A 144179-nucleotide genomic window follows, 5' to 3' on the forward strand; every position below is an offset into this window, starting at 1 on the left:
AAGAGACGCTGCAATAATACACAACACAAATACCACATATCACACGTGGCCACATCAACTTCCTCTGTAACACTTGCAGTAAGAAAAAACTTAGATTGGTAAACTGTATCAAACCACACTCCTATCTCCCATTGTGTATGATTTGATCTAAAGAAAGAGAGAAGTGTTGTATATAAATACCAGAGCCCAGATTGTCCACTGTGCTGGGCAATCTGTGAAGAGAATGGGTTACATTAAGTCCACTTAAAAAAACAAAAAACATTTTGGAGGGCCAAAGTGCACATATATATACATACATATATATACAGTGTGTGTGTGTGTGTGTGTGTATATATATATATTTATATGGCTGGTAAAGTTGGTTATTAGCCATTCAACAGGCCTCTGTCACTGGTAGGCAAGAAACGTATTTCCCGCCCTGATAACCATCACTCATCTTGTTTCAATAAGTAGTTCAAATCAAAGTAGGTAATGTTGGTGAATTACATTATATTTAAAGGGGTAGTTCATGCAACAATTTAAATTCTGACATAATTTACTCACCCTCATTTCATTCCATACCCATATGACTCTTTCATAGTTCTCAAATTGAATTTGTGCTGTTGCATCTTCAATCTTGGTGTGTAGATGTCATGTCAGGATTAACATCACTGACTGGAATTAAGTATTGGTTTATATGTAACCGACTGCAACACAGTGAGTTTGAATATGCAAAAGTGCATACGAGATTTGACAGCTGTGGATGAGGGTAACATTTTCGCACTTGGCTTTAGGAGACTTTGGATATAGAACGCTAGATATATGGACTGTGGACTTTTATAGTGCTTTCACTGTACTTTTTTGTCCTAATGGACAACCTCCTGTCACTGCATGCTTCCATTATATAGAAAAGAACAGCTTGAACATTCTTCAAAACATCTTTTGTGTTCCACTGAAGAAAGAAATTCATACAGGTTTGGAATGTGAAGGATGATAATTTCCATTTTTGGTTGAACTATTCCATCAATATGCAAAACAATTTGAATTTGTGACAAGTTTGCGGCAAATTTGCCATGAACTCTCAATTTTTGTAAGAGCTAATACAACAGAACAAATGTAAAATGTTGTTTTTAACTTGATACATTGTCTTAAAAATGTGCAGCTCATGGCGTCAGATGCAAAAAAAAACAAAAAAAAAAACTACACACATAAAAGATGTCTGTATAGCAAGTTTACAGAGACAATTTTAAAATAGCACAAGGCAACGCAAGAACTGTTCGGTCACCCATCTCATTTACATTGACTGAATTTTGAAGATCAATCACGTCAAATCTGACATTTACAAAATAACAAAATAAATGGTCTAGTAAAAATTAAATGTGCTCTTAATTCTGAGATCAGAACAGAGTGATTTCAGTATATGGAGAGGAAAAGTTTGTCTGAAAGAAACACTTAATAAGTGCAATTATATAATTGTTCTGAAAATCCACAATAAGGTCATTTAAAAGCTCTTAAAGAGTTTAACATTCTTTTCTGGAATGTTCTGTCTAAATATTGAATCCTGCTGCCAAACGGATCACAGTAAATAAGTAATAAGACCTGTTAATTAGTTGGAATGACTGAACATACAATAAGAAAAGGAACATGAAATTAAAAGGGACACAGACTGAAACAGCCACAAAACCTTGAGAGAGAGAGATAAAAATAAAAATAGAAACATAAAAGATGAAACAAAGAAACTTAATATCATCAAATTCATTTGTGAATCAATGTGTCAAGTATGCAAATGCAAAACTTATATGAAAATAATTTTGAGACAGTTAGATAGTTTTAATATATATATGACTTCAATTGTGGAACACAAAATGGGATAGAGGTTTTGCATAATACTGACACTGACTTTTTTCTTTGTTTTTTTTTTTTTTTGGGGGGGGGGGGGGGGGGTTTTCCCCTTTTTCACCCAATTTGGAATGCCTAATTCCCAATGCGCTTTTAAGTCCTCGTGGACATGTAGTGATTCGCCTCTATCTGGGTGGCAGAGGACGAATCTCAGTTGCCTCCACGTCTGAGACCGTCAACCCACACATCTTATCATGTGGCTTGTTGAGCGCATTGCCACGGAGACATAGCACGTGTAGAGGCCATCCACCGTAGCATCCAGCTCAACTCACCACGCGCCCCACCGAGAACGAACCACATTATAGCGACCACGAGGAGGTTACCCCATGTGACTCTACCCTCCCTAGCAACCGGGCCAATTTGGTTGCTTAGGAGACCTGGCTGGAGTCACTCAGCATGCCCTGGATTTGAACTCGCAAACTCCAGGGGTGGTAGTCAGCGTCTTTTACCAACTGTGCTACCCAAGCCCCACACTGCCTTTTTTCAAAATTTACTCACCCTCATGCAATCCCAGATGAGTATGACTTTCTTTCATCTGCTGAACACAAAGATTTTTGAAGAACATTTCAGCTCTGTAGGTCCTCACAATGCAAGTGAATGGTGACCAAAATTTTGAAGCTCCTAAAAGCACATAAAGACTGCATAAAAGTAATCCATACAACATATGGTTTAATCCTTGTCTTCTAAAGTCATATGATAGGTCCCTGCCCAGTAGGTGGCAATTTGCACGAAGAATGCAAATCGCCAAAAACAAAAGAAGAATGTGAAAGTGGAGACTGTAAAAAGGACTTAAATACTGATCTGTTTCTCACCACACCTATAATATAGCTTCTGAACATATAGATTTAAACACTAGAGTCGTATGGATTATTATTATTTTATTTTATTTTATTTTTTATTTTTTTTTTGCTGTTTTACGTGCTTTTGGAGCTTCAATGTTTTGGTCACCATTCACTTACATTGTGAGCTCAGATATTCTTCTAAAAATCTTTGTTTGTGTTCAGCAGAAGAAAGAAAGTCAAACATATCTGGAATGGCATGAGAGTGAGTAAATGATGAGAGAATTTTCATTTTTTAGATGAGCTATCCCTTTAAAAAGTGGATTATTAACTATTTGAGCTGATATACCAACAGAAATCATTCTAGAATTTCTAAAACATATCTTGTTTTGTGATTCCCTGTGAATAGATGGCATTGTAACACTTTTATTATACAACGTACACCAGCGAAATCTTTTAAAGCTAATGTTAAACCACGTAAACAAGCAGCACATAGACAAACTTTGAACAGTCAATCTTTAAGCATTTTTCCTGCTGAGGAGTTTTTGCCTTTTTTTTTTTTTTTTTTTACCTATCTAGCCCTGGATTTACAGTGAGCCAAAGAATTACGTTAATTAAGAAAATGCTAAATGCTGAAATGCAATGGCAGAATTTTTAGAAAGCAAATGCAATACTGTTTTGTTTCTAACTAGGCTTGCAACTAACGTTTATTTTGTTAATCGATTAATCTAACGATTATAGAACGATTATTCGACTATTCAGTGATTATTGCAACAATTAATCATTTGCTCTTAACCGATTATTCAGCTTGTGCCTCGACTTAAAAGGTTGTATTAAACATGCTTACAATGGAGGAAAAAATCATCTTTTAAAAATATCTCTAAATGACATTCACTGAATTAAAGGGAAAAAAATACTTTTTATTAAGTTTAATTCAGTAAAGAAATGTACTATAAAAAATCCTATTGTTATTAAGAGTTTTTGTCTTGTTTTCCATTTAAAATGGTCTCAAAATCCTTAAAACAAGACACATGCACTTGAAAAGCAACATATAAGATATTTAGACTTGCTTTAAGAGACAATTATAAGTGTATTTTGCATATAAGTGTATTTTTTCACTTGGTTATACTTCTGCGAGTGCAGTAAAAACAAATTATACTTATATTCGTGATCTATTTTCTAAAAGCAAGTCTAAATATCTTATATGCTGCTTCTCAGGTGAATGCATCTTTTTTTAAAGGATTTTTAGGTATTTTAAAAAATTTGAATTTTTAATATTATATTCAACATTCTCGGATAACAATTTATTCTTCTGCAGTATAGTTGCAAAAGAAAATGTATGTTGTTTTAAAGGAGTTTAAGATATTTATATTGGAAAACAAGCCAAAACAAAAACAAATCAAAAACGTATTTTGTTTCAGCGTATAATGGGGCAAAGGTACCCTCTCTCACCTTTCTGTTCACTTCAATCCATCTTTAACTCTAAAACAAACACTCTCTCTTATTAATAAAGCTGCGTATTGGCAATTTTCTTCACAATAAGAAATGCACAGTGACATATATTACAATTCAATAAGTCGCGAGCCATCATGTTATAATCTAGCTGCAGCAAGCGCGCACGCCCGAGGGACGAGCATCCCCGCTACAGAATGTGCATCAGCCGGGTGCAGTTTCAATCTCTTTCCCTTAGACCAGGACACTTCACGCAACTCATAGAAGAAGCACTGACCGCACAGAGAAATGCCAGTTTTGGAGTTTGTAATTATTTACATGACCTGCTTTCGTATTATTTGAACTTTAATAAAGCTATAAGGCATTAAATATAACTGCATTTAAGATGTTACGCCAGAGTGTTTCCTTTAATGAGCTCCAGTTCCACTTATTCCACGAGAGTGCTTCTGTATTTACTTATTTGGTATTTTTGCATTATAATTCCTTCATACTTTGCGATCTACATCACCTGAAGCTGTTTGGAAAGTTTAAACTGCATCTGGACTGTGAGTTGTGTAATTCTTCCTCTCAGTCGTGAGCTGCTGTGCTCCTCTCGCGCGTCAACATTAGAGTTTAATGTGATCTCATGTTATGTAAAAACAATTATTGTCGATGCTGTCAATAACGTCGACTAATCATTTCAGCCCCTATTTCTCTTATTTTAACGTTCATGTTTCTGGCCGTCTTGGATTAATAACGTGAAATCAGTTGGTTTCCTTTGTTTCATTTTAAGATAACAAAAAGCAATTGGGCTGTAATTTCACTCAGGCCTGCTGTTCTGTCAGTCACAGCCAAATCTCTTCGAAGAAGCCCTAAAAGCTCAAAGAATGAGGCCCCACTGGCCCCAGTTGTGCTTTAAATTGAATTTCCACCACCGACCGGTGCATATTCCACTTATAGATTATAGGTTTTGTCCAAAGGATCGACTGCAGCACGAAACAGACAGTAATTACAAAACATTTCTTTAATAAGCAATACTTTAAAATAAAATGCAAATGACATTATAATCCAATCATTTATTCAGTTTACATCAAATTTACATATAAAAACTAAAAACAACCCAAATTCTAATTTGCAATCAGTTATAAATTGCAAAGGAGTTTAATGGGGATTTTCTCGTAGGATTACAGTAAACTAAAACAACAAAACACCAAGATCTTTGCTAACACATTGCTCCCACTAGGACTATGAGGTTTACAACAGGATAAAATGCTGTTTAGGCCATCATTAAAAGCTATCTGTACTGCAGCAATGGCTTATTCTAATACAAACACAATATTCAACAGGACTCCAGTCAGAAATTATTCATGCAGTAAATCTTAATTGTTTCATTTCAGACTCGTACTTGATTTCATTAGGATCGGTTCCAAAAGATGATAGAAATTTCAATAGGAAACCTGTACACTGTACACACTGACACAATACAACAAGAAAATCTTAAAAAAAAAATTTAAAAAATGGTTTAACAAAGTTAACTCAAAAATACAAAAAGTGGTCAGGCCCTCAGAGATCACTGGTCTCTAGAGCTTTCCGGCATCTTTGAATCTGAGGAGCAGACCGTCATCGGCTCGCAGAGGGAAAGTCAGGCAGCGGTTGTGATAGTAACTGGAATCTGCCTGTAAGTTCTGGATGACATCTGAAAGCAGGTGGGCTCTTTCCACCCCACAGCCTGGAGCTTCGTAGTCCAGCGAGGTGAAATGAACATGGAGGTGATAGTATGAGGGCTGATAGTGCAGATATACGCACAGTTTGCTGGGAGGAACGCTGTACTCCTGCTTAATGGTGTCTTGTTGATACAGATAAGATCTGAATTTGATTTAAATGCAGCCATGCTAAACTTCACAAATGTACCTGGAAAAAACATATTTTGTCATTTTTCCTTATGTCGGTATTTTTATTCTTGTATTTTTGAGGCTTTTGTCGTAATCAGGATGTATTGCAGCTGGCATTGAACCTGTACTTCCCAAATGAGCACCACAACTTCAACAACACGTCTAAAGAACTACAGGGATGCAAACTCATGAGAGGTGACAAAAGTTAGAAAGTCATAGAAGGTGTTTCAGACGTATATTTTCAGTTAATTTGTTTGTTGTATTTAAAGCTTTTTTAAGTGTTTAAGCTTAAAGTAACCCTCTTAAGTGATTTTAATAAGGAAAATATTGAAAAATATACCCCAAAAATTTGCCAAATTAGCTTCAGAAAAGATGACTAGCTATAAGGTGAACAGTTTGCATCCCTAGTACTAACTGCTACTCCATGGCTCAGACTGGTGTCATTTATTTTTGTGCACATGCTCTCAAAAAAACAAGGTAAACAGTGGACAAGGAGAAAATAGGGTGTCCCTTTCTGTCTAAATCCTCAGATCAACAGTGACATCTGCTGGACAAAAGAGCAATTGCATCATTATTTTTATGTGCAGACCAAAAGTTCCTTCTATATTCTTAATGCAATTTGACAAATTATCTGTAACTCAGTACAGCTCACCTCTCCTTTGCTGTGGATATTTTACAGTAATGTCAGGTGCTCTGATGTAAGATCCCTCAAACTTTTAATGTCCCTCCGGTAGACAACCGCAATCAAGTATAAGTCTTCGAGCTAGATAGGAGAGATAAATCTCAATATTTTTGACTTGTCTTTTATTCACCATTAAATTCTTAATTTTTTAATTTTATTTTTTCACCTACTTTTGGTCCCACTTGAAATCCGGTAATAAGACAAAGCCAGCATTGGGGTCTGGATCTTCAAAAACAATCCGATCGGCTTCAGCGTTCTTGCCCAAGATGTGCACCCACTGCAAAATCAAAATACGAAAAACAACTTTGGTAATAAAGCACAAAATGTACAGTGCAACACCTCTAATTTCTATATATTTTCAGGTTAGGATGAAAAGATTAGAATACTTAAATTCAAGTACACCAGTTGGTACACTCTCACCTGCACACTGAAGCTCTGACCGCTGATGTACGGCAGGGTGATGTTTCGATAATACTCCCCGGATTCTTCAACCAGACAAATCTCCTGACGCAAATATTTCTTTTTATGCTTCTCTGCTGCAGGGCACACAACTGTTGTCTTGATTTCTGTTTTGAACACTTTGAATGATAGATGTACAACACTGATCCATAATGGAAAACAGACACATATTGTGGTTTATTTCATATAGTAATTAAACAAGAGACAGTGCAAAATACTGAGTGTATTGCAAACATAACAAATTACAAATATATGCAATGGAAAATACTGTACATGAACATACTGAAATAAGTTAGAAACACCAACCTGGGTCGGGTTGGGCTCCACTGCTATAACAGATACAAAAATTAACAGAGCAACCATTCAGTTGAGCTGGAGCCTGTAGCTGATATGTGCTGTACACATCATTTCTCATATCCAAATTCAAGGTACTTCTCTTCAGCAGCTCAGGTAGTGTGTCCGGTCTGATGGGAGTTTTCTCCAGAATCACAACAGCATCCTGGTCCTTCACTTAAAAAAGAGCACATGTGTGAAATTCCCCATTGTGTACACTCAGAAAGAGGTGCCATGGCAAAGTATTGTGCTTTATCAAACTTTCCAAAATACTAATTCTATAAGGAATATTCCGGATTCAGTACAAGTTAAGGTCAACCGACAGCATTTGTGGCATAATGTTGATTACCACAAAAAAAAAAAAAATTATATATATATATACACAGTACTGTGCAAAAGTCTTGGGCACATAAGATGTTTCACAAAAACATTTGTCTTTAGAAGGTTATTTTTACCTTCTGCTTTACTGTGTTAATAAAAAAATATCGATTTTAGATTCCCAAACATATCTTTTGCAAATAGAATAGAACAGAAGAACAGGGAGCCCTGCAGCAGATGGCATGGGCCCCACAAAGCCCCCCACTGAACATCATGTCAGTCTGGTTTTACATGAAGAGACAGAAGGAATTGAGAGAGCCTAAATAGATAGAAGAACTGTGGCGAATTCTCCAAGAAGCTTGGAACATCCTATCTGCCAACAACCAATAAAAACTGTGTCCAGGTGTACCTAGGAGAATTGGTGCTGTTTTGATGACAAGGGTGGTCACACAAAATATTAATTTAGCTTTTTTTTATGTTTACTGCACTTTGTACAACGTTAATTGATCAATCAAAACTATTTATGGCATTACTTTTGAAAATATTTTAACTATACAACATTTTTCACAAGTGCCTAAGACTTATGCACACAACTCTCTCTCTCTCTCTCTCTCTCTCTCTCTCTCTCTATATATATATATAAAATAAAATACAATTTACAATGGAAGTGAATGGGGCCAATCTGTAAAAATCTGTTAAAATACTCACTGTTTCAAAGTATAGCCACAAGATGTAAACAATATGCATGTTGACATAATTTTAGTTAGATAAAATTGCTTTCTAACCTTTTTCCTAACAAGTTATATCCAATTTTATGACTCTTTGTTGCCATAACAACGTAATGTTGTAAACCCTTACACTCCAAAAAACACTAATAATAATAATTAATAAATAAAATAAAATAAACACAGCTAAAATTACTATTTAAACAACTTTACAGCTCAGATAATACATGAGTTTTAACAGAAGAATTCATGCAAGTGCTTTTATAAAAATTTAAGCTTCGCATTTCTGCATAAGCCTTTCGAAATCTGGCCCCATTCACTTCCATTGTAAGTGCATCACTGTAACCGCGATATTTGCTTGTTCTTTTCTTTTCTTTTTGAAAAAAAAAAGGACAAGTCATGTGGTAATCAACATTATGCCACAAATGCTGTCGATTGAGCTTAAGTTGTATTGAACCTTCCTCAAATCCTTGAAATATATGCATAATAAAAAAGCCCTTAAATTGCGTAAAATTTTGGAGATATACTTTAATGATTAACCCCCTTGTACAATATTCTTTTGGTCTAATTTTTTTTATTTATTTATTTATTTATTTTCTGTTAATCTTTGGCTATTTACCTCTGTTTATTATGCTGTTTATTATTTTTTGTTTGTGCTGCTATTTAGTTTTGACGGAATGTATTAAGTTTTACGTTTACTGTGGCTTCTTTGTATTTTCACTCAAGCAATAAAAAGAATAAATAAATAAATAAATAAATTATTGAACCTGGAATATTCTATTAATAATTGCCCGATCTGCGTTTTCGGAACTTATACACCCAAACCCAGTGACATAATAATAATAATAATAATAATAATAATAATAATAATAATGTCTGATCTCTCGTGCAAACGCACCTTCCCATGAATTAAAATATTATTTTCCCGCGCAGGGTGACTTCGAAACCCGATACCGGACTATCGGATGAGATCTTATCAGTGTCTCTGTACTCATCATTGGTGTTTTTGATCAGTATTGACGGGCTCATGAGTTTTGAGTCTTTTTGCAGCGCTGTCATTTTCGCGCTCCGCCATGATGCGCCCTCCGGAAATCAACCAATCACAATTCAAAACGTCTTGCGATTGTTTTGATCTTTGGGATGCGTCCCATTCAGAAGTCACCGTCCCTATGACCTATTCCCTTCGAAGACTTCCACTGAGTTTGTGAGAGTTTCGGAGGGCTGAAAGTGTGTGGTGCAAAAGCAATTCACTTTTTAATTAATTTTAATTGGAAATGTATCTTTGCCATTGGAACGCAGTCTAATATCATTCTTCTAGGAGGCGCATGGCGGCTCCAAAGCCGAGTCAGCAATTGAGTGACGTTCAAATCTCAGGCCGTCTTTTGTCGTACTGCAGACATTTGTACTACAGCAACTTAAAAGTATAATAATTTAAATATTTTATTTGCCAAATTTTCATCGGAACAAGCATATGGAAATCTTCCACAATTATGAAAGTTATGCCTCATTCAGTAATCACAAACGTCTGTGATTGGTCCATTCTACCAGCGCAGATAAAAGTAACAGGTACCACATGACAACAGCGTGAAAGGCGTGCGTATGTTGAAACGAAGCGTGATTGGACAGCATCGACACGTGCGTCTGAATTACACGTTTTGCAACGATTGTAAAACAGATTTTACAAAACCTTTGTAGACAGCGTAATACAAAACACAGAACGAACCTCATGTAAGCAGTCTTTTTATCAGTGGATGTTTGGAAATACATCTCATCGTAAGTACATTTATTAACTGACAAAGCCATATCAGAAAAATCAGAATCAGTCAATTTATTAATTAACTAAGCCGTATAAATTTAAAGTTTAATTTTTAAAGCTTCAAAACAAATGAATATAATTAATAGACTCGTAAACAAAAATAATACATACAAACACTACCATCATTTTCTGTGATTATACTCGCAATGTGTTGTATTCATATTTTATTACTGGTTTAGTTTTTATGTCTGCATTTTACATCACATGTTTGTTGCTTTACACATTGTGTTCCACTACAGCAAATTGACTATATACAATGTACAAACTGTTATGCACAACAATATATACAAAAATAAGATTTGCTTGTTGCTTTACATTATTTGTTGCATTACATTTAATACAGTACATGATCAAATAGGTTTACGGATAAACAGCCTATAAATAGCTGTATACATACATTGCATTGTATATTTATAACTTAATTTTTTCACATTTTATGCTGCAGCCTTATGCTAAAATGCTTTAAATTATTATTATTATTTCAGATTGATCTACACTCTATAACAATACTGACAAAACAAAAACCAGATTTTTGATAACTTTGCAAATTTATTAAAAAGAAAAAACTGAAATATCACATTGACAAAAGTATTCAGACCCTTTGCTATGACACTTGAAATTTAGCTCAGGTCCTTCCCATTTCTCTGGATCATCTTTGAGATTTTTCTACACTTTGATTGGAGTCCACCTGTGGCAAATTCAATTGATGGGACATGATTTAGAAAGGCACACACCTGCCTATATAAGATCTCACAGCTGAAAATGCATATCAGAGCAAAAACCAAGCCATGAGGTCAAAGGAACTGCCTGCAGAACTCAGAGACAGGATTGTGTGGAGGCACTAGGGTTGCACGGTTTACCGGTACTAACGAAGTATCGTGATACCAAAAAATAAAAATGGTACAATATCATCTTGTCACTAATTTTGGTACCATATTACAGTATGCTGTCATTAACAAAATGAAATGAGATGTGACAAATTTGAGATGAAATCAATGACCATTTGAAAATAAAATAAAAAAACCTCTGGATATGGCCAAGTGTGATCATTAAAGAGCAGAAGGATGTAATTTAATTAAATAATATACAGTTACATGTGCTGCATGCTACAGAATGAACTAGAGGTGCCACTCTGCTCTGTCATATGATTCACACACACGGGCGCACGCATGCACACACACTCACACAAACGCAACGCACACTGCTGGTGCTTAATTTTCATGTAGTGTGTTTAGAGTATAAACGGCTGTTAACACTTAAATGAACTCCTTGGGTGCAGCTCGGAGATTTTAGCTCGAGAGTCGCAACAGGAGTATCCCTGCATTAATGGGAAGCTTCATATAACTAACCCGTATAAAACAGGAAGAACTCAGATGTCTGTCAAAAAGTCCCGCTAACATGAAAGCTATATTCAAATGGATGCGTGAAATTGAAGCAGAAAAATATAACTACTGTATAAAAATTTATATTCAAAAAGTAGCAATAATACTCATAATAACAATTATGTAGTATTAAATGGTTGCATTATTATTATTGTTATTATTATTATCTGTAAGCAATATCACAAACGCAAGCAGCCTTGTGCCACAGGTAATCAGATTTTTTTCGTTAATGTTTTCATTAATACTGTTGTGCAGCATTTTATTTTACCAAAAATAAAATTGCAATTTTTTGTAAAATATATATATATATATATATATATATATATATATATATATATATATATATATGTGCTGCCTTGTGCTTCACAGAAACCTGGCTGAGTGAAGCCATTCCGGACAGCGCGTTACATCTGCCGGGCTTCCAGCTGTTCAGAGCGGATCGCATCGCGGAGTTAACGGGGAAAACGAGAGGCAGTGTACAGATGTTAAAGAGGATGTGCTGTTCTAATTTGGAAGCACTCTTTATTAACTGTAAGCCTTTCTACTCGCCGCGAGAGTTTTCCTCGTTTATTCTGGTGAGTGTGTATATCGCACCAAACGCATGTTTGAATGTCGCACTGCAACAGCTGGCTGATCAAATCACAGACACGGAACAACAATACCCGGACTCAGCTATTATTAATCTTGCGGATTTTAACAAAGCAAATCTCAAATGTGAAATGCCCAAATACAAACAGCACATTACATGCCCCACCAGAGACAGGAGCATACTGGATCATTGCTACACAAAAATAAAGGATGCATATTGCTCTGTCCCTAGAGCAGCTTTGGGACTCTCTGATCACTGTCTGGTTCATCTTCTTCCAAGCTACAGGCAGAAATTAAAATCAACCAAGCCAGTAATAAGGACTGTAAAGAGATGGACCAATGAAGCAGAGCGGGAACTACAAGCCTGCTTCGATTGCACAGATTGGAGTGTTTTTGAGGCTGCAGCCACAGACCTGGATGAGCTCACAGATACTGTTACATCATATATCAGTTTCTGTCTTACTTAAAGTTCAACAACGACAAACCATGGTTTAAAGCAGAGCTCAGGCAGCTTCGTCAGGCCAAAGAGGATGCTTACAGGATTGGGGATAAAGTCTTGTACAATCAGGCCAGGAACACACTGAACAAGGATATCAGAGTGGCTAAAAGAAGATACTCTGAGAAGCTAAACAAGAAAAACAAGTTTTCAGCTAACAACCCTGCATCAGTGGCATGAAACAACTCACAATTTACAGGACTCCTACCACCAACTCTGTGGTGGACCAACAACTGGCTGACAACCTGAATGTGTTATACTGTAGATTTGAAAGGCACAATCTCACACCCCACACCCCCTCTGACCTTCACTTCACACAAACACCAACACCTCCTGCAACCCCCCCTCCTCCCACCTCCTGCTACTCAACCTGCACTTAAGATCTGTGAAGATGATGTGAGCTGCGTCTTTCGGAAACAAAAGACGAGGAAAGCTTCAGGCCCAGATGGCGTCTCACCAGCGTGTCTTCGATCCTGTGCTAACTAGCTGGGCCCCATCTTCACTCAGATCTTCAATAGATCACTGGAGCAGTGTGAAGTCCCATGCTGCTTCAAACACTCAGTCATTATTCCTGTCTCAAAGAAACCAAAAATCACAGGACTTAATGACTACAGACCTGTCGCCCTGACATCTGTGGTCATGAAATCATCTGAGAGACTGGTGTTGGCCCACCTCAAGAACATCACTGGACCCTTTCTAGATCCCCTTCAATTTGCTAATTATGCAAACAGGTCTTTGGATGATGCAGTCAACATGGGATTGCATCATATCCTGCAACATCTGGACAGACCAGGGACATATGCAAGGATCCTTTTTGTGGAATTTAGTTCGGCTTTCAACACCATCATCCCAGCTATACTCCAGAATAAATTACACCAACTCTCTGTTCCCATGTCTATCTGTCAGTGGATGACCAGCTTTCTGACGGACAGGCAGCAGCTTGTGAGACATGGGAAACTCACTTCCAGCACCTGTACAATCAGCACTTGTGCCCCCCAGGGATGTGTGCTCTCCCCACTACTCTTCTCCCTCTACATCAGGGGTGTCAAACTCTGTTCCTGGAGGGCCACAGTCCAGCAGAGTTTAGCTCCAACCCTAATTAAACACACCTGAAGCAGCTAATCAAGCTCTTCAGGAGTGCTTGAAGATTACAAGGAGGCATTTTGGAGCAGGGCTGGAACTAAACTCTGCAGGGCTGCAGCCCTCCAGGAACTGAGTTTGACACCCCTGCTCTACACCAATGACTGCATCACCAAGGACCCCTCTGTCAAGCTCCTGAAGTTTGCAGACGACACCACTGTCATCGGCCTCATCCGAGATGACGATGCGTCTGCATACAGAAGGGAGGTTGAACAGCTGGCTGTCTGGTGCAGTCAAAACAACCTTGAGCTGAACACACTCAAAACGGTGGAGATGATTGTGGACTTTAGGAGGAACACCCCAACACTGACCCCCCTCACCATTCTAAACAGCACTGTGGCAGCAGTGGAGTCATTCAGGTTCCTGGGCACTACCATCTCACAGGACCTGAAGTGGGAGACACACACTGACTCCATTGTGAAAAAGGCCCAGCAGAGGTTGTACTTCCTTCACCAGCTGAGGAAGTTCAACCTGCCACAGGCACTGCTGATACAGTTCTACTCAGCGGTCACTGAGTCTCTCTTCTGCACTTCAATAACTGTCTGGTTTGGTTCAGCTACGAAATCAGACATCAGAAGACTACAAAGGACAATTCGGACTGCTGAGAGGATTATTGGTTACCCCCTGCCCCCCCTTCAAGAACTATACACTTCCAGAGTGAGGAAAAAGGCTGGGAAAATCACTCTGGTCCCCACTCACCCTGCCCACTACCTTTCTGAACTGTTGCCTTCTGGCCAACACTTCAGAGCTCTGAGCACCAGAACCGTCAGGCACAGGAACAGTTTTTCCCTCAGGCTATCCATCTCATGAACAGTTAAATTGCCCCATTGAGCAATAACTATGTGCAATACACAGTTTAGTCTATTTTATATTTATCCAACACATCCAACTTCTGCCATTTCATTCCTCTGGGGAAGGAAAAAAAACAAACATTTGCACTGTACATAACAGATAACAGATTTGTATTAGATTGCACTACGTATGTGCATGTGTGTATGTATGTGTGTATCTGTGTATGTACGTATGTGTATAACTATTTTTTATTTTTTATTATTATCTATGTCTTACTGCTGTTTTTGTATTGTTTTTGTATTGTTGTACACTGGAAGCTGTGTGTAAGCATACTTGGCAATAAAGCTGAAATATATATAATTTTTTTTTATTATTATTATTATTTTATTAAAACTGTATGTATCAATTTGATTAAACACCATTTGATCAGAACATTTCATTAAAACATTTAACATGGAATCCAGAAAAATGTAAACGGAAAACGCATAATTTGTATCTGTAAGACTTTATGCAGTTCATTTAATCAAGTCCGAGGTACCAGGGCTAGTGTCGTACCGAAGCCAAAATTGTGGTATCGGAGCAACCCTACGAGGCACAGATCTTGGGAGAAGGATACAAAAAAATTTCGGCTGCACTGAAGGTTCCCAAGAGCACAGTGGCCAACATAATTCTTAAATGGAAGAAATTTGGAACAACCTGGAGTCTTCCTAGAGCTGGATAAAAGAAGGAGAGAGAGGGAAAATGAAACAGGAGAGCACTTTAACATTATAAGCTCAAACGCGTCTGCCACGGCTCTGATATGCGGACCGTTTAAATGACACTGTGTTGCACAGCGGTCTGTTATTGTAGTAACACGATGGCACGTAACAACAAAATGAACCGTGACTGGTAGTTTACATGTCTCAGTCGCTTCATATGCAAACAGCCGATTCCCAGTGCCCTCAAGAAACAAATCGGGCAAACGGGAAAATTTATGTCAGGCTCTCTCGCGGTTTGAGATGTTTGACTTTCTCCATAGCGCTTTCAGGTAAAAACTCAGTAGAATTCAAATGAGTCACGTTTTGAAGTTTGTGCAGTGATATACAGTGCGAGTGATCCCGCTCTGCACTCTCCTGTCTGTGGAGCACAAACGGGAAGCCTGATAGACTCTCACGCCCACCCGTAGTCACCATTCACCATTCACTTGCATTGTATGGACCTACAGAGTTGAGATATTCTTTTAAAAATCTTTGTGTTCTGCAGAAGAAAGAAAGTCACTTATCTGGGATGGCATGCGGGTGAGAAAATGATGAGAGAATTTTCATTTTTGGGTGAACTACTCCAACATAATTATATAAGAGAGCAGATGGATGGCTAAACTTGAAATATATCAAGATATGAGGTGGTACATTATGTTGCAACTGTTTTCTGGTGACAAACAATTTTGTTTGTTATCTTGATAAATAGCAGGGGTGGGTGTGCAACCCCGGACATCCCCCAACTCCGACGTGTACAGAGGGGTACATCAGACAATCCTAAACACTGGATACATTTTGTGCAGTAAAAATGACAATTTCTTTACTTTAGTGATCCAGGTGTTGTACTGAAAGTGTGGTATCTCTTGCAGAAGAAGCATTCTGCACCTCCAGTGTCATTGCATGGACAGCTGCTGTGGAGAGAGTTTTTCTTCACCACTGCTGTGGGGATCCCAAACTTCAACAAAATGGAGGGTAATCCTCACTGTGTGCAGGTGGACTGGGACAATAATCCCGAGCACCTGGCTGCATGGAGGGAGGTTAAATGAGTCATGGTTAAATGAGTCCTTGAAAAAGCTTTTCTTGTACTTTTTTATACATAATTTTTATGTCACAGAATTATTGAGCAAACCCTAAAGACAAATGTGTATTCAGGCTCGCACAGGGTTCCCTTTTATTGATGCCATAATGACACAGTTATGGCAGGAGGGCTGGATCCATCACCTGGCCCGGCATGCTGTTGCCTGTTTCCTGACTCGAGGAGACTTGTGGATAAGCTGGGAGGAGGGACAAAAGGTTTGTACCCTAAAGGCACATTCACCTACAAACCAAAACCAGTTATATTTATAGAACAATACAGGATTGTTAGAATAATGGCCAATCTAGTGGCCAATCTAATCATATCAAAGTTCCTGTTCATATGCGGTTTCATCAGATATCATCTTGTGTTTTACTGAATTACATCGTTAGAGCACGTGCAAGCATCATCTGCCACCTTTTACCCTTTCTGTTGAGATGAGCTTGCTGCACGCAACAACAAACTGATGATGTACTGTTAATGTATTACTGCTCATTTGTTATATGAAAATGCTGACTTGGTAGTGTTTATAGTGTAAATAATTGTAAGTGTCTATTTTGTTTCCCTTATCTGTTTTTGTGAGCAGCTGAGAGCAAAAAATAAAAAATAAATCCCTAATGCACAAAAAAAAAAAAAAAAAGGTTATTTTTGGGATTTTGGTTGCACAATAAACTGCATCTGGGGTTTCATTTAATTTACAGTCTTGTAGGCTCTGTGTCTGGGCTGCCCCATCACAGTAAAGAAAATGGTTAGAATATTTGTAACACTTTATAGCCTATATGGTGATTTTTAAAACTATTAATCGGTCAGATTAATCGGTTATTAGCTTTCTTTTTTCGGCTGTCTATCTTCCTTCTAAATAGCCATCTAAATCGAGCAATTTCTTTAATTTGGCAACTGAAAACTGCATGTTCCTGCCTTGGATTGAAACATCTGCTAACTGACTGCTTACTAATTGCTGACTCAGTTTGGCTTATGTCATCCAGGAAATACATCCCAGTGCTGAAGAAATTTCCTCCTGAGTACATCTATGAACCCTGGAAATCTCCTCGGAGCATTCAGGAGACAGCAGGGTGCATTGTGGGAAAAGATTACCCTCGTCCGATTGTACAGCATGAGGTCATTCATAAAAAGAATATTCAGAGAATGAAGGCAGCATACGCAAAGCAATCTCCAGATGACGATGAGGACAAAACAGTGAAAAATGGTAATTAGGCCAATAATAACAATATTGAGAAATCAAAGTTTATTGATAGTGTCTTTACCTTAGCTGAGTTTTTTTGACTAGAGTATATATTTTGATAATGATTTTGATTTGTTCTTTCTGTCCAGGTATAAAACGCAAGTCGACGTCTGTTATGGACGTGTTTGCAAAGAAGGCAAAGAGATAAATGGTTCCGATTTTTATACGTTGTTGCTTAATAGGTCAAATATTGTATTTATAACTTTAATAAGTTATGCCAGTTAACCACTAATACAAATACACATTCTATATTAGTGGTTAACTGGCATCATTTATCTGTCGTGTGAACTGTAAAGTCTGGAGTAAAAAGCTTAAGCAAAGTACCACTTTTTAATAAAGGTTTCTGAAGCCTTTTATTTAAAAGTGAAATCTTGTTGGATGCTGTAAATATGTGCACTTTAAATGAATAGCTTGTAATTCTAAAGTAAACATACTGTCAAACAATGATCCCATGTATATTAAAATGCATACTGCAAAATAACAGCATTTTTTTGTTTTTCACAGTGAAAATTCATGTGTATTCACATCCATATCAATAAACATAAAAAAAAAATATAAACAGATAAACAGATTTCACATATAAAATTGAACCCATGAGGTCTGATTACGTTCCACAAGATTTTAGGACAAATTTTTAAAGTTCATGGTTACCTTTGATACTCATTTTGAAAGGTGACAATCTCCTGTTCTGTTCTATCTATCATGATTTATTTTATATAACAGTATATGCATTTACAAAATAACAAAAGATGCAAACGAACTCCAAATGACTTTTACATCTTACTGGATTTCAAATATTTTCTGCATAGTATGCGTGCTGTTGAAAACATAGCGATGTTTCTCAATTTCCTCTTTTTAATATCTTAATAATCCAAGCCATTGTAAGGTTTGCAATTCCAGTTCATAGAGTCTGAATTACACAGAGGAGGTCCTTATCTTGGTGATCACGCCAAATGCTACCCTACCTTCTAAGGACACAAACAATTATCATTTTCTCAAATGTTTCCCTGCTCCTCACACAATGTTTTGTTCCAGAATGGGTTCCTGCAGGAGTATCCATTTAAGGTCAAAAGCGCTGAGGTCAGTGGTCTTATAGCACTCATCTATAATCAGCTCAGCCACGGCACAGCCGACCACAGGGGACTGCTATAAACCGTGACCAATGAAGCCTGTGGCAAAGTACATGTTGGTCACCGAAGGGTGCTGTCCTATAATGCCGTTCTGTTCAAAGGTATTGTAGTCATATAATCCAGCCCACATGCTTGAAACCTAACAAAGATTGACCATAAAAGAGAGGAGCCTAACCAAAGGCTGGGTTCATTGGAATTGGTTGAACGGCTGAATTTAGTCACAGTTTATGGTAAAAACCTTTTCTCTGGAGATAGGCATAGGCTATGAGTGATAGACGTACAGTGGAAAGACATGTTTTTTATGCCTGATTGGCTGGATAATTGAAACCCAGCAGGTACACAATGTGAGTAATAGAGTGGACTTATTTCCAACCCTCACAGCCTTGTTTTCATTCACATCAAATCAAATATGGTGTCAACTTTCAGGTCAGTACAGAAAGCAATTTCTTCCAACTTGCCATTATGCAGAAAGTGAATTCCTGTCTCTGATAATTCTCACCTTCAGACTCTCAAATGCAGGAAGACGGTGGGCCAGATGTGGCCAGACATGCTCCTGAAAGAACTCATGGTCCACATCAAGGTTGCTGATATCTGGTTCTTCTGTCTGCAAAAGGAAGAAGTAATATATGCATGAACACAACATAAAGAATTCTTTTGAAAACAAACTCAGCTTGAGATCAGACTTAATTTGATATCAGCACAAAAAGAGCATCTTAAAACTGGCCCATACCTCCCCCTGGAGACATTCCTGTTATGTAATTTCCTCCCATTCCCTCTCATCTGCAGTAAACCCCTGAATAGTCAATCAGAAAAGGAGTATCCAACCGTGGACCATCAGGACAATGCACCACATAAACAAATCTGTGAGAGATAAGATCCCCAATGTTAATGAGACACCACATCTTTCTCATTAAACTACCTTGGGGGCCTGGGTAGCTCAGCGAGTAAAGACACTGACTACCACCACTGGAGTTGCGAGTTCAAATCCAGGGCATGCTGAGTGACTCCAGCCAGGTCTCCTAAGCAACCAAGTTGGCCCGGTTGCTAGGGAGGGTAGAGTCACATGGGGTAACCTCCTTCTGGTCCCTATAATGTGGTTCTCGCTCTCGGTGGGGCACGTGGCGAGTTGTGTGTGGATGGCGCAGAGAATAGCGTAAAGCCTCCACACGCACTGTGTCTCTGCGGTGTGTCTCAACAAGCCACGTGATAATATGCGCGGATTGACGGTCTCAGATGCGGAGGCAACTGAGATTCGTCCTCCGCCACCCAGATTGAGGCAAGTCACTACGCCACCACGAGGACTTGGAGCGCATTGGGAATTGGGCATGCCAAATTGGGGAGAAAAAAAAAGAAAAAAAACCTACCAAGGAGGTCAAAAAAAAGAGAAAAATATAGCTACTACTTTATAAGAAAAAGTTAAAAAGTGACTCTAATCATAAATCTTAACCTCTTTCTGGGTTCAACATGTAATGGAATTCCCAGTATACTTTGCTTCGGGCCTAATCCTATACCCAGCATGGCAGCGATCTTTCCTGAGTTTGCACCAGCTGCATTCACCACAACTGCACACTCAACGGGCTGGTACTCCAAATTATTGGGCATCCGTACCTAAACAACATAACGCAAGATTAATATTAATAATAATATTATTAATTCATATCTATTAATAATGCCATTTATTGGGGGCCTGGGTAGCTCAGTGGTAAAAGACGCTGGCTACCACCCCTGGAGTCCCAGGGCATGCTGAGTGACTCCAGCCAGGTCTCCTAAGCAACCAAATTGGCCCAGTTGCTAGGGAGGGTAGAGTCACATGGGGTAACCTTCTCGTGGTCGCTAGAATGTGGTTTGTTCTCGGTGGGGCGCGTGGTGAGTTGAGCACAGATGCCGTGGTGGATGGCATGAAGCCTCCACACGTGCTATGTCTCCGAGGCAACGCACTCAACATGCCACGTGATAAGATGCGTGGGTTGATGGTGTCAGACGCAGAGGCAACTGGGATTCATCCGCCGCCACCCGGATTGAGGTGAATCACTACACGACCACAAGGACTTAAAAGTGCACTGGGAATTGGGCATTCCAAATTGGGTGAAAAAGGGGAAAAATCCAAAAAAATAAAAATACAAAATAATGCCATTTATGCAGTTCAATTCTAGAGCAAGAAATCTCAGGTGTGTTGTATAAGAGGTCCTGAAAATCTTCTTAGAAAGGTGCGGTATGTAACAATTTTCATGTAATATTAGCCCTTTTTTGCCAATGTGTGAACGGCTTGTAGCACAACTTAAAAAATGAGCCCTTCCTGGACTTCCTAGGTTGTCTATTAAAGCCTGTAGACTGATTTTCATGCGAAGGGAGTGGGTCACTTTTGCCGGGAAAATCCAAAGGATGTGACGTTTATGCACGCTCCCGAGAGCCTTGCCCCAGTGCTGGCTTCTCTTACGCTATTCAACAGCGACAAAAAACTGCAACACTAGGTAACGTTATCTCAGAGATGGAATCCAGCAAACGTCCAGCTCCCAGCACAACACCAACTCCTACACAAACTCAGAGTAAGCCAAAAAAATTTAAATGATCTACTGAGTCCTGTCTGGCTAAGCGGGAACGTGATCGTGGTCGAGCGAAAACTAGAGTGAACATCGGCAGGGCATTTGATTCCTGGAGGGACCTTCGTTCGGTTTTGGGGATCAAAACCGACCCTCAATTGGCGTTCTTATTGGACAGGTAAGCTTACATAACTGCAAAGCATGTGAAATATAGTGCCATAAGGATTGATCTGTGTAATGTTAGCTAAACTACAATAACACATGAAATGAATGCTAGACAATGTTCAAGATAATGCAAAAAGACCCATTCATTAGTGTAACGTAACTTGGTTATACAGAAAATATATACAATCTATTATTATAAAACAATAGTGCATCGATATATCAAAATGACAGTTGTGATGGAATCACATCAATACTGAATTGTGTCAACATATTTATAATGTACAGTATTTTATAAACAGATACTGTCATCATCCACCAAATTTAGCTAGCAGCTATTGATAAAGCTGGCTAGCTAGTTAACACCGACATAGGCCATCGTATAAATGCAGTCAACGTATCATGTAAAGAAAAGTGATTACTTCAAATTACAGTCTTGCATAGTCAGACCTATATCCACACTTTGTTTTAGCCCTGTTCCAGCACTGGAGAGTCAAATATAATATACAGTCTCAAAGTTTGTATCAAAACAATCATAACTGTGTAATTTTAATTATGCTACCTCATCTGTCAACATGATGCCGGTGAATCACGTTGTCTCTTTGTACGTTACGTCATTGTTATGGCGATGCTCGCGTCCCTTTGGAGTGTGTGCACGAACGCGAGCACAAGCAACAGGTAGCTGGCTGCAGTTCACTTAACGGCCACAGGTGTCATTAATAACAAGGGTTTCTGAATCTTACATACTGCACCTTTAATGTTGAGGTACAGTATTGATTAAATAACACGTCTAAGATTTTGTGCTGAGATAAAAAGGCATATGTACTTACATTAACATATTTTATCCTATTAAGAAAGTATTTTAAGAAAGACATTAAGAAAGTCACCGTTTATAGTTTCTGCCATGTTTGTAGAGCATCTAAATCCTGAAATTATATTCAAAGAAACAACATGAGCAACAGAAGGTGAGAAAGTTTGAACAACCAAAACACTGCAGCCACACTAAAATAAAAAACGATAGTTAACCCTTAAATGCATGGCCGTTTTGCCAAACATTATTACACGATTACACTTCCTAGTACTTGACGCATGCACAGTGCTAGGAAGTGTAATCGAGCTTGAAATCATGATCACCAAGGAGACTGCTGCCATCAAGATTTATAGTGAAAAAGGAGTTATATTTTGGTCTGTTCTCACCCAAAACTATTGGATCGCTTCAGAAGAGATGGATTGAACCACTGTAGTCATATGGATTGCTTTTATGCTGCATTTATGTGCTTTTTGGAGCTTCAAAGTTTTGGTACCCATTCACTTGCATTGTATGGACATACAGAGCTGAGATATTCTTCTAAAAATCTTTGGTTGCATTCACCTGAAGAAAGATCTGGAATGGCATGAGGGTGAGTAAATGATGAGAGAATGTGGGGTGAACTATCCCTTTAAGGACATGTAAACTAACATAAATATATATTTAAATGGTAATACCATGGTACTATTATTTACGTGGCATTTTTAAGGTACTTCAAGTTCAAAGTATACCACTGTACATGTCTAAGAAAAAACCATGGTAATACCATGGTGTCATATCCAAAACACCATGTTAGTAACATGGTACTTTCTGGAACTTTCTTGTTAGTAATGCTTAATTTGAATATTAATTGTTGAGCATTCCACAATGTCACAGACAGTTGTCACAGACAAGAGAACACAAAAATGTTGTACCAGGGGTGTTAAAAAATGCTGTCTAGTTATGCAGCTCACTAACTTTTGAGACCACTTTTTGAGTCACTTATATAAACTCAAAGTGGTGTCTTTCTCCACTACCAGCGCACTCAAGAGTATCTCGCGCTGTCTCCTTCCTCTTCAGCCAGTACGCGATGGACCAGCCCACGACCACACCTCCAACAATTGCCACATCAGCTCTCTCCGGGGTCAGCTCGAACGGGCTCCAGTCACTGCCTGGCATCGCGACGGCCGCTTTCTCATGGAACTCCTGAAACTGAGACTCCAAATCTGTGGCAAAACACGAATACTACTATAACGAGGGCTTGGCTCATGAATATTAATTACGCAACGCCACGTTCGCCAAGAATGCTTCAGTGATTTGCTGAAAGGTAGGCGCTTTGCAAGTGAGGCTTAGTCAGCTGGCCAATGAACGAATCATAAAGCGAGGAAGGCTTGGCTCATGAATATTAATGAGGATACGTGATTGAGAGCTCCAGAAAGCTTACGGAGTAACGTTGGCATGACCAAATTTATATTCATGAGCGAATCCTTTTTAATATTAGGATTTGTAAAATGAGGATCCAGAGATTCTTGCTAGTTTATTTATCTCTGAAAAGTTTAACATACGTCTTGAATATTGATATACGCATAAAATACGAGTGTTTAAGGTATATTCAGCTCATCTTTAAAGAAGTCCTTCTCTTCTCCTCTACTGCTGTTTTTAAAACTCTTGCAGGGCGCATTCAGTGCTCTGAAAGCAGAGGCGGATGCTAACAGCTTGCGCCACGCTACCATTGCTGTCAGACGGTCATGTGGGCAGTGAAATAACACTTTAATCACCTTTCCACTCTGACACACGCCGCTCACAGAAGCATAAACTAATATGGTCAAGTGCGCATGCTCACGAAGACGTCATAACGCGACCAACCTGAAGTTTTATTAGTGGCCAGTAGAGGCCGACAAGTACATGGAAATAAGCCTGTCATATTTCTCAAAGTGGAAATACTTGTTTTGTACATTGATGTTTTGCTTTATTTGTTGTGTATCTAGATGCTCCATAAACTGTAAAAATTGGAAATTCAATGTAACATCTAAGTTTTGGGGAGTTTTGATCTTTTGCATTTTTAGTCTTGAGATTTCACAATACAAAGTGGCAGTGTTGAACGAATTTCCTATTATTTCAATATATTAAAATCGACAGCCTCATTCTTGGTCTGGATCTGGACTTCGAGGGTTCTAGTACTGGTCTGACATACATGTTTATGGTGTACATGATTCTTATTTGTTAAAAAGAAAGACGCTGGTCAATTTAATCCCAGTCACTCCTTTATTCACCCATTTAAAGACAAATCAAACAGTTATCTGACCAGTTGATTGCAGAAATGACTATTTAACATTTTCTCACCTTAGGTCACCTACTCAGGTAATAGTTTGACACCTTGTGCCACCAGCACAGACAAAACCTCACATTTGTAAATAAAATTAAAAATTAAAAAAAAAAACCCAACCAAGGTATGAAAAGAAAATCTCTTTCAGCAATTACAACAAAAGTATAAAAAGTATTCGCACTTTCTCTTCAAATTACGGTGACGGGGCTGCAGACGTTCAGTGCTGTGTGCTCAAGGAGGTGGGGTTGGGATTATGATTTTCTGGGTTTTACGTTCTTGAAAGGCCACGGTTGTCGAGGTCTTTGACCTGTGGAGGAAAATAAAGATGTAACATTGAGATTAAAGCAGTAATATACTGAAAATAGTCATAGCATTACAAGATTCAAGTCGTAATATTATAGGGATAGTTCACCCAAAAATGATTATTTACTCAACCTCATGATATCCCAGGTGTGTATGACTTTCTTTCTTTTGCAGAACACATTTGAAGAAAATTTAAAAAATGTCTTAGCTCAGTAGGTCCTTAAAATGCAAGTGAATGGCAATTTTAATTTTGAAGGTCCAAAAATCACAGATAGTCAGCAGAAACGTCATCGATACGACTCCAGCTGTTAAATTAATGTCTTCTAAAGCGATACGATCGCTTTTGGTGCGAAAAAGAAACTCTAAATCATGCTTCCGGTCAGGAGCGGTACATGTGTGTGACAATCGCATTGGCATTTGAAACACATGAGAACTGATGCACGTGCATCACAGCCGGAAGAGCAGCACTGTTTACAAGTGAGGAGGAGGAACGCTGTACAGTAGCTTGGTTGGTTTTGGTTTAGATCTGTTATTATCTGTGTCTTTACTCACAATGGTGTGTTTGTGTGCTTATCCTGGACGACTCAACCGAGTGGAGAACGTGAGATTACCTCAGTATCCATGGCAACGCGAATACGTCACACGAGAGACCACTTGGACTCCACCCTCTCGTGAAGCATTGGATTATAGTTAAAAAGTACTTAAATATTTTTCCACTCCAAAAGCGATCGTAGAAGACATTTATATTGACTGTCTGTGATCTCCATCCACTTGTATTTTAAGGACCTACTGAGCTAAGAATTTTTTTTTTTTTTTCTTCAAATGTGTTCTGGTGAAGAAAGAATGTCATACACTCCTGGGATATCATGAAGGTGAGTAAATAATGAGAGAAGTTTTATTTTTGGGTGAACTATCCCTTTAAGAGAACAAGGTCAAAATATTATGAGAATTAAGTCATGGCATTATGAGATTAAAGTAGTAATGTTTTGAGAATAAAGTAGTAATTTTGTGCAAAGAAAGTCGCAAAAAAAAAAAAAATCAGATTACAGGCATAACAAATAAAGTAAAAATATTTAGAGAAAAGGTGCGACTATCGCAATGGGAATAGGCCAACAAGGCAGCAGCAGATCTTAACCGCTGTGTGTAATGCATTACTGGTTAAAGCTGTACAGGTGAGTTCATGTTTACCTTGTATATCCTGACGAGCCAGTGCTCTGTAGTGTAAGCTTCCTCCAACACATCCAGCTCGAAGTCCTTGTTCCCAATCTCAGCATTACGAACTCTGTCATAACCAGGGGGACGTTCTGGAAAGAAATTTAAATTTGTCGTTTTATGCCTCAAGTTAGAAACACTTGACTTAAATCATCAAGAACTTCTTAAGACTTTTTTTATTGAAAATTATCGAAACAGTTTAAAATCAACATCAAATGGCATTTTCATTCACAACTAATTTCGCTTTGGTAATGTCATGCATTTTCAGGTGAAACAGGATATTCCATGAGGATTTCATGCTGACATTAAAGGGATAGTTCACCCAAAAATGAAAATTCTTATTTACTCAAGTTCTGGTCACCATTCACTTGCATTGAATGGACCAACAGAGCTGAGATATTCTTCTAAAAATCTTAATTTGTGTTCTGCACTAGAAAGAAAGTCATACACATCTGGGATGCCATGAGGGTGAGTATCTGATGAGAGAATTTTCATTTTTGGGTGAACTATACCTTTAAACAGAGTGAATGTGCTACTTTGTCAAAAAAAAAAAAAAAAAAAACACTCACTGGCTTCGGTGTAAACCTGGCCGAAGCGATAATAGCACATCTTGTACATGAGACAGTTGAGCAAGACAGGAGACCCCTCACGGTCCACACGGAACTCTCCAGTGGGGGTGTAGTAGTCGTGTTCCTTAATGTGTTTCCCTGTGTCCGTGCTGCCTCCAATTCGGACCATCCACAGGAACTTATTTATATCTAAAGAAACAAATACACAGCACACATAATTAAGGGATATTCCATCTTATTACATGGCTACTTACTCAATAAATGAATGAATAGACATGAAATATTAATTTCAGTTGGAATTATTTTATTATGTGTGAAGAAACAGACTGCAGAGTGATACAACAGACATGAAACTAGCTATGCAGGGAATAGGTTGCCTGGGAAAACTGTCAATTATACAGTTTAGCAGTCATTGCACCAGTGTTGTAGTCGAGACCAACTCATCCGAGTCATGACCAAAACCAGAAGAGGGTCGAGTCTGAGTCAAGACAGGAGTTTAAATGCTCCCGAGTCATGACAAGACCAAGACCATAAAAATACAGTCCGTCTCAAATATTTATCTTATGTACTACAACACTGAATTGCACAAAAATGTCTGTCAGCACAATCCTGCCAATGACCAATCTGAATAAAGTATTCTAAAAAGTCATGTAATAAGAGGTTTTATGTTATTTACATTTCAACAAACAGTAACTCCAGACACTGCAGTGATTACAATCTAAATGTTAACAAATACAAAGCCGTGGATCTGAGTACTGAACTATAGACCGTACCATCTGAAGAATATCCAGTCAGTCCTCCAAAGATCACCAGGACGTAGCTGACATCCAGTTCTCGCATGATCTCATAGGCTTTCTCCTCTGTGGAGGCCATGGCCTGTGAAAGAAGGAAAAAACATAAATAATCCTAGAAGAATTAAACAACATCTTAACAAATGTGTGTATCCTCACCTGACCAACTCTGGAAATATGAGTGTTATTCCACGTGTTGTTGTCAACCAGAATTGTTCGATTGGCCATCGCTGTTATTTGATACCCATAATCCCACCATGACATGACTTTAGCATCCTATACATTAAAACACACAAGAAGATATGGCTGAAACAGTTCTGAAGCAAAGGAGACAGAAAGTCATAACATCTACCACTAACCTCTGGTGTGTTGTGTCTGAGCCAGTAATAAGCCTCTCTGAAGTCATCGAAGATGATGCGGCTGCCGTCACCACCGCGGGCGGACAGGACAATGGAGGGGGAGGAGTATGCCTCGCTGGTCACCCAGGTGGAGTGGAAGGTGTATGTGATGAGGAAGAACGCCATTACCAGGATCATGCCACTCGCCACCTACAGGCAGACCAGAGCAGATTATCACTGGAATAACAAATGAAATGGGTGCTGACTTTCTATATTTAAAGAATGAATACACTGACCATGAACCTGAATCTTAAATCAAGAGTGAGCCATAATTTTAAGTAACCAAACTACATTACAAAAAACAAAAACAAAAAACAGGCCAATTTAATCATTAATAAAGAAGAGAGGATAGAGGAAATTATTAGACACAGAAAGGGGAATGGGACTGGAACATTTTGCAAGCCAGATTTGATCCTGCTAATCAACGTGAGCAAGCATGTGCACAAACCACGGTGCCATGGCTCTGACCGATTAACCTTTAAAGGAATAGTTAATAATACAATAATACAAATTCTCTCATCATGTTAAAGAATATCTCAGCTCTGTATGTCCACACAAAGAAAGTGAATGGTAACCAATATTTGAAGCTCCAAAAAGCACACCAAGGCAGCATAAAAGTAATCAATATGACTCCAGTGGTTTAATCCATGTCTTCTGAAGCGATCTAATCGATTCTGGGTGAGAACAGACCAAAATGTAACTATTTTCACTGTGCATCTTACAATTGCAGTCTCTAGGCATTATCATGATTTCAAGCTCGATTACACTTCCTAGTGCTTGACACCTGTGCAGAACGCTAGATGGTGCTAAGAAGTGTAATCAAGCTTGAAATCATGATCACCAAGGAGACTGATGTCAAGATTTATAGAGAAAAAGAAGTTATATTTTGGTCTATTCTCAATAGGGGTGTGACGATACACTTAGCTCACGAGACGAGAAGATACACAATACTGGGTTCACAAGAACGAGACGAGACGATATTTTAACACTATATACACTATCGGTCAAAAGTTTTGAAACACTTTCTTTATTATAATTTTTTTTCTTCACATTTTAGAATAATAGTAAAGTCATCAAAACTATGGAATAACATAAATGGAACTATGGGAATTATGTTGTGACTAAACAAATTCCAAAATAAATCAAAACTATGTTATATTTTAGCATCTTCAAAGTAGTCACCCTTTGCCTAGAATTTACAGACATGTACTCTTGACATTTTCTCAACCAACTTCTTGAGGTCACCCTGGGATGATTTTTAAACTGTACTGAAGGAGTTCCCATCTATGCTGGGCACTTATTGGCTGCTTTTCTTTATTATTTGGTCCAAATCATCAATTTCAAAAACTTTTTTTTTTTTTTAATAAATTTTAGTTTTTGCACAATTATATTTTTGCCTACAAAACTAATTTCAAACATTTAAGCATACACCTTCAGATAAACAGATTTTTAAGATCATGAGAAACACTTCAGGCAAGTGTTTCAAAACTTTTGACTGGTAGTGTAGATGACTGGAAAAATAGACTTTTATTCGACTGAAAGTCACAAAATGCAAAACAATGCAGGTGCATTTTGAAATGTTTTAACTAATCTTGTAATGAATGTCACTTCAGTTCTACTTTCTGAGTATGAATTATCATATGCAGTAAAAGACAGAAAAAAATGCAAGCACTGTAAAAGGTTTTGCCACAAACTCAACTGATTGGCTTTTCTCCTGTATGATTTCACTCGAGTCTCTTCAGACCTGGTTGATTTTAGTTGAGAGCTGTGGTGGTTCTGTAGGTGTCTTTGCATAGTGCTTGTGTTAGCCATGGTGTACGGCACTATTTTCTTACAGTGCTTACATATTGGCTGTGTCTCGTTTGGAAGGCTGCGTCCTCCGGAGGTTGCATTTGTCGGCCGCATATGTCATCGAAAAAAATGAAACGAGACAGCCTCGATGACGTATGTGGCCGATAAATGCGACCTACGGAGAACGCAGCCTTCCAAACGAGACACAGCCTTTGTTCGTGTCTTGTCTGTCACTCTGTCGCCGTTTATTGTTTCCATCGGGTACCTAAAATGCTGCCACACAAACGATTTAAAAGTGGCGGGGGCATCTTCTATGCTAATTTCACCCTCACACTCCATCATGCTGATATCGTGAGACAGCTTTTCACCTCAACGAGAAATATCGTCACATTTTAATATTGCGAGATCTCGTGGCACGAGATCTTGTCACACCCCTAGTTCTCACCCAAAACTGATTGGATTGCTTCAGAAGACATGGATTAAACCACTGGAGTCATATGGATCACTTTTATGCTGCCTTTTTGTGCTTTTTGGAGCTTGAAAGTTTTGGTCACCATTCACTTGCACTGTATGGACCTACAGAGCTGAAATATTCTTCTAAAAATCTTTGTGTGTGTTCTGCAGAAGAAAGAAAGTCAGACATCTGGGATGGCATGAGGGCGAGTAAATGATGAGAGAATTTTCATTTTTGGGTGAACTATTCCTTTAATACTGCTATGAAATATTTGTTACAGGACGCCAATCTCACCTCATTCTTGATGGGGTAGGTGGAGTCCTGTTGCTTCTTGGATTTTTTGTCCGGTCGGCTGACATCCAGGTTCTTCATGTAGGTGGTGAGAACCTGAGAAACGCCAATGCCAGACAGGATGCACATGACGGGAGCCAGAACCAACATGAGACGGACCTGAGCAGAAAAAGTCAAACCTGGGTCAAAGGTCAACATCACAAGCATTCCCCTCCAAAAATCTAGGATATGAATGTAGACATTATACTCCTTTATAACTTCCTACACGATGTAGGCAGCAAATGACAACAACAACAACAAATTTGACTTTGGTAAAAACAGATTGAAGTAAGCATTTTACCATCACAGCTGAGAAGTACATGCTTGTGACTCCATACATGATGATGAAAATCGTAGCATCAGACAGGTTGTTAAAGCAGTAATACAGGCCAACTGGAGAAACAAGAGAGCTCAGATTTGTAATACTGAAAGACCAGTATGAATTGATGAAGCTGCATATGCAGTGAGTGTAAATACGTGACCACAGGGGGCGCTGTACCTGGAAACATGAAGACCAGCAGCTGCAAGTCAAAGTAGTAGGAGGACCAGGTGGTAGGCTGATGCTCAGACACAGAGGCGATGATGGGGATGTTGTTCTTGGCGTACGATGGATCCAGCAGAGAGTAAAAACGTCCAGTCCAAGGTGAGATTTTTCCTAAAATAAGCCAATAAAAAATAAGCTATTTTTAAGTACATATTATACCAGGGGTACTCAAATTTGGAAAGCCGGGGGACTGGAAAGCAGGGTCCCTTTACCCTCGAAGGCCACACTTTTTGTTTTAATTACTTTTTTTTTAATATTAATGATGCGAGTAGATTATGATAAAATTGCTATTTAATAGGCTATATAAATGGACACGTAATTAACAAAAATAAAATGAACCATACAGTATATAGATATATAGCATAATTACTGTAAAAGTGTGGTTCTTTGTAAAATAAAAACTGTTTTATATATATATATATATATATATATATATATATATATATATATATATATATATATATATATATATATATATATATATATATATATTAAAATAATGATCATATATAGGCCTATATGTGTTTTTTTAGATCCACACTTTTAAAAGTAGGCTATATACTGCAGCAGAATGCACCACTGTAAAATTGTTATTTTAAAATGTACATTTTGTGAAATGTCAAAATGTATTGCCATGTATATGCCATATCTGTTCTGCTGCCACTCTCAAAGATTTGTCATGACACACTGGCTACCTAGTGAACACACACACACACACACACACACCAGAGATACAGTACCCTTAAAACCAGACAAATATATCCAAGACTAGCTCCAAAAATGCTTTAATGAGAAATCCTTACCATCTATAATTACCCAATTTTTAGAGTTAATCTAAGGTTACTAACACAAATAATAAAGCAAATGGGAAAAGACGAACAACTCCGTTAATGCAGGATAAACCTTTTTGTTCTGTTCTAACTGTTTGTGACGTGCATATATCTCTGTTGAGCTCTTCAAACAGGTTTGTCACCGACACTCGTTGACTCGTGCTGTGGCAGTGATGAGTGGGTGTGGAAGAGAGACTCAGCGCACGCATGTTTTTTTTCCCTCCCCTTTTCTCCCCAATTTGGAATGCCCAATTACAAATGCGCTCTAAGTCCTCATGGTGGCGTAGTGACTCGCCTCAATCTGGGTGGCGGAGGACGAATCTCAGTTGCCTCCACGTCTGAGACCATCAATCCGCGCATCTTATCACGTGGCTTGTTGAGCGCGTTACCGCGGAGACATAGCGCATGTGGAGGCTTCACGCTATTCTCCGTGGCATCCACGCAAAACTCACCACGCGCCCCACGAGAGCGAACCACATTATAGCGACCACGAGGAGGTTACCCAATGTGACTCTACCCTCCCTAGCAACCGGGTCAATTTGGTTGCTTAGGAGACCTGGCTGGAGTCACTCAGCACGCCCTGGATTCAAACTCGCGACCCCAGGGGTGGTAGTCAGCGTCTTTACTCGCTGATCTACTCAGGCCCCCAGCGCGCACATGTTTTAAGTGACTGAAAGTGTCCAAAAATTGTTTCTATCAATGCTCGCGCAGACTGGCTCTGCACTCATAATTAATTATTTTCATCCATTTGCCGTTTCTTTTCCTCCAAAATGGTCCAGCAACTTAACAATAATGTGAATTACTGTAAAGGCTCTAGAAAAATTAATGCACACGGGCCACAAAAAGATGCCGCCTGTTGTGTACCATGGTATTATACCAATGATTACTCACTCTACCACCAAGTACAGATCCTTTTCCTTTTGGTCATTCATAAAAACATGAGCCTTTGATTATTGTTGTGACTCTGTATTTCTAGTAAAAATACTCCCACAACACAAATATATGAATACCTGGCCTGTCAGCAGAAGTAGAGCATGAATTCTTAAGTGATAACCATTTTGTTCAGACATGAACACCTGTGCAGGTGTGAAGGGGCGTGTCTCACCTGTCAGCATGAGCACCCCACCCACAGAGAGCAGGATGAGCCCGACTAGCGAAATGACGCTCTTGAACAAAACCTCGAACTGCTGTGTGTTCAGTTTGCTCCGGAGGTAATCGACAAAGGCGTGAATCTGACACAGGCCGAACACTCCAAAAGCAGCCATGTGTTCAGAGGACTGGACAGGCTGCATAGAGAGAAAGAGAGATTGTATGCTTTTGTTAAGTTTTTTTTTTATAACATTATAATATTTAAAGAGACTATTACGGTTATGGTTTAGTAATTACTAGTGCTGTCAATTTAATGTGTTCATTTTGTATTATTCTTTTTTTTTAAATATACGCCTTTAAGGAACACCGCGATATGGAATTTTCCTTCCATCTGAGCAACTCAAGCTTGAAATAACGCATACATGTATGTTTTTGCACAGTCAGCCCAGAACCAGCTCCTACTATGAGCAATGCGCCTCGGCAAACCATGACAATAAATCAATCAATCGAATGACAGCCCTTGTAATTACTGCTGTTTGGTTCAGTTGCTGCTTTTCTTGAATGAGAGAAGTTGCTTAACTTCTTACCTGGAATCCAACAAAGGAGATCTGCATGGAGAGGATAGTACCCAGACAGTAAACTGTACAGTATGCCACATATATGCGATGAGAAAAGCGGCCCGTCAGCATCAACACCAGCACGTGGAGGGGAATGAGGTTAATCAGAAACACGTAACCACCCCAGGAGGACACCTAACACCGCACAAACACATATACAAGTACTGCATTACTGAAGAACAGCATGATTTTGTTCAACTTGTAAATAAGCTGCTTAAGGATGCACTTTGACGTCCATTCAAACCTGGGTGAGCTCCAAAAGTGCTGGTGTGAAAGCAAGCACCCTAAAATAACACAACATCAGGAGAGGTACTGCATCTCAAATGCTGCTCACCATGTAGAAATAAGCCAGCGCGCACATGGACGACCAATAAATGGAGCCCGACTTCACCGCCTTGATCCACATGTAGTACGTCAGCAGCATGCAGAAAATGGCGATTCCTTTAAATCACAAGATGAATCAAATATATTAATAATTCAAACCATAAGGGGGCCGCTGGCTACCACCCCTGGAGTTCACTAGTTCGAATCCCAGGGCATGCTGAGTGACTCCAGGTCTCCTAAGCAACCAAATTGGCCCGGTTGCTAGGGAGGGTAGAGTCACATGGGGTAACCCACTCGTGATCGCTTTAATGTGGTTCGTTCTCGGTGGAGCGCGTGGTGAGTTGAGCTTGGTTGCCAAGGTGGATGGCGTGAAGCCTCCACACGCACTATTTCTCCGTGGCAGCGCACTCAACAAGCCACGTGATAAGATGCGCGGGTTGATGATCTAAGATGCAAATCACTACGCGACCACGAGGACTTAAAAGCACGTTGGGAATTGGGCATTCCAAATTGGGAGTAAAACGGGAAAAATCCCGCAAAAATAAATAAATAAATAAATATTTACAAAATAACAATAATTCAAACCATACAATATTAGAGAAATATTTTATAAACATTTACTCAAGCATTGCACAAGGTTCCCACACATTTTGCCCAATTAATTTCCAAGATTTTGGAATTATTTTGGAATATTGGATAAGGATTTTTAGAAATCATTTTATAGAGATGGCACTCACTAAGAGCAATTTCTAGCCAATAAAATATTTTAGAGCAAGGCATAACTAGAACAAAAAACAAAAACAATATTCACTGAAGAAATTTCCATGACTAATTTCATTAACTCATTTCCATGGTGTTTTCAGTCCTGGAAATCCCGATTTTAAAATTCCCTGGTTTGACTACTCTGGAACTTATGTAGCAATTCTTATATTGTGTTCATCCTTGGATTAACCTCTTTTCTCATTTTCAAGTCGCTTTGGATAAAATAATCTACTGAATGAAAAAAGTGTAAAAGTCTAAATAAAATATTGCAGAAAATACATATTTGAGACTAGATACCTTCATTGTCGTATGAGCCCGCCACAGAACGCGAGATGTACCCAGGGACGATAGCAATCATGGCGGCAGCTAGAAGCCCGGCACCTGCATCCTGGAATGAGGAAAAATACAGTGTTACTTCAGTCAAACTGCTAGATAGATAAATGAGCAGGTGGCAAGAACAGGGTGTGCTGTGGTTCATCTGACCTTTAACTCTTTGGTAAAATGGTAAGTTACTATAGCAGTGAAGGAGGAGAAGAGAGGGGCGAGGAACACACACACGTTGCGGATGTCGATGGTGATGTGGAAGAAATGCAGCACATGATATAGAGCTGCAGAAGTTATCATCAGCCCTGCAGAGAAAAAAAAATGTAAACATGACATTTAATTTTTGGGTGTTCTACTCCTTTAAATGACCTGTAAGAAGCTGATTAAATTTAAAATCAGTGCCAATCATCTGTACCGGGATAGATGGTGCCTCCTATAATCCTCCCCAGCGGATACCAAGCACGATCATCAAACCAGTTATGAAACTTGTAAAAGCCCTCTTCCGCCAAGAAGCGAGTGGTTCGGTAATTGAAATACCTGTGGTAGAAACAGAACAAAATATGGTTATTAAACGTGTGCTTAGACTGCGGTGCACTAATCATCATAAAGACCCAACAACTGTACTCACGGATCAAACTCATGGATGACGCTCTCGAACCTCAGGACAGAGAACAGTCTGGTGGAGAACGCTGGGAAGAAAATAAGAGAGACAGAATAAGAGGATGGTAGATGTACAGGACGTCCAATGAGAGGCAGGACATAAAGGGATGTGCCTCCACTCACACAGGACAGCTGCCATAGACAAGATGAGCAGCTTCAGCAGGGTGTCCTGTTTCTCATAGGACAGACGCAGGAAGCCCAGCTTGGTCATCTTAACAAACGGGAGGCAGGACTAACTCTTGATACCTGACAAAGAACAAAACGTTAGAGGGGACAGTCATGGAAAACAGGACTTTCCTTGATCTTTGGAAATAGAAGTGCAATGTTGTAAGCAGACACTCTGATGTTCACAATGCAAAAATGCAAAGCTCCCTACCTGGTCCACTAAAATCATATTAGAAATTAAGTTGCAAAAGAATTACATACAGAATTCATGTATATACATAACTATATTATGTTTTGGTTTAGGTGCACGAGACATTAACTAATACTAGTAGTAGAAATTAAGTAAAAACAATAATTCTATGTAAGTGATAATATGGCCCTTTAATAACACATTTTGCACATTAACATTAAAAGGCCATTTTTAAGGCCAACTTATTTCTTTAAAGTCATGCAAGCATGACACTTAATAAAATAGCTCTACTTATTAAATAAGCATCAAATATGAATTGAAGAGGTGAAGCAGTTACTGTATATTAGGTTATCTTAGTGTCTGTATAAGTGTCAGATCTCTATGAACACAGAAAGTGTCATTATCAGTGACATTAATTTGCACAATTCCAGTACAAAAACCTATGAAGTGATACTTTAACACACACATACAGACTGAGAAACCAATGCAGAGAGTGAATGTTGGCACAGCATGCACATTAACACAGTGTTTTCCTGTTAACTACAAATAATAATAAACTACTAAAAGTATAGGACTCTCTATTAGCTACTTAGCTGCTAGCTAAAATCACACCTACCTCACACCTACGCAAGCTATTCTATGATATTTAAATGCATTGCAGACCGCTCATTACTAAATATAATGACAATAAACGCATATTATTGCGATGAATTGTCACGTAAAATATACATTTGTGAAATTACCAGTCTTATTCATAGGCGACTCACTCACTCCAGCCCTTCCACACTCTCACATACAACCCTGTTCACAAACCCCGCCCATCCACGTAGAGAGAGCGCTTATTGGCTCTGTATCAGAACTCGACAAAAACGGCTTTCTCTGATTGGTCTTTGAACTGTCATTCAAGTGTATCAAGACAAGTTCCGCATGGCGCTCCAGATATGACGTGTCCTAAAGCGAGAGAGAGAGCCAGTACGCACTGTGGAGTTCATAAAACTAAACTGTAACACCAATAACCATCACTAAATCCTCAATGAATATTTATAACCTCTATATAATATTTAACTTACAGTTCAAATAGGATTTATGTGAAGAATTTTTAGGTTAATAAATGTTATACACTTTTAAAACAAACTTTTAAGAGTCTATTTGTTACAGCTGTTCATTTATTCAATAGAATAAAATTTTGAATTATCTGATATATTTATCTTGTGATTAAAACATTATTTAATACGTTTTTTTTTTTTAATCTTTTGTGATAAAAGGGACATTCACACACACAAGTAAAAAAAAAAAAAAAAAAAAAATTACTCAACCTCATGAACCTGTATGACATTTTCCTCTGTGGAACACAAACAGAGACGTTAAAGGAATAGTTCCCCTAAAAATGAAAATTCTCTCATAATTTTCTCACCCTCATGTCATCCCAAATGTATATGACTTTCTTTTATTTTTAGAACAATATATCAGATCTGTAGGTACATACAATGCAAGTAAATCTCTACCAATTTTACCAGCCCCAACTAGTAGGTGGTGATATGCAAGAATGTGAATCGCCAAAAAAAACAAAAATGTGTAAGTGAAAGTTGAGATTTACATTAAAAAAGGACTAAAATATTGATCTGTTTCTCACCCACACCTATCATATCACTTCAGAAGAGATGGATTTAACCACTGGAGTTGTATGGATTACATTTATGCTGCCTTTATGTGCTTTTTGGAGCTTCAAAGTTCTAGTCACCATTTATTAGCATTGAATGGACCAACAGAGCTAAGATATTCTTCAAACAAATCTTTGTTTGTGTTTAGCAGAAGAAAGTAAGTCAAACTTCTGAGATGGCATGAGGGTGAGTAAATAATGAGAACATTTTAATTTTTGGGTGAACTATTGCCTTAAGCTGAATGTTAATGACAGCCTCAGTCACTATTCACTTTCATTGCATCTTTTTATCATACAATGAAAGTGGATTGTAACTGAGCCTGACAGTCCCTACCATTCTGCCTAACATCTCCCTTTGTGTTTCACAGAAAAAGAAAAAAAAAAGCCATACAGGTTTGTAACAACATAAGGGTGAATAAATAAAACATATTTTTTTTTTTTTGGGTGATCTATCCCTTTAAGACATAATAAAATATATAAAATAATAATAACAACAAGACCGCTCTATAAAAAGTACTGTATACAGACCAAATTTATTTAAACAATGTAATCTCACTCACAAATATCCATCTGCAGGTGTAATACTATAGCCTCCTGACGACAGTTACAACCCATTTTAAAATACACCCACCCCACAGGTACAAGGACATCAAAACTTTAGTGTGTGCTTCAGTTTTATATGTTCACAACCAGGTTCCAGGTTTGAGCTCCATGAAAATACACTTCAGTGGACATCCACTGGACTCAGACACGCCAGCATTCATCAGAAACCGGATCATTTAAAGAGCCATTTCACACGTATAACACAGTTTGGCAGTGTCACCTGACAGCAGCAGAAGAGTAAAGCTTGTGCATACCTTCAAATAACTGTTGGAAATCATCCCAGAACCATTATGGACAGCACCGGATCATGTTGACATGGAATTCCCAAAATTAAACTTATTAAAAAATAATAATAAAATCAAATAAAAGCAGCTCCCTTTTGAGTTTTAAATTTTTACATTAAAGGAACAGTTTAGCTCAAAATAAAAACTCACTGCCATCATTTACTCACCTCCATGTTGTTCTAAAATCCATATGATTTTCTTTATTTCGTGGAACACAAAAAAAGAACACTTTGAAGAAAGTTCACGCTGCTCTTTTCTATGTCATGAAAGCATATAGTGACCACGGGCTGTCAAGCTCCAAAAAGACAAAAAAGCACCATTAAAGTACCATAAAAGTCGAGCAAAATCTTGCTCTCTGCCATAGCGCTCAAATGTGGCACGCCAACATGCATTGCGCCAGGTTTCCCGTCAATGATGCCAAACATGATAGCTTTTTTGTCATTTTTGGAGCTTGACAGCCCCTGGTCACTATTTGCTTTAATTGTATTGAAAATAACAGCGTGAACATCTCCTTTTATGTTCACTGGAAGAAAAAAAAAAGTAATGCGGGGGAGTAAATGACAGAATTTTCCTTTTAGAAGCTGAAATATAGTCAAGAAAGTAGCTTTAAAAAGTCTGGTAGCAGATAATAACAATATACTGTAGGTCAAGAAACATCCCTTGCATAAAGAGGCCTTTCAATTTGATAATTTCCCAGATTTCAGTGCAGGAAAATAAAGCAATCTAAGGACGTCCGGGTCCTTTTGCACTCATTTCTAAGGTCATTAGATAAGCAACTATGTCAAAGCTTAGTCTTAACCTTTTGGGCCTCACAAGGCAGAAAAAGTCATTACATGAAATGAAAAAGAAGGCCATAAATAGATAAAATGTGTCAACTATGGGGCCTAAAAGAGGGTTGGTCAGTTCACATAAAATGTGCACACAGAAGTCTTTGTGCTGTTTTTGAAAACTCTAAAAATCACCCAAATGGCACATAAAGGGTACAAAAATAGTCCAACGAAATCACACAGAGTAGGAATCAAGACCTTGTGTGTATCCACATGTGTGGAATAGGCACAAACACAGGCCATTCACATTACTAACAGGTCTGCTTCATCCCCCAAAACAACATCGACAGGGCTGAGACACGTTTTCAAATAAACAGAATGCAAATCCTTTTCTAACCCTAACCCTCTGTATATCGTGATTCCTCTTAACCTGAACCGAGTTACAAATCCTGAAAGAGGTCACTGGGGTGGTAAAGGTCGCTGGCGCATCGGGGAAATGTGAGGTAAGGGCAGTTTCTCTATGGACGCGGAGGGCGTGAGGGAACTCTGCAGGTGCACCGTCTTGTGGAACAGTTTGTTACTGATGAGCACAACCAGGGAAAAGAGGCGGAGCTGGAAGTGGCTGCAGGAACAATGGTGACAAAAATTGATAAACAAAAATGTTGTCGCTTTCTTTTGTAATTCAAAAAGAAATACAAAAAGCAAATACTTACTAGAGTTTGACTGGTGTCTTTGCTTCATTAGCGCTGATGATGAAGAGCGGGAAGAGGATGGAGAATAGACAGCCACTGGAGGAAAAAAGCAAGATTCAAATCCGATAAACGCACATGGGAAAAACATACAGTTTTAATTATTAAATGTTAGATGTAAAAATGTCACAGAAACATGCTGAGGTGCACATCTCAAAATCCAAAAGGAAAAAAAAAAATTGTTTGGACCATTTTGCATTGTGACATGTCACAAGCACATTTTCCCTTAAATTCTCATTAGTGCAATATATCCGGACATTTTGTGCTTTATTTTTCTGTAATATCATCACTTTCAATGGTGATTCTCATTACTGTAATACAGTCATATTTTACTTATTACACCACAAAATTATACATATTTCATGATTTAAATCAGCATAAATTAAAGGCAGTGCTTTACACTCACAGTAACATATCATTATTGTTTATTCACATATCAGTAATGAGTTTTTGCATTAAAGGAAATGTTCACCAAAAATGAAAACTCTCTCATCATTTACTCACCCTCATGCCATTCCTGATATGTGACTTTATCTTCTGCAGAACACAGATGAACATAATTAAAAAATATAGGTCAGTATAATGCAAGTGAATGGTGACCAGAAATTTGAAGCTCCAAAAAGCACATAAATGCAGCATGAAGGTAACACATAAGAGTCCAGTGGTTTAATCCATGTCTTCTGAAACAATCTAATCAGTTTGAGTGAGAACAGACCAAAATATCAAATTTTTTTCACTATAAATCTTGACATCAGCAGTCTCCTTGGCGATCATGATTTCAAGCTTGATTACACTTTCTACTGCCATCTAAAACTCTGCGCATGCATCAAGCACTAGGAAGTGTATTCGAGCTTGAAATTATGATTGTGCCTAGAGAATGCAATGGCAAAATGTATAGTGAAAAAAAAGAAGAGTTATATTTTGGTATGTTCTCAACCAAAACCGATTAGATCACTTAAGAAGACATTGCTTAATCCACTGGAGTCATATGGATTACTTTTATGCTGCATCGATGTGCTTTTTGGAGCTACGAAGTTCTATTCACCATTCACTTGTATTGTAAGGACCTAAAGAGCTGAGATATTCTTCTAAAAATCTTCGCTTGTGTTCTGCAGGAGAAAGAAAGTCACAGATCTGGGATGGCATGAGAGTGAGTAAATAATAAAATAATTTTCATTTATAGGTGAACTAACCCTTTAAAAGTTATTTGAAATGGTGTGTGCTTAATTGAAATGAAGACAATTTCACAATGCAAAACAAAAATCAAATTGATCTTGACTGGTTTTGTGAGATTCACCCGGAAAGATGATGAAAATATGTTGCTGCTCTGCTATATTTATATCTTGCAAATTCAGAGAGATGTTAATCACAATAAGACCTGAACTTTGCCTTTAGCGTTAATAAAAATAAATGCAAAAGATTTTACCTTATGATATATGAAGAGGGCAGCGCAGTTAGTAGTGCCATGGGCAAACCAAAACCAAAATAATACGGCCAGTTCCTCTCAATGTTTGACAGCCTTTGGTGCATCTCAATTCCTTTAAAGAGAAAAAACAGCGATTTAAAAAAACCCCAACTTTTAACAGATAGAGATCTGATGTAACATCTATCAGAGGAGTAATAAACGTACCGTGATTAAACCAGCGATATTCAAAGCAGTAAAGTGAGTAGAGCAGAGACATGTGCAGGAGACTGACCAGCTGACCAATAGCATCAATGGGGAAGAGACTCACAATCCATCCCTAAATAACAGACAGAGACAGAGATAAGCAAGCTGAGAGAATCAGAGCACAGACGTAAAGAATCCAGCCTTTTTTCTTTTTTTTTTTACCTGAATGAGGAAGAGGGCCTGGAGCAAAAGATTGAAGAGCATGTCTGCAATGATCTTACTGACGCTGGGAAATGGCTGAACTTTACGTCCAGACACTTCAAATGCCAGATCAGCAATGTCCTGCCCAAATGAAACAGAACTAAATTCACAGACGCAACATTCCGAAACCAAAGATTAAACCTAAAATCTGATTGGATGAGTCATGTTCAGAGCTGTTGTACCATAACAGCCTTACGCTAATTAATTATTTACTTAGTGGAAGCAATGTTTTTTTGTGATGTATCTCATTTTGTGATACAAGGATGGCACTTGATTGATTTTCTAAATAAAATCCCATTTTAATGAAATGTTGTGTCCTTAAAGGAATAGTTCACCCAAAAATGAAAATTTTCTCATCATTTACTCACCCTCATGTCATCCCAGATGTGTGACTTTCTTTCATCTGCAGAACACAAATTAAGTTTTTTAGAAGAATATCTCAGTTCTGCAGGTCCATACAATGCAAGTAAATGGTTTTCAAGCTCCAAAAAGCTCATAGAGTCTGCATAAAAGTATTCTATAAGACTCCAGTGGTTTAATCCATGTCTTCTGAAGTGATCCAATGGGGTTTGGGTGAGAACAGACCAAAGTTTAACTTCTTTTTCAGTATAAATCTCAACATCAGCAGTCTCTTTGGTGATCATGATTTCAAGCTTGATTACACTTCCTAGCGCTATCTAGCGCTTTGAGCATGCATCATGCACTAGGAAGTGTAATCGAGCTTGAAATCATGATCGCCAAGGAGACTGCAATGGCAAGATGTGCAGTGGGGGTGGGGGGGTTACATTTTGGTCTGTTCTAACCCAAAATCGATTGGACAGAAGACATTGATTAAACCACTGGAGTCTTATGGGTTACTTTTATGCTGCCTTTATATGCTTTTTGGAGCTTCAAAATTTTGGTCACTATTCACTTGCGTTGTGTGGACCGACAGAGCGGAGATATTCTTCTAAAAAAACGTTGTTTTCTACAGAAAAAAGAATGTCATATACATCTGGGATGGCATCAGGGTGAGTAAATGATGAGAGAATTTTCATTTTTGGGTGAATTATTCCTTAAATATTTGTATTATCTAGTAACAATTTTACACAAGCAATAAAGCTTTAAACTACTTGAACACCACAACCAATCAGACATGTTCAGAACTGTCTCACCTGGAACCAAATAGCATTGACTATCTTACTAAGCACGAATAGAGGCAGAACCCAGAGAGCACTGAACACAGACGTCAGAATAAACTCCAGCCAGGACCACACATTACCATGCAATGAAGGGTCACCTGAAAGAAATCAGCAGGTGAGGGATAAATAAAAATTAAATACATATGGCATGTAAGTGATAGAGAGTGAAGACACATACCTATGATTCTAGCAGTGAGGGACTGTAGCAGTGGGATGAACACTCGATAAAACAACAACAGACTTAGCTGTGAGATGAAAAGAAACAAAACTTATATCATCAATAAATCTTTACTGTCAGATGAAATTCATCTTGTGCTTGTTCATGAGTATGCTGAGTTGAGACTGGAGAACGTACCCAAAACACACCCCCATTCCAGGCACAGCATTGAAAAATTCGACTCGCTAGTTTAGGTTCTCTGTGATAAGAAGTGAAGAAGCACATTATGTCATGATCACAGATTTAGAGTGCAGTGATTGACTGAGGTGAAACAGTGTGTCTACCTGTCCTGTTTTCGCTCATCGCTCTGAGCCCGTCTCATCGCCAGCGCCCCACTTGTTCTGCGCCTCCTCTGCTTCTCCCTCTTCTGCTGAATCCGGGCATCCAGCTTGGAGATGGTTGTGATGCCCAGGATGGAGTCCTTGATCCCCTGGAAAGAAACAGGAAGCTTAAGTTACTTGAGTTTGAAGGCAATTTGTGTGTGATATTTTAAAATCACACCAAAAACCACATCATCACAAATAGAAAAAGATTAGAACTCTAAATGTTTCTGTTGTGAAATTAAGGGGAACTTCAACAAATACCAACACTGCAGTTTAACAATGATGCTAACAGATCAATAATGACCTGTGCAGGCAGCCGTAATGATGTGATACCACATGGCTGTGAGACTTTACAGCATATCATTTATCACATGTAAAATTAGATTCTGACCGTAGCAACATTGCGGAGAAACGCTCTGACACTGTCTGTCATCTCCAGACCGGCTGCAGAGTCATCAACTGCAGGAGGGGCTGCCGGGGGCCAGGCAAGATCTCATGACAGGAGGACAGAACTCCTGCAAACTTTTTGGAGAAAGAGAAGACTTCATCTCTGTGGCTTATTTCATTTTCACACTTTCATTTTTGACGTTAAACAATCTGATCCGACAATTTGATCCAGCAGCCTTGAAAAAAAACCTGGAAAACACAATGCATGGAGAGATTTTTGAACTAAAAGAAAACAATAACATAAATAAATGTGCCTTATTATTTAAATATTAAAATCATTTCCACAAGAGATTCCACAAAGAGCAATTTCTAGCTCTGAGATTTTACATAGAACTGAGCATAACTACAAATAAATAATAATAATATTTCGACTACAACAATTCCCCTGACTTCTTCAAGGGACAGTTCACCCAAATATGAAAATTATCTCATCATTTACTCACCCTCATGACTTTCACAACACACAAAAAAAATATTTCTAGAAGAACATCTCAGCTCTGTAGGCCCATACAGTTCAAGTGAATGGTGACCAAAACTTTGAAGCTCCATAAAACACATAAAGGTAGCATAAAAGTAATCCATAAGACTCCAGTGATTTAATCCATGTCTTCTGAGGCAGTCCAATCAGGTTTAGGTGAGAACTGACCAAAATATATTTCCTTTTTCACTGTACATCTTGACATCAGCAGTCGACGATCATAATTTCAAGCTCGATTACACTTCCTAGTGCCATTTAGTTCTCTGCATATGCACCAAGCACTATGAATGATCACTGATGATCATTGAGCTTGAAATCATGATCATTCTTAGAGACAGCAATGGTAAGATGTATAGTGGGGGAAAAAAAGATTTTTTATATTTTTGTGTCTCATCCAAAACTGACTAGATCACTTAAGAAGACATGGCTTAAACCACTGGAGTCTTATGGATTAGTTTTAAGCTGCCTTTATATGCATTTTTGGAGCTTCAAAGTTTTGGTCACCATTCACTTGCATTGTATGGACCTACAGAGCTGAGATATTCTTCTAAAAATCTTTGTTTGTGTTCAGCAGAAGAAAGGAAGTCACGCATCTGGGATGGCATGAGGGTGAGTAAATGATGAGAGAATTTATATTTTTTATTTTTAAACTATTAAATTCCAGGTTTTCTATGACTATGAGAACTAGTTTTCAAAAAAACTCTATCACTCTAAAAGACCAATTTAAATTTCAGGCAGAATCAGATTATTATCACTTCGACTGTCAGAAAACACTATCATGAAGCTGTTTAGATGATCAGTAATCTTGTAAACAACAAACCCAACAGCATTAGCCAACAAATCATTAGCTGAGCTGCTAACAGAAAAAACATTAACAGACCATAATTAGACACAAATAACCATAGAAACACATGTCTATATATCAATCCAGTACACTGTACCTCATGTATCTACTAGGCTAAAATCTTCTATTCATCTGGATCATTAAATGTTACTCTCTTTTCCCAAGCTCTCAACAAAACAGCACCAGGCCAGTGCAGCTGCGCATGCGCGGTACAGTCTGACACATGCCGGGATTTGTAGTTTTTAGAGCTGCTCTGTTTTACAGGAACTACACTGTAGATACCGAAGCGACGCTATCTTTCTTCTTCTTTTTCTTCCTTCCTTTTTAATGGCGGATCGCATACTATCTAGTACATTACCGCCATCAACTGGAGACTTTGAATCAGAGACTTTCCACTGTTCCCCTCCCACCCCCAGGTCCTTCAAAGTTCAAGCCCCACCAGTACTACGTGTTCAGCTCCTCTAGTGAGAGCTCCAAACTTCTCACAGCCCATGGAGATGGAAGAAGAAACATGTGTTATAAATATTTATCAACTATATAAATATATAATATTTATATTCCTACATTTATGTTCTAACCTAATTTACAATCATGTTTAGTTCACTGTATTGTTTTAATCAGGCTCGTGTTTTTCAGATACTCTATCAATATTGCAAAATTGTTATTCATTCTAAGATTTAACAGATGCTTCAGCATTATTATCTGATCTCCTTCAATCCTTATGTCATCAATTAATTAATTTATTTCATTTGTAAGGCTGCACCGGAATGTCTACAACCAAAAGGCGCCATTTCCGGTAAAAGTCAAAGAACTGTGAGAATCAACGTCATAGAACTCTCTCACAAAAGCTGAAACTACACCTGAATATCACCACGTGTGATAAATTGCAAATCACCTTTTGCTGAAATCTTCACCTGAATATCACCACAGTGTGATAAAATGCAAATCACCTTGCTGCCCCCCTTCTCTCTCCCCCTTCTCCCCTTCAACAGCTCTGGACCAACACAAAGACGTAAGATTTATACGTAAAAATATAAAAAAATACCATGAAAACAAAGAATGCAACTGTATGTGTTTGATATCATTTAAGAGGTCTCTGTGCGACTGGTATAGTGGTCTCTTTCCCATGTTGATAAAACTAATGGTGACAAAGTTATAAGGTCTTTGCCAAATACTGCATAATTCTGGAGGTGTCTCCCCCTGCTTGACCTACAATTGAAATGATCTCCTGTATGTTAACAAGGTTAAACCCCAGGAAGTCAAGAACACATTCACCCCCAAATTCTCATTGTTCAAAGGATAATACCATTTGGTACACAATGTTTATTCTGTCTAGACATTTAAGGAAAGTTGGCAGGAAGCTCTAGGAATCTGTATGCAGATCTCCCATGCTGTACCGCTGCATGTAGTTTTGTCAGGTATGTTTCTTTGACTTGTCTTTTATTTTTAGTAATGCTTGTTTATTCTGATCATGTGAAATTGGCTTTGATTTGAATTTCTGCAACAATGTTTTATATCCTACCTGACAAATAAATTTTTATTATTTGATTTATTCTGAATTCCTCCGAAATCATTTATATAATTACTGGAGCTTTAATATAGGAGGAAGCCATTTAAAGACTCTCAGTTTGAATTTAAACCACTCAGGACAACCAGGTAGGACAACCACCTAGGACAGCCGGGTAGGATTTGAATTTCCAGGGTAATTCAAGACCAGGGTAGACCATACTGGAGCTTTAATATAGGAGAAACCACTCAGGACAACCGGGTAGGAGAAAGCCATTTAAAGACTCTCAGTCACTGCTCACCGCCCGTCTTAGCAAGTTGTATGTACGTGACTAAGCGGCAGTATCGTCTAGTTATAGACAAGCCAAACCAGACGATATTAGTTAACCCTACAACCGCTGACTAAGAACGGAACTGGCTATCCATTTTCAGGAGGTTTACGTAATTTAATAACAGCCGGCGTAAGTCTCCAAATATCGAAAGGACAATGAATAGAAGAGGATTTAGAGTAATCAATAACCTAAAAATGTTAAATTAAAAGAATGATCAGAAATTAATTAGAGCTTAAATATAAATTAGAGGTCAACTTAAAATTGGAGTCAGATTAATATAAAATTGGAGTCAGATAAAACGAATAATGGAATTAAAAGTGTGAATTAACAGTAACTGCTTTACTTCAGCGCTCAGAAAATACAGAACAACGCAGAGACCTTCAAGGGCAATTTATTGAAGTTCCACTCCGGAACGGATAGAAAATGATCCATTTTTACACATTTGTATATTTACTACACTGCATGATAACATGTTCTACCGTTTCACTGACTCCACAACATTCACATAAACCTGTTGGATGTTTTGCTATTAAATGCAATGTACTGTTTAGTCCTGAATGTCCTATTCTGAGTCTTGATATTCCACACTATTCTTTCCTGTCATCTCTTGAAATCCTGCCTTTCCCCACTTGTGTTTGAATTGAATGAAGATGTCTGCTTTTTTTGTCATTACTCAAGAAATTTTGAATTTATGAATTATTTGCTTTTTAATTATTGATTTATTCTCTGATCTACTATATTTTATTTGCATTTATTTGCAATATGTCATTTGCAATTGTTGCTGTCTTAAGCGTAGGGGCATCTCCCCCATCTCCACCTGTAACGCCACTACTGGAGAAGATGGATATGCTCCACAACAGATTCTTAATGCTTGCGACTGTATCTTGTCCAGTTTTCTTACAGTAACTGAGTCTTTGAGGCCGATCCATAAGCAATGCAACCATAGTCAATCACTGTTCTAATCACTGTTACTATATAGTCTTCAGAGCTGTTCTATCAGCTCCCCAATTACGACCTGACACACACATCTCATAACATTTAAAGTCTTTTTACATTTTTCTACTATTTTATCAATATGTATCCTCCATGAAAGTTTATTGTCAAGCCATAAACATAAGAATCTCACTATTGGAACTCTATTTATAATTTTGTTGTATAACCTCAAATTTAAGTTCCCATTTATTTTCTTATTAGTGAAGAAGTTAGTTTGTGTCTTTTCCACCGAATATTTAAAGCCCCACTCTAAAGACCGTTTCTCAACTTGATGTAGAGCTGTTTGCATAGTATGGACAGTATATTCTATATTCTTACCTCTAATCCACAATGCCCCGTCGTCTGCAAATAATGACTTTCCCATTCTATCGTTAATTGCTGAGAAAACATAATTAATCATGATGATAAACAATAATGGACTTATAACACTGCCTTGTGGAGTACCATTCTCTACCAGACCTTCACTAGATATGTTTCCACCAACTTTCACTTTTATTGTTCTATTTAGAAGGAAATTTTTAATCCAATTATAAATTCTTCCAATTATATTCAGTTGGACTAGCTTTATCAGTAATCCTTCATTCCATAACATGTCATATGCTTTTTCAACATAAAAAAATACTGCCACCTTTGTTTCTTTATTTACTAAAGCTTTCCTTATATCCGTTTTCTAAATATATAATAGGATCCAGTGTTCCTCTTCCACATCTAAAGCCACTCTGATATTGAGAGAATACATTTTCCTTCTCTAGGTGACACATTAACCTATCCGTAATAATTCTTTCCATTAATTTACATAAATGGACAGTCAAAGCTATTGGTCTGTAATTCAGTGGGTCTTCGGATCTTTCCCTGGTTTCCTTATAGGAATTATTAATGCTTCTTTCCAGCTACCCAGTAATTCTCCATCATTCCATATTCTGTTATAAAACTTTAAAATCACTGCCAAGGATTCCTCACTAAGTTGTTTTAGCATATCGTAACTTATTCCATCATATCCTGGAGCTGATGTTTTCATTCTTATTAATGCTCTTTTAAATTCAGGATAGGAAAAGGGAACATCCAATGGATCCACCATTGGTGGCTTCTTTGCTATGAGATTTGGATATTCACTCAGCTTCTACTCTCTTAGTTCTTTAAATTCCTTTGTCAGATTGTCTGAGCTATTAATTTTAATAAATATCCTTGAAACATATCTGCTTTTTCATCATGATTTCTTGCACTTTCAACATCCAAATTTAGCACTGGATATTGAAACTCTTTTCTGATACCGCTCAATTTTTTTTTCATATTCCAGACTTCCTGTATTGGAGTACTTTTACCTATACTATTTTTGTTCTCCTAATTTTCCTTCTCACCTCCGCTTGGGCTTTCTTATATTTTATATTTTAAGCCAATTATGTGTTTTCTTCAATTTTTTAAAAGCTATCTTCTTTTCCTTGTTTACTATATTACACTCTTCATTCCACCAAGGTACTAACTATCCCCCCTTACTTCGAGGGATACATTTTATTGCTGCATTTTGTATAACTGTAACTATTTTTGAATTAATTACTTCTATGCTTTGAATTATTTGTTTCAATCCCTCATCAGTCATTCCTAAAAATTCTTCCCAGTTAGTTTTTCCATAAATCCATTTACCAGCAACCTCCTGATTCATCCTCCTTATCTCATTTGTACTTATAATTGTACATACTTTTGGGAAGTGATCACTTCCAATCGTACATTCCTCTAATACTTCCCAATTTGTATTGCCTCCTAATGTGGCCGAAACCAGAGTTAGGTCTAGTACTGATTTCAAGCCTTTGTTAACATCAACCCGAGTATAAATGCCATCATTAATGCATACCAAGTTCTTTAAATCCATAATTTCTTCATCCACCAACCTATTTGTGTCATTAATTGTTCCTCCCCATATGGTAATATGTGCATTGAAATCTCCACACCAAATTACTCTATCCCCATTTAAACCTTCTATACTTTCTAATTCCTTTAGTATTAAACTTTGACAAGGGTTGTAAAAATGTATTATCACATTACTCCTATTTCCTATCCATACTTCCACTACTATAGTGTGACGAGGTGGAGGGCATGGCCGGGCCGTGAGGGTGCACGGCTGGCGCAGAATCAGATGATCAGCGGGAGAGCGAGATAAGGGGGGGCTGGAGGGTCGCTGCCGGCCACTGAGAGCCAGAGGAACTGCTGCCATCCGCCGGGGGTAGAGGGTGGAAGAGCGGTTGAGGACCGGGCAATAGCATATCTGGGGACCAGTGAGCAAGTTCTTTTCTCTCTCTCTCCTCTCTCTCTCTCTCTCTGTGTCTCCCGCTCACCCTTTCCCTCTCTCCATGCCTCCCCTCGTCTCTTCTCCAGGTTCCCAGGAGGCGGGGTGGACCACCGGCTGACAGAACAGCCGGAAGGGCAGCTTCTCCCCTCCAGAGATGGGAGTAAGTCAGTCCGATGGCACCCAGGCCTGAATCAGGCGAGGGAGGATTGTCACGAGGAGGAGGGCTTGGCCGGGCCGTGAGGGTGCACGGCCAGCACTGAATCAGATGATCAGTGGGAGAGCGAGATAAGGGGGGGCAGGAGACGCCAGTTAGAGAGAGAGAGAGATGCACGCGGCTGCGCGTGTGTGTGTGTGTGTGTGTGTGTGTGTGTGTGTGTGTGTGTGTTCGTCTTATGTTTTATGTTTTAAGTTTGATTTTGAGAGTGAATTATTGAATTGAGTGAAAAGTCTGAAAAGAGTGCATATGCTGCACATGAAGGCAAAGAGAATAAAAGCCTTACCTAAAGCATGTCACTGCTCCCTGTCTCCTCCTTTCCATACCCGGACCCTGACGTTGTATGGTAATCCTGATGTTCTTTCATTCTCTTCAGCATTCACCACTCTCTCTTTTCCTCTCTGTTGTTCTTTATATCCACCTTTTTCACAGCCCCTGCGTATGATACGCTGTACTTAGCTACCTCTTGCTGTATTTCCACTGCTCTTTTCCTAACCTCACAACCCCCATATGTCACACTATGATTTCCTCCACAATTACAACATTTCACTTCCACTCCCTCACTCCACTCCACATTTTCCATAATCATGTTCCCCATCTCTTCTTTGACTTACATACTGTTGCTATATGCCAATATCTTTGACAATTATGGGGGAGCCACATATGGTCTAACTGGATAACTGATGAATCCTAACTTAACTGATCTGGTAGGACACCTCCATCAAACGTTAGACGTACCGATAGACTGTCTACTCTACATCCGTCCCTGTTCATTTTCAAGTGAACTGACTCTACTACATTGCCACCTTCCAAATTTATTTTTAGATCTTTCATGGTTACTTCTACTGGAACTCCTGTAATTACTCCTCTCAACAACACCTTCTGACCTACACTCCTACTGCTTACTACTGTCTGTTTACATACCATCTTTATGTTCATTGCTTCTTTTTCTGACTCTCATTTCTGCGTTACCATTAATGCACCATCTTGTAGAACTTTTGCTATCGTAACCTCGCCAATTCTATTTTTCAATTCTTTTGTCAGATTTACCCTAGATACCCCTTCTGCTTTAAATTTCAATATTTTATATTTCAACCTCAGTTCCTATAATACATCTAAAATACACTGTGTACACAAAATAGTTACTCTCAGAACCTTAAGGACAAAAATGTCCCCATTGAAACTCATTAAATCTGTCCTGTTCTTCAAATGGAAAAAGTTTGTGTAATATTCAAAATGTTTTTTACTTACCAATTTAATTCTTAGGATGTAATTTATTCTCAGACATTCTTAGTTGCAAATAAAGAAATGTAATGTACATGTATTAATGTAAACAGATTTTTTTAGCTTCTTATGCGATGCACATATATTTATTTATTTATTTATTTATGGGTAAAATAAGAATTTAAATATATATGTAAATTATAATAATACAATATGTATACTATTTATTTATTTATTATTAAGATAACAATGTAATTATAATATATAAATTATAAAACTATATGTAAAGTTGTTTTATTTTTCATGACTAAAATAGCTATATAAAATACATAAAGTGTACAAAATATTATATGTATACTATTTACTTTTTATGACTAAAATAACAATATAAAAATATTGCATTGATTATAACAATAAAATATGTATTCAATTTATTAATTTATGACTAAAATATCCATATAAAATATATGCATTTTCAAAAGTTTAATAATGAGTAGTTTATTTATTAATTTTTTTATTTGTTTACATAAACCAAAAATAACAATATAAAAATAAATTGTGTAAATAACAGAAATGCAATATGTACAGAATTATTTATTTACTTATCTATTTATTTATGACTAAAATAACTTATGAAAATATATAAATTAAAGAAAATATCATATGTATTATAATTATTTATTCATTTATTTATTTTCTGTCTTCAAGCTTTACTATAATATAGTGTGTTTCTTTTGTTTTGTATCCAGAGCTCAGTCTGGGAAGATGAGGATAAATCGGACTATAGGGATATGAGTAAACTCTTCTCAGTTCACCCTGGGAGGAGAGAAGTTTTGCATTCTGGGGGGCTCTCTACACTACTTCTGTGTGCCCAGAGCTTACTGGAAGGATCGGATGGTGAAGATAAAAGCCTGCTTTCCTTCACTTGGCCGCAGAGGTGGAACTCTTATGACCAGGACCATACATAAGCTCTGATCTTGACCTCGGAGGATTGCCCAGGTGATTCTGATCTCAAATGTACTGTATCTTCTATTTGGTCAGTGTTTCCTCTTTATTAATTCCAAAAAGTAAAGCAGAGCACTAGCATACAGTAGCTTTTAAGTCAGGTCTTCAAAGCTTGTGTTGTTGACTCAAATTCCAGAGCAAATGCAATTAAAGTTGTGATGCAGCTAGCAAAGGGAACATTTGATCCATCTAAATTATGTTCTACACTTTTTTGATATGCATGTATGCAAGTTAATCATGAAAGGAAAAAACTTTCCTAGAGTTTGGAATGACAGAAACAGGACCTAAAGTACATTGTTTGTTTATGCCACAAACTTTTTTTTTCCTTTTTTTTTTTTTTTTATACAGTTAGTGAATAAACAATCATCTCTTCTATTTTAACCATTAAAAATAAATCCCACTTTCTACAGCTGTCTTTTGCATGATAGAGAGATGATGCTAAGGACCACATATCCAGGATTCATAGCAGCTGTAAATGTATACTACGACAAGCTCATTCCCAAAGTAGAGCCTTTTCAGGTAAGATTTCTAGAAACATGAAGATCAATTGGTGTTTTAAAGTTGTCTTGAGTAATCTTTGACATATCTGTTGTCAGTTTAAGAAAGGTGGACCTATCATTGCTGTTCAAGTGGACAACAAATATGGATCACATGCAAGAGATGGCAACTATATGTAATTTATCAAAGAGGTATGTGCTTGGAGACTCAGGTTCGAGGACAGGATTCATCATGTTTCAGTCAAATTTCTCCTCTCTCCCTAGACTTTGCTAGGTAAAAGTCCCATAATAAAATAAAATAAATTCTCTTTCACTTTGAAACACAGGAATTTATTTATTTATTTATCTTTACATTGCTTCATTGACATCTTGTTGTTCTTGTCAGGCTCTCGAGGAATGGAGCATCCATGAACTTCTCCTAACATCAGACAACCACGAAGGCCTAAAATATGGTGGAATCAAAGGAGGTACAAACATTGCAATGCAACTGTACATTTTAAACATGACATGTTATGTCTAATGTTTACAATAAGGCAATTAAAAAAGTTTGCTGTCTTCTCTCCATCACAGTCTTAAGAGCTCTAAATCTGCAGAAATTGAATCATGATTACATAAAATATCTGGAAACAGTGCAGGTAACACATTTGGTGTCAGTTTTGTAGAAGGCAAAATTATCCTTTTCATGGATATTTTGAAAAGTTTTGAAATGACTTTAAACGTGTATTTAAAAGCCCAAGAGTCCTGTACTGGTGATGGAACTCTGGACGGGGCGTTGTGATGGCTGGGGTGATTTACAGCATAGTTTCCCTGCCGAGGGTAAGATGCTTATTCAAGACGTTCTTCTGGCACATGATTTTTTAAACTTAGAGACATACAGAAACTTTATTATTAAGAAAATGTTTTTTTAGCAATCCTTGATGCATTTAACCACCTGAAATGCTCATTAAGGGCCAAAGCATTGATGACAGATCTGGTTGCCATGGTGAGAGAGATACTGAGGCAAGGCATGTCCATCAACCAGTATATGTTCCATGGAGGGACAAACTTTGGCTTCATGAATTGGGCACTGGCCAACCTCTCTTACAAGGCTCTGTTACAAGCTATGGTTTGTGTTACTCTCATTTTAATCTCAGTTCTTAAATCTGTGATGTGTATTACACAATATGGCCACCATGTGGCACTGGCAAACCTGTAGTTGCAGTAGATGGCTATGGTACAAGATTCTTAATGGGACAGTTCACCCAAAACTGAAAATTCTGTCATCATTTACACAACCACCCTCAATGTTGCTCCAAACCTGTGTGATTTTCTTACGTCCATGGAGCACAAAAGAAGATGTTAGGAAGAATGACAGCCTCAGTCACCATTAATTTTCATTGTATGCCAAAAATGATGCATTGAAAGTCAATAGAGACTGAGGCTAACATATGGCCTTACAGCTCTATGATACGTCTCTAGCTTTCTTTGTGTTGTGTTCTTGCATATATACTTACCGGCCAGTAGGTGGCAGTTGTGGTTCCTAGATGTGCATGCCAGAGAACAGAAAAAGTAGTTGAATGAGAACAGTCTGTATGGCTACATGTTGTGCACTGCAAATATATACCTCTCTTTTAGTTATTAAAGTTCCTTGCCTAACAAAAGCCTCTTCATTGCATCTCTACCATCAACCCAACAAATTGGCGATGAAGTACTTATGACTGGAAGATGGCTTCTGTTCCTTCTTTTCCCACACCATTTCTGCCATGTCCTGGTGAGCCATCCATACCCTCCGACACATGGCTAAAAAAAAATGAAAATTATTTGTAGTTGCTGCATCTGGAGACAAATGGCCAGTCGTACGCAAGCAGGCACTGCTTCTTCATTGTCTGGAGATGGAAGGCCAAAGATTATTTTATAATTTACCAAACCAAGGACAGTCAATGGAAGATGCAATAATGGCCCTGAAAGCACTCTTTGCTCCTCGACGGAATGTAGTGGCTGAGCGTCATGCTTTCAGGAAACGTGTACAGGCTTCAGGGGAAACAATCATACAGTACAGTGCTGCTTTACGGGACTTAGCAACTACATGTGACTTTGCAGCTACTCTTGATGAGATGCTGTGTGACCAATTAGTGGAAAATGTGACCAGTCATCGGATCTGCGAGCGTTTACTGCTAGAGACTGATTTAACCTTTGACAAAGCCATTACTTATTTTTTTCTCCCTTTTTCTCCCCAATTTTGACGTGCCTAATTCCCAATGCGCTCTAAGTCCTCGTGGTGGCATAATGACTCGCCTCAATCCGGGTGGCGGAGGACGAATCTCAGTTGCCTCCGCATCTGAGACCTTCAATCCACGCATCTTATAACGTAACTTGTTGAGCGCGTTACCATGGAGACATAGTGCGCGTGGAGGCTCACACTATTCTCTGCGGCATCCACGCCAATCTCACCACGCACCCCACCGATAGCGAGAACCACATTATAGCGACCACGAGGAGGTTAACCCAATGTGACTGTACCCACCCTAGCAACCAGGCCAATTGGTTGCTTAGGAAGCCTGACTGGAGTCACTCGGCACGCCCTGGATTCGAACTTGTGACTCCAGGTGTGGTAGTCAGTGTCTTTACTTGCTGAGCTACCCAGGCCCCCGACAAAGCCATTACTATTGCTACTCAAATAGAAGCTGCTGGTGAGCATGCCAAGGTGATTTCTGGCAATCGCTCAGTCATTGTTCAAGTAGTGTATGCAAAGCCCACACCTGCTGCTGGACGCCGCTGCAAGAGACCGCCTCCAAAACCACTGTCTGTTGCTGGGTCTTTAAAGCCTCCTGCATCTACTTCACCAGCCCTTGCCTGTTAACACTGTGGATCTACAAGACATATTGCTAATGACCACAGGTGTCCTGCTGCATCAGCAAAATGCAATAATTGTCAAAAGATTGGAAATTGTTCGTAGGTGTGTCGCTTTGGACAAACACACTCGGTACACCAAATTGACTTACCTGAGCTTCAGATCCTTTATGTGCATGACTCACTGTCTGATAAAATGTGCTGCACTGCTGCTATTACGACTGCAACTGCCTCTGTACCAGTGGAGTTAACTGTGGATTCTGGGTCCTCTGTATCCATCCTGCTGAAATCTGTTTACAACACACACTTCAAAAATGACACATTGCTGCCTCCTTTGGTAAAATTGGTGATGTATTCCTGTGATCCGATCCCCGTACTTGGTTGCTTACCTGTCACTGTCTCCAAGGATGACACCACATGCTCCACATCGATCTTTGTAGTTCAATCTGGCACGGCTCTACTCGGAATGGATCTAACAAAAGGTCTGCACCTGCGTTTCGAAGGCTGTTCTATTCTGCCAGCACCAACACCGACATCGGCTCCTGTAATGCGCCTCTCTACTTCAACGTCTTCACCTGCTCTGGCTTTGTGCACAAAGTAAAAATTTCTACAGCTGTCGCTCCTGTGCGCCAGAAACTCCGCCGCTTACCTTTATCTGTCCAAGGTACTGTCAGTGCAGAAATCCATCGTCTCCTTGAATTAGGCATCATTGAGAGAGTGGATGCCTCGCCATGGGTTTACCCGATTGTTGTTGTTCAGAAAAAGTCGGGTGGCATTCGTATGTGCATAGATCTATGGGAGCCCAATAATGCTGTAATTACGGACAGCTACCCACTGCCGCACAGTGAGGAACTGTTGTCCATGTTGCGGGGAGCCACTCCCTATTCTACAATTGATTTGGAGAGTGCGTATTTTCAGCTTCCACTACACGCTGCAATCTAACTGCTTTCATCACTCATGGGGGCCTTTTTAGATTTCAAAAAATGTTGGCAACAGTTTTGCAGGGACTGCCAAATTTGGCTAACTACCTTGATGATGATTCTCTGGGGTTTTACACAAGATGAACATGACTGCATGCTCAAAGATTTTGTTCAGTGCATACAAGATGCTGGACTACAGCTGAATCAATCGAAATGTCATTTCAACAAAACAAGTCTATGCTTTCTTGGCCATATGGTGACAGCGCATGGAATTCAACCTGACGAAGAATATCTCTCTGCCGTTCTTCATGCCCCAGCTCCAAAAGATGTGCCCCAGCTCCATTTCTTCATCTGACTATTATCGTGGGATAACAAATTCATCCCTAATTTTGTCACAGTAATGGAGACATTGCGCGCTTGCATTCGACAAGGTACTGTGTTTATCTGGTCGGTGGATGCTCAGCAAAGTTTAGAGACTGTTAAACAGCTGCTAAATTATGTGCTTAAATTATGATGTGACTTACCGACCTGGATCACAAAACAACACTGCCGACTGTCTCTCCCATTGGCCTCTGCCTGCGTCGGATAAGGACTGTTCCAATGCTGAACCTGAATTTGTTGTGTTTTTGTCCCCTGCAATATCAGCTCTGTCTCCTGCTGAATTTGCTTCTGCCTCTGCATCCTGCTCGAAACTGAGTATATGCACAAATTGTTTATGGTTGGCCTCCTACTTCAGCTGCTGTGGGCACGGTTCTGCGCCCGTATTTTCAACTTTATGTAGAACTGAGTGTGCAGAAAGATTATGTATTCAGAGGCTCACGTCTTGTCCCTGTCTCGTTGCGGCACATCTTGGTGAAGTTGGCTCAAGAAAGCCACCAGGGAATTGTGCGCACAAAACAGCACCTTCGTGAACTGTATTAGTGGTGAAACTGCACTGATTGCTTGGTGAAAGAGCAAATCAAGAGCTGCCAAATGTGTCTGTCTTCTGACAAGACTGATTAAAGTTGCATTCAGTCTGCCGGTCTGGATGGGAAGCCGTGGAAAATCTCAGTCACAGAATTTCTCCAAGTCTACCTTGCCACGTCACATTCTGCCACGGGACTTTCTCCCTTTGAGTTGTTGCATGGCACAAAGATGTGCACTCATCTTAATGTCCTTCCTCCTTCCATCACTTGCAGTGATGCCCGTGCACTTAGTCAGAGAGTTTTATCTCTGCAAAGGAAATTAAAATATACACTGACTCTAAACGTGGAGCTCGCGTCCCTGACTTTGAAAAGGGGGACTGGGTGCGTATGCACATTCCAACACATTCCGAAAGCGCACACAAGATTTTCCAAACCACTTCAAATCATGCACAAACTTGGTCCATGTACTTACTTGTTGTACAATGGGAAGAAGCCTCCTGTGCCTGATGCTCCTCATACAGCTTCAGCCCATGTGAGAAGACCTCCTCGTTTGCTTGAGGACTATGTCACTAAAATGGGTGAATTCACTTCAATTGTTCATTTTTTTTTTATTTTTTTTTTTGTTAGACTGGTATTCATAAGTCATGTATTTCATAATAGAATTGGAAGTGTAACACGTACACACACTGTTGTCATACTCCAAAATTGTTATTTGTGGTTTTGGTTGTTAATAATGTAATGACATAACTAATTTAGTACTGCATTATTGTCATGCTTGGGGTTTATCATAATCTAAAGAATTATTAGTTTTGTCTTAAAGAACTTTTGTATAGATAGTATTGTTTTAAGTAATGGGGGAAAGATGTGCATGCCAGAGAACAGAAAAAGTAGTTGAATGAGAACAGTCTGTACTGCTACATGTTGTGCACTGCATATATATACCTCTCTTTTAGTAATTAAAGTTCCTTGCCTTGCAAGAGCCTCTTCGTTGCTTCCTACCATCAACCCAACACTTTGTTAAGGCGGAAGCGGGAACCGGGTAAACATCCAACGTAAGACTTTTATTTCTCCACTTTTCAGTAACACACAAGGGTTTGCTTTTCAGCATAATAAAAAAACACACAGAACACTCTGCTGTTTGCGTCTCTCTCTCTCACTCTCTCCCCTCCGGCGGATTGGATTGCCCTTTTATCACTCTCCAGCTCTCACGGCAACACAAAACAGCTGTTAGAGGTGATTTCCCACAGGTGTCAATCCTTACCATTCTTCCTTTCCGACCACAATCTCTTTTTTGCTCCTGGAAAAAAGTAAGCCCAACTTGAGTGTGTGTGTGTGTGTGTGTGTGTGTGTGTGTGTGTGTGTGTCGCGTGCGTACGTGCATGTGTGTGTGTAAATAATTACAGAATTTTCAGTTCAATTTTGAGTTTGTGCACTAATGAATCATGCACATTTGTTAAGAAAGTAAATTTTTATTTCATTGTTGTCCTTAAGCTGTCAGAAGTAATACCTCATTCAAATCTTTTATCATTGCCAACTCACCAGATTTCTTAGCTGATTTTCTGTGTTCTGCAGGCAAAACACTGCCTGAGATGTCTGGTCTCTGCTGGAATATGAGGCGGATATTATGTTTCAACACCTCTCACTATGGGACGCTCTGCCATACACACCTGAGGTATGGCAACAAGCTCATTATGGTTTAATGTGTAGAATACTCAGATAGACATCTCAGGAAAAATGCTCTCTGTTAATTGAAGCCATTGTGATTGCCGTTTTAAAATATTTTTTATATAGAAAATGTATGAAATATGTGGTTGTACCATGGTACAGTGGTGGTATAAAATGGTATTACCAGGGTACTTTCTATTTTGACATATACCATGATATTGAATGATTACCATCTTAATTGTCTATTGTATTTATAAGGTACTCCAAAGTAAATTCAAAGAATACCATGGTATTACCATGATACATGTCCAAAAAACATTGTATTACCATGGTTCGTGTACAAAAAAACATTGTATTACCATCGTACGTATCCAAAGAACATGCTATTGCGGTTCATGTCCAAAAAATATGGTGTTACCATGGTACGTGTCCGGAAACACATGCTATTACCATGGTATGTGTCCAAAAAACATGGTATTATCATGGTACATGTCCAAAAAACATGGTTTTACAATGGTACATTTCCAAAAACATGCTATTACCATGTCCAAAAAACATTGTATTACCATGGTACATGTCTAAAAAACATTGTACTGTATTACCATGGTGCATGTCCAAAAACCATGGCATTACCATGGTACATGCCCAAAAAACACATGCTATTACCATGGTACATGTCCAAAAAACATTGTATTACCATGGTACATGTGCAAAAACACATGCTATTACCATGGTACCTGTCCAAAAAACATTGAATTACCATGGTACATGTCTAAAAAGCATTGTATTACCATGGTACCTATCCAAAAAACATTGTATTACCATGATACATAATGGCTTATTAAACATACTAAATTATGTTTTTTTGAAAATGTAAAAATGCAAAAAGATTTCTGTGAGGGTTAGCTTTAGGGGTAGGGTTAGGGGATATAAATTATCATTAGATCTGTATAAAATCCATAAAATGCATGGAAGTCTATGAAGAGTCCCCACAATGATATAAAAACAAGTGTGTGTGTGTGTGTGTGTTGATCATCAAAGCTTTGGGTTTTAAAATCACAAAGAAGTCATAACCTCTCTCAAACACTCATCATAAATATCATCATATTTATAATCTGTTTTCAGGTATTGTTGGGGACATTTTATTGAATAATACACCACTTAGAGGCTTCACAATCTATAGCCTGAATATGACTTCCAACTTTATTGACAGGTTTGTAAAATATTTCATGATAATGTGATGGGACATAACAGCAATTGCATTAGGATTCAGAGAAATCTTAAAGGGATTGTTCACCCCAAAATGCAGATCCCTTCCATTAACACAGCCTTATGTTTAAAACCCAAATTACTTTCTTTCTTCTGTGGAACACAAAAAGAGATGTTAGGCAGAATGTCAGCTTCAGTCACCATCTTTTTTCCATACAATGAAAAGTGAATAGTGACTGAGGCTGATATTCTGCTCAACATCTCCTTTTGTGTTCGAAGGACGAAAGTCTTATGGGTTTGAACAACATGAGGCTGAGTAAATGTGAATTTTAATTTTCAGTGAACTGTCCCTTTATGAATGATTGTACGTTTGATTCAGCTTGAATCGTACTCCTTGGAAGTTGCTCCCTAAAAAACCAAGTTTCCCAGGCTTTTTCCAGGGCAGAATATTTGTGAATGGTTATCCCAGTGACACATTCATCAAGATGCCAGTGAGTTAAATTCTTCACAGATCTCAAGTCTCTCCACTTTTTCAAGATTTTAATGCTTAAATTTGGTTTGAAATCATGTTTAATGAATAATTATGTGTCCAGGGCTGGAGTAAAGGTGTAGTCTTTATTTATGGACAGAACATTGGACGTTACTGGGATACTGGACCACAGCAAGCTCTGTTTCTGCCAGGACACTTCCTCAACAACGAACTAAGTTAGTTTATAGAAATATTTCTTTCTTGATAATTTCTGCAGCATCTGTCAGTCCTAAGATCCATCTGTTGTGTTTGGCTGTGTGTTTTTGCCATGTTTAGTACTAAGGTACTGAACCCATGTGATTTTCTATAAGTTTGAATCTAACAAAAAATATGAGCTTTATCATAACACATTCAGGGCCGGTGGAATTGTTTCCTTGGATTGCACATGAAAATATAATTAAAATATAAACAAAAATGTAGACTTTTAGCAAATCAGTGCAAATTCTGCAAGATTTGTTGTTCTTTTTCAGGTGATTGTATTTGAAGAAGCAGAAGCAGATTTTAAAATCCAGTTTGAAGACTCTCCTGATATGGGAATGACAGTTGACATTTAACAAAGTAAGTTCAAATACGTTTTAAAGATAACAACATGAGGATGAGGACACAGACTATCAAAGACACTGCCTGACCAAGAAATTGTATTGTTATATGACACTGTTGGATTTTTAAGCAAGACATTTGTATTATAAGCATGGGTTTGCATTCCTTGACATTTCTAAAAAATATTTTTTTATATATATATTTTAAAATATTTATTGTGTAATTTCTAAAATAAAAAGGTGTGAAACTTTCTCTTTGAGTTGGACTGGCCATTTGTGTGTGTGTGTGTGTGTGTGTGTGTGTGTGTGTGTGTGTGTGTGTGCATGGGTGGGTTTGAGTCGTTTACAAGGACATTTTTTTTAGGTTACAAACTGGTAATTACAAGGGTATTATGCTATAAATGCGGTGCACGAAGACATTTCTAGTGTCCCCATAATTCGAATCGCTTAAAAAACATACTAAACGATGTTTTTTTGAAAATGTAAAAAGAAAGTTTTTTTGTGAGGGTTAGGTTTAGGGGTAGGTTTAGGGGATAGAATCTATAGTTCACACAGTATAAAAATCATTATGTCTATGGAGAGTCCTTATAAAGATAGCCGCACCAACGTGTGTGTGTGTGTGTGTGTGTGTCCCTTTAAGTTTACTTTGTATATGAAAGCTTAAACTGCACTGGCCAATCAGGAAAATGTACAAACATTACTCAGTTAAGACTCTCAAATACAACAGAGCAAGTAAAATTATTGATCTAGTTTTTTTCCCAATAAATTCCACAGGCACATAGTTGTTTCACAGTACACTGACTGTAGATTCCAGCGTTATATTGCTTTCTCTAAACACTGAAAAATGTATTTATACCTAACTGAAACTGGTTTTAATTAGTGGTGCTTGCAAAGGCAAGCATTAAAATTATTTTTGCTTAAGGTTAGGGGTTTGCTTTAACCTCAAATATTAAGCTTTGGCCCTAACTCATCACTCACCGTTTGTGCTATTGACATGCATGATACCTCAAACCATACAGCTTATTGAGGAGAGGTGTGCTTTTACTATTCTAAGTGATCGGACTGACAGTTTTCTCTTGGATGCTTAAACTGGTGAAAAAAAAAAAAAAAATCCATAAACTTACATTAAAGGAAGGACTTGAGTCAAATGTAGGGAGTAGATTATCATAGACACCTTGGAGTGGGCTCCTTTGACTTGGGCTGGTAAGCAACCACTCAGAACACCTTAGAAATTGCATAGCAATGTGCTTACAACCACTCAGAACATCTATGCAACCACATAGCAACGCTCTGGCATAGTGGTAGTGAGTTTTGCATGAGCAAGTTTTATGCTCTCTTTTGATAGTAAGACAAAATAGTAAGACCTGCATTGTAAAATTTTTTTTTTTTTTATCCAAGCTTCATCTGAACTCCCATTCAAACCATCATTGTAAAGCTATTAGAGCAAAAGCTTTCCAGAGCATTTATCAGGAATAAAATACAAACATACTGTGCAGAACTACACCATTTCACTCAGAGAATTTCCTTTTTAATTTCCTTTTAATCCTTTTTAAGGAGAATTTTTTTTTTTGTGCCTCAGAGGAAAATGGAGAATTGCTGTTTGCTTTGTGTTATTTGAAAACTCCAGTGTGTCTCAGATGAGGTGAAAGTTCACATTCAGTGAAGTGAACAATGACATTTTAGTTTTGCCTGGGAACTCCAGCATTGTCCAACTTGCAATACTGTGAAATAAATGTAAAAAATACAGCATGGTTGCAGTTCATCATATTTCCATGCTGACATCTGTAAATCCCTTTTTTCCTTCATTCACAAGCACAGGTCTTTCCGTTCGGGTGTGCCAGACCAGGACCTGAAAAGAAAATGGTAAAACAAAATGTTTTTTTAACACACTTTTTTCATCATTATGTATAACAACATCTTCGTTTCCAAGTTACAATAATTCCTGTCATGTCTTATGTTCTTGGATGAGATAATTCAACTGACAATGAAAATTCTATCAACACTTACTCACCCTCATGTTGTTTAAACCTGTATGACTTTCTTCTTTTTGTGGAAGATGTTAAGCAGAATGACAGCCTCAGTCACCATTCACTTTCAATGCATGGAAAAAATCTGCAATGAAAATGAATGGTGACTTAAATAAACATACAGCCTAACATCTCCTTTTGCCTTCCATGGAAGAATGAAACTCATACAGCCTGCTGGAAAATCCAGCTTAAGCTGGTAGCTGTGTTTTGAAACAAAGTAGCTGGTTTCTAGCTGGTACAAGCATCTCATTAGGTGGTCCAAGCTGGTCTTTAACTGGTTCAAGCTGGGAGACCATCTTGGACCAGCTACCAGCTGGTCAGCTCAAGGTGTTCAAACTGATTTTTACGAACCAGCTTGGGCAAGCACAAGACCAGCTTGGACCAGTTTAAGACCAGTCTGAACCAGCTCATGACCAGATTGGACCAGCTCCTATGTTCCAAAACATAGCTACCACCATAAACTGGATTTCCTGCAGGGACAGGTTTGGAATGACATGAGTTAAGCCTAAAGTATACTTTGGTCAGACAGAGCACGTGATACAAATTTTGTTATCAGTAGAGTGCTCGAGCACTGGATGCATGCAGCCAGATTTATTTAACCAAGCGTACTCTGAACGCACAGTGTGTGTATGCGCCTATACTTATTTGCACTAATTAGTGGGTCCACAAGGTGGCAACACTCACGTTGAGCTGTTGCTGTCACAAAGTAGCGCAGATGTAATTGCCGGTAAACAACATGAAATGAAGGTGGAAGCTACAACAGTGGATGTGCATGTCAAGAGCGCATGTGTAAGGGGGTCAGGAGATACCTGCATTTAAAAAACTTGAGTCTGACGGAATATAAAGAAATCTTTATGGGTTTAAACTCTTGAAGAGAAATAGTCCAGTATCTCATGCGTCAACCACCTGTGTATGAGCGCAAATTAAGCATACTTTGAAAGACTGCCATTCGGCTGTATGCATACGCTAAGCATTCGCATGAAAACCGAAGTATACTTTGGGCTTAAATGTGAATAAATGATGACTTTCATTTTTTAGAGATGCCATGGACTCACCTTTGTGCAGTTGGCAGCTTTGGGTTCCAGGTCACTAAGAGTGACCAGATCCTGTAATAGACTGCTCTCCTGGTATCCTCCCTTTACCCCCCGGAGTTTAAAGTAGGCCTGAGGTTTACTGAGGATGAGCTGGAGGTTCACTGCAAACCCTGCCATGTCGATGGCAAATGGTCGATGAGGGTCAAACACTGTCCTCCAGCCGAACACTTTGCCAAAAGAGTTGATTTTAGGTGATTCAAAACGAAGACCTCCGACAAAGGCGACCGGCCAAACAGATGCTCTGCGAGTCCAACGCATCTGCAGAACATTGAAAAGGAAATGGGTCAGATGAAAAGACAGCTCAAAACAACCTCAGGACAGTAATGTCAAGATTAGTAGTTCTCAACTGGGTTTGCTTCAGAACCCAACACAGTTGACATCTTTTTAAAACAATTTTTTTGTTTGTTTAAACTACTAATTGGATGTTTTTTTGTTAATCATCGTTAAGCTTGGCAAAGTTTGAAGCACTGAACGCAGTGCTTTTGATGCTGTGTTTTCTCCTCACTTTTAAAAGCTTATTTTGCCATCTGAACTATGAATGATTATATAGTTAGTTACATTTTAGTATTTGCATTTAGCACTGTTTTTCCCTGCAACCCATTTTGGATTGATGAGGACCAAATTTGTTCCTGTCTTACCTCTTCAAACAGCTCCAGGCTGTAGGTATTGTCATCATCTGCAAAATAGACGATTCCTTTATGACCAGAGATGGGGTCGATGTTTCTCCTCAGCCAGCGGAGAGCCAGATTCCTCTGCACGGTGCCGCGTGGGATCCGTGAATCTCTGGGATTCGTTCGCACCTTGAGGTTCCTAGGAGTCTCAATGTTCAAGTGCGTGTAATTCAAACCTGTGTTCTCCAGCAGTCTAGACACAAGCAGCGTTTTCCCTGCAGAGTCCTCCACCACCAACCAGTGAAGGTTGGGGACGTGTAGGAGGGTGTTAGCAAGGCGGGTCAACTCTGCCTTCTGGACTGGCCTGCTGTAGGTTGGAGTTATCACGTGAAGAGTGGGCAGTGTGTCAGACCAAGGCGGGAGTCGGCTATAGATGTACTTCGTCCGGGTGACCTCCGTGATTTGCGTGTTCTCAGTGATGCAGGATTCTTGGAGTCTGAAGCCTCTTCTGTGAGCTCTGCTGACCCCTAACCTGTCATCTATCAAAAGAAGAGACAATCATCTGTCACAAAAAGAGACAATCAGTTGTATCTATCTATCTTTCTTTCTTTCTATCTATCTATCCTCATTAAATTACTTAAACAATTGGGAAGATTTTGGGGGCCTTGGGGGCCTGGGCAGCGCTGGCTGCCACCCCTGGAATTCGCTAGTTTGCTAGTTCGAATCCCAGGGCGTGATGAGTGACTCCAGCCAGGTCTCCTAACCAACCAAATTGGCCCGGTTGCTTGGGAGGGTAGAGTCACATGTGGTAACCTCCTTGTGGTCGCTATAATGTGGTTCATTCTTGGTGGGGCGCGTGATGAGTTGAGCATGGATGGCGTGAAGCCTCCACACGCGCTATGTCTCCATGGCAATGCGCTCAACAAGCCACGTGATAAGATGCGCGGGTTGGCGGTCTTAGACGCGGAGGCAACTGAGATTCGTCCTCCGTCACTCGGATTGAGGTGAATCACTATGCAACCACGAGGACTTAAAAGCGCATAGGGAATTGGGCATTCCAAATTGGGTGAAAATTGGGAAGATTTGAGAAGAGCTTTATGCCCTATAACAGTAGTCTAAAACAATGTTCAGATTGCTATCTGGCTACCAGATAACATTACCAATAGCCTGCACTATTGAATTGTGAACAATAAGACTAGAAACAGATATTGGGTCAGTTTTGATTTCATGTTAAGCATTCTATATTCGAAGGTAAGAGTCAGCTTTGTATTTACCTCTCTGAACTGGAAGCAAAGGGTTGCCAGAACGCTGATGCCAAATTGAGATGAGCAAAGTCCAGGGTAACACGATCAATACGAGTGCCAGAATGTCTCTTCTCTTCGGCATTTCCTCTTTCTGATCTGTGGAAACAAACTTCACGTTATTCTCTCTATCATGCATCATAGTGATTTATATCATTCAAAAGCTGAGCTAAGTCAAGTTCTTGCTACTTCAAAAGCTGCTGAAAAAATAGATACTTGGATGCTATTATTTCCCCCAGAAAATAGGTCAGCAAAAGTTTAAAGCTCTCAACTTTGCCTCTGTAGCATTCAAATAAAATATTAAAGAGACCAAAAACTGCTACTGCATCCTCTCAGTGTCAGAGCTCCAAAGATATGTTGAGTGTGTACATGTGTCTCTAACAAGCTGGGCTAAAATCACCATAGGCACTGAGGGGGAAACGTCCCGTCTAACATTCAAATTATTAGTTGATCAATATGGGTTTTTCAATGGGTCATTCTTAATTATTTGGACTGTGGTTATACTATGATACTGTGGCTATATCAGATACTGAGTAGAATTGTTTTGTTTCTCTCATCTGTCAGCATGATACAATGAGCTTGCCTGTGTCAAAGGTCAACGTCTGGGTGAGTCCATTGGGATCTGCAAAATGACAATAATTGACAGACAAAATCACCTTAACTTTCACATTTCATGTACAGTAAACATTTGGTGTAAAATTTCAAGTAAATATGTTTATTTTATGAATTAGGCAAGGTAAAACGAAAAAAATAAAAAACAAGCAAGCAAACAAATTAATAAACCAACAAACTAAAAATCTAATAAAAAATGAAAAATATGTTAATGATTTAACTAATTGATAAAAAAAATAAAAACATTTGGTTTCAGTTTCTCAATAGTTTTCACCCCACTTATGATAAATCAAATAAATTAATCATCGTGCACATAATTAACAGATACGTATTCCTGGTCAGCACATCACGCCATGAAAATTCATAGCTTCTCTAATCTGTTTTGTCGTTGCCACTGAACAAACTCTAGAGCTGCATCTTTTCTCTGGTTTAGCAGGTCATTCAGTCCATGAGAGTCTGTGAGGATTTCAGGACATTAAAGACAAAAAAGCTGGTACTAAATCAAGGAAAAGATAGAATTTTGCTTTAGAACAGAATTCTGTTTTGGCAACTCTGGAAATCCAGACATAAACACACACACACACACATTCCCTCGCTGTTTTTAATATGAGTGTTATATTTGGGTCAATCCATTGTGTACCACAGCTGAAGTCACAAAATAATGAGCATCACCAGGGATTCAGTTCTACATGCAGAGTTCAATTAAGGCACCAAACCATAAACAGGGTTTTGGATGCTTATGCATTTCAGCTGCATAGGTTTGAAGTTAGAAATACTGCATAATGACACATTTTTTTTTTTTTTTTTTTTTTTTAACATTTAACATATTCTAACCAGATTATAACCATATGCTTTTATATTCACACATAATCTATAATATTCTCCATAAAACTTTACATAACAGAAACTCCACTGACATTCCCATTCACATAATTCAAGACCAATGCATCTCAAGATTTCTGAAGATACTTTATAAAGATTTAAGCATTTTGCCTTTACCAATGTGTTACACAAACATCTTCCAATCAACATCTCAAGACTCACTCACACAAACGTCTTAACAACCAATGACATGATAGCAGCACTCCTCAGTGTCTCACATCTGTCTCGGTTTGTTGTGTGTGCTTTTTTACTAAAATTAGCTGTCATAAAAAACTGAAGCTCTATTTATTCAGCACAACTAAAAACAGCATAAAATTACTTGGCATCTGCACTTCCCATATTTTAAATGTTTAAACATTCTCTTATTTAAGCGGGTCATTTGATCACATCAGCGTCTGCTCTATAGAAAACTGTATAGACATATTTAAAGCAAAAACTGTTTGATGTAAAAGCCAGTTATACTTACATGCTCAATCTATTTCTCGTTGCTTTGACACAACCATTTACACACACTATATGTCAGTCAGATGTCCTGCTGATGGCCTTTGAGAGAGGAAGGACAATGAGAGCAGGCAAGAGAGACGGCTGCTGGGCTGGTGTGAGCAGTGCCAGGGCTAGCGGGGAGAGAAGAGGTCATCCCTCTGGAAGAATGCGTCCTCTCATTCAGACAACAAAGACTGCAATTGTGGACGCTGATGGGAGATGGCAGCAGATACAAAAGGCACTCATCAAAAACGACACCAACTGAAATTCTCTAAACATGAGGAATAATAAATGTTACCTTAAGGATGAAACTTTGTCTTATCCATGAGGGTTCTGAGATTGTTTTGAGGTTCTGAGATGCTGTGAAGTGTGTATTTTCTTCTTGACCATCACAGAAAGTCTCTCTGTTTAATTCGCAAACCAGATCACAGCACACAAGTGAAGCTGCCAAGGAAAGACTGTCTGGTCCAATGTGGAGAGGCTGGGTTTAAGAGAGGAGACAGATCAAAATGAGACAGCAAAATCAGACTGTGAAAATCAGACATTGAAATCAGACTCCAGTGGAGATCAAACAGTAAAATTAGTTTGAAAAGGAGATCAGACAGTAAAATCAGACTCAGATGGAGATCAGACAGTCAAATCAGACTGTGGAAATCAAACAGTGAAACTGCTCTAAGGTGAAGATCAGACAGTAAAATTAGACTGAGGTGGAGATTAGAGAATAAAATAAGACTCAGGTAGAAATCAGACATTAAAATCAGTCTGAAATTAATATCAGAGAGTAAAATAAGACTCTGTTAGAGATCAGACAGTGAAATCAGACTGAGGTGGAGATTAGACAGTAAATCAGACTGAGGTGGAGATTAGACAGTAAAATCAGTCTGAAAAGGAGATCAGACAGTAAATTATACTGAGGTGGAGATCAGACAGTAAAATCAGTCTGAAATGGAGATCAGACAGTGAAATTAGACTGAAGTGAAGATCAGACAGTAAAACAGATAGAGGTGCAGATCAGACAGTAAGATTTGACTGAGGTGGAGATCAGACAGTAAAATCAGTCTGAAATGGAGATCAGACATTAAATTATACTGAAGTGGAGATCAGACAGTAAAATCAGACTGAGGAGGAAATTAGTCAGTGACATCAGACTGTGGAAATTAGTTTAAGATGAAGATCAGCCTGATCAGTAAAATCAGGCTGAGGTATAATATTATAAACAAACAAAAATAACAAGCGACGATCATTTGTTAGCCATTGTCTAAAAAGACATTACTGGTACAGATAGCACAGTTTCCTGAATACCAACTCCACAATCTAAAAGTATGCATAATAACTGTTGCTATGGCAACAGAGGAACAAATCTGGTGGCAGATTGCTGGTATGAGCGACAGACGGGTCTCTCTGATACTGCTCCTCTCCTCTGTTCTCTCTCTCTTCCTCCCTGTATATATATATATATATATATATATATATATATATATATATATATATATATATATATATATATATATATATATATATACAGTATCTCTCTCCCTCACATATCTATGTGTATTGTTTCAATGTGAAATTAATTCCATCTTAACTCCATTCTGTTCAAAACGTGTGTGTCCACTGATGCTGAAACTGTTCTGCATTACTTCTGAGTTGCAAAGTTAATTCTCTAGTTTTAAGTGAATTAAAGTTTTTCTATATTTAAATCATTCCATCAGGTCATTAAAAGCCATTAAAGTAGTACTTCAATTCATGGGACAGTTGTTTTGATGCTGTGAGCTCCTGGGGGAGTATTGAATATGTATTGATGCCCTCCCTTATGTCACTGCTCTGTTTAAAACACCCTCTAAATGTCCTAATCAATGCATTCAGCCTGCAACAACTGAGCAAAACAGACAGATCATTCTGTATGGTCACGTCCATGTGCCTTATTAATCACAGGTTCTGAGCTGTAACAACAAAACCCATCATAAAAAACAGTGACACAGTTCAACCTCAAAGGGGTAGATCCCCCAAAAATGAAAATTCTGTTGTAAATTACTCACCCTCATTTCATTCCAAACAGGTATATAACAATTCTTCTGTGGAATACAAAAGGAGATGTTAGGCTGAATTGTAAGGACAGACAGCCTCAGTCACCATTCACTTTCATTGCATGGAAAAAAGATGCAATGTAAGTGAATAGGCACTGTGGTGGTCCACCTTATATCTCCCTTTGTTTTCCACGGAATGACATTAGGATGAGTAAATGATGACAGAATTTTAATTTTTGGGTGAACTATTCCTTTAAACTTTCTTATTTTAAGGGGGCTTGTAAAATGTATCAATTCAACACTAACAGTACATTTACACTGTGATTGTCTCTGAAATTCTGTGAGAGTTTTAACAATGATATTTACAAAACAGAAAGGAGTCAGAGCTGAAATAATAATGGTTCATCTTACTGATTGATGGTAAAAAGTGATTATTAGGAAAGAGATTATTTTACCTGAACGCCTTCCAAGTGTGCCAAGTCACACTCTGTAAAGAGTTTTTCTCTCTTCTCTCTCTTCTGCTCTCTTGCTCCTGCAATTGCTTTTCAGTAGCACAAAACAACAGCATTTATAGCAGCTTCTAATCTAAAACTTGCATCAGTATAGTGTGTAATTTACAGTTGAAGAAAGAAAACAAGACAGGCTGGGAGACACCTACACTCTAACACTCAAAATCTAATTTAAAAAAGACTGAAGCACTACTCTCTCTCTCTCTCTCTCTCTCTCTCTCTCTCTCTCTCTGTGAAGTCAATTTTTTAATCTTAACTATGATATTATGCAGTAAAAATAAGTTTAATAGGAAAGCTAACCTCTTAAACTTTGTCAAATCTGAGCTATTCTTGTGTACAGTTTTGGCAGCTGCACATTAAGTGGTGTGAATTTTAGGAAGGGGCAGTATGTCTAATGGTTAAGGATTTGGACTGTTAAATGTGCGTGTTCTCTAAATCTCTGAGGACATCACAACCTCATGGACACTTTTGTCCCTTCTATTTGTGTTTTATTGCAATAAAATGCTCTTTGAGGTTTGTTACTGCTATTCATTCTGTCTGTTCATGTCACTGTCTGGCCATAATGTATAAGGGAATAATAAATACATCCGCAGGAAATAAATATTAACAGAACATATGACATATACTGTACTATTATCTCAAGGCAAACTTGAGCAAACAGTATCTTGCACATGTGCTGTCTACTAGCGCCTTCTTGTGGTTGGATAAATCTTCGATAGGTTGATCTCCAAAAGAGGGCGGAGTAACTCCAGAAGGGGGTTGGGCCAAATCCAAGCCACTGTATCAAATTAATTAAACTTAATTAAAATTAAACTTTTCATTAAAACATTGGGGGAAAAAAAACCAATAATAATTAAAACCCACATTACTTTTATTATTATTATATTTATTTATTTTATTTTTTAATTTTTCAAAATAATTCAGCAATTATACTACTTACTTCTGGTACTTTGATATATATTTTTATCTATACTACTCCAGAACTGCAGTTTAAGTCACATTTTTACAGTAAACGTAAATAAATAAATAAATAAAAACCTGAAGTTTATACAATGTAAATATGCAGCAGAGGACTATGCTGTGCACCCCGCCCCTTCCCGTGACAGCGAAGGTACCTAAAGCCCGCCCACTACTCTATGAATGACAGCTTTACAGCCAATAGAACAACAGATTAGGGAAGGAGTTCCTACAACGGCGTGAATTTAGCACGAGCCCGGACTGATTGAGGTACATTTTATTCCTTAATTCTTACATTCGAAACCGTAAACTAACGTCAAACTTTGTAAACAAAATATATGTCGTGAATTATCTCATGTATACGCGATACTTTGGTATTGAAGATTTTATGGCAAGAAGGATGTGTGTTTTAGAGGTCAGAATCAGTGTTAATGTTGCATTGGTTGATTTTGATGCAGTGACGTCAGAGCGCCGTTGTATTTTATTTTGCGTGTTTATAATTGCGTACTTTGCGCGTGCTGGCACTCAAGCGCACGCTCGCGCTTTCAAGGCCATAGGGCATTTTACCAGTCATAAAAAGCGCAGGATGATTCAGGAGCAGGTGTACCAACCCCAATAGTAGCCACCTGCCAAAAACATCTCTTGTATTCACACGTTACGTATTGCATAGCTTCATTTATATGTGCCCACCTGTAATTTGGTTACGTTATTTTTATCCTATGTCTTGGCAGTGTTGCAAGAGGCATTCCCATAGATGACATATGCATCATGTTTCAAATTCATATCGATGTCAAATGGCACTTCAGATGTGCCAATGCCACTCAAGTTACCCATAGTATTTGTGTCTGCATGAGGGCTGTAGAAAGTGCAGATAATCTTTTGAAAGGATACTCTGTTCCTGCCTAAACTGTTTTGATTGTGAAAGTCTATAGTGCCGGTCTAGCTCAGACACAGGCCCACTTCATAGCACGCAATGGGCTGCTGCTGCGTGCATTGAGAGCGAAGTAAACTAAATTTGAGATGTTTTGCAGGTACACCAGTGAATGCTGAATGGAGAGATGCTGCTTGTCACCCATGCACAGAATTAAGGCACCTGGAGTGGAGCTGAGAAGATGTGGATCCCCTCTTAGAAGGCTGATGAAATGAATCAGATCTTTGGATCATATTTAAAAAGTCTGATTTTGTAATGTTTCATTGGGAGATGGTTGGTTATTAGAACTGAAAGGTTTCCAGCCTATTGGATCTGTTTTCAACATTTTTAATAACACCAGTGTGTGTTATTGGCTGCTGGATCTTGGATTTCTTTTCTGCTCAGTTTTCTTTAATTATTATTATTAAATATTATATATATTTATTCATCATCTCATTGGTGCAATCATGGGAGCAACTGGTTATGGATATTATCGCACTGTTATATTCATCTCAATGTTTGTGGGATACATGCTGTATTACTTCAACCGGAAGACTTTCTCCTTTCTGATGCCATCAGTCATGGATGAAATTGACCTGGATAAAGAAGAGCTTGGTGAGTGTGTATGTCTCCTGTCTATCCAGGAAAGGTTTTGGATTGGATTTTTAGATTTTGCATTTTGTACTGTAACACAGAATTCCTTCTTTAAAGCGTAAGTGTGTAATTTCTGTGCCACTTGTGTCACCAAATGGATTTGCAAAAATATTTATTGTTTTTGAACAGGTTTCCCCTGAACACTTCCCTTCTGTTATTGGTTGGACTAACAGATACAGTACTTCCTACCACAATCTCACACAGTTGTCTTTGCCAGTGTTAGCTGATTGGGATGCACAAAAGAAACAAAATGTTTTTTTGATAGTGCAAAACATTTGGGGGGGGGGGAGCAACCGTCAGTTAAAGGAATATTTTGCCCAAAAATTTAAATTCTCTCATCATTTATTCACCCTCATGCCATCCCAGATGTGCATGACATTCTTTCTTCTGCCGAACACAAACAAAGATTTTTAGAAGAATATCTCAGCTCTGTTGGTCCATGCAAGTGAATTGTGACCAAAACTTTGAAGCTCCAAAAACCTCATAAAGGCAGCATAAAAGTAATTAATACAAATCCAGTGGTTTAATCCATGTCTTCTGAAGCAATCTAATTCTTCCTGAGTTGAAATAAAACTTTGTATGCATCTGCTCCAGATATCCTGTTTTTTAATAATTGTATTATTAATTATACAGTATTTAAAATGTAACATTAACATGAGAGTAAGTTAAGTGCATCCTTTATAAAAAAAATATAAAGCCAAACGTAAATGTGTAAAAATGTTGAACAGATTCATGGGGAAAAATATTGACCGACTAGTAATTCCAGTGTCGACTTGCAGCATCAGTACCGTTTACAGTATTTGACTAGTATCGCACATCCCTAAAAAGGAGTAATATTTTGGTTTGTTCTCAACCAAAACTGATTGGATCGTTTCAGAAAACATGGATTAAACCACTGGAGCCTTATGGATTGCTTTTATGCTGCATTTATGTGCTTTTTGGAGCTTCGAAATTTTGGTCACCATTCAATTGCATTGTATGGACCTACAGAGCAGAGATATTCTTCTAAAAATCTTTGTGTTCTGCGCTAGAAAGAAAGTCATACACATATGGGATGACATGAGGGTAAGTAAATGATGAGAGAATTTTCATTTTTGGGGAATGATCCCTTTAAGTTACCTATAGTTGTAAAAATGTCACACTTCAGTTTAAATATCTGTCTTACTCAGCCAGGTCACATTATTTAGGAAAGCCATCAAGTACCCAGAATAGTGAAAGTCCTTTCCAACTTGTTTTTTTCCTGTGATGCAGGTCTGATCACCAGCAGTCAGACTCTGGCCTACGCTATCAGTAAGTTTATCAGCGGAGTGCTTTCGGATCAAATTAGTGCTCGCTGGCTCTTCTCCATTGGGCTTTGCATCGTGGGCATCATAAACATCTTCTTTTCCTGGTCGACTACTGTCATAATGTTTACCATTCTTTGGTTCATGAATGGGTTCGGTCAGGGTTTCGGCTGGCCACCATGTGGAAAAGTGCTTCGGAAGGTAACTCTTTCAATGGATAGTTCACACAAAAATATAAAATTATATAATCATTTACTCACTCTCATGTTGTTCCAAACCGTATTTCTTTCTTTAATGTAATACAAAAAGAGATGTTAGGCAGAAGGTTAGGGACTGACTGCCTCAATCACTCTTCACTTTCATTGTATAGAAAAAAAAAGAGCAATGTCAGGATTCATCAAATTTCCCCTCTTGTGTTTAACATAAAAAAATAAAAAAATCATGAGTTTAAAACAAGATGAGGGTTAGGGATAGGTTTACCTTTAAATCTAGTCTGTGTACACCTTGAAGAGTTGGCACTTTGCCAGAAATAATTAGGAATTCTAAACTCTGACCTCATACTGCTTGGCAATGGGTGCCAGTGTGTATTCGAGACTCATAATTTTCATTTATTTCATTATTCATTTGGCAGATGCTTTTATCCAAAGCAACTTACAAAAGAGGAAAGACAGTGGTACGAAAAGTGCCATATTACAAAGTTTCACTAGCATCAGAATAGCATTCAAAACAGATTAAAGTGCAACATGGAATTTTTTTTTTTTTTAAGTGACTGGTTAAGTGGTTATGGAAAAGATGTGTTTTTGGCAGTTTTTTGAAGACAGAAAGTGAGTCAGCTTCACGGATGGAGTTGGGAAGGTCATTCCATCAACGTGGTATGATGAAGCCGAAAGTCCGGAAAAGTGTTTAGGTGCCTTGTGTTGGTACAACAAGTTCATCAGTTCAATACCGGCCACATGCAAGTGGAGTCAAGCTGGGATCTTTACTCAGATCTAATTAAAGAAGCCAGCAGCAGTTATCTATGCCAGACCAGCCTGGAAGCACTTGTTGGTCCCCAAAACTATTTATGTCATACATTTAAGAGGATGATCATCACGTGTATATTAGGCCTTTATCCAGCATGCTTTTGAATTAAGGTTAAACTAAAAATTATTTGGCATTCTGATTTGAAATATCCAGGATCACTACTATTGTTTGACACAGCAGTCTCCTGTATGATGCAACAGAAAGAGAGAATAAATAGTCTTTGGTATGCACACAGTCGTGTGTTTTGTGTTTCACAGAAAAGACCATTCTTTGCAAGCATAAACTAACATGCACACATAAATAGCCATGCAGTCACTGTAGTTAAAGAAATTTGAACACACAAATTATTTTATATAAAAACATTATTTATTAAAATGATTTATATATAATTTATATAAAGAGAATTAAGCCTTTTTTAGGACCAACACATTTTTTTTGCAGTTTGTGACATTTTCATGAAAGGTAAACATATTTGAATACGTCCTGAACTTTTACTTTTGAGGTGTTTTTTTATTCATTTTTTTGTATTTCCCATTATTCTCATCATTTTGATTCTCATTAAATTGTCATTATATAAATAATGATTTTATTTAAATGAGCATAAATTAAAGTTAGTACAACAAATACTACTAAGATGTATGAATAATTTACTATTTAAAGAATATATATTTTTGCATTACAGTAATTATTATTTTTTATTTGATAATATAATTGATAATTTAGTCCAAACAAAATTATTTAAGAAAATCTTTTAACTAGATTTATATATATATATATATATATGTATATATATGTTTTTTTTTTTTCTTTATTAATTTCTTTTAATTTTGGAGTGAAATCCACACATGGTTTTGTGAAATTCACCCTTCTATACAGTTATGTTGACATGCTGTTGACTGTTAAAATTACCTTATTCTGGCTTTTTTTAGTGGTTTGAACCGTCTCAGTTTGGGACATGGTGGGCCATCCTGTGCTGCAGTATGAACCTGGCAGGTAGTTTGGGACCCATCATCACTACAGTGTTGGTTCAGTACTATAACTGGAGAATCATCATGTCCATGTCTGGAGTCATCTGCATGGCCATCGCTGTCATTTGCCTTCTGCTGGTGAAGAATGAGCCCAATGATGTTGGGCTGCCCAGCATTGATCCTAGAGCTAAAATGGGCACAGGAAAGAAGGGAGGTAAGAAACATGTGTCATCAGGGCTGGACTTTAATAATCCACTGTTTGACAAAAGCAAATATTTGCTTCTGTACAGTGCTGCTTAAACACTACAGGTATGGCCACTATATTTGTTTAAAATATTGAAATAAACTTTTACATCTTATAAAAACCCTGGTGATAAAGACATTCCAAATAAAGGAAAATAAATCATATTTTATATACACTGGCAGCCAAAAGTTTGGAATAATGTACATATTTTGTTGTTTTGGAAGGAAATTGGTACTTTAATTCACCAAAGTGGCATTCAACTGATCACAAAGTATAGTCAGGACATTACTGATGTAAAAAACAGCACCATCACTATTTGAAAAAAGTCATTTTTGATCAAATCTAGACAGGCCCCATTTCCAGCAGCCATCACTCAAGCTGACAGCTTCATTGAATTCTACCCGCTCAACACCAGTTTCATGTACAACAGTAAAGAGAAGACTCAGGGGTGCAGGCCTTATGGGAAGAATTGCAAAGAAAAAAACACTTTTGAAACAGAAAAACAAAAAGAAAAGGTTAGAGTGGGCAGAGAAACACAGACATTGGACAACAGATAATTGGAAAAGAGTGTTATGGATCTTAACCCCATTGAGCTTTTGTGGGATCAGCTAGACTGTAAGGTGCGTGAGAAGTGCCCGACAAGACAAACACATCTATGGCAAGTGCTACAGGAAGTGTGGGGTGAAATGTCACCTGAGTATCTGGTGACAAAATGACAAACTGACAGCTAGAATGCCAAGGATCTGCAAAGCTGTCATTGCTGCACGTGGAGGATTTTTTTATGAGAACTCTTTGAAGTAGTTTAAGAAGTTCTGGACATTTGTTTTCAAATTGTAATAGATATTTTTCATGTTATTAATGTCCTGACTATATTTTGTGATCAGTTGAATGCCACTTTGGTGAATAAAAGTACCAATATCTTTCCATAAGAGCAAAATCTGTACATTATTCCAAACTGTTGGCAGCCAGTGAATATATACACTGTGTGTGTGTATAGGGGATTTGCACTGCAAAGGTTTTAGCCAATCATAACAAAAACCGAGTGTTTCAGACAGCGAGCCAGAGACAGGGTGTAAAAAGGTCATTTAATACTGTAATTTGACTGTTTTTTGTGCAATTAACATTATAAATAAACCAAAAGGAAAATAAAAAAGTAATTAAAAAAAAGGCATGACATTACCCCTTTATGACCTGTTTAGTGAATTTAATATTTCAAGCAATTGAGGATCAAGTAATTGATTAATACATTTTTTTTTAAACATTCCACTTTTTATGCTGTCATAGTTCACTGTTAAGTTCACTTTATGTTGTAATGTTTATAATTCACTACTGGCTGCTGCTCCCGTCATTCAACTCAGCCTCCACCCCTTTTTCCAGTTCCTAATGATGAAAGCACCTTGAAAGAGTTCCTGCTGTCTCCCTACCTTTGGGTGCTGTCTGCAGGCTACCTGGTCGTGTTTGGGGTGAAGATCACCTGCACTGATTGGGGTCAACTCTTTCTCATGCAGGAGAAAGGCCAGTCTGCTATGATGGGTGAGTTGGTTACTTTACTTGAAGTATCAGTGTTTGGTTGCTTGTTCATTCAGAACCATTGCTTCATCCTTTTAAGTTTGAACTTAGATTTAATCAGAATGAAGGTGTTCTGAATACAGCCATTCTACCTCTTTAAGTTCTAACACTGTCTGTGTTGTTTGGCCTATGTGAGGATGATAATGTGTTTGTATGTTTTCTGCAGGCAGTTCGTACATGAGTGCACTGGAAGTTGGTGGGTTCTTTGGCAGCATTGGAGCTGGTTATCTGTCTGACAGGGCTGTTGCGAGGGTGAGTACAAGTGCAATGTAAACAGACCATTAATAGGTTGATTTCCATCTATACATTGGAAATGTATTGAAGCAAAGATGTTAATAAACGCACAATAACTTCTGTGTGGACTGTTGTACAGCAAGGGCTGGGTATCTATGGTAACCCTCGTCATGGGCTGCTGCTGATGATGATGGCAGGCATGGCTGTGTCTATGTACCTCTTTCGGGTCACTATCACGCCAGAGACACCAGAGGTGAACTTGTTTATGACATTTTAGTTTCAGAATTTAAGTATGAGCCTGCCCCTATTCGTATTTGGGTATATTTTTCCAGAATGATTTAGCTATATGTTCTTCCATTAAATACATATATATATGCTTTCTTAGGAAGCACCACTGTGGGTTTTGGCTCTCCATCCACTTTCAGTTCTCACTGGCGTGTCAGAGAAAGAGGTATAGCTCCCCAACCTTTTACTAGAATCATGTTTAAACTGATTTTCGCCATCACCATGATCGTCATGCTTAAATTCTGAATGTAGTCCAACCGTTTCTCTCGCTCTCTCTGTTTTATAGCTTTGGATTTTGATTCTTGGTGCTGCTTTTGGATTTTCCTCGTACGGACCAATCGCCTTGTTTGGGGTGATTGCAAGTGAGAGTGCCCCCTCCAATTTTTGTGGAACGTCCCATGCCATAGTAGCTCTGATGGCAAATGGTAAGTCTTTTGAAAATTAATTTCAGAATAAAATCCATCTACATGAAGAAAGACGAGTATAAAAAGTCACGTTTTTATTGCTAAAGTTTTCTATGTTGACATATTTTCCTAAAGGTTTGGTTGAGTGGATTTTTAATGAATTATTTTTTTATTTGTTTTTCAGTTGGTGCTTTCATTGCTGGTCTGCCATTCAGCACCATTGCAAAACGCTACAGCTGGGACACGGCATTCTGGGTAGCAGAGGTCTCCTGTGCTGCAATAACAGTTTGTTTCTTCTTTGTGCGAAACATGCGCACTAAAATGGGCCGTGTACCTAAAAAGATGGACTAATCGTCTGAAAATGAACCTATCAGAGTTCCCTGCAAATGTGACAGCCAATCAGAGACCGTCAGGACATCTGTTCCGAAAGAATGGCTCCATGGTTTTAATGTCAGTGTTACTGTTATTTTAATTGACACTTTTTTTAATTTTTTTTTTTTTTTTTTACTTGCACTCAGATCGCCTTCAGTATCACATTATATCACATTTCTTTCAGCAGAAATAGCAGTACATTGACACTTCAGCTAGAGATGGCTCAACAGTACATCTTTCAAAAGAACAAAGCTTGTACTGTTTTATAAAATAGAAATGTTTACGTACAAGGTCTGGAGAGTTGTTTAGTTTCTTAGTGTGCAATAACTTAAATTATATCACACGAATGGTAATGTTTCTTTAACATGGAGGTTTTAATTTGCGCTTGTATTTACATGCCACTAGTTAGGTATGCCTCTTTGTTATTTGTGTAACAGCTTTTCTAGAACTTACAAATGATTACTTACAAATCATTTTGCACTTTAAAAATCTGTACCGATGCCACTGTTACCACTTCAAGGAATTTAATTCTTAAATGTGTTACCAGTTATGACTAGTAATTTCATGTACTCAGCATTATCCTTTATGATGTGTAAAGGTGTGAAAAATTTAAATTAAAATTGTATTATCCGTATCAACAGAATTATTTTAAACACTGTACTTCTCCAACAGTATATATATATATATATATATATGTACACATATAATATACCAATCAGCTACAACATTAAAACCACCTTCCTAATATTGTGTATTTCCCCCTCGTGCCGCCAGAACATGCCACATGCCACTGATCAGCAGTTACAGAAATACTCAAACCAGCCCATCTGGCACCAACAATCATGCCACGGTCCAAATCACTGAGATCACATTTTTTCCCCATTGTGATGGTTGATGTGATCATTAACTGAAGCTCCTGACCCGTATCTTCGTGATTTTATGCATTGCATTGCTGCCACACGATTGGCTGATTAGATAATCACATGGATGATTGTTGGTGCCAGACGGGCTGGTTTGAGTATTTCTGTAACTGCTGATCTCCTGGGATTTTCACACACAACAGTCTCTAGAATTTACTCAGAATGGTGCCAAAAACAAAAAACATCCAGTTAGCAGCAGTTCTGTAGATGGAAGATCAACAGAGAATGTTGATGAGAGAGATCAACAGAGAATGTCCAGACTGGTTTGAACTGACAAAGTCTACAGTAACTCAGATAACCGCTCTGTACAATTGTGGTGAGAATCAGTATGCTTTTCTGAGATGTGGGTTGGCGCTGTTCTGGTGGCACGAGGGGGACCTACACAATATTAGGCAGGTGGTTTTAATGTTATGGCTGATCGTGTATATATATTGTTCTTGCTTAATTTAATTTTGAGCATACACTTTTTTTAAGAATTTTTATATTTTCACATGACTGTGGTGTTAAACTGCCAGGCACTGTGAAATAATAGATTCTAGCTTCTGTATATTTAAACTTAAGTAGCTCATTTAGTGCATCCCACAGCAAAGGATTCACAGTTAGATGGGGAGTTTGATTAAAACTCTCTTTCATATACAGTATATCTTAAAGATGAACCACCATATTATGTAGGCTACAACTGCAAGACCTTCTGGCTGGCAACCTGTCACCAGCATAAAGTTGCCAATATTTCTTTCTTGAATGTCTTGGAACTTCTGCATGGGAGTCAAATGTACAATAAAGCATGTAAAAGACAGAAAACTAATTTTGCTACAAAATAAAATAATAATTATTATTTATTTAAAGGGGACATGATGACATACCATTTTAATATTTTCCTTGAGGTTCACTTATAATATTCAAGAGGTTTATTCCTCATTTTGACCCTCTGTCAGAAACCCTCTGTTTTTGTGCTGGTTCTCCTTTAAGACTTGACAGAAAATGCCCACTGTTATGACTGGCTCTCTGCTCTTTACCAACCTGCCACCTCACTGCTCACCGCTACTGGGCAGTGCTACAGAAGTGATGTGGTAAATTAGGTGTTTATGTGTTGTTGTGGAGGCAGTCAGATGCAAATATCTACCACAGTGTGACATCACAATGTGGAGGAAGTAGATAATGAGTCGTTTTGGCAGCTTGGTTTAAACAAGGAAGTTTTGAGTTCATAAATGTATAACCTCTTATTTGTTAAAATAGTCCTTATGTCATGGCCCCTTTAAGGTTAAAAATTGGTGACTATCAAATTTTTTAATATGGCATACAAAAATGGTATATGTGAAATATTAAGATTTGAACCTTTGGTGTGACATGAAATATTCTGTGTAGTCATAGAATTTTAATGAATAAGTATTTAAAGAATTAGTAACTTTCTGTATAAAATAGTTTTAGACAGAGTGTCAGCATGTCACAATGCAGGACATATCAACTTCCTCCAAGTTTTTCTTGTCAACTACTACCCATATGCATCTCTCTCTCTCCCTCAAAGCTGTGACCTGTAACCTCGCACATTAGTGCATCTGGCAGCTTGTTTCAGCAAAAGTTATGACTAGTTTTTGCCATTTTAGACATTATATCTTTGAAGCTTGAGTTATGGTCTTTTGTATAGGTAAATAAACAAACAAAAAAGTATCCAACTCTTCTTGTGATCACATTTTAGTCACATTTGATTTTTTACAGTTTTGCAGACAAACGTCAGTCTATGTCTAGAACAAATGCAAATGATTTGTTTTAAATAACAGCATGACATGATGTATACGAAATCACACGTATCCAGGGGTGTAAAGTACTTGAGTAAAAATATTTAAGTATTATTTTTTGGGATTTGTACTTTGCTCTAATAGTGCAATTTAAACAGAATACTTTTACTTTTACTTAATTACATTTTCAAATAAATATAGTACTTTTTACACCTTACAATTTTATTTAAACTTCAAAAGTACTCGTTACATTTTTGCAGATCAATTTCTTTCATCTTACTGGACTGATGCTGCCTTTTCACTGCATCCGACTGAGGTCAGTCATTATAAATGCAGTGTCCCACAGTGGCTGTGTGGAATTCTGACCACCTGGAGAGGCAGAATTTCAGATCTGATTTGAGCTTCGGATACGTTGAAATATTTATGTAACTAGACCATATGTGACCGCCCGACTGAGTGTGATGTATTCATTAAAAACAGCATGAAGTGAGAAACACCGACAGTTTTTGTCCGAAACTTTATTCTAAATGCCTGCTTCTTCTACAGATTGGACATTTATGAAGTCTAAATGTATCATTCACATTGAAAATATATACATAAAAACAAAAGGCTTTTGTAATTAAATGTGCACATGTCATTTATCTCTGCATTTGCCTTCATATTTTAATCATATCTATAATTTTCTACTCCCTATTTGCTGAATTTTTATTCTTCTTGTTTAGTCACTTGTCATAACTAGACTGGACTATTGTAACGCTCTCATTGCAGGCCTCCCTGCATGTGCAATTAGACTCCTGCAAATGATCCAGAATGCAGCAGCACATCTGGTCTTTAATCGGCCAAAGAGAGCGCATGTTACACCACTCCTTGTCTCTCTCCACTGGCTGCCGGTTGATGCACGTATCAAAATTCAAGGCTCTGATGCTGGCATACAGAACAGTCACTGGGTCTGCTCCAGCATTCCTAAAATCATTTCTGCAGAGCTACGTGCCCACTAAAAGCCTGCGATCAGCTAAGGAACGTTGCCTTGTTGTACCAACTCAAAGAGGCACCAAAACACTTTCCCGGACTTTCGGCTTCATCATACCACGTTGGTTGAATGACCTTCCCAACTCCATCCGTGAAGCTGACTCACTTTCTGTCTTCAAAAAATGACCAAAAACACATCTTTTCCATGAGCACTTAACCGGTCACTAAAAAATAAATAAATAAAAATAAAATAAAAATTCTTGTTGCACTTTAATCTGTTTTGAATACTATTCTGATGCTAGTGAAATGTTGTCATAAGTCGCTTTGGATAAAAGCATCTGCCAAATGAATAAATGTAAATGTAAATGTTGTTAGGCAACAATTAATTAACTAATAACTATAATAACTATAAAACCAGCAATAATAATGATAATAAAAATAATGGAATCAGAGTGAATATTAATTATGAATTTTATTGAATTCTTCCATCTGCTTAACAGCAAGGTTTGGTAGCAAACCTCTGAAAACAATTCACAAAACCACTAACATTACTAACTTTCTTCAAAGCTTCAATTGATTTTTTTTATTTTTACCTTCTCTATGTCTCAAGGGGCTGGGTGCTCTGACATCGCTATTCGTGAGTGCCTTCTCCCATGCAACGAACATTGCGTGACTGTGGCAACATTTTTGCAAAATAAAATTGTGTGGTTCATTACATATCTCGGGGCAGTTCTGAAGTGAAATGTCCAATGTGTGGCGCTAAAAGTGAGTGAAATGTTTTCTCAAACAGATGAGGTTTTTAAGGTTAATGTTCTATCGAAATTTAAATGAACAAAACCGACATCCCTACCCTAAACCTAAACCTAACCGATAGTGTCAGAAAAAGCAAATGTGAAATGAGAAACACAGCCACGTCATTTTGCGGTGCTTTTATGACAGTTTAAGCTCACGTGTCAACTTGCGTGCTCTTCAGGACTCATACCCCAGTCCTTTACAATCACAAGTGCAACGCTCTATCAGTTGAGCTAATGTGCAATTTGATCACGTTCGAACAAGCTTGTAAATGTAGTCGGTTATGTAATGCAAACGTTAAAATGAGTCAAGCGCTATAGTAAAAGTGTTTATATGTCACAAGATTGCATTGTGTGAGGAACAGGGTGAAAAGTAAGTGTTTATGAACTGATAATCTGCCATTTTACCTGTGATTTGAGAGAACGGGGATAAATGTCATTGTTGTTTTAGTGCTTCTAGTGTTCATTCCACCAGGAATTTGCCATGTTACGTACAACAGGCCACATAAAAATGATTTTGCAAAAATGTAGTTATTGTAACATGATTCTTTAACCAGGTTGCGAAATCCACTGGGGGAGAAATATGTCAGTCATCGGAAACAGTAAAAAGGTGACTTAACAAACCAGTCGCATTGAACAACATCCTCTCTCACACAATCTCCTCTCTTGATTTTTATTCTAGCTAGGAAAAAAGTTACTTTTTACTTTTTTTAATAGCTACTTAAGTACAATTTAATGTGAATACTTTTTTACTTTCACTCAATTATGTTTATGGCTAGATACTTGGACTTTTAATTGAGTAAAATTTTCACTCAGTAGCCATACTTTCACTTAAGTATAATTTCTGAGTACTTTTTACACCCCTGCACGTATCTGAATGCTATATAAACTCTAATGTCAAATGTAATCATATGTCATTTTTTCCCCCCTTATTTAACATAAACTTTTAAATAGTTTTTTAATTAAATCCATTATTTAAAAAATATTTTCAAAAATCGTATTTTCTTCTTATTCTACATGCATATGAATTAATTAAAAAATAACTATTTATTAGACTAAATATAAATTTAAATTCTAAATGTACATCTAAAATGTAAGTCTTAAATTTGTAAATAGAATCTTCACTATATATATATGTATATACTTCTTGAGCTTAATAAATTATATTAGTTTCATGCAGTAGCCTACCTTTTGAACTCTCACTTAAAAAATATGCTTCTTAAAGTTGCGTAAACTCGCTCCTGTCCTGCAGGGAGCGGCCGTGAGCTGCAGTGCACCACGACCGCACGCGCTTCTCACGTCGAAGCGCACGCGGACAAAGCGGACGTGCGCGTGCGCCTCTTCCTTTCTCTTCCGCAGCTCGCAACGCCTCAGCATGGTGAGTGCTCGAGCGACTCCATCACGTTAGAAAATGTAACTTTTTACCGGCTCTTCATGCGTTGTAGACGCATTTAAACGACCATGCCCTGTGCTTTAAAGCATAAACAATAACACAACGTATCTTAAGTGGCACATTTCAACGTTTATATGTCATTATTGTGTGTGAAGAGTTGCCGTTCTGTACGCACATTGTGCGCGAGGCCCGAGTACACGCACGCCGCACTGGCACGCGTTTATTATTTGTGCTTATTAAAATAAAATAATAAAAATATGCATGTGTTTAATGCGTGTTGTCTAAAATGTGTTCGTTTTGACTCTGTAGCCGCCCAAGGATAGCAAGCAGAAGAAGGATACGGGCAAGTCCAAAAAGGACAAGGATCCCGTCAACAAATCCGGAGGCAAGGCGAAGAAGAAGGTAAAATGCACACATTTGCACAATATATATAAAACATTGAAAAGCCTGTTGGCCGTGTTTTAAGCCTTTAACTGATTCATACAATGTTATAGTGCAGTTGCATGTAAAAGCTTGAGTTGGGCTTTAATTTTGGCCTTCCTTGGTTCTGAGCAGAAGTGGTCCAAAGGAAAGGTGAGGGACAAGCTCAACAACCTGGTTCTCTTCGATAAGGCCACTTATGACAAACTGTACAAAGAAGTTCCCAACTACAAGCTTATCACACCCGCTGTGGTATCTGAGAGGCTGAAGATCAGGGGCTCGCTGGCCAGGGCTGCCCTTCAGGAACTGCTTGGCAAAGGTGATGATCATCATATGTTGTGACTACAAACATGATTATTAGAATTAACTTGCATGTACAGTGGTGTTTAGATTTGACTCTAGCCTATGTGACGTATGGGAATCGAGACTCACAATTTGCAACACGTGTTTTATGAGTGGTGTGTGATGGCTAGTTTGGAATTAAAGTTGTTTTTGTGTTTTCAGGTCTGATCAAGCTGGTGTCCAAGCACAGAGCTCAGATCATCTACACCAGAAACACCAAGGGCTCAGATGAGGCGGCTCCAGAGAAAGAGGCATAACATGGTGATTATCAACATATGTGTGTATATTATTGAATGTGATGACATGTATCTCTGTTGCATCTACCTGTCTCCATCTAATATTATTTTAATTTGTCTTTCAGATTGCACCCTGGCTTGAGTTATGGTCTTTTGTATAGGTAAATAAATAATAATTAAAAAAATCTTGTTTGTGCATTTCTTAATGTACCTTAAACACTTTTAATGTGAGCAGATCTGTGAATGCACTTTTGTGATCAGGTTTGTTTCCTATCAGGTAATTCTTATGACACATAGGTAAAGCGAATGGCAGTAATTTTCAGTTTATGAATCATCTGAGTTTTAATCCAGCAGCATTTGCATTGCTACAGAAATGTTAAACTAGCTACCGCTACACACAATTATCGCACATTAAATACAGCAGAACATCACTGGGATTAAGGAATTTAATTAGCTATTTCGTTTAGCAATGTCTGGATTAAAACAGTTTTGCCAAATATTCAAATGAGAGTGAACGGTTGTTTACTCCCTAACTCTGACTTAAATCATAATGAGAATTACCATCTTAGATATTCAGGTAGCATTAGTGTTTAGTTACAAGTATTGTATATGAAATGCAGCTAATCGCAGTAAGCAGAAAGAGGCTAGTCTTGCAAGTTATTTCACATTTTAATAAGGCTTAAAGGCAACAGAACAAGGGGAAACAGTGAGGTAACACCCAGTGTTTGAAGAAATGAGGATCGTGGAGACATTAAAATTATTAATGGTCCACTAAATGGAGGATCTGAAATCTGCATCAAGGTCCAACACTAGTGCATCAACAAAGTCTTCAATGGTAGGAGTGTTCTGTAACATTCCTGGGGAAAAGAAATGAGTTTCATTTGGAAGACTACAAAATGATAATGTTACAGTTTGAAGTGATTTAAAATGGCATTTTACCAAGACTGAAAAATGTTGATTTATTTACCTTGAACCATTAGCATAGGCTCTTTACCACCTCCATGAGCAAGCATCTCTCTGCGGTAACGCTCTCCCATCACTCTGCGGCAGAAACGCAAATCAATGTCTTGGGCTCTTTTATTAGACTAAACCAGTCAGTAGTATTACATAGCCCATAATGCTGAGGTAACAATATAGGCTACACCTTTGAAAGTCTAAAGATACACATAAAGCTACTGTATAATAAAATTGTGTAAATAGAAAGTTTGAAAATGACAATTTAAAAAAAAAAAAAAGTTTAAACAAATTTCTGTGCACATGATTTGTGCAACTAGTGTTCAGCATGAAGTAATACCAAACATACACTCACTGAGCACTTTATTAGGAAGACCTGTTCACCTACTTATTCATGTGATTATCAAATCAGCCAATCGTATGGCAGCAGTGCAATGCATAATATCACACAGATATGGGTCAGGAGCTTCAGTTAATGTTCACATCAACCATCAGAATGGGGGAAAAATTTGATCTTGGCTATTTTGACCCTGGCATGATTGTTGGTGCTAGATGGGCTGGTTTGAGTATTTCTGTAACTGCTGATCTCCTGGGATTTTCACACACAACAAGTTTATCCAGAATGGTGCCCAAAACAAAAAACATCCAGTGAGCAGCAGTTCTGCAGACAGAAATGCCTTGTTGATGAGAGAGGTCAACGGAGAATGGCCAGACTGGTTCGAGCTGACAGAAAGGCTACGATAACTCCGCTAACCACTCTGCACAACATGTCGAACCTTGAGATGGATGGGCTACAACAGCAGAAGACCACGTTGGGCACTTTATTAGGACCATAGTGTTCCTAATAAAGTGCTCAGTGAGTGTACGCACAAGAGAAAGTTGTCCTCAATGGCACAAACTACACATATGTATCCCCCACTGACCTGCTGAAGGGGTCCTGCTGAAAGCACTGCCTCCACACCATGGAGGCCACAGCCCTGGACATGAGGTAGGAATAATACTTAGCACCATAGCCAACCAAGTGACTGAATCTCAGCTGCCAAGCCTACAACATCAAAAAGGCCTTTAATTTCAGCATCGTCCATTAAAACTTGCATACGATCTTAAAAAACCTAAACCCATATCTACTCACAGTGTCAGGAACATATGGTAACCCGTAAAATTTCTCCTGCATTTCTCGGAGGATGTCAGTGGTTGTTCTGTATTGTGGTTTTCCATGATAAACCTGATCCAAAGCTGCATAGTAAATCTACAAATAGAAGAATTACACATCTTCAGAGACCAAATGGCACCCAGATAGAGGGTAAATTATGTCATCACTTATAGAGCGAGACGCTCTGGAAGATCTCAAAGGTTTACTGACACAATTACTCCTCAAAGCACAGATTTCATTTATATAAGCAGAATAATTCTCTAACTGTGAGCAGAACTCTCTTTAGTACCTGCAATTGAGTGTCAGCAGCACTACAAACCCTCTTAGACTCACACAAACGGGACACAAGTCTCTCTGCGAGGGGCTGGAGGGGACATTTAGCAGGAGAACAGACATAAGATCAACATGCAGCTTTTCAAAGTTCCTCTAAAGGAGTTTAGAGGTAGAGTTGAAGTCAGCCAAATACATTTAAACTCAGTTTTTCACAATTCCTGACATTTAATCATAGAAAACATTCCCTGTCTTAGGTCACTTAGGATCACTACTTTATTTTAAGAAAGTGAAATGTCAGAATAATAGTAGAGAATTATTTATTTCAGCTATTATTTCTTTCAACACATTCCCACTGGGTCAGAAGTCTACATACACTTTGTTAGTATTTGGTAGCATTGCCTTTAAGTTGATTAACTTGGGTCAAACTTTTTGGGTAGCCTTCCACATGCGTCTCACAATAAGTTGCTGGTATTTTGGCCCATTCCTCCAGACAGAACTGGTGTAACCAAGTCAGGTTTGTAGGCCTCCATGCTCACACACGCTTTTTCAGTTCTGCCCATACATTTTCTATCGGACTGAGATCAGGGCTTTGTGATGGCCACTCCAATAACTTGACTTTGTTGTCAATTAAAAGTGAAACAATCTGTCTGTAAACAATTGTTGGAAAAATTACTCATGTCATACACAAAGTAGATGTCTTAAACGACTTGCCAAAACTATAGTTTGCTAATATAAAATCTGTGGAGTGGTTAAAAAATTTGTTTTAATGACTTCAACCTAAGTGTACATAAACGTCTGACTTCAACTGTATGTGTATCTGTATATAAACAGGTATATACATACTCCTGTGACTCACCTCTCCAGTCTGATAATGTCGAGCAAACTGGCTCACAACTCGATAATCTGAGGCAAAATACTCCATCAGAACAGACGGGACTTCCGCAAAATCTGTAGAGCACCTGGTTCCTTTATAGTAAATAAAAACAATTGTGGTCAAACAGTTACTTGCCATGCAAATTCACCACCTTATTTGTCGTTTCATATATCGTGGAAACATTTGTCACAAAGATTATCATTAGATTTCAGAGATCCAAACTTTAAAAGTCCGCCCACATGTTCATGCATGTCATACATGTATCTGATTTATACAAAAAACAAGTTTAAATAATTATACAAATGTCAGTTATATTGCAAAATGAATTCTGACCAGTGACATGCTGATACCGTGTCCGTCCTAACATAGAGTGCATGGCATGTCCCATCTCGTGGAAGAGGTTCTCCACCAAGGAGGGTGTGAGCAGAGATGGGGTTTTGCTGTTGGGTGGAGGTAGACTCAGCATCAGCACCACAACAGGCAGCTGGTAGACACCATCTTCCCTGAGCCGCCCACCACGAATGGTGAAATGACAGTCCTGCAATATGAGAGATGTTCATGTTACCAGCTAATAAAACAATCATGTTGATTAATCAGCTGAAATTTAGCTATGTTGCTCATGTGGCTGTGTCAGTTCCAAAGTCTACCAACAGCCTTGTCCATGTATCATTCACATGTTCTGTTTTGAAATCTACTGAATAGATTTTGAGTAAAAATGTGTAAAATAAATAAAAATGTGACCAATGGAGTCAAAGCCAAGGTCTAGCATTTGGCGGATATGCTTTGTCACATTGCGCTGAGCAGCACGCTTTACCTGGTGAGGTTTATCAGGTCTACGAAAGAAATCACAGTAGATGTATCCCAACAGCCCCTCTGTTTCATGGACCACCGCCTGTTTGCAGGTGAATACAACAGTCAACCTTGAAAACGGTCAGTCTTGAAAACTGAGCAAAAGAAGATGGAAGAGATAACATTTCTAAAGCTTACCAGTTTTCGAACGTCTTCATTCCACACCTCACCCATCTTTGGCTCCTCCGCTTGGAAAGAGACGCCAAGAAGCTGCGTAAAGAGACGGTTGAGTCCCTCCATGCAAGCACCAAGAGAGAAGTATGGACTGTAAACACTGGGATCTATATTAAACCTACAAGAAAATTAGCACATGGGCGTACATGAGGATAGTCTGAAGAACTTTTAAAAGATTTGCAGCTTAATATTGCAATATGCACATTAATTCTGACTTTTCTGTTCGAATGGCTCCACTGAGGTATGCATGATCCCACGGCATTACTTCCTGTAAAAAAAAAAAAAAAAAACTTTAAATATGTATAATATGTGAAAAAAAAAAGCAATTTGCCTGCATTTGTGATGCAAAAAAACCCCATCCCAAATCATACACAATGCATCCCAAATAGCACACTTCTGCACTATTCTATGTCATTTTGTAGTGTAAGTAGTATGTTAATGGGATAATTCACTCAAAAATGAAAATTCGCATCATTTACTCGCCCTCATGTCATCCCAGATGTGTATGACTTTCTTTCTTGCACAGAACACAAATGAAGATTTGTGTATATCTCATCTCTGTTTGTCCTTACAAAGCAAGTAAATGGAGACGAGATCTTTAAAGCTCCGAAAAGCATATAAAGGCCACATAAAAGTAATCCATATAAAGGGCAAACAGGCTTCGCTTAGTTCGCCTACAAATGATGATGAAATCCAGTGACTTTTATTTTCTGCCAATGTGTTTGGTGATATTTCTCCTGTTCAAGCACATCTCTGAAATTCTTGACCCAAGAGAACTCGGTTGGTCGAAAAGCATTGATGATTGGATAAAACTAACCGTGAATGTAGTTTATACATATTTTTTATTTACAATTGCTCGTGCCAGTTGAGGACTTATTACCTAAGTTACTGTCATTAAAATTGATAACTTTGAAACCCATCTCTCAGAGATTGTGCGGAAGTATACTTTCTTACATGATTTGAAACACAAACTCTACACAAAGACTGTGCAGCCATGACAAATGAGTAGAGAGAGATTGGGAGTTTTTAAAAGTGGAAGGGGCCGTGACAAGTTTAATAAAGCAATGAAGTGACACAGCACAAAAAGCAGTGGTCCACGGAGGAAAAAACCTGCATTATTGGCTTTACTTGTGGCTGGAACATTACGTTAAACACCGTGACATCACCCTAAACTAACTCATTTTAAAACAACGTCACGCTTAAGTATAAATGCCAGCTTCGTTTGCCGAGGGTGCAACTGTTCGCCCAAGAGAAAAAGGTTCACATCTTCAGATGCGATATGATAGGTGTGAGTGAGAAACAGACCAATATTTAAGGTGTTTTTTTTACCATAAATATACACTTTCACTTTCAAAATGTGAAAGTGGAGATTTATAGTAAAAAAGGACTTAAATATTGATCTGTTACTCACCCACACCTATCGTATCACATCTGAAGATGTGGATTTAAGCACTGGAGTCTTATGGATTACTTTTATGTGGCCTTTATATGCTTTTGAAGCTTCAAAGATGTGGTCACCATTCACTTGTATTGTATGAACCAACAGAGCTGAGATATTCTTCTAAAAATCTTCATTTATGTTCTGCAGAAGAAAGAAAGTCATACACATCTGGGATGGCATGAGGAATTTTCATTTTTGGATGAACTATTCCTTTAACACTAAAATGCAACAAAAAGAAATGTACTACAATACCCGGATGATGGACTTCTTCAGCCGAAAAAACTGAGTGTGGTATATCGGACAATTCATGTGCTCATCAGTTGCGGCTTCCCTTGTGCAGCGGAAGGGGCGGGGTTACCTAGCCCTGATGCTGGACTGACAAAACAACTGTAATTAATGGTAAATGTGCCAACTAGCGAAACTTCAGTGAAGACAGCACCTTGCAAATGCTGAGTTGAAATACGAGTCTAGGTCAAACTAACAGTATCAGCATGTCATATTCACCCCACGCTGTGTGAATATGGACATGATTTGAAATACAAGTGTTGAACTGAGCTGTCTAAGACGCTAAAGCTAGCGGCAACACATCTTGTGCATTTGAAACGTCACTTCCGACAGCTGAAAAACAGCGAGTGCTTCAACGTACTAAAAAAAAGTTAGTGTTTCATTTGGGCGAATATTCTACATAGTGTATATTTTAAGTGCATAGTGTATAGTTGCAGCATTTGGGACACAGCTATTGTGTTCTCACAACAAATCCAAAGCACAAAATAAATTTTTACGTGATTTGTTGAGTGTGTTTTCTTTTTCATTTCTCTCATCATCTTGAAATCCTTTGACGTTCTGTTTTATAACATAAAAGAGAGTAAAGTTTATTACACATCAACGATTTTTAAAACATCAAATGTGTAAAAGTGTGTGCAACACACCTGTCAGAAAGTTTTTCTGTAAGCAGCTTCAAAAACTTCATCACAGTTTCTGAAAAACAAACCCGGTGTTTGCAAATTGTTACCGCGGCTTCATTATTTGCAGCGGTTTTTAGCCAAGCAGATTTAGCTTTGATTTAATGCTTTTTTACCTGGAGTTTTAGCCATTGTTCCTTTCAAAGCCCTGTGTGCAAACGACTCATAGCCCACTAATATTGCCAGCTCATGTCTACAGGCCAAAAGCTCATCCAGACAAAGCAAAAGACTATTGCTGGGATACAGAAAGATTTTATATGCAGCTTCTCGTACCTACCAGAGGGAAGAAAGGATGACTGCTTACCGAACATGCAGAAAAAATGCCAGCTTACAGACACAGCCTAGAGCATGTCACACTATGAAGGAACATGAAAGATTTTGCTCAGTCACATAACTACTTTGCCAAGGATAAGGAACAGGCCTAGTACACTCAAAAATAAACATTCTGTCATTATTTACTGACCCTCATGTCACCTTTTTTCATACAATGAAAGTGAATGGTGACTAACATCTCGTTTTGTGTTAGAAGAAATGGGTTTAGAACGAGGATGAGTAAATGATGACAGAATTTTCATTCTTGGGTGAACTATCCCTTCAGCTCAAGCAACAAAGGAATCATTCGATCACACACACCAGCTCGTTCGGAGAGTCCGCATGCAGCCCACTGATCTGAACGCAGTTCCCGTCTATGGAGAAACAGTGGCGGATGTGTTCTGGTAGAACCTGCTTCTCTATGGTATTTGGGAGCTGGGAACCGTTTAGAAACTCATGGTAGAGATCCAGGAGCTTCACGTTCAGAGCGACAACCTTTTTTCTCTGAGATAAATCATACAGAGAGATATATACAATAGTCAGTGTAATCACATTTGGCTTGTATTGTGCAGAAACAGAACAAGGCTTCCAGGACTGTTCTTACAAACCTTTGATTCATCCAGATGTATCCCACTGATCTCAAAATCAAACATGAAGAGCTCTGCGACTCTCCTAAACCAGCAACAGAACCACATAAACATAGCTAAGATGAGTCCACAATCATACTGTTGTTTGGTTTAGGAATACGTCTGTTTCTGTTTATCTTCTCTATAGCTTTGTAAGGCGTAATTAATGCACTTTCTAATCATTTTAGTAAGTGTTTAATGAGTTGTCAATATGTATTTTGCAATTGGTGCAGAGGTCCAAACATGGGAATTCTGCTTGCCTCGTGTCTGGGTCCAGTGCAGATAAAACAGCTTCATTCTCCAGCAAATTCTTCAAGCTCTGACATAAATCAACATTTGTATTGAGCCTGTAACACAAACACATACACATACACAAATGTCATTATACTGTACAAACAAAATGTCATGTTACACTACTTTATACTGTAATATTAAAAGGACAGTTCACCCAAAAATGTAAATTCAGTCATCATTTACTTACCCTCATGTTATATAAAACCTGTATGACTTTCTTTCTTCCATTAAACACAAAGGGAGATGTTAGGCAGAATGTTAGGGGCTTCAGTCACCATTCCTTCTTTACATCTTTTTCCATACAATGAAAGTCAATGGTGACTGAAGTCCTTAAAGGGATAGTTCACCCAAATATGAAAATTCTCTCATCATTTACTCACCATCATGCCATCCCAGATGTTTATGACTGTCTCTCTTATGATTATTAGAAGAATATCTCAGCTCTGTAGGTCCATTCATTTGGACTGAATGGTGACCAAAACTTTAAAGCTACAAAAAGCACATAAAGGGGGCAGTAGTGGCTCAGCGGTTAAGGCTCTGGGTTACTGACCAGAAGGTCAGGGGTTCAAGCCCTAGCACCGCAAAGATGCCACTGTTGGGCCCTTGAGCAAGGCCCTTGACCTTACCTGCTCCAGGGGCACTGTATCATGGCTGACCCCAGCTTAGCTGGGATATGTGAAAAAAAAGAATTTTCTCTGTATATATGCAAAAAATTTATGTATAATGTGTGACAAAAATAAAGGCTTCTTCTTCTTCTAAAGGCAGCATAAAACTAATCCATAAGACTTCAGTGGTTAAATCCATGTCTTCAGAAGCAATATGGTAGGTGTGGGTGAGAAACAGATCCATATTTTAATCAATAAATCTCCACTTTCACTTCCACATTCTTCTTCTGTTTTTGTCGATTCACATTCTTTGTGTATATCGCCACCAACTGGGTAGGGAGGACAATTTATAGTAAAAAAGGACTTTAATACTGATCTCTTTCTCACCCACACCTATCATATCGCTTTAGAAGGCATGGATTAAAGCACTAGAGTCTTGTGGATTACTTTTATGCTGCCGTTATGTGCTTTTTGGAGCTTCAAAGTTCTGGCCACCATTCACATGCATTGAATGGACCGACAGAGCTGAGATGTTCTTCTAAAAATCTTTGTTCGTGTTCAGCAGAAGAAAGAAAGTCATACACATTTGGGATGGCATGAGGGTGAGTAAATGATGAGAGAATTTTCATTTTTGGGTGAACTATTCCTAACATTCTGCCTAACATCTCCATTTTTGTTCCATGGAAGAAACAATATCATACAGGTTTGGAACAACTGACAGAACGTTCATGTTTGAGTGAACTAAACATTTTAAACAAAAGGACACATACTTCTCTACAACAGTTCCAATATCAATGCAGGTCCTTTCTGCGGCTGCACGGAATGCAGCATCTGGATGAGCTACTTTGATGAAATCGGCCTGCGACAAAAATCAACTTTTGTATGTATCATAAAAACATAATTACGTGTGTGTACACTTAAAAATATCTATAAACACTACTTTTTACCAGGTCTGCCACTTTGCACAAACTGTCAGATAGCTGGTCAAATGTTTCCACAGTGATGGCACCAGGAGGATGTGTGCAGGCCCTTTGGACCAGTAACTCAGCTTCCCTGAGAGCCTTCCGCTGAGCCACCTGGAAACCAGCAGGACTGCTGAGCTCTGGTACTCCAAACAGACCCTAAAAACAAAGAAGGAAGAAAGAAGTATTTTCATTGCATGCAGGTAATTGGAAAGACATTGCAGATGCAAATGTGATAATTTGTCATGCCATACCAGCACATAAAAAGAACTCAATTGTGAGACAGACAGACAGACAGACATATAGACAGAAAGACTGACAGGCAGATAGAAAGACAGACAAACAGACTTTCTAAAAAAGACAGACAGACATTCTAAAAAAAGATAGACAGACAGACAGACAGATAGTCAAATAGTCAATAGATAGTCTAAAAAAGATAGATAGACAGACAGATAGAAGTCTCACCACATTTTTCTGCAAATACTCAATAGATATTCTAAAAAAAAAAGACAGACACAGAGAGACAGATAGATAGATAGATAGATAGACAGACAGATAGAAGTCTCACCACATTTTTCTGCAAATAGTCAGCTCGTCGGTGCTGGACATTAAACGCAGCTCCAACCGCAGTCCATGTATTGACGCGTCTGCAGAGCGCGCGTGAACGCTGCAGGATGAGCCGCGTGCAGCGCATCACTGACTATTACACACAATACTCAACAACGTCAGTTCCTGAGAAAAGAAATTGGGAAACAGCCAGACTGGCTCTTATGAAGTGTTATGCAAACATTTATAATCTTAATAAAAGTTTCCCAGAGCGTAATGCTGCGGAGATCAGCGGTAGATTATACATCACATGCGAAACATTGCCAGAGGGTTTAGCTTTTCTAGCACGCTTAGCTTTCACCGCAGCACTTTCCATTAACAACAATGAAAACATGAAACGTATAATCAGTAAGGTACGATCCAGAAATGCATTTAATATTAATACATTTTAAAAATATATTTGATCTATGTTTAGCGAGTGTACTGCTTATTAGCAGTTTTTTATTTTATTTTATTTTTTACATAAAACATTAACGAAACTGCGCGGACATTCTGTACATTGCCTGTGTGACGTAAAACTTAAGAGTAAATAAATCCATTCTGAGCAGCGGATAAAAGATCTGCTTGCCAGTTGTTCTAATACACCAATGAAAATGTTTCACACGGAGATTAAGCTTCGTTATTCTGAGTTAATGGCAGCTTTATACAGTCACCTGTGGAATTAATTTTGATTAGAAATGTGAATTTGAAGTCTAACACACTGATCAGCCATTGCATCCCTTCATGGCCAAAAAGAGTCATAAGCCACTTTCGTTGAAATAACTGTTTTTGGTAATTACAGCCAAATTCAACATTCAGGAATGTGACCAATTGATGAATGCCTTGGGCATCAACAAACATTTCCAGCATCACTTAGGATACACAAGTTCCTCCATTTTGGTGAAGTTGTATCATTTCTAAGGATGGGGTGATACATTTTCCCCCAGAATAAGAGAGTTTAAGAGGTTTGTTTTTTCAGCTCCTTGACAATGATTTCAAGGGAATCTAGCCAAGAGCATTAGCTTTACAAACACACATTGGAAATAGCAGGAATGTCGCACTAAACACAAAACACAGACACTCCCTTGCCTAAAGCTCACTTGTGTTAGGATATAAACAAGAACCCTTATGGCAAATGTATTCTATCTAGGTCATCAAAGTCAGACTTGGAGAAAGCATGACAATGGAGGTTCAGGTGAGGGTTGGGGACAAGGTCATGTTTATCAATCAAATCACTTTTATTGTCACACAACCATATACACAAGTGCAAAATTGTGTGAAATTCTTGAAGTTTAGGTATCATGGAAGGGTTTACTGTTCACATATGGTGGCCAAGTGTTTTAAAGGCACCATATCCATTTATCTTATTAGGCAGTTTCTTGGTTTTCATAAGGCAAACAGAGTGACTGTTGCTGTCACTTCCTTTGTCGACATTCTGTTGGTGAGCTCAGATCCATCTGCCTCATCTATGATGTAGTGATTGAGATAAATAAAGCTGTTTTTGACAAATAATCTTCAAATGTCTTCAATCTTCAATTCATGTTTCACAAATCCTTACAAAAAAAATCTAAAGTTCTGGCAAACTTGCAGCAAATTCGCCACTTATTATATTGGCATGCAAATGAGCTTGTGATTTGCCGCAAACGTTCACCAGAAGTTTGCAGCTCTTCACCGGTATGGTAAACCTGCACAAAACCTTTGGCAACAATGAAGAGTTTGCCACAAAGCTCATTTTCATTTGCAGAAAATTTGCAGCAAGTTTGCCTGAACTCTTGATTTTCGTAAGGGAACACATTGACAGAAATTAACTGGAACAGTCCAGTTACAAATATCAAAGTTATTGGCATTGCCTTTAAATCCTTCATAGCCAACTGTGGCTTATGCCATTGTAATAACACATTAACAACATGCAATAATAACCTTTGTCTCCCTCTCGACAGGTTTGAGGACAGTCTGAGCCATCATAAAATAACCTGGAATGTTCAGACAGGGATTTCAACAAGATAATTGCTGATTTCAGTTCAAATGCGCATGACTTAATGAGCCAAAGAGTCACGGAACATGATTAACATCAGTTTAATACAAAATGTAATTTAATACAGGTATTTTTACTCTCTTAACTACAAATTACTCAAGAAATTATCTGAATTGTAAACTCACTGGATTCAGTTCAGACTAACTTTATATCTGGAAAACTCATCACTGGGTATATAACTTTATTTTTTTCAGTGAGAGGGGAATTGCAGAATATGTGGCAATTGTATACCTAGAATTTGTAACTAATTACTGATTTTAATCTATTTTACTATTACATGTAACATCAAAAAACAGTATTATAATAAGATTTACATACATTTCCCCCACAATTTCTTTAAAGAACACAGGAAAAATGTAACAAAAATATGCTTCATGTGGTAACATCTAAATTGACTTCTTTTATTTAAGTTAAACATATTTAATGACTAAATCAACCAGACTAAATTCAATAACTTAAATCATTATTAATGTCAGATCAGATAGAAATTGCTCCATTATTCTCTTCTATTCCCTTACTTTCACTTTTTTGTTACACATGTAAGTACAGCTAAACCTACAGTAATGAATATAACATCAAAATGAAAGGGAAAACCGGGTATCACAACTGAATTTTATTGGCTTGTTTTATCGAACCATAACACACAGGGATACATCTATAAACAATGATCAAAATAATCTGTACATTTATACTTGATATCTAAGTCCCACAAAAATATTGCTACTGCTGTTCAGAAAGCTTTACAGCTATCAAAATTGTACACGTAATGATTTATTTGTCCCCAATTTAGCATTTTAAAGATGTTAAAGAATCGCTGGCTTTGCAGAGAACAGAAATATTAATCCCATGTTTACCATCTGTACCATAACACACATTGGACTTAACGCCCAAAAATATATATTTTTTCACAGCAGTTTTACAAAGGTATTGCGGTACTATCACAGAAGAGACTAAATCAATACACACGAAGCACAAGCCTGACATGAACTCCAGTACTAGAGAATATGTTTATTTAGCAGAAATTATTATGAAGAACTGCAGTTAACATATAGAACACAGCTTACAAATGTTCTACAAGTAATCTTTCGCCTTATAAACAATACACAATGAGTTATCTGCCCACCCACCCCTCCCTCCATCCCTCCCCAAACACACATTACAGGTTACACACAAAACAAAATAAAAATCCCTCATAGAGCCAATGGAATGTTAGTCATTCGGACAAGCTCAGTCAGATGTCCAGCTGTCTGTGTACACGACATGCCTGCGACCTGCTGCTCTACCTCTCACTTTGAAAGAGAGAAAGAGAAAAAAGCCTGTCGACATTTACGACGACGGTCGTTTTTTCTGCCGATGTAAAAATGTTGGATATGATGAGATCACTTTCAAAATGTTTCTTTTCTTCCATAAAAAATGTGTCTCTACAATCAAACTACTAAAAAACCTGCCTTTAGAAAATAGTAGATAAAAATATTCCCCTGAATTGTACAAGAAAAGAGGTACAGGGAGTGCTGGTAAAAGATGAGACCTCAGCAAAATTATTCCCCGTCTTCTTCCTTCTTGTCGGCGTCTTCTGTTGCCGATGCCTGAGAAAAAGAAAACAGAGATTACGGAGTCTATTTGTCACAGTTTCACAAACACTTTGGTGTAATTTTAGGTAGTTTTACACGATAATTGCCAGTCTACGAGCATTTCACCTCTTCATCAGCTTTTGTCTCTCCGTTTTCTGCGGGCACCTCCTCTTTCTTCTCCTCCTCCTTGGCCGCCTTGGGTTCCTTAGTTTTCTTAGGTTTGGCAGGTGCCTTCTACAATGTGTCAAATGAAATTACATATTATTGCTATGCTATAATTACGTTTTATTTATGTGTTTTAGATTAATATTATTATTTTTAAGTTTCTTTACTTTTGGCTTAGGCTCCGCCTTTGGGGGTGCAGGTTTCTAAAAATCCAAGAGTTATAACACATGAAATAATAAAACAGCAATATAAATAATTGTCATATATTCTGAATGACTGCAAAGAAGTGTTAAAAACACAAATACTCACGTTTACCAATCTCTCCGACCTTCTTTTAGGCTGTAAAGCAAACAACAAAATGGTTAAACAGAGTCAAACCACTGCGTACTTTATTTTTTTTTACAGGAATCATAGCTGCTAAACTACTATTTCAGGCCTTACCAACTAAGCCTTTCATGCATTAAAGTGAGTTCTGCTTACCTCAGAGACTTCAGAATCATTGTTCGCCTATGGAGGGAAAAAGAGGATGTTATTCTCATAAGTCCAAATCAATCAATGCATTTTGTAATAAAAGTCACAAAAGTAATAAACACTCTTTAGATGGGCCTAATGTGGTAAATAGCAAAATGCATTAGTCAGACTGTCATATTAAATCTTTTTTTTTCCTCCCCATCAGTGTTTATGTCCTCCCTCCATTCCTCCATATTGTGCTGCTGCCCCTTCCGTTTGCATTGCAGCCGTGTGTGTGCACCGCCCCCTTCATGCACAGCAACTCATTCAACGCTGATTAATGGAGATTTGCGCTCGCCCCACCGACCCCGCTGCTTATGGCATTCCCGCCCTTCACTTTCAAACGAGAAACATCCCGAGGTGCACGGGGGAAAAGCTCTAAAGAACATACCAGAATAATAGGACACACCAAACAGTGGCGCTATGATGTGTAATGATTTCGCCATTGCATAATCGCGAACATGCACGATCGAATATTTCGAGACTCGGACGTGCATTAGTCGCTGAATTAAAGCCCTAATGCACGAATTTAATCCCCAGTGCACGGATAAAATATTGCACCGTCTGTCACTGCATGTTTAGACCCACGGCGAGTTTAAATCATAAGGCTGCGCATAAGGGCAGCCATGACACTAAAAAAACCGAGCCTTTACAAACCGATCACTGTTATTAGACATGCAATTACAGAAACCCTTAGCTAAAAATAAAAATTGCATGTATAAAAAAAATATTCTATGCAACAATTTGACTTTCTGCTTTGCGCGCGACAGCCTTTAGGCTAGGAGACTGTAAGCTGCACATAATGAAAACTAAGATCGTTACACCCCCTTTGTCTGACCCATGTAGGCAAAGACTTCGTCAACTTATAAACCAAAAAACATAACATATATACACAAATCTTCTCGCATCTGTCCGTATTCATGCAATACAAGCTCGATTTAATTAATTCTAAATGCAGAAAAAATATCAGTCGCGCGTTCTCAAAACAAAACATGCGTTTATTAAAACACGAGTCTTCAAACACAAATCGCTGCACTCTCAACACTACTAATGAAAAAATAAATAAAGGAAAAATAAGAATATTTGCACGCAGTGTGAATGCATCCGTGCACCCCCCTAAACAAATACTGCATATTCTATTAAAGTTGGTGCCTCGATAAAAGAAGAAACCATTGCGCTACTTACTTTGCTCCTTTTAGGCATGGCTGTGGATTTTTACAAGCACAAAAGCGTTAGAAATGCCAGATGCAAGGATTAAACTCTGAAAAACAGCAGCCACTGTGTGTTGAGCTCGGTAAAAGATACACACAGTAGGTTTGATCACAGTGTAGGAAGACGTTAATGTCCCTCAGAAACAAAAACCTGCTCAAACCGGATTGGATTCTCCTCCTCCTCCTTCTTCTTCCCTATTCAATTCATCACAGCGCGAAATTGGCGGCGAATTTATAAATCCTACTATGGCGAAGTCTTAGCTCGTGAATATTAAGTAGACTACGCTGACGTTACACGGTAACCTTCCTGAAGCGTCCAGTCACGTACCTTCATTAATATTCATAAGCCACGCCTTGCTCAAAGCAGGTGTGTTCATTGGTCAGCAGACTAGCGGCCCCTTGCCAACATCGGCCTCTCGGCCAATCACATAGGCCAAATGAGTGTACGTCATGTTTCTTAATTAATATTCATGAGACAAGGCTTCACCATAGTAGGATGATTAACGTCGTCTCTCCGCCTCCTGCTCCCAGTGATTGGCCTGCGGAGAACCACTGCACATTTTCAAATCATAGCAAGAGGCCTATGTGGACGCTTTTGCATGCCAATCATTTTGGAATATTATTTGTTTTTGCAATGACTTAGAAGATTATTTTGCTGTTGTCATCGAGCGCTTGCAAGGCAGCCCTGTTTCCTGTTTAAAAATGTTTGGAAAGCCAAACCAACGCTCTCATTTCTCATTTATGTTTAATTAGACTATAGATGTTGCTTCAATATGGGCTTTTCTTTTTTTGTCATGTTTCCAGATGTTAGCGTGTTACTTAAGGAACTGGATTTGAAATGTACCACAAAAATGTTTGTGTTATTGAAGCCCCGCGCGCATGCAAAGGTTACAGGAGAAAATGGCGACTGGACAGAAACATTTCGCCTGTCACACCAACAAAATGCTGCACTTTTTTTTTCTTTATATAAAAGCTGCACCACTTGGTAACATTGCTCAAAATGCTCCATATCAGAAGTGGTGCTGTTTCATTCATTGTGATGTTTTATTTGTTGGTTATGGGCGAAAGTATTTATTTTGATGTAAATATTGAAGAGGAATTGCCCCAATCACCCCCCCCCCCCGCCCCCCTGCCAGTGCCACAACATAAAAAATTAAAATCGCCTCCTTGGATTTCTAAATTCAACAGAATTCCACAGAACCTTACTCCAAATACAGTGCTCATACAACAGGATTAACATAACATCTGGATTAAGAATGACAGAAACAATGTTCACCTCTATTTTGCAATTACTGTATGTGAATATTATAGACATGTCGCTATGTTTTGTTATATGCATGTAACTAACACAGTGAAAAAAACTGACCAATGAATAAAGCAGCTTTTCCATGGGATAATAACATGTGCATGCAGCAATGCACAGAGCACGCTTACCTATCATATAAAGATGCACAGCAGTTCAAAAACACCTCAGCATATATCTGATATATTATTCCTCTGAGAGGAGATGTGTGTAGTGGCTCTGTAACCTAGGCGATGAGTTTTAGATGATGCTTTTCAGTAAATGGTCTCTGACATTTCCACACATGGTTATGTGTGTTTGACCTAAACCATGTGTTAAACAGCTCAGTGTTGTAATACATACTAAGAAAAATAAGTATACTTCTTAAATGGTTCTTTGTCGCATTTTGGCTTCCACAAAGGACATTCCCTTAGCATGAACCATTTATTTACTTATTTTTGCTGTAGCTTATAGGGTTCTGGTTATAAGGTTCTTTGGAGATTAAAAAAGTTCTTAATGTTACACTATAGGTTCTTTAGACCAGCATATTTCTTTTTCTGTCTAAGGAATAATGCATCCAAAAATGAAAATTCTCTCATCATTTACTCACCTTCATGCTGTCACAGATGTGTATGACTTTCTTCTACAGAACACAAATGAAGATTTTTAGAAGACTATTTCAGCTCTATTGGTCCATACAATGCAAGTGAATGATGGCCAGATTTTTGAATCTCCAAAAAGCACATTAAGGCAGCATAAAAGTAATCCATATGACTCCAGTGGTTAAATCCATATCTTTTGAAGTGATCTTCTGGTGTGAGTGAAAAACAAATCACCGTTTAAGTCCTTTTTTATTTTAAATCTCCACCTTTGACCAGCCCTGGCCAGTAGGTGGCGATATGCACAAAGACTGCGAATCGCCAAAAAAACAAAACAAAAGAAGAATGTGGAAGTGAAAGTGGAGATTTATAGTAAAAAAAAAAAAAAAGGACATAAATATTGATCTGTTCCTCACCCACAGCTATTATATCGTTTCTGAAGACATGCCCTTCATCTGAAACTGCGTATTCTCACAGTTTGTACTGTATTTTATGGACGCATTTCTCGGCTGGTAAAACAGTTCGATCTTTTGGTATGCATGCCAGTAGTATGAATAGATTTCGGACATACTTCATCCGGGGACATGGGCAATTGTCTCGTGACCGAATATATGATATAAGAACAACAACTGTGAATAAATGCGCTCTGGTTTTGTTAAACAAGCACCATTAAAGCTCAAGGAACAATTTTCATGGTAGCATTTACAGTTGAGAACAGCAGTCAGACTAGTTTAAATCCAACGTTTTGAACGTGAAGTCGCCTCAGCTCCCGAGGGATTATGGGATCGTTTAGTGTCCAGTCGATCCGCACTTCAAAATCTCACTGGAAATAGTAGGTCTTCTGGGTATTTCTCACTGAATGCTTTATGAATACAGTGGATTCTGACACACTACTCCATTGGTATTCTGTTTTTGGCATACTATATAGTAGGGAAGTATGAATTTTTGGACGCTGCAGTGGATTTTACCACTTGAGTCGTATGGATTAATTTTATGCTGCTTTTATGTGCTTTTTGGAGATTGTTTGGAGATAATCTGGCCACCATTCACTTGCATTTAATGGACCAACAGAGTTGAAATATTCTTCTAAAAATCTTAATTTGTGTTTTGCAGAAGAAAGAAAGTAATTCACATTTGGGATGGCATGAGAGTGAGTAACTGATGAGAGAATTTATTTTTAATGTATTGTTTAAAATGAAATAGTCCTTTAATCGAGTAAATGTGAAGCCCTCCTATGTTGACGTTTTCCCAAATATTTTGTCTCTAACTATAGGAACAATCCCAATGGACTTCAAGAATGTTCTCTTAGGGCTTCAGCCAGTAAAACCATTTTTGGTTCTAAGTAGAACATTTATTTTTAAGAGTGCTGATGGCCAACTTTCCATATGGTTCACAGCATCATGAAAATCAATCCCTTCCTTAACCACATTACTATCTCCTCGTCCAGACTCTTGTGATTTCACGGCTAGGCTGCAGTAACTTCTTTCTGGTCCCCTCCCCCATGAAAGCATTACACCCTTTTCTATAGGCAGAGCATTCAGGCGGGAAAGTCTTGGCATCCTGCTCATGAAGAAGTACTCTGCATGCACGTGTGTGCCTATACAGGAATAGGGTGGGGGTGGGTGTAAGTGGGTGTGGCCGATGAGTTTCAGATAACAGGTCTCCGATGAAGGAGCTCTGACTGTTGCCATCCTAAATCTCCAGCTGCATCAGAGCTGAGACAGGAAGGAAAGGGGCACCAAAGTGATCTGTACAGTGCACGATTATAGAGCTCAAGTCACTAAACACACGTGAGAAAGAGATCAGTCTGCATGTAGTTGCGTCACTGAGAAAAACACACAACAAAGTGTACAATGAGTTCCATACAAGTCAAGACCACCATTTGAATGTCCTTAGTGTTTGGCCTCATGTTTATTGTAATGGTTCACATGCTAAACACCTACAAACTGCAGCTCTGAATTTGTGTTTGCTTTAAACACAGAGAAGAATGCCATACTGTTTGTCAGGCCAAAAAACTTCAAGTCGCCTATGGAATTTAAGAGTTTAAAACTGATATTGTTCATAATTATTACACTAATTACTAACAGACCTCTATTTCCGCCAGAATACCACAGTTGCTATAGTGATTATTGTGACTGTAAAACATAACTAGATTTTTGCATTTCTTGCCAAGGGTGCTGGGTGTTACTATGTGGTTGCTAAAGTGTTCTGAGTGGTTTTAGTGTGTTGATATTAGAGACTATTTAGAGGCAGAGCACTTGTATTATAATGAATGGGAGAAAATGGAACATCCAATATGGTGAATGTAGAAAAGGATATTCCGCCTTACAGGTAAACTAGCCAATAACCAAGAAACAGACATCGCCTCTCAGTCAACTTGAGAACATGCATACACATTAGCTGGACCAGCCTTAAAAATAGTGTTTTTAGTGTAATCTGATTCATGAAACCATTGTTGTCAGATTTTACTGCTGAGTTGAAATATGTTCTTTGATTGTAATCTTGACCTGTTGTTTCAAGGAGATAGAAGCTGTACTTTTATGCCGCTTGTATTTATAGAAAATAGCTGAATGGGAGCACTCCCAAGATGGCTGCTGAGTGGACTGACTTGCCTTGAAAGGGACTTTGGATAATATTCTGTTGCTGGGGTGTCCTGGGTGGTTGCATCCTAGCCCAAGTGAAAAGAGGCTACCCCAAGAAAGATATTCTGATTCAACCCAAAAACATATTTTACGAGTTGGCTATTTCGTATTATTTTGTACGATTTCGTTCCTATGAATTTGTACGATTTCATCACATGCAAATGCCCAGATGTGTTATGCAGAAGTAAGCGTGAGTTCTGCATGTGAGGTGTCAAGGACTTGCTTATTAATATTATGGTCTTACCCAAACCCCTTATCTAAACCTAACCCAGTAGCGGATTTAGGCATGGGCAACATGTGCCGTTGCTCAGGGTGGCATCTTGCGGTGGGGCGGCACGAGGCACCTACACATACACCCTCCCCCCCCACGTCAACAACTTTGGGGGCGTGTTGAAGTGGGTTTCGTCCAGAGTGCCATACAAGCTAGAACCGCCACTGACCTAACCTAACAGTAGAGTGTGAAAACATGACAGGAAGCTGTTATGTGTGACAGAAGCAAGTAATTGTCACATATTAGATGAAAGCGATGCCCAGCAATGTCATTGGCTGTAGTGAAGGTTGTACGAATCCTTACGATTTCGCTGTGAGAGTGTGTTGTCTGAGTCCTTGATATGCTTTGGGAAATGGGATCTCGTACTAAATTTGATGGAAATTTGTTATGAAATTGAAATGTGTAAATCTTAAAATAATTTTTTTGATTGTACGGAAATTTACCATGGTTTTATATGGTGTTACTATAGTAAAACAAACCATGTTTTTTGGCAGAACGATTATGATTTTGGTCACCATAGTTTGGTTTTCCTGTATTAGCCTATTACTACAGTTTTACCTCAAATATTATGGTTAAATATGGTCACTGTAGAATAAACATGGTAAATTGTGTGGTTACTGTATATGAATAATATAGTTCAACTATGGTTACTGTATTAAAACCATGATTATTTGTTTAAGGGAACAAAAGGTATATATGATTATTTGTTTAAGGGCTAAAGGTATTGTGAAGGAACGAAAAATGTATTGCGAGGGAACCCAAACTCATGCAATAGAACACAAAACTGTTTCAGAAAATAACTTCCCTCACTGTCCTCTGAAGGGCTCTGTATATTTCAAATAAATAAGAAGTTTTATTTTAGCTTATTCATTTCAGTCATACAGAAGTTCATAAATGTAATAAAACAAATTACTAAATTAAACCAAATTAAAGTGAATTGAATATTATTTGAAGTGGTTGTTATAACCAAGTTAACTATGGTGGTTATCATGATAAATTTAATTTAATAAAAGGAAATGTTTTCTGTTTTGTAAAGTTAGGCTCAAACAGATTTACAGTGGGATGCGTTTAATAAGTGAGATTAAGATACTCAGGTCACCTTGAGGTATTTCCAGTAGCTTGAACAAAAGCCTCTTTTAGGGGCAGCACTTCCTGTGGTTCTATCCTGTCGCCTGCCACAACGTCTTACTCATACATCCTCCTTTATATTGCCCGCTCGATCATTAATCACAACAAAGTCATTGAATTAAGGCTCATTTGTTAATTAAAGCTACCATTAACTTTGACTGTTCAGTCAAACACAGACCTGCACAGGAGGATGGTGAATTCTAGAAATATTAAAAATAATATTTCTAGTTCTAAGAGATAGTTCCACCAAAATGACAATTCTGTGGGACACAAAAGGAGAACCTCTGTCTCGATTCCATTTTATTTAGGTAAAAGAGATAAAATTAAAGTGAATGGTGACAGAGGATAACATTCTGCTTAACGGCTTAACAGGTGAATGGTGAGTAAATAATGACAGGATTTTAATTTTCAGATGATCTATCCTTTTCGGATAAACTCTTAGAGTACAGACAAACATACTCATTTTGGAAGTACAAGTGTGACCCAGTGGATCAGTAAGTGGATTTCTCCTCTTGGGCAAATGGCTGCCTGCCCATCTGGACATGCATTTAAAGCCCAGATTATACATATAACAGTGAGATGCGGCAGGGGTCAGTGAGAGGGGAGCAGACAGAGAGAGCTCTACAGCAGGTAACTGTCTCCTATGGACTTTGCATTATAAATGAAAGTGCTTAATGATTCATAAAAAATAAAAAAATGTAAATATAAAACATTATTTTTTTCACTTAAACCAATTTTAAGGATTTTAAAAAGAGTAAAGACAGTTATGATGTAAAATGAAAAATAAATATTCAAGATTTAGCAAATTTGTGAATTGACCATATAAATTTATTTGTTCAAAAGATCATATTTCCTTCCTTAACTTATCACCCAACAATGTTTTGTTGATAATACAATCTGTAATGAAATATGTCATATTAAAAAAGAAAATGCCAAATAAATTTTTTTTTTTTTACTTGTGGACCCCACTGTACTGTATTACTAGACATCTTTATGATAATTAAATCAATCAATCAGGAATAGGTTTTCTTTGAGACAGTTAGAAAGTCTGTTGGAAAATCACGGCTGCTATTGAAATCTGCAATTCAGCAAAAACATGCACAGAATACACAACATACATGACAAAACTGTAGCCAACAGAGGCCAATGCCAGTGATTAATGTTAACAGTAGGAATCAGAAACCTGCTGTGATAGAGTATCACTTGAAACAAGGAGGGACTGCCTTAAACAGTTCCGAGACTCCTTAGACATGCGTCTGAGACAATGACATCATGACTGCCCAAATTTTCTTTTGTGATGAAGCTTATTGCCCCAAACTGTAGTGAAATCACAAACACAGTTGGTGTAATCAGCTGTAATGTAATTAGATTAACAAAAGAAAATTTGCAAATCAGTAACCTTAAACAATAATGAGGGACCCAGCAGTGGATGTAAATGGGTTAAATTGGGTGATGTCGACGTTTTATTTATGTAATTAATAAAAAAGTTTAAATAAAATACATGGGTGTCTAAATGTGGATTTATTTATAGGCCTGTTTGGTTTGTAATTCATATAAGTTTTTTCTTTCAGATGAATTGATTTGACTGGGATTCTTTTTTAATGATTTGTCTATCATTATTTATGTGCCATTATTCAGCTTATTTGTGAAAATACATAATTACATGGAAAATTTGGTTTAGTAGATGACCAAAAAAAACAAACAAACAAACAAACAAAAAAAAAATATAAAGAATGATATCACATGTATTTTATACATTTTATAAAAATCAGATAACAGCTGGGACAAATGACCTTCTTGCCCTAGGTTGGGAATCATTTTCTGGGGCTTTTCCACTGCACGGTACGACTCGACTCAACTCTGCTCGCTTTTTGGGGGTTTTCCATTGTGGATAGTACCTGGTACCTGATGCTTTTTTTAGTACGCGACTTTCGAATTGTAAAAAGAAATGGCTGTGTGCAAAACCACGCTGTGGTCAATAAACGAGGTGCAGACGTTACTCTCGTTAGTGACGAATGAAACGAAGCGAAACGAAAAAGTCTTTCAGGAAGTGTCTCAGCTGTTGGCCGCACATGGCTACCACCGGACCTACCAACAGTGTAGGGAAAAGTTAAAAAAACTTAAAAGTGACTACAGAACCATCAAGGACCACAACAGCCGGAGTGGTTCAATCAGAAGAAAGTGGAAGTGGTTCGACCAAATGGACGCTATCTATGGCAATAGACCGGTGAGCAATGGAAGGGAGAGTGCCCTGGACTCGGCCACAGCGTTGTTGGAGTCCACGATGGAGGATGGTACGTTTTGTTACATTAACTCTATATTCTACTTGAAAGCTTCACTTTATTAGTTGACCAGTTACTGGAAAGCTTACTTCTAAAACAACCAGGCCAATTTAACTGTTACACTTGTGTAAAATCACCATGCGACAACTGCTTTATGCAACACAATGAGCTAGTAGCTAACAGCTAGCGGTCGTGTTATTGTTTATGGTCAGTAATGTTTGTGTCGCAGCAGTAGAGGCGGTGCAACTATGACGATCAGCCTGTAATCCCACCCACGTTGAGGCGGCACTAACTGCAGTGGAAAAGCAAGCTCAGAAAAGTAAAGCAAGCAGAGTCGAGTCGAACCGTAACGTGCAGTGGAAAAGTGCCATTATAAAACTGGCTGCACTTACACCAATCAGCCACAACATTAAAACCACTTGCCTAATATTGTGTAGGTCCCCCTCATGCCGCCAAAACAGCGGCAACCCTATTCTTCTCACCACAATTTTACAGATTGGTTATCTGAGTTACTGTAGACTTTGTCAGTTCAAACCAGTCTGGCAATTCTCTGTTGACCTCTCACATCAACAAGGCATTTCTGTCTACAGAACTGCCGCTCACTGGATGTTTTCTGAGTACATTTTAGGGACTGTTGTGTGTGAAAATCCCAGAGATCAGCAGTTACAGAAATACTCAAACCAGCCCGTCTGGCACCAACAAACATGTCACGGTCCAAATCACTGAGATACATTTTTTTCTCCCATTCTGATGGTTGATGTGAATATTAACTTGAGCTCCTGACCCGTATCTGAATGATTTTATGCACTGCACTGCTGCCACATGATTGGTTGATTAGATAATCGCGCGGATGATTGTTGGTGCTGGTTTGAGTATTTCTGTAATTGCTGATCTCCTGGGATTTTCACACACAAAAGTCCTTGCTCAAGTGGATCAAATAAAAATGGCATCAGAGAATACAATAAATGGGATGGATTGACAAACAAGCATTTGTTTCTTCTTTTTGGAATCGAAAGTGCCTGAACAATGTTCCGGACCGTACCGGCCCAATTTAACCCTTGGATGTAAAGGTAATAGTGCGTAATAAAGGTATGTGGTGGTAATAGTGCCGTAAAAATATTTTGAAGGCCTGAGAGTGTCTTGGGGATTCCCCTCCCCCATCCTATAGCAGATTTCCTGTTTACTGTACAGTTTCCATACAATACTGCTGTTTGAGCCACACCACACTCCACTCTGCCTCCATCACACACAGTTTAACACACTTATGATACATGAGATAATTACGTCAGACTAAAAGTTTTCTCATGTAGGCCGATACTTCTATCACACTACTTCAGTTGTTTTATTGAATGTAATAATAAATATATCCATTATGTTTTGATAATTGTATGTCATCAAACATAAATGGATCATTTCGCAAGAACCTCCATGAACATAATGATCTGAGAGTATTTTGGCGCGAATATAGCGAAGCCCCTTGGCTACAAAATGCTTCGTGTTTGTTATGTTTTAGATAGCATACTCTTCACTATGTCATTTTATTGTCACCATGCTCAATAACAAACATATCTGCACTCAAATTAAGAGGCTTATAAGTTCGAAAATCACTGAAAATCGTTCGTTTTAATGTTTTCGTGTAGGAGCGAGTTACACCACTAGAGGGCGACAAAAGCAAATGCACTGCTACTACGGATAAAGTCTTAGGTACATTGCCGCCCATCACTCAGTTGTGTACTCAATACTCGTCTCTCTTGTCAAATTAATGTAGTTTACCTCAAAATTGACAGTAATCATCAACTGAGTTTGAAACTACAGAAATAAAAACAAATGTACAGAATATATTTAATCATGAGCCAAACGCTTAACGTTCTTATACTAAAACAGTGCACTAACAATTGGTTAAATGGTAATCATTCTGAACCAAATAAAATAGTGTTATCTATCTATCTATCTATCTATCTATCTATCTATCTATCTATCTATCTATCTATCTATCTATCTAACTAGACGTCTATCTAGATGTCTGTCTGTCTGTCTGTCTGACAGTTTTCTGACTATGTGACAGTCTGTCCCATTTATCTAGCTAGCTTGGCTGTTTGTCTTACTGTAATGTCTGCATAACCATCAAACTTTTTAAACTAGTTTAAACTTTAAAACCAGGCTTTGTCAAGCTAACATCAAAGTTTGCAGGGCGAATTTTCAGGAAAACCAGGTGCTAAAAACCTTCTTACTGCTATTGGTCATCAGTAGGTGTAACCTTGAGCTCCATCTGCTTTGAGGCCGACAGCTAATTCCAATTCAGTCAGTTAAGATCAGTCATCATGAACACACCGGCATGCAAATTTACCTACATCTGTACGATCGATCGCGTAGACACATTTTCCAAGACCATGTCATTGTTTAATTAGTCTACAAAAGGTATCAAATCCACTCAAATACTCTTAAGTGCCCATTTACTCTTTTGTTTTATATGCTGCTTTACTCATGTGCCATCGGCCCAAAGTAAGATAAGCCTCACTTATCTTCATTCTTTTGTCTGTATTCGACCCATTAACACTCTTTTATATACCAGTCTTTGCAGTACCAGAATCATCTGATGTAACCGCCGCATATTATGGCAGTGTATAGCGTGTTATCGTATTAGCTCCATGAATTCAGAATGTAAACAAGACAATTTACACATTATCTATGGCGTATATATTACTTTAAATCATCGAGTAGTTCAAACAGCTTCTTTTGCTGATCTTGTGTGAATAATACTCATAGAATGAAGTCATTGATAACACATATCAATATCGTATTAGCTGATGTTTTACATGTAGTCTTGAGCGTCCTCATATTCTCTAAAAGCATCCCCCTGTCGTGTGGCCAGTTTCTGAATGTTGGCAAACAGTATGTCGTTGCCCAGCTATTTCGAACTTCTTTTTACCTCTGAATGAAGAATGAAGAAGCGCTTCTCTGTAAGTCTGCTGGGGCCTTAAGATTTTCTATCTTTTATGGAACATAAAAAGGAGAAATCTTGAAAAATGTTGAAGCTGGCTGCTCTTTTCCATTCAATGAAAGTGAATGGGGACTAAAGCTGTTTGCCCCTAACATTCTTCCAAAGTTACATCTCATTTAGTTTTTCACTGAAAAAAGAAAGTCATACAGGTTTGGAACAACATGAGAGTGAGCACATTTTTAATTCCCATAATCTAAAAAGTGGACACTCAATCATCAATTCATACACAGTTTGCTAGACTGGAATTTATATTCTGGTTTAGGGTTTGGTTTGTAATTATCTGCAGTGATTAAATGATGTCTGGTGGCACAAACACAGTCAAATCAAAGTGGGTTTATTTTCATGTAGGTGAAGAAGCCAAATACAGTGTCTCCAGGGGCAACAGTGCATGTGATACATGTGTACAACAGAAATTTTCAGGGATGACTTCATGCTTACTTGTTTGCATATGTCCTTGTCTGCAAGCAGTTATACGGGAAACAATGGAATGCCAAACTAAACAAACACTCATACAATCACCCAAGATTTTCTGGTTTGTTCAAAGGCTTTTTTTGTCTGTACACTGGGAGGTAAGCAAACATTACTTGTACATGTGACTTCATACATATACAGTAGTGCACATTTAATATACAGGAGTCTAAATGTGTAGCCATCTTTACACTGCAAAGGTGGCATTACCAAAGGTGGTATTTACACAGACTGTTTAATGCTGTTCAGGACAGTCATAAATACATTTACACAGCAATTACAATTGCATAAATAATGTTATGAGATTAATGTTTTAAATATAAAATTCTGAATGTAGAAATATGAAATGAATGTGTCAGGTGTATTTTGTTGATTCATGTCTTTTATTTTGAAAAGTTTAGTTCCTGTTCCCTAGTCATGTGATGTCTTGTTTTCCCTCCATGTTCATGTGTCATGTTTTCATTGGTTTATTGTTTAATTATCTTGTTATCAGTTCTGTTTGTTCATTGGTTTATGTTCTCCCATGTCTTGTATTTAAGCCCTCATGTTTTCATTGTCTAGTTGTTAAGTATTGGATGTGATCGTAGATGTTATGTCAAGCCACGTTTATGTCAAGCCATGTTCATGTTCATGTTTATGTTTAGTTTAGTTCATGTGTAGTCAGGGTTATTGGTTCTCACTTTGTAAATAAACTGCACTTGGGTTCTTCATCTCATCATTGTCTTCGTCATTGCCATCATTGCCAGCAGCCAACAACGTTACAGAATACTTGACCCAACCATGAACCCACGCGGTTACTGCGCCTACGTCAGGGGAATCGTCCCTTGGAGGACTATGTGGAGTACTTTTGCGATCTGGCTTTCCAGGTGGACTTTAATGAGGTTGCCCTCAAAGACTGTTTTAGATTTGGACTGAATGAGTCCATTTCTTTCTTGATGCCTGGCGGTCGCAGTTCCCTCAGCCTGGCTCAATATATCGACCTCGCCCTACGGTTCATTGGTTCCCCGTTCACTATGGGGGAGGCGGATGCCGAGCCAGAGTTCCACGTCATGGCCGCCGCCGAGCCAGACTTCCACGTCATGGCCGCCGCCGAGCCAGACTTCCACGTCATGGCCGCCGCCGAGCCAGACTTCCACGTCATGGCCGCCGCCGAGCCAGAGTTTCTAGTCATGGTCATGAGCTAGCGCCATCTTTTGCTCCATGCCACGTCACAGCAACGCCTCAGCCTGCTCCATGCCACGTCACAGCAACGCCTCAGCCTGCTCCATGCCACGTCACAGCAACGCCTCAGCCTGCTCCATGCCACGTCACAGCAACGCCTCAGCCTGCTCCATGCCACGTCACAGCCACATCTGAGCAGTGGGACCTGGAGATGGTTCCCACCCTTATACCCATCCTTAGTTCTCCTGAGCAGGCAAGGGGAACTTTCGGCTCTCCGACCCCGCCTGGACTTCGCCTTGGCCTGTCAGTCCCTCGACATTGCCTCAGCTCTGCGTTCCCTCGGCTCCACTGCGGTCCTTCAGCCTGTCGGCTTTGCCGGGGTCCCTCGTCCCTCCGGCTCCTCCTTGGTCTGTCGGTCACCTGGCTCCGCTTTGGCTCTCCGATCCTCTGGCTGCGCCTCGTCCCTCTGATTTGTCAGCTTCACCGGGGACCTCCTTCCCTACGGCTCCACCTTGGTCCTCAGTCCCACCGGCTCCACCTCAGTCCTCTGATCCCCCAGCTCCGCATTGCTCCTCCGAGCCTCCAGCACCGCCTTGGTCCTCCCTGCCATCGGCTCCACCCTGGCCCTTCGAGTCTTCGGCTACTCTCTGGGCACCAAGTTCCATGGCTCCCCCCCTCGAGCCTCTCACGAACTTTGCCTTGGTCCCTTGCCCTTTCTCGCCATGCCACACCTCAATACACCCCCCCCCAGCTCCCTACAGAACTTTGAATTTATGTCATGTTTTACGTGTTTTGTTTATGTGTTGGGGTGTCGGGAGCCACCCCTTAGTGGGGGGGATATGTCAGGTGTATTTTGTTGATTCATGTCTTATTTTGAAAGATTAGTTCCTGTTCCCTAGTCATGTGATGTCTTGTTTTCCCTCCATGTTCATGTGTCATGTTTTTATTGGTTTGTTTAATTCTTGTTATCAGTTCTGTTTGTTCATTGGTTTATGTTCTCCCATGTCTTGTATTTAAGCCCTCATGTTTTCATTGTCTAGTTGTCAAGTATTGGATGTGATCGTAGATGTTTAAGTCAAGCCACGTTTATGTCAAGCCATGTTCATGTTTAGTTTAGTTCAGGTGTAGTCAGGGTTATTGGTTCTCACTTTGTAAATAAACTGCACTTGGGTTCTTCATCTCGTCTTCGTCATTGCCAGCAGCCAACAACGTTACAGAATGAAAATATGAAATTACACTTAAATATGAAATTATGAAATATATGCTGTGTCATGACAACAAAGTTTAAGGCTGCTAATTTAGTCTGGCTTTTGCGTATTTACACAGAATTTTGAGAAGGCATAGAGCACGCTTAACTCTGTAGTGTAAAGACAACTTAAAGGTGACCTAGCCTTTTATGGGGCAGTGGTGGCTCAGCAGTTAAGGCTCTAGGTTACTGACCAAAAGGTTGGGGGTTCAAGCCCCAGCACTGCCAATATGCCACCGTTGGGCCCTTGAGCAAGGCCCTTGACCCTATCTGCTCCAGGGGCACCATATCATGGCTGACCTTGCACTCTGACCCCAGCTTAGCTGGGATATGTGAAAAAAATAATTTCACTGTATATGTGTGATAAATATAATTATTATAGCGCTAATGCCCCTATTTTGCATTTTTATAATTTAATACAAATATTTTCTTTGCAAACTATATTAACAGAAAAAATCTTAGATTTTGGTGTGTCACCATTTGCTCGAGCTGACATGAACTCCAAATATTTGCACAAAACTTGATGACCCATGTAGTCTGGCATTATTTGAGAATGTTCCAAAGAGTATCCTCTGTGATTTAAAGGAACAGCTCACCCAAAAATGAAAATTATTTCATAATTTACTCACCCTCATGCCATCCCAGATGTGTATGACTTTCTTTCATCTGCTGAACTCAAATGAAGGTTTTTAGGGGAAATTCTCAGCTTTTTTGGTCCATACAATGCAAGTGAATGGGTACCAAAATTTTGAAGCTCCAAAAATCACACAAGTCAAGTAATCCATAAGACTCCAGTGGATAAAACAATGTCTCCAGAAGCAACATGATAGGTGTGGGCGAGAAACAGATAAATATTTAAGTAAATTTTTACTATAAATTCCCTTCCCTGCTCAGTCTGTCTCCACTTTAACTTTCAATTTCACATTCTCCTTCTTGTGTTTTTGGTGATTAACATTATACATATATACATCCCCCTACTGGTCAGGGAAAATAATTTCTAGCAAAAATAGACATAAATATTGATGAAGGTGAGTAAATGATGAGAGAATTTTCATTTTTGTGTGAATTATTTCTTTAATGAATGCAAGAAAATCTGACCTTTTGAACAAATCATGTCACAAATTTGCTTAGTGACCTAGGCATAGTGCAGAATCTTATTTCTTTTTCATTTTACATCATAACTTTTCTTTGAGAATAATCTGACAAATTCCAAAAACTTTCAGTTTATTTCAAGATTTAAATGGGATATTAAATCCCAGATGTTTAATGTTATCTCAGACCTTTGGATCCCACTGTATATCTGGTAAGATCCGGGAATGATGGACTGATTGTCAACGTTTTTCTTTTTAAACAAACGTTGAGTGCATCAGCAAAACCCTAGAATAATCTTTTGGGTAGACGGGCCACTTTATTTGACATGTAATTTATCACTGACTTCAAATCCACACGTGATCTGGAACACACCCATATGCAAAGCAGACCGGCTCAATGGGTTTCGACTGTGTGGAGGTGCAATAGAAGTCTCGTCTCTCTTTGTTTGATAAGGCAGGCAGGTGAACTTTGGCCCTTCCGTAGGCCGACAGGTGACAGGTAATCCAACAAAGCAATGTTCCTGGATTAAACCCTGGATCTTCTTTGAGGTACAGTATGTTAATATTGAAGTCTATTTCCTATAATAATATTTAATTTAATTTTCATGGGTTTTGAATGAAATATGATCTGTCTCCTTTTACCTAGTAAACACTGTATTGAAAGGTGTACTGAACAAACACTGTCGTAATAAAAAAGGGCTTGTCCTCATTCACGGTAGCAAGATTCCATATTTATTTCATAAATAAGTGCAGACACTTTATAGTATCATCGTTTCTTAATAAAGATTAAATTTTTTAAGATTCTCCAGTAATGTGGCAGAAGCATTGTGGACATTAATTATATAATAATTATGCTTTAAGCAGAACTGTTTGACTAGATTGATTATAAGAGCTTAATATTTTCTTAGTTTGATTATAAAATAGACCTATTTGGAATGAATCCGAGACAGAATAATCTGAGGTTCATGAAACATGCAAGGACTCTATGCATACCTTGTAATCAAACAAAGAAATTTCCAAACAATGTTCATGACAAAGACACACCTAGAAAAACTAAATTCCTGAGGTTTAGACAGTCAAGTTAATCGAATGGACAGGATTAATTTTGAAGCATTAAAAGTGGTCCTCCCATAAATTGCTGTTTGTTTCTAAATGCCTTGCGTTTATTTTAAGGTTTTGGATGTTGGTATGAGAAGAAACATGGATGTTTTCAGAGTGGGGCTTTTTCTTCTGATCATCGGGGGTGAGTTTACTGTTCATTTCTTCAGGGTTTCCACGGTCTGGAACAATCAGGGAATTTTTAAGTAGTGGTTCCAGTTTTGTAACGGTCATTGGGATTAAAAAAATATTTCACTGGAATACATTTCCTACTAAAATCCAAAACTTTAGTTTAACTGTGAAAAAAAGTGGAGCCACACTTTGAATTTAATTGCTGATAAATTTGAAACTCAAAATTAATAAAAATCATGTAGAAATGGGAGAAAGTATTGTGAAAAATTAAACAAATGGATACAAAGATGTTGTTATGTAACATAATGATGAAACAATTTTTACAGTGTACAATGTTATAGAAAAGTCATGGAAATTTCTATAGTGGATTTATTTTTTCTAATTCTGCTCATCTAAAATATTTAATTGAATGGAAATTTTGCGTTTTCATTTTATTTCTCAAGAGAGGACAAAAGCAGAGGAGATCTAAAATATGATCACTCATACTGTTCATTTCCTTTAAGCGTATTTTATGACTTTTTTATGAAGAACTTTACTACAGTCTACATGTTCACCATTTTCAAATACTGCTACAAGCCTACACAGGCACTTTATAACTGCAATTTTACAGTAGAGAACAAACATATCAGGTTTTAACAATTCAGTGTAAGAAAGAAAGTCATACAGGTTTAAAACAACATGAGGGTGAATAACTAATTACAGAATTGTTTTGTTTTTGTGTGAACTATCCCTTTAAGTGTAGAGATGATAAACAAAGGAATATGAGTTTAATTAATTGACTGTGGTTTGCACTGCAGGGGTGTCTGCTCAGGTGCAACTAGAACCTCAAAATGCAGCTGTCCTCCGTGGATCGAAGGCCCATTTTAACTGCAGCACAACTCAGTCCCTGTCTGTCATGACCTGGATAGTTAACGGACGCTTGGTTCTTACCATTCTGGAAATGGGAGTGTTGAACAGTACAGAACGTTTTTCTGCCAGAAATCTTACCACGCCTGGAAATTACAAGTGGGAGTTTACAATTAGCACTGTACAGAGAGACGATGCTGGGGAAGTCACCTGTCAGGTTTTGGGTGGGGATCCTCGGATAGCAACACTGTCTGTACAAGGTGAGCAGTGTTTGAAGCTTTAATGTGACTCATTTCCACTCATGGTTCATGCCAGTGCATTCAGAAAGTATTCAGGCATATTCATTTTTTCACATTTTGTTATGTTGCAGCCTTATGCTAAAATGTTTTAAATAAAAAAAAATGTCACATCAATCTACACTCCATACGCCATAATGACAAAGCAAAAACTTTTGATAACTTTGCAAATTTATTAAAAAGAAAATAACTGAAATATTACATTGACATAAGTATTTAGACCCTTGACTCAGCTTTCCTTCAACCCTGACCACTCCCCAAGTCCCTGCCGCTGAAAAACACCACCACAGCATGATGCTACCACCACCATGCTTCTCCACTGGGATGATATTTACATTAACATTTATGCATTTGGCAGACGCTTTTATCCAAAGCGACTTACTACAGGGACAATCCCCCTGGGGCAACCTGGAGGGTTGAAGGAAAGCTGAACGCAGTGAAATACAAAGATATCCTTAATGAAAACCTGGTCCAGAGCACTCATGACCTCATACTGGGCCAAAGATTCAGGGCAATGACCCTAAGCACACAGCCTAGACAATGCAAGAGTGGCTAAGGGACAACTCTGTGAATGTCCTTGAGTGGCCCAGCCAGAGCCTGGTCTTGAACCCAATTGAACATCTCTGGAGAAACCTGAAAATGGCTGTCCATCGATGGTCCCCATCCAGCCTAACAGAACTTGAGAGGATCTGCAGAGAAGAATGTCAGAAATTCCCCAAATCCAGGTGTGCAAAGCTTGTTGCATCATACCCAAAAAGACTTCAGGCTGTAATCGCTGCCAAAGGTGCTTTATGATGAAGCTGGTTAAGTTAAGTGCCTTGCTCAAGGACACAATGGTGGTGGCTGTGGGGATTGAACCAACAACCTTTTGCTTACCAGTTCAGTGCCCACTACACCACCACCACCACTCCATATTACACAGGTGATGAGCGTTGCCTGGTTTTCTCCAGACATGATGCTTGGAATTGAGACCAAACAGTTCAATCTTCATTTCATCAGACCAGAGAATATTTTTCTCACAGTCTGAGAGTCCTTTAGGTGCTTTTTTGCAAATCCCAAGCAGGCTATCATGTGTCTTGCACTGAGGAGAGGCTTCCCTCTGGCCACTCTGCCATAAAGCCCAGATTGGTGGAGTGCTGCAGTGATAGTTGTCCTTCTACAAGATTCTCCCATCTCCACATATGATCTCTGGAGCTTAACCAGAGTGACCATCGGGTTCTTGGTCACCTCTCTTACCAAGGCCCTTCTCCCCCAATTGCTCAGTTTGGCCAGGCGGCCAGCTTTAAGAAGAGTCCTGGTTGTTCCAATCTTCTTCCATTTAAGAACTATGGAGGCCACTGTGCTCTTGGGAACCTTCAATGCAGCCAAACATTTTTGTAGCCTTCCCCAGATCTGTGCCTCGACACAATCCTGTCTCTGAGTTCTGCAGGCAATTCCTTTGACCTCATGGCTAGGTTTTTGCTCTGATATGCATTTTCAGCTGTGAGATCTTATATAGACAGGTGTGTGCCTTTCTAAATCATGTCCAATCAATTGAAATTGCCACAGGTGGACTCCAATCAATGTGTAGAAACATCTCAAAGATGATCCAGAGAAATGGGATGCACCTGAGCTAAATTTCAAGTGTCATAGCAAAGGGTCTGAATACTTATGTCAATGTGATATAAATGCTTTTTTTTTTCTTTTTAATAAATTTGCAAATTTATCAAAAATCTTGTTTTTGCTTTGCCATTATGGGGTATGGAGTGTAGGTTGAGTTGAAAAAAATTAATATTTAAAGCATTTTAGCATAAGGCTGCAACATAAGAAAATGTGAAAAAAATTAAAATAAATTAAGGGGTATGAATACTTTCTGAATGCACTCTACTTATAAACCTCCAACACAAGTGTGTTTACATGCACAATCTAAAATCATTTATGCTCCCCAACTAACATGACCAGTTTAACCAACATGCAATTCCCATGTTATTCACCAGCAAATCCTGGTGAAGCAGGTTGTCCACCATGGTCTTTATGATGAAGCTGGTTAAGCAAGTTTAAAGCACTAGCTGGGGACACAGCACACTAGCATCCCATGCCAACATGACCACACGGGAAGTCGGCATGTTGTTTCTGAGAGTTTCAGTACTCTAGGATTGGACTCATTTTGCCGACTCCCTGACAAGCGACAATTAACTCCCATCAGACATTTTTGCATCAGCAGGGTTATAACCCGACAATGAAATCTAGGTCATGTAAACGGCGCACATTTTTTATCAGGGAAAGGTCGATCATCACGCATAGATTTTTGCCCATTACCCCAGTTTGCTCAGCATTTAAAATACATTAATTAGTTTTCAGGTAGCTTATCCAATGTGTACAAGTATTGTGTGCATGCCTGTTAATGATTTGACATCAGAACCAGAGAAAAACCAGATGATTTCAAAACCAAAACACATTGTTGTCCAACTTTTATTTTGTCTTATGGAGCTGTACAGCCCTACCAAAAAGTCTGTACCCCTTCATCGACACCAAACTAGAAATATGTTCCTTTTAACTCATATTATACTGGATATCATTTAGCATTATCATTAATATTGTTAAATTCAATTCTAAACTAAAAACAATCAATACTGTGGGTTAAAAAACTATTTATTAAGTCACATATACGGTGTTATGCTCTGAGTATCATTCTTAAAAATGTATAAAACCTGCTTTATTTTATTTATTTTTTCCTTGGAACTTAAACATGAGATAAGACATGATTAGTTGTCATTTTAATCTATTAGTAGTTTTATAATTTTAATCAGTCCTAATATTTTTAAGTGATAATTTGTGCTATATAGTGTAACATAGCTAAATCAAAATCTTTCCAAAATGTGGAACCTTCTTAACTGTAGGGAATCAATCACTGCTTTAACAAACAATTACAAAAATTAGAACAGACATGACACAACAGAGAAAAGGCTACATAAAATCGAGATACAGATATAGACTAAATTTGTTGAAATAATATCAGAAAAGTAAACAATTAAAGTATTTGACTAAAGACAATAAAAAGGGGTCAAAATAAAGGAAGAAGAAAAAAACAAGAAATAAGAAAAGCAAGAAGGTGCCTTCTGTATTTTATGGATGCACCCAGGAGTGAACCAAGTGTTCCAGGCCTTGGGGACTCACAAGTATTCTTTCTTAGTTTAAATCATTTTTTAGGAACATTAAATAAGGCAGAGGATTCCAAAAATAATTAAAACCAGACAAATGAAAATATGTGATTTAATCTTACTAAAGCATTACAAAATTTTCTTCAAAAGTAAATTTGATCTAATTTAAGCTTTGTAAACAAGACCTGAAAGATTTTACTCTCATTATTTACTCTCTTGCGTTTAGTTGCATTTTGTGCAGGTTGCCTTTGGGGTTTACAAATTTGATAAGAGTCTGCTTATTAAAACTCTCTGTGTTCATCAAACACTAAATATTGCTCCTCGGATGAAAGGTTGGCTGTCTTAATTATTAAGGCATAATCTTTGAGCTGAATTTCTCAGCACCTACATCCATAAGCTGGTCTTTTTAAAACAACCTTTAAGCATTACTCAGCAATTTTGTGCATGATCGAGCGTAAAATTCGGCTACAAACCAGCATACCCAAAATGAACATGTACAGAGATTGACTCTTTACATCTAGAAATACATTTTCTCTAACCAAAGCCCTTATCAGTACTAAATGTTTCCTTTTCATTTCAACCAGAAAATGCAACAATACAAGGCCAGTATGAACAAAGAGGAATTTGGCAGCCTTATACATTAACATAATTTCTTAATTACTGTAATACATTTAAGAGAATGGAGGATCAATTTACAACATCAGACAGTGAATATTTTATGGACAATCACAAAACGGACAAAGTGCAGCAAATGGCAAAACACAACTGAGACATTGTCTGCCACACCTTTGAGTCACTGCCTTCACCTGTCCTGCTGTCCTGAGGAAAATTATACGATTACATCTCCAAGCCCAGACAATCAATAATAATCTACTTCTTAAGTAAAATGGACCATGTTCTAAGGCTGGCCAAACCATCATTAAAGTAAACAAATAAATCCATAAAGATAAGAGCAGAGTGCAAGTGTGTTTGTAAAGCACTACAAGGCCGAAAGTATATGGACAACCGCTTCATAATAACAAGTCTGACAAATCTTAATTCCACAGCATACAATGACATTATAGAGAATTATGTACTTCCAACTTTATGGTTTTGACCATAAATTCTTCTCTGTTTCTCTCCAGAACGTGGCAATGTGGAGATTATAGGAGGAAATCGCACTGAAATAGAAGGAGTTCAGATGGAGTTAGAGTGTCAGGCCATAGGCTGGTTTCCAAAGCCCAACGTGTCTTGGTCCATAAATGGGCTGTCAATGGGAAACTGCAATAGCAGCTCTATAGCTCAGGGAAATCTGTTTAACTCCAACTGCTCGCTGAAGCTCACAGCGGTCAAAAATTCTTCTGTCCAGTGTTTTGTCTCAGTTCCTGCCCTGAGTACACCAGAAAGCAGCACTGTCTTTCTTACAGTCGGTAAGAACAATTAAATTATTTGCATGTGTGATCAACAATCAAAATTTATCAGATTATAAGCTTAGATAATTATGATGGCAAATACTGTGTCACACTATATCATGTTAACACATATAATGTTTAGGTCTTTTGGCTATACTTTTGAAACACTTTTAAGATTTATTGACTGGCCCCATTCACTTCCATTGTCAGTGCCTTAAAGCAACTGCAATTTTTGCTTTTTTAAATAAGCGAGAGGTGAGTCTAAATGAGTCTTTTTTTTTTTTTTTTTTTTTTGGCATAATCAACATAATGCCAGAAAAGCAGTCAACTGAGATGAATATGTATGGAAAATCATTTTAAACCACAGTTGCCATCAGCAGCAGCTAGAGGGCACTGCAAACACCAATAGTGACTTGCACCTTCAATTCCAGCCTCATGCTGTCCAGTGTCCACCATGACCATTTATTATTGAAGTCATTACAGTTAATTGCAAGAATAAGTCCTTTATGAACCTATTAGGCAGTCAAGAAAGTCAGAAAATGAACAAGGTGCTTGACTCTCTTTCTTTTCTCTGTTCAAGAGTCCACCAAGAAGGCCACCATAAGAGACCAGACGGTATTGATCTCAGTCACTGTGGCCTTCAGTGCTGCTGCTCTCCTATTTCTTCTCATCTTTGGAATTATTTTCTGCTGCAAGAGGAGGAAGAGAAAAAGTGAGTGTTTCACACACTATCTGCACTATACTGTATGGTGTGCCAAGTGAGGATAAGTGTGACGGTTTCCATTGACTTTGCCATTTTGTCACAAACATTTAAACATTAAAACTCTAAACATTTATGGGAGTTACAGGTACACTCAGTATTTCATCTCAGCATTTTGCTAGTTGCTAATTGTTAAACCTCTAAACAGAAAGAAATAGTAATAGTAGGGTGACCAGATTCCTCTCTGTGGAAAACGGGACAGCCTGGCCTGCGAGACTTTTCTCAGGTCATGAATGTGCAAAGCCACTTCTGTGGCAGATATGTGGTCTTGCTGTAATATCTCCAGTGTGCACGGTTAAAAGTGGCTGTTTGCTTAAGTGCGAAGCCAATCTAAAGTTTATGCAAGTGTAACCGGTCCTGCTTGGGCAGGATTCGAACCGGCGTCAGCCGGCATAGGAGGAGGGCGTGCTAACGAGGAGGAGGCTAAAGGCTACAGCCTCTAGCGTCTGTCACTAGTGAGTGAGGTTTACACATACTGCACAGCTATCATGTACCAGCTGGCTCCCGTTATACAAGGGTCACTAAAAATGTCCATTAGAAACTTTGGGCATTTTTCTTGAGATTGAAAGAATGCACGCAGGCCATCGAAAAGGTGTAGTATTCTTTCAAGAGTAGGACCAAGAGAGAGGAAATGTGCGTTCTGATTGTCCAGCTGCACAAAATCACAAGTCTTTGAACTTCTCCACATGCACTGTGTAGATATGAAAGTATTTGTGTACCTTCACAGCAAAACTCTCCAAATCTATCAGTAGACAATCTGCTGCTGTTTGTTGGCTGTTATGGAGGATGTGTACAAACGCGCACTTGTCCAAATCACACTGAACTTCTTCCTCTGACAATGGAGCGAGTCCGTTGCATATGATTTTTTATATGAGTTTGATTGACGGCATTCAGTGCCAAAATCCTTTTGTTATACATTGGATTTTAAAATGGACACATTATTTTTTATCAAACCCAGGTTTAATTTCATACTTATATTGTTGTAATTCTGGTCTTAACATCTGCTCTAAGCACAGGTCTTAACTCTACTTCTTGCTGTTTTACAGAATCAACTTACCACGACGAGGTCAGGAGGTAAGCAATGACTAAGACAATGAGCTGTGTCTTTTGGATTTAAGAGTGATTAAAAAATGCAAATGTGAAATTGATTAACTTTTCTCTCAGCTTCCTAAACATTGTTATTGTGGTGTTACTGACAAATCTGTGCTCCCTTTTCAGGGCACAATCGCAGTCACAGAATAGGATGCCAGCAAATGTGAGAGGAAGGGACAACCGGGGATACATTACAGATGGACGTGACGGTAAGACTCCAGCTTAAACAAACAAACAAACACACATTTGGGACCGCTGCACATTTCAAGCCAAATCAAGAAGCCCCCATTTCTCTCTTTCTCTCACTGTCTTATCTTTTAAATGTAAGGATTCAGGGAAGCATGAATATTCTGTCATATGAGAAGAACTCTGTGCTGTAAACCTTCATGTGAAAGACCAGTAGCAATCTTTGCTTTTCTTTACAGTACGAGACACCAATGGTGGAATCTGGCACACAAACTTTAACAAACAGCAGGTGAGGCCTCAGATCAAACTCAAAGTCAACATGAAATCAAAACTGACCCTACTTACTTAATACACATTTCTGGTCTTCATAGTCTTTTATCAAAATGTAATAAACTCACAATCAGGTCTCACTCTATTCTAATAATGACTGGCCACTTTTCAAGATCCAATCAATTCTCGATTGATAAAATCAAGCCCCATCTACATTTTTTTCACATTGAATGTCCTGTTTCACTAGGAAATACGTCACATTATGGACAAAAATGTTTTCATGTTGACTTAAATACTTCCATATATTTTGTGAGCATGATTGTTTGGCAAGACTTCTGATCTGACTCATGTATTTGGATTTTCAGATGCCCTATGCAATAAATAACTTTAATGAAGATGATCTGAGGAAGCACAGGCATGCAACCATTGTTTAGAGACTAAAACTGAGAGGGGAACCTTTATGTTGGAATTCACAGTCATCAGAAACTCTGGCTCTCCTCTGCTGTGCATAAATTGTATAATTGTAAGTTTAATTACAAAAGAGTGTTGAGGGACTACAAAACATATGTGCAATGGCCAGAAATACCAGCACACACTGTGATCTTCATCTGCAAGATTATTTATTGGATTTATTGGACATATATTATATACGGTGGCACCAAAAACTATTTAGACATTTAAGCCACACTGAAAAATGTATGATTGTCTTTGCATTATATAACAAAATATCAAACCAAGTGGCATTTATTTTAAATAACTATAGCACAAACACACTTAGCATTTCTTAGCAACACTTAGCAAAAGAAATTCGTTAGGTTTTCAAATTGGAGACAAAACATACTGGTATACTTAGTGATTGTGAAACCTGGAATATATATTCATAGTTGAAGTAACAGTGGCCATGGCACCACTTGGTTGAGTAGTTGCAAAGATGGTTCAGAAAAGTAAAGTTAGTAAAAAATAAAAGACCTAGCATCATTTGTCTGCAAGAGCCACTTGGTTTAATTTTTTTGCTTTTCCAGAGCAATAAAATTCATAATGTTTTAAGAACACCTTAAAGGGATAGTTCACCCAGAAATGAAAATTCTCTCATCATCTACTCACCGTCATGCCATCCCAGATATGTATGCCTTTTTTTCTTCTGCAGAACACAAATGAAGATTTTTAGAAGGATATTTCAGCTCTGTAGGTCCAAAAAATGCAAGTGAATGGTTGCCAAAATTTTGACGCTCCAAAAAGCACATAAAGTCATCATAAAAGGCATCATAAAAGTAATCCATACATCTCCAGTGTTTTAATCCATATTTTCAGAAGTGATATGATAGGTGTGGGTGAGAAACAGATCAATATTTAAGTCGTTTTTTTGCTAGAAATTCTTGTCCCTGCCCAGTAGGGGGCGGTATGAATGAAGAATGTGAATCTCCAAAAACACAAAATGAAGAATGTAAAAGTGATCTGTTTCTCACCCACACCTTTCTCACCATCATATAACTTCTGAAGACATTGTTTTAACTCTGAAGTCATATGGATTACTTTTATGCTGACTTACGTGATTTGTGGTGCTTCAAAATTGTGGACCAAAAGAGCTGAAATATTCTTCTAAAAATTTTCATTTGAGTTCAGCAGATGAAAGAAAGTCATAAACATCAGGGATGGCATGAGGGTGAGTAAATGATGTGAGAATTTTCATTTCCAAATACTTTTTGGAGGCCAATATGTATTATATTTTGGATTTCTTTTCTACCTTTGATCAAGTTATCAACAGTGGAGTTGTGTGATATATACTGACTGTATATTTTTGTTACCATTGCATGTTTGAACTTAAGAACTCAAAATTTTTCAGTCTTTGGGGCTTTAACATGCCAACATGTCAGATCAGCTTGGTCAAACTAGATCTGCTGGAAGTCATGCATGTCCTCATTTAGCTAAACAAACCCTTTTGTGTCGGGTCCTGGTCAAACCACACCACATCCTCATTTACCAATATGACAGATTTTGTGTTCACTGTACATCCTTATATGGGCATACTGCTTTCATCAGATGCTTGTATTGTGACAGCAGGTTTGTTTGACAGGAACAACTTCCCATTTACAACAGAATGAAAAAATCATTAGCATATGGCATAACATCTCTCGTGAGAGTTTAGCTTCCTGTTTTATAGATACTCACAATTTAACCACAGATTATTCATGAGAAATGTTTAGAGAGGACCATCTTACTGTATGTGACACATCATGCTTCACGGAGCATAATGCACTGAAACAATTCATCTAAACCACTGATCTTTAACTCCCCACAGGGTGAAAATTGTTTAGACTGCAATGTGACATTATTTATAAAGTGAAGTGCCATCAAATTTGAGCGGATCTGTGTGCTGCTAATTAATCAGTCAAGCAATGAATCACTTGATCAATCAATACCATCAATTTCAAATTAAATTTACCAAATCCTTTCTAGAAAAATAGAGTCTTTACTCATCTGCACTTTTCCCCACATTTATACGGCACTAACATCTTTAAATCTGACAGTTGATCATTAATTAACCAATAACGGGTTAACCAGTTATAACCAAGGTATTCTGTAAGACGGGGCAGTTTGAGTTCAGCTAGCTCCATGTTGTCTTATTTGTATTTTTGAACAAACTTTTCCAAAGTGCAATTAATTATGTGTACATATTTATTTGTGACTATATGGATTCAAATGTATTCAACAATATATATATATATATATATATATATATATATATATATATATATATATATATATATATATATATATATTATTTTTTGTACTTGGTGTAAATTATTTTTCCTAATTTGTCAAACCTTGGCATTATAAACCAATACCCTATGGAGCAAACTTGATGAAAACTAGAAAAGCACAGTTTGCCAAGACAAACATTGATATTCGCTTGACAAGTCTTGTATGAAAGTTTGAACACATTTCAAAAGCCTTTAAGTTTGAAGGTTGTATGACCTTATGTACTTTGAATAAAATAAATGATTAAAGAGATAGATTATATTCATATTTAATATTCCAGGTTCAAGACAAGTTAAGCTTAATCGACAGCATTTGTGGCATAATGTTGATTAGCACAAAAATGTATATCGACTCTTCCCTCCTCTTCTTAAAAAAAGCAAAAATCGAGGTTACAGTGCGGCACTTACAATGGAAGTGAATGGGGCCAATTTTTGGAGGGTTTAAAGGCAGAAATTTAAAGCTTATAATTTTATAAAAGCACTTACAGGAATTGTTCTGTTAAAACTCATGTATTAATTGAGCTGTTAAGTTGTTTAAATTGCATTTTTTACAGTAATTTTAGGGTTGGTTGACATTACATCATCGGCTAAAACTTAAAAGGTTAGTAAACATCACACTACAATCATATTTTATCACACTACAATCATGTTTACATGCATATTGTTTGTCTTTTGGCTATACTTATGTAAAAGTGAGTATTTTAATGTTTAAAAATTCAGTTCCATTGTAAGTGCCTCACCGTAACCCAGATTTTTGCATTTTTTAAAGAAAAGGAGGGACAAACCAAAATAAATTTTGTGGTAATCAATATTATGCCACAAATGCAGTCGATTGAGCTTAACTTGTACTGAACCAAGAATATTCCTTTAAGATTAGTATTAAGAGTTGGGTTGGATGGATGGATAGCCACTAATATGAAGACAAAATCAAGAGAGACATAGAGACATAAACATTCTGCTTTTCCAAGATACGAAGTAACAGTGTGCTGCTTTCAGATGCAGACATGATTTGTAGGTTCTATAGGAAATGTTCCTTTAGTATAATATCTGGCTGCAGTGCGTTTCTCGTATTCTCAGCCAAGAGATTTGCAGTCAGTGTGTGTGAATGTTAGCCCTCTTTCATCTTTTCCCTTAAAAAAATTATGAATGTTCATAAATAAATAAATAAAGCAGCGTTAATGGGCAGCTGTAGTATGGCATCTATTCCCCTGTGGCTTGTTATAAGCAGCAGAATCTTCCTCATCCTCACGCCTCACTCCACACAGATCAGAGCTGGACGAGCAGCTCATATTGTCCCTCTCATTACAGCCACACCAAAGACACTTCCTGTTATGTAATCAACACTGTGTACATGAAAACCACGCAGTTATGGAACATTTACAGTTTCATTGTGGTACAAAATGAAACATCTTTGTGAAGCCTTTACAAAAAAGTACTGTAGTTGTACCATGGTATAGTGATGAAATTAGACAGTAATCCATATCATGGAAATGTATGACACCATGTACTGTACCATATTCGGGTGAATCTTACTAAATCTTTAACTGTCATGTAAACAATGTCACAATGCAAAAAACAAAACATTAATAGTCCTTAAAATATGCTTATTTTTATATAACTGTAAATCATGCAAAATATTATTTTTATTTTTATTTTGGGATAAAATTTGACCTAGACATAAATTTCATACATTCATATACCATGGTATTTACATATAGGCCTACTACAAGGTACTTCAAAGACAACAGTGGAATTACCATGGTAAACTTTTTGGTTATTGAAACCTGCTAATGATACCTGAATTAGTGATTTTGCTGGAAAATTATTTATTGAATGACATATGAAAACATATGAGACTGATTCTTTGGCTTTTCTTTCATTATGAGACACTCAACACATTAATCTAACTCTCATTTCACAGTGGTTATTCCACTAGAATGACTTTGCTCAGGATCTCATCTTCTTCAGTCCAAAAACTGCAAAGTAAACTCTTTTCAAAAGCATTCTCACTTAAAGAACATGGACCTTCAAAGGTACTGCTATGAAATATTCAGCGCTTCTCATTCTCTCTGTTAGCATGGGCAGATATGAAGCCCTTCTCAGAGCTTGGCCCACTTTTAACAATCTCTCAGAATTAGCTGCTTAATTCAATTGGTATAAATCACTGTCTTCTCCCGAAGCAAATGATCATGGAAGTGAAATAAAAGGTCAGCCAGAATCAGACTCTACAGTTTATTTGTCCACACAGTGCAGCAGGATCTCTCGCTAAAGTCTCTGTGGGAGTTAATGAACCGTCATTATGTTTTGGAAAATCATGCAGAAAAATGGCAGCCACTAAAACTGAAGCACACAGGTGGGCTTGCCAGAAGATATAACAAGTTATCAAGCTTGATTACCATATCAGAGCTAATGACTGGAGAGGAAATAACATCATTTTAGCTTAAAGGTGAAGTGGGTAATTGTTTCGATGTTAAAAAACTTTCTCCTATCCCAACTTAATATACAGAGACAACTATGAGTAAGCCATTTGTGGGTTGAATAGCTTGAATAGTGTAAACAATGTGATTCTGTGGCGCTTAAAACATTGCTCTGTATGTTTGGGCAGGACTTTTTGTTTGACCAACCAATTGCATATAAGGGAGTGTTTGAGAAACCTCATTATTGAAAACAGTCATTATTTTTGCAATTCCGTTTGTAGGCGCTAATGGCGCAGAAATTACACACTTCACATTTAATGTTTTTTGAACATTGTTCCCAACTTTCCCAACAAATGTATCATTTTCTCACTGTAAAACCTCTAGAGATCTGCAAAGCAGTATTTTCCTTCTCTTCATACCACTACAAGCCAGCGAAAATGCTTTCTTCTGTTGTTCTGCATGAGGCAAGCACACCCGAGACTCATTTCTTTGTGCATTATTTAAAATATTGTGCTATTTTTGTACTTCAACAGAAAATGCTGTGCTGATCAGCAGGGTTTTGCAGATGAATTCATTAGCCAGATGTCATCAATGACTGTTTCTCAGATTATGCCTTTAGGTTCAACACTGAGCTTAAACATTGCTTTATGCTTTGAATTTGACAATGGTGGGCTGCTGTCTAAAAAATCACTAATGCTTCATAAAGCCCACCAATCCATTCTGAAAATGTTCATAAGCTCTAAAAGGGGGCAAAATAATGTTAAGTGTATTTAGATTTGATGAATAACCAAAATCAATTTACTAATAAACTGGTCAGGTAGATTTCAGCTTTTCAATGGCTCTGTTGCAGTAAAGATGACATATTTGGAATTGCACAGATCTCGTTAATGAATTTGCAATAACTATCAAATGAGATAGTTCTAATCGAAGCAGAATTCGTTTAATCTTCAGTCCCTAGTCCAATGAACACACTCAGGCTTGCTGTAGTCAAGTCATTCTTTCCACTCAACATCCATGTAACCATTTCTGCCATCAATAATTTGCATCTGAGGGCTTATTAAAATTGTATTGTACATGTAAAGTGGCCATGAAGTTATTTAGAGAAAGGAACAAGTCTTGCTCTTCCAATGAGATTTAAATGTGGCTGCATCACCTTTAAAATCTCATTTAATGCTCATCATTTACAACATATTAAAGCACTCTAGAATGACAGGAATAGATAGAAAAACAGCTTACCAATGCAAGCAAAAATACTCACAAAACCATCCATAGACACAGAAGTATAAAGCAAAAACTTATAATGCAGAGTCTCTCAGGAAGCAGTAGCAAACGGAGGGTTCCTGTTGTAACAGGAAAGTAATCATTCACTGAGGTTCAGTGATGGTGAAAGCCATTTTGTTCAAATGAGCCCAAAGTGAATTTAACACTTCATTACGACGCATTGTTGATGAAAGTTAAAGAGCCGGTGTAGTACACTTGGCACCAGTCCTCAACCCGCTGTCTCTGTAAAGATCTGAAAATCACTTCCCCATTTTACTCAGAGCAAACATCGAAAATGTGATTTTACATTTTCTGAAAAAAAAAAAAAAAAAAGGTGAGTTCTTGCTCGTGTAGAACTCGTCACCACTATGCTAAGGTGTTTTTGAGCATTGCTAGATGGTTGCTAGGGGGTTCTGGTAGGTTGTCATGATGTTGCTAGGTGGCTGCTAGGGGGTTCTGGATGGTTGAAAGAGCCCACACCAAGTCTATGATATTCTGGTCACTAGATATGGCTCAATATGAACCTTCCTATATGGAAAATTTTTGGTCCAATTTTATTGCTTGGCAGGTAAAAATCATAAGTTTTATCTCTTAGAAAACTAGATTTAGCCTAACTAGATTTTGATATTTTCTGGAGAAAATGTGAGTGGTAACAATGTTAGGGTGTTCAAAGTGGTTGCCAGGGCGTTGCTGTGTGGTTGCTAACATTCTCTGTGTAGCTTTTACCACATTGCTATGCAGTTGCTAGGGTGTTGCTAAGTGATTGGTTCCTGTTCCAAGTCAAATGAGCCCTACCAAAAGTCTCTATGATATTCTGGTCCTTAAATATGTCCCAGGTCTCTCTTTTTAATGTAAGTCTATGAGATTTTTCCTCCCCAATAAGCGGCACACTTTTGAGGTATCATTCACGTCCATAGCACAGAGGTGTGGGATGGAATACACAGAAGTTTAAAGGAATATTCCGGGTTCAATACAAGCTGAGCTCAATCGACAGCATTTGTGACTATGTTGATTATGTCAAAAAATTATTTTGCCTCTCCTTTTCTTAAAAAACAAAAAAAAAAGTCAAGGTTACAGTGAGACACTTACAATAGAAGTGAATGTGGCCAATTTTTGAAGGGTTTAAAGGCAGAAATGTGATGCTTACAATTTTAAAAAGCACTTTACAGTTTTATTCTTCTGTTAAAATTCAAGTATTATTTGAACTTATTTGAGGAGTAAAAATCTACACTGTAAAAAAAATCCTGTTGTTTTTCCAAAAAAAAAAAATATCCTGAAAAACTGGCAGCTGTGGTTGCCAGAATAATTATGTAAAAAATACAGTAAAAATGTAAACAACTTTACAGAACAACCTGTACATTTTACAGTTTAAAACTGTTGTAATTTACATGACCACAATGGCACTGTAAAAAAAAAAAAAAAAAAAAAAAAAGTTAAAATACATCATAAACTTGATATTAACCTTCTGAAACTGTAAAAATCTGCTTTTTACTTTATAAGGTATTGTTAATCATCGTAAAAATTATAGAAGAGCACATGATGACATGAAGTTCATCAGTAGTTGCACTTCCTGGAGCAATAACCAATAAACATGTAGAGACAGTGCTCAGTGTCACTCACACAAACACTAAACACCATCAGGTTAACACATGTGAAATTAAAATAATGCAGTAAACATTAACTAAACTACATCAAATATAAAACATAACACCCCAATATACATAACTGATATTAAAAATAAGAAGAAACATAACTATTCCCAAAAAATATACTAAAATATGATGGGTCATGCAGGGAATTGTGGGAACGCCCGATTATTGTTTTTTACTGTAATTTTAACAATAATTTACTGTAAAAAGTACATGTACTCTCTTGTTAAACAATGTACATTTTTACCATTAATTATATAGGAAAATCATACTTTTTACATCTAAAAAATGTATTATAACTTATTGTAAAAAATACTGTATTGTCTTAAAATATATATTTAAAAAATTACTATATATTTTACAGTTAATATTTGTTAATCAATTAACATTTTATTTCTGTAGCATTTTTACAGTCTTTTACCGTTAAAATTACAGATATTTTTTATAGTGTACATTTTTTATATATTTGTTACGGCCGTTTTAGGGTTTACGGCATTACGCTGTCATGGCAACGAAGTTGTAAAATTGGATATAACTACACAGAAAATGTTAGTAAGCGATTTTATCATGCTAAATCATGTTAACACTCATATTGTTTACATCTTGTGGCAATATTTTTGAAACAGTGAGTAGTTTAGGGTTTATGGATTGCCCCATTCACGTCCATGTAATTGCAGAAACCTATATTTGCTTTTTTAAAATAAAAGTAGCAAATCAGCATTATGCCACAAATGCTGTTGATTGTACTTATCTTGTATTGAACATGGAATATTCCTTTAATGCTCAGGACTAAGGGTTTAGAACAAACCTCTAACCCTAAGTATGACCAATAATTATAGTGTTGTTTACCTTAGCAAACACCACAGATAAAAGTCAGGAGGATATTCGCAGATGGGCAAATAGGATGAGAAAATTAGCACTAAGAAAATGAATGAATGAATGAACATTACATTTATATAGCACTTTTCTGACACTACACTCAAAGCACTTTACACAGTGAACAGGGGACTCTCCTCAACCAAAATTATGAAAGTGGTTTTCTCTCTTTGTCACAGGGTTCACTATGACGAGCTGCATCAATGCCAGCGAACACCTTCCCCTCCTCCTCTATTTTCTGTGGTCATCTCTTGAGTAAATTTGTCTTATTTTAAGGATGTTTAGATATTTTTACAGAAAAACAAGACAAAAGTACTTGTCTTGAAAATCAGTTCTTGCAGTGTTTTTCCAGTGTGGTGCTGCAAAATCAGGATAAGAATGGACTATCTGAGAAAGTGACCAATCACGAGTCGCCATGTCACTACAGGCATTCCACAAGCAGAGTCCTTTGTTCTGATGTACGATTAGCAAACTGTGCGAAGAAATCCAGCACGGAACAGTTTGTAATTGCACTGTTCCAAACGTGCTGAATTGGAAATGCAACTGGAACTGTTACTCACTGTGCTCAGAACCAAGGTGAAGATTATTAGTGAATAATTACTTAAATTTCTGCATTTTTTTTTCCCCATATAAAGTCATTGTTTGGTGACAGCTGACTTGAAATTTAGCACATGAATAAATGACTACTTTTAGGGTGCTTTTATGGCGCTTTTATGGCACTTGACACCACTTGGTATGGTAAGAGCAGTGTAGCGATTCTTCAATGCGAAATGTAGCAGCATAAGCGAATGGAACACCGTGACGGTGAGTAAATATTGAGATAGATTTTCATTTTTTGGCGAACTATTCTTTAATGCTATATTTTGAAACAAAACACAGGCATTAAAGAAAAAGCAACCAGCACATAGTAAGAAGATTTGCAGTATAACTTGAGTCATTACCAAACTCCTGCTCAGACCTTGGGGGCAGCAGAGACATTATGACACCAAGCAGCCCCATTAAACAGGGACTGTCTGCAGCAGTGTTTACTCAGGAAATACCAAAAATTCAGACTTGAGCACAATTCTCTTATGTAAAGAAGAGAGCTGTGACCTTCTAGATGGCTGTGATTTGAATTAAAGGAGCGAAACACCAAACATAGGATGACAAAAAAAGGCTTTTCTTTAATTTATACTCTTTAAGCATTCGCATTATTCTGAATTTAATGGCGATGATGAGTGACCTGTACAGGCCTGTTTTACCAGAGTCGACAGAGCTTACAGAGTGCCATCGACTGTCTTTTCATTTCTAATCTCCATTAAAATTTCTCTATTAAAATCACTAAAGTGAGTCTTCCATCTTTTATTAAATCAAGGCGATCGACTTTCAGACATAAGATTTATCTATCATTTTACAAGCAACAACAAAAAAAATGTTATGGGAATACAAGGGAACAAAGGTAAAAATATTCCAGTCTGTCACACAATTATATGATTTGACTGTAGATGCAGCACTGTAGATGGTTTTACCCCGGCAACAGAGGAAGAGCTCGTGTTTAATGGAGCTCATCTGTTAGGAGAGATGATAACATCTGTGATAACCAAACTCGCTCTGCTTACCAATTTTAAAGACAGAATCTAGTGCACCAAGCCCCAAAATGGTTTGAAATTAGGTTAGTTTGTGGGTGGCAGCATGCAAACAGGAATTCACCCAGAAATGGAGCTGTCATGCTGCAGTGGAAGATTAAACTGCACATTTTAAACTGCACACTAGCCCCTCGAAACCAAAACACTCCTTCAAACGCAACTTCAAACATGTCCAATAAACACATATGTTAATAAGCAAAGAATCAATTTTTAAAGGGATAGTTCACCCAAAAAAGACAATTCTGCTATTACTTACTCACTCTCATGTTGTTCCAAACCCGTATGACTTTCTTTCGTCCATGGAGATTTTAGGCAGGATGTTAGCCTCAGTCACCATTCACTTTCATTGAATGGAAAAAATACTAATGGATGAAAGAAAGTCACAGGTTTGTTCAGAATTGTAAATTTTGAGTGAGCTTACCTCACAATATCGTCTAATTGAGGACCGGTCTCTTCATCAGGGGCGGGACTAGTAGTCTTTTGCTGGTGAGGCATTTCCCTGCTTCTGTTTAAAAGATTACATTGATCCAAACTCCATTTATGCCAAGAACAACTGCTGCAGTGAAGCTTTTGCCTTGGCATTCATCTGAATCCAAAGTGAGTAAAGGGCTGCATCCAGACTCTCTGTGGGGAGATGCTGTGTTTGTATCCCTTATGCCATCCCAGATGTGTATGACTTTCCTTCATCTGCTGAACTCAATTGAAAATTTTTAGAAGGATGTCTCAGGTCTTTTGGTCCATTCAATGCAAGTGAATGGGTGCAAAATTTTGAAGCTCCAAAAATCACACATTCTTCTTGTGTTTTTGATGATTCACATACTTCATGCATATCGCCCCCTACTGTGCAGGGAGAAGAATTTCATGCAAAAAATTACTTAAATATTGATCTGTTTCTAACACACATATCATATCACTTCAGAAGACATGGATTAAAACACTGGAGTCATATGGATTACTTTTATGATGCTTTTTGGAGCATCAACATTTTGGAACCCATTCACTTGCATTGTATGGATCAACAGAGCTGAGATATTCTTCTAAAAATCATAATTTGCATTCTGCAGAAAAAAAAGAAAAAAAAGAAAAAAAAAAAGAAAAGGTCATACACATCTGGGATGGCACCAGTGTGAGTAAATTGTGAAACATTTTCATTTTTGGGTGAACCATCCCTTTAAAGATATACATAGTGCAACGAAGGCTGAGGACAATTTACTTGTGGCCACAGTCAATTCGTTAAAATTGTTGTCAAAATATTTATTAATCAAGAGATATTTATTGCATTTAAGGCTTTGCGTGCACACACGCACACACACATACACACACACACTCAAACTTGTTTTTATATCTTTGTGGGGACTCTCCATAGACTTCCATGCATTTTATGGATTTTATACAGGTCTAATGATAATTTCTATCCCCTAACCCTACCCCTAAACCTAACCCTCACAGAAACCTTTTTACATAAAAAAAAAAAAAAAAAAAAAAAAATCGTTTAGTATGTTTAATAAGACATTTCCCTCGTGGGGACCGCTGGCAGGGCCCCACAAGGTAGGTGATCTCAGGTTTTACTATCCTTGTGGGGACATTTGGTCCCCACGATGTAGTATAAACATGTACGTACACACATACACACACACACGCACACACACACACACACACACACGTAAGTACATTCAAATGCATTAAAAACATCTTGATCATACTGTATATCTCATTAGAAATCCTAAAGGCTGCAATGGTGCGCTTGGGTGATTATTCAGGAGATTAAACTGGTGACATTAGAAGCGTTGACACCGGCAGATTTCCATTGGTTTAGTGCAAACGTGATGACATGAAAGGGAGTTGGAGCTCCAAGTATAAAACTCCAGCAGGCGCACAAACCCACGCAGCGCGCGGACTGGAGGACTGCATCACTGCTGCTCTCGTGCCGAATCCACCCAACATCATTCTCATCCAACATGAGTGAGGTGAGCTCTCCTTTTGCCATAATCGCTCCATGCACGATGCATCACTCTACTGTAATGGGGGAACGCTTCAGAATTTAGGTAAAGGGGTTTCCCTATGTGGAAATTCTCTTTCAGTTGACGGGTAGAACTGTAAGTGTTGGTAGCAAGTGAAAATGCAACGTTAAGACAATGCATTTCAACTTGCCAACGCATTTAAATTATGATCGTTTTCGACACGTATTTCTCAGTTTGTGGATTTTATTTCCTTTTTTTCCTTTTTTTTTTTTTTTTTTTTCATACAAATCACCTCACCGCCAACACAACCGGAAACTCGTTTTAAAAACTGAAAACCCGTATGCGTGAGAACGCTTGGAAGCGAGCGAGTGATTGTGAATAGATAATTTTGTTGGATGTGCGCGCGCTGGTAGATTGTCGAATCAGCATTATCATGCCGAATGATGCAACAAATGACAGCTGTCAGTTAAGAATCACATTAACCTGAAATGACTGTTAGATGGTTTATAGATGATACCAGGGATACTATATATATTTTTTTCTTTTTCAGATTTAGTCCTTTGATGCATTCATTTTAAATTAAGTAGATCGCATAACATACATAGCAATAACAGAATTGTTCTAGTTAAAATCTGTTTGCGTGGTGAGTAACGAAATTATGTTTACTTACTATGCACATGCAGCAATCTCGTAATTGTTTTTCATTTTTGGCTACACCCGCATATTTTCTGACTTGATGGCATGATTCAGTTTTCTTCCACGTGTAACGATGTTTCCTGGATTTATCTTTGAATTTGGTCTGAATTTAAAACTGCTTTGACTATTAAACTAAAACACGCGGTCGCATCTGCCCGCACGCACGCGCTCGATATGCCAGAAGCGCGCGCGCGTTTTCTCTTTGATGCTGCGCGCGAGCGCGTTCTGCGTGTCGAACCCACTGCAGTACTCGAAAGGGAGGAGCTTGGGCGAACGCATGCCAGCAGGGTAAGGAAAAGTAAGAATGTTACATAAATGATCAGTCTGGTCTTGATTAAAAAATATGCGTGAATTTAGTATTTTCCAAAACGGCTTAACCAGGCGCGTGGTGCACTGCGCATCTTCAGCCGATAAATCTGTTGGCCCATTCAAGCCTCACGAACATGTTTATCAGTTAAGTGAACAGAGGAGCATATGTGTTTTCTGGGTACATGATGAGCAAAGCAGCTTTGGAAATCAGAAATGCTGGATAGAAGAGCGCTTTAGCTGGGAACTCCCCCATGCAGGTGCTGGCAGAGTATATGGACTTTACGCAACAGTCCCTGAATTATTCAAGATCTTCCCTTGACCCATTCCAGCAGTACATCCTTATCACAGAGGAGCCAAATTAATGATTGCCATGGCTTCTTAAGCCAAGTGCATGCTACAAGACAAATTTACAACCTTTTCGTGTTTTAAATGCGCTGTAAGGATGGCCGGGTCTTATTGGGGGATGGGGTGTGGGAGGGGGCATACAGGAATTTGGATGGATGGATGGATGGATGCATGCATGGAAAGTAATGCCATGTACACACCAAAGGTTATTTTCATTGCAAAAATAGAGTAGTTTAAAAATGACAAACAATAAACAACAAACTATCACAGCACTGTAAAAAGATGTATAAGAGATGTAAGATGCGAAGAGACAGACAGCATCTCTCAGCGACACCAAAATAACAACAGGGGAAACAGAAGCACATGTTCTGCAAAACACTGTATGTATCCAGCCATGGTCGCGAACGGTACTATCAGCTAATATTGACACGGAATCAACGGGACCCGGCACAACAGAATGTGGCACGGGACAAGTTTTGATTGCTGAGTGCTGGTTCAGGCGGGACGATGTGTGCGCGGGAGCGGGAGAAGGAAATGACTCGCGGGATATATATATAAGATGTTCCTCAAATGTATTTAATGTATTTAAGGTACAGACAGAATGTACCATAATGAAGCCAATCAAAGGTCAATCATATATTTGGCAATGTTGAGTGTTTGCAAAACATGTTTTTCTCTCTGAGCTGATGTGGAGGAAGATATTTGATAAGAGGGAGCACCTGTGGTACATTAACAGCAGCCACACGGTCACTGCTAGAGACACCACCAGGCTTCTTTATGGACACTAAAAACCAATGCATTGCACTAAATTATCTCTTATTACCATCCTCGCTCACAACGTCTCTGACTCTCTGGTTTGCAGTAGCAGCTTCTTGAGTGTGTCGTTGCTTTTGGCCAGTGACAAAAATGGAAAAATACTACACATTTCTGGTGCTGTTTTGTGATTGGTTAGGCAGTCTACAGCCCACTCTCAATGTTTGCAACACACAGCCCGCCCCGATATTGCTTTTAACCAATGCACAAATTGGAAAAAATAAAGTATTTTATTTAAAACCGTGTTTCCCAAATGTTTGATTGGGTGGGCAAGACTCACGTTTGGGTGGGCTCAGCCCACCCCTGCCTATGCCTACATCCGCTTGAGCCCCACCAGAAACTTCTGATGCCTTACTTTCAGCAAAATGATCAAGAGGCACTCCGCCCCCCGGACTGATGGCGAAGCGATCAACATTCCCCACCCTAAACGTACAAGTGCCCCAACAAAGATCACATCCTAGTAACAGCCCTGACTGTAAGTGATTTTCTTTATGGAATGGCACTCAAAAAAGATTCCTATATTAACTGAAGTATATCAATGAATTACGGTAGTTGTCCTGAAATATACCTGTCTCTCTGACAGTCCATGGCGCTGTGAACAGCAAAAAAATTTAGGTCTTATTCTTTGTTTAGCCAATCAGACTTTGAGGTGCTTTCTGCCTGTCAGTCATTTTGCGCGTTCACAGGACAGCCCATATATGGGGGGCCGAGGATGTGGTAATTGAAGCGGATCATTGAGTGAAATGCCATATTCGGCTTCATAAGCAGTTTTCAGTTGTTGTCTAGTGAGAACTCCATTTTGCTACCATTGCTTTCGACAACTTCAGCAACAATGGTATAATGTGCTTCTGCTGTCCTGCTCCATCTCTGATTACAACGGTCTCAGTTGTACAACATGTAGCTTTATAGGGTGGAGTTATAGAAAGAGTGAGCGTGTTTAATTCAGTGGCTAAGTCTGGTGGAAGTTTCAGAATGGCTAACATTGCTTACAGCACCTTTAAGTCTATGACTTGTCTGCTACAAGAAACCCCAGATTGTAGCCTAACTTGCTGCTCATGCCAATTACCAATGCACCAAACGACAGAATACACAAACTGTGAATCTTTAAATGTGCACAGGGTGACAAGCTTCTGTCATGTAGTGTGTGCTTGGCCTTATTTAGCTTTTAAAAAAGATAGATACAAGACAGTCTAAGATAGACTGAAGTGCTTTGCATGTCCTGGTGGGAAGAGTCTTTAGTTGTGTCTTCAGTTATTTACTGTACACTGTGTACTTACTGTATACTACACACTATGTACTTGGCCATCTAGTGTATGAATTTTCAAATGGAATGCTAACATTTGTTTTTTACTGCACAGAAGAATTAGCCTTTTTTCAGTTAACAACATTTCAGGGAAGCAACGTTTTAAACACATACTCTCAATTAGTGTTGCAATTAGCGTTTGCACATTAGCCAACCTGATTTTCAAAAGCTTAAAAATGTCTTTTTTATATTTCAAGTACACAACTTGGGTGATGGAAAAGCATTTAACTCACATTTGTAAAGTGCTGTCTTCTCCACATAATTGTCGGTAGCTATCATGTCCGCCATCTTTGGTTTTTAGTGCGACTCGCATCGAGGCTTGATAACCAATCCCTTTCTGCTATAAGGGAAACCCAATAATGTTGGATGTATAAAGTGTTCAACATTTACACTACATTCCGTTACATTTTAACACATTACTCACTCTACTTACACTACATAAAGCCGTAGAATAGTGCAGAAGTATATGAAATGGAACAGACCTTCTGTTTATGTGGTGATACAGAGATGCTCATTAGCTTTCTCATAACAATACAGCGTATTAACACCAGTTCTCGCTCTTCATTCTTGATGAGTGTATGGTGTGGAAAGAACGAATCAAGTGCAATATGTAATGAAATATGAGGGAGCAGAACAGAATGGCTGTCCAGTTGAATTTGATATGTTTAATATTGTGATCTCTTCAGTCTGAAATTTCTTTGAAACATTTACCTGATTAGGTATTAGAGTCATTCAATTTAAACTGGAATTTAATATATATGGACTCAAAATACGCTGCAAAGACAGATAACATCAGACAGAGGGATCTGGGATTACGCACAATCAGTGGTAACC

At 38.1% G+C, this 144179-nt stretch overlaps 9 protein-coding genes and 2 pseudogenes across 13 annotated transcripts; 4 read left to right on the forward strand and 7 right to left on the reverse strand.

The window, feature by feature from the left end:
* Positions 1–5260: 5260 nt before the first annotated feature.
* Positions 5261–9544, reverse strand: LOC127432824 (m7GpppX diphosphatase-like). The gene is made up of 5 exons (XM_051684261.1): positions 9396–9544; positions 7428–7631; positions 7083–7240; positions 6833–6939; positions 5261–6743 (listed from the first exon to the last, which is right to left on the reverse strand). Exons 2-5 carry the CDS (start codon positions 7534–7536, stop codon positions 6725–6727), a joined length of 393 nt encoding a protein of 130 aa, XP_051540221.1. The 5' UTR covers positions 7537–7631; positions 9396–9544; the 3' UTR covers positions 5261–6724.
* A 9236-nt stretch (positions 9545–18780) lies between these two features.
* LOC127432954 (FAD-dependent oxidoreductase domain-containing protein 1-like) lies at positions 18781–19539 on the reverse strand (annotated as a pseudogene).
* Positions 19540–24631: 5092 nt separating this feature from the next.
* Positions 24632–36886, reverse strand: LOC127432845 (dolichyl-diphosphooligosaccharide--protein glycosyltransferase subunit STT3A). Its single transcript, XM_051684297.1, has 18 exons — positions 36808–36886; positions 35833–35955; positions 35678–35738; positions 35465–35586; positions 35209–35354; positions 35023–35113; positions 33974–34080; positions 33610–33774; positions 33039–33219; positions 31059–31214; positions 30861–30952; positions 30524–30679; positions 27946–28134; positions 27746–27862; positions 27569–27671; positions 26796–26984; positions 26203–26318; positions 24632–25018 (listed from the first exon to the last, which is right to left on the reverse strand). The coding sequence occupies exons 2-18, from the start codon at positions 35918–35920 to the stop codon at positions 24980–24982; spliced, it is 2118 nt and encodes a 705-aa protein (XP_051540257.1). The 5' UTR covers positions 35921–35955; positions 36808–36886; the 3' UTR covers positions 24632–24979.
* Positions 36887–37377: 491 nt separating this feature from the next.
* On the reverse strand, positions 37378–45708 carry LOC127432887 (etoposide-induced protein 2.4 homolog). Of its 2 annotated transcripts, none has more exons than XM_051684392.1 (11): positions 45585–45708; positions 44110–44240; positions 43680–43825; positions 43534–43594; positions 43357–43423; positions 43152–43276; positions 41959–42078; positions 41758–41869; positions 41554–41665; positions 40092–40166; positions 37378–40000 (listed from the first exon to the last, which is right to left on the reverse strand). In XM_051684392.1, exons 2-11 carry the CDS (start codon positions 44149–44151, stop codon positions 39838–39840), a joined length of 1023 nt encoding a protein of 340 aa, XP_051540352.1. In that variant the 5' UTR covers positions 44152–44240; positions 45585–45708; the 3' UTR covers positions 37378–39837. The 2 variants fall into 2 exon arrangements, with proteins under 2 accessions (XP_051540352.1, XP_051540351.1); XM_051684391.1 differs by having other exon boundaries at positions 44110–44354; positions 45585–45707.
* LOC127432269 (beta-galactosidase-1-like protein 2) lies at positions 44962–62153 on the forward strand (annotated as a pseudogene).
* LOC127432893 (galactosylgalactosylxylosylprotein 3-beta-glucuronosyltransferase 1-like) lies at positions 61002–71767 on the reverse strand. Of its 2 annotated transcripts, XR_007895806.1 has the most exons (9): positions 71631–71767; positions 69447–69629; positions 69132–69357; positions 67755–67793; positions 67145–67270; positions 65898–66409; positions 65221–65517; positions 64150–64250; positions 61002–63987 (listed from the first exon to the last, which is right to left on the reverse strand). XR_007895806.1 is itself a non-coding variant. In XM_051684402.1 (8 exons), exons 5-8 carry the CDS (start codon positions 67254–67256, stop codon positions 63901–63903), a joined length of 1008 nt encoding a protein of 335 aa, XP_051540362.1. In that variant the 5' UTR covers positions 67257–67270; positions 67755–67793; positions 69132–69357; positions 69447–69629; positions 71631–71767; the 3' UTR covers positions 61002–63900. The 2 variants fall into 2 exon arrangements, 1 of the variants encoding a protein (XP_051540362.1); XM_051684402.1 differs by lacking the exon at positions 64150–64250.
* Positions 71768–72859: 1092 nt separating this feature from the next.
* Positions 72860–82312, forward strand: LOC127432892 (glucose-6-phosphate exchanger SLC37A4-like). 2 transcript variants are annotated; one of them, XM_051684400.1, is made up of 10 exons: positions 72860–72911; positions 73673–74166; positions 75457–75689; positions 77441–77693; positions 79101–79256; positions 79459–79544; positions 79666–79779; positions 79912–79977; positions 80098–80236; positions 80400–82312. In XM_051684400.1, the coding sequence occupies exons 2-10, from the start codon at positions 74019–74021 to the stop codon at positions 80564–80566; spliced, it is 1362 nt and encodes a 453-aa protein (XP_051540360.1). In that variant the 5' UTR covers positions 72860–72911; positions 73673–74018; the 3' UTR covers positions 80567–82312. The 2 variants fall into 2 exon arrangements, with proteins under 2 accessions (XP_051540360.1, XP_051540361.1); XM_051684401.1 differs by lacking the exon at positions 72860–72911 and adding an exon at positions 74335–74383 and having other exon boundaries at positions 74004–74166.
* A 3948-nt stretch (positions 82313–86260) lies between these two features.
* On the forward strand, positions 86261–87625 carry rps25 (ribosomal protein S25). The gene is made up of 5 exons (XM_051683740.1): positions 86261–86381; positions 86706–86798; positions 86952–87135; positions 87321–87419; positions 87520–87625. Exons 1-4 carry the CDS (start codon positions 86379–86381, stop codon positions 87413–87415), a joined length of 375 nt encoding a protein of 124 aa, XP_051539700.1. The 5' UTR covers positions 86261–86378; the 3' UTR covers positions 87416–87419; positions 87520–87625.
* Positions 87626–88042: 417 nt separating this feature from the next.
* Positions 88043–97770, reverse strand: mipepb (mitochondrial intermediate peptidase b). The gene is made up of 19 exons (XM_051684386.1): positions 97442–97770; positions 96859–97032; positions 96682–96770; positions 95273–95359; positions 94995–95058; positions 94708–94890; positions 94191–94347; positions 94042–94090; positions 93895–93955; positions 91887–91939; positions 91636–91789; positions 91463–91540; positions 90982–91186; positions 90631–90740; positions 89791–89865; positions 89481–89597; positions 89272–89393; positions 88362–88435; positions 88043–88251 (listed from the first exon to the last, which is right to left on the reverse strand). Exons 1-19 carry the CDS (start codon positions 97565–97567, stop codon positions 88166–88168), a joined length of 2064 nt encoding a protein of 687 aa, XP_051540346.1. The 5' UTR covers positions 97568–97770; the 3' UTR covers positions 88043–88165.
* A 2321-nt stretch (positions 97771–100091) lies between these two features.
* si:ch73-1a9.3 (non-histone chromosomal protein HMG-like) lies at positions 100092–103124 on the reverse strand. The gene is made up of 6 exons (XM_051684374.1): positions 102925–103124; positions 101710–101736; positions 101539–101568; positions 101397–101432; positions 101191–101298; positions 100092–101079 (listed from the first exon to the last, which is right to left on the reverse strand). The coding sequence occupies exons 1-6, from the start codon at positions 102940–102942 to the stop codon at positions 101032–101034; spliced, it is 267 nt and encodes an 88-aa protein (XP_051540334.1). The 5' UTR covers positions 102943–103124; the 3' UTR covers positions 100092–101031.
* Positions 103125–118172: 15048 nt separating this feature from the next.
* On the forward strand, positions 118173–130016 carry igsf5a (immunoglobulin superfamily, member 5a). 2 transcript variants are annotated; one of them, XM_051684376.1, is made up of 9 exons: positions 118173–118670; positions 119295–119364; positions 120149–120457; positions 124758–125042; positions 125605–125736; positions 126831–126858; positions 127003–127085; positions 127302–127351; positions 127698–130016. In XM_051684376.1, the coding sequence occupies exons 2-9, from the start codon at positions 119310–119312 to the stop codon at positions 127764–127766; spliced, it is 1011 nt and encodes a 336-aa protein (XP_051540336.1). In that variant the 5' UTR covers positions 118173–118670; positions 119295–119309; the 3' UTR covers positions 127767–130016. The 2 variants fall into 2 exon arrangements, with proteins under 2 accessions (XP_051540336.1, XP_051540335.1); XM_051684375.1 differs by having other exon boundaries at positions 118173–119364.
* The last annotated feature ends 14163 nt before the right edge of the window (positions 130017–144179 follow it).

Source organism: Myxocyprinus asiaticus, chromosome 42 (assembly GCF_019703515.2).
Source record: "Myxocyprinus asiaticus isolate MX2 ecotype Aquarium Trade chromosome 42, UBuf_Myxa_2, whole genome shotgun sequence".
NCBI classification, from domain to species: Eukaryota; Metazoa; Chordata; class Actinopteri; order Cypriniformes; family Catostomidae; genus Myxocyprinus; species Myxocyprinus asiaticus.

Bases quoted from the DNA above. Each gene is read 5' to 3' on its own strand.
- igsf5a (XM_051684375.1), top strand. From the start codon at position 119,274: ATGCCTTGCGTTTATTTTAAGGTTTTGGATGTTGGTATGAGAAGAAAC. The intron at 120,458-124,757 runs GTGAGCAGTGTT...GTTTCTCTCCAG, and splicing joins AGCAACACTGTCTGTACAAG to AACGTGGCAATGTGGAGATT. The intron at 126,859-127,002 runs GTAAGCAATGAC...CTCCCTTTTCAG, and splicing joins TACCACGACGAGGTCAGGAG to GGCACAATCGCAGTCACAGA.
- LOC127432887 (XM_051684392.1), bottom strand. From the start codon at position 44,151: ATGACAGACAGTGTCAGAGCGTTTCTCCGCAATGTTGCTACG. The intron at 43,826-44,109 runs GTCAGAATCTAA...GTTTCTTTCCAG, and splicing joins TTCTCCGCAATGTTGCTACG to GGGATCAAGGACTCCATCCT. The intron at 43,277-43,356 runs GTATGTGTCTTC...GATTTCTTTCAG, and splicing joins CCTCACTGCTAGAATCATAG to GTGACCCTTCATTGCATGGT.
- LOC127432892 (XM_051684400.1), top strand. From the start codon at position 74,019: ATGGGAGCAACTGGTTATGGATATTATCGCACTGTTATATTCATCTCA. The intron at 77,694-79,100 runs GTAAGAAACATG...CCCTTTTTCCAG, and splicing joins GGGCACAGGAAAGAAGGGAG to TTCCTAATGATGAAAGCACC. The intron at 79,780-79,911 runs GTGAACTTGTTT...ATGCTTTCTTAG, and splicing joins TCACGCCAGAGACACCAGAG to GAAGCACCACTGTGGGTTTT.
- LOC127432845 (XM_051684297.1), bottom strand. From the start codon at position 35,920: ATGACCAAGCTGGGCTTCCTGCGTCTGTCCTATGAGAAACAGGACACC. The intron at 35,587-35,677 runs GTGAGTACAGTT...TTTCTACCACAG, and splicing joins GTCATCCATGAGTTTGATCC to GTATTTCAATTACCGAACCA. The intron at 26,985-27,568 runs GTACGGTCTATA...TTGTTTCTTTAG, and splicing joins GACTGGATATTCTTCAGATG to ATATAAATAAGTTCCTGTGG.
- LOC127432893 (XM_051684402.1), bottom strand. From the start codon at position 67,256: ATGCCGAAGAGAAGAGACATTCTGGCACTCGTATTGATCGTGTTACCC. The intron at 66,410-67,144 runs GTAAATACAAAG...TTCTTTTGATAG, and splicing joins TTTGCTTCCAGTTCAGAGAG to ATGACAGGTTAGGGGTCAGC. The intron at 63,988-65,220 runs GTGAGTCCATGG...TTTTCTTTTCAG, and splicing joins AAGCTGCCAACTGCACAAAG to GTCCTGGTCTGGCACACCCG.
- mipepb (XM_051684386.1), bottom strand. From the start codon at position 97,567: ATGCGCTGCACGCGGCTCATCCTGCAGCGTTCACGCGCGCTCTGCAGA. The intron at 96,771-96,858 runs GTAAAAAGTAGT...TTTTTGTCGCAG, and splicing joins TGTGCAAAGTGGCAGACCTG to GCCGATTTCATCAAAGTAGC. The intron at 88,436-89,271 runs GTCAGTGGGGGA...TTTCTGCCGCAG, and splicing joins CAGCAGGACCCCTTCAGCAG to AGTGATGGGAGAGCGTTACC.
- LOC127432824 (XM_051684261.1), bottom strand. From the start codon at position 7,536: ATGAGAAATGATGTGTACAGCACATATCAGCTACAGGCTCCAGCTCAA. The intron at 7,241-7,427 runs GTTGGTGTTTCT...TATCATTCAAAG, and splicing joins TGGAGCCCAACCCGACCCAG to TGTTCAAAACAGAAATCAAG. The intron at 6,940-7,082 runs GTGAGAGTGTAC...TTGATTTTGCAG, and splicing joins GTCAGAGCTTCAGTGTGCAG to TGGGTGCACATCTTGGGCAA.
- si:ch73-1a9.3 (XM_051684374.1), bottom strand. The intron at 101,569-101,709 runs GTAAGCAGAACT...TTTGCTTTACAG, and splicing joins ATGATTCTGAAGTCTCTGAG to CCTAAAAGAAGGTCGGAGAG. The intron at 101,433-101,538 runs GTGAGTATTTGT...TTGGATTTTTAG, and splicing joins GGTCGGAGAGATTGGTAAAC to AAACCTGCACCCCCAAAGGC.
- rps25 (XM_051683740.1), top strand. The intron at 86,799-86,951 runs GTAAAATGCACA...GGTTCTGAGCAG, and splicing joins GAGGCAAGGCGAAGAAGAAG to AAGTGGTCCAAAGGAAAGGT. The intron at 87,136-87,320 runs GTGATGATCATC...TTGTGTTTTCAG, and splicing joins TCAGGAACTGCTTGGCAAAG to GTCTGATCAAGCTGGTGTCC.